The sequence below is a fragment of the Synchiropus splendidus genome, chromosome 1 (genome assembly GCF_027744825.2).
Source record: "Synchiropus splendidus isolate RoL2022-P1 chromosome 1, RoL_Sspl_1.0, whole genome shotgun sequence".
NCBI lineage: Eukaryota > Metazoa > Chordata > Actinopteri > Syngnathiformes > Callionymidae > Synchiropus > Synchiropus splendidus.
This window is the reverse complement of record NC_071334.1, coordinates 3,121,514-3,231,688: the sequence shown is the minus strand read 5'-3', so window position 1 is coordinate 3,231,688 and position 110,175 is coordinate 3,121,514. Positions and strand designations below refer to the sequence as shown.

Below are 110,175 nucleotides of genomic sequence, written 5' to 3'. Positions count from 1 at the left end.
GCCGAGGCCGGTCCTCGTGCAGCACTCTGCCACACTGTGGTGTCCGACCCGTACCTCTGTTTCAGCCTGAGGACGCACGTCCGTGACCTCCGACCCCTTCACTCACAGGCCACACACGTGAGCGTGGTGAGCTCCTGGCAGGCAGCGTGGCGACGTAGAAGAAGACGCGTCCCAGTGGATGGTGACGTTTTGATTGTCATGTTTTATATTTTCCGTTCTCGCGTGCTTCATTCATGCGGTGATGTTGTACAGGGACACCTGTGTTCAACTCACATAGTCAGTAGGGGGCACTATGAGGCTTGTGTGGAATGTGACGGCGTATGTGTGTGCACGTGACTCCGAAGCCTGAAACGCCTGCTCCGAGGACACGTGGAAGGTGTTGGACCAAGTTGGTCTTGTAGCGACACAGGGGTCCGGATTAGGAAAGCGACCAGTCCTTTTCTTCCAGAACAGGAAAAACGAACTCCCGTTCCACTCCTCAATGCGCACCTTAACCACGCCCCCCCCTCCCAGTGTGGTGCGTTCCCGAACAGTAGGAAACACAAGCTTCCGGCCGTGACAGTATTGTAGCGTTGTCAATGAAGCAAGCAGCACAAGCAGCGTGACAACTGTCTATTGAAGCTCAAACCAGTGAACAGAGTGAGAGTCATGCTTTCAGTCATGGTCTGAACATTTGACATTACTGTAACCCTAAATTACCATTCAAATTACCCAACTACTACAAGACCTTTCTCTTGCTTGACCTACATGAAATCACTAACATGTACACAACAGTTCACAGCCCAGAGTCCTTTGCCACACTGTTCACTCAGGTCGCTACAGTGTGAGGGCGCGTTCACACGACGGGTTTTGTCTCGAGACAAAGCTCTTTTGGCTCAGAAGTTGAACACAAGCGGGTCAGGTTTCTATTGAATTATCGAATGCGGGGACCTTATTTTGGAGACGATAACAAATGTGTCAGTGTCCGTTAGTCATTTTATTGCGTTTATCAGGGAATAGTGTAGATATATCCAGCAAAACGTTTTTGCTCCGACATTAGCTGCTCGCGGCTATCGTCCACTCGCATTTATCAGACAGCAAAATAGTTGATTTGCTGTCATTGGCAGTGTTTATGGTCCACCTGGTTTGAACGAGTGTAACATGTTATATCTCATGTTCTATCTGCAGCTGCTGCCGGTGAGTCCTCTGATCTGCAGAGCTGCTCGGTGCTGCTGAGAGACACGACCAGCGCCACATGTCATCGTCCCTGATGGTTGTTCTGGAACTGACTGAAGAAGAATAGTCTCTAACTCTGACGTCTGTGTCCACAGTCAACTGGAAATAAACGTGTGAACGGACGTTTTGATGCTCGCGCTCTGATCGCCGTTTGTCTGCTGCTTATTGAAACACACGACGGTCACCGTGTAATAAAGCCAGAGGAAAAACGCTGCTCCTTCCTCTTTACTTTTCTACAGTGCTGTCAACAACAGACATGAGGTTGTTCTGCATGTGTTCACGGAAGATGTCACGAGACGAAGGGACGAGGGAGCTAAAGCCACGTCTAGGAACGTGGGAACTGAAGGTCACGTATAGTGGACGTGACCAAGACCCAAGTGCGAGTGGTGAAAGGCACAGGAGGCAGGACGGAGTCAAAATTAGATATTTAATAATTAAACAAACATCTGAATCACAACTGAAAGCGTCACCGAACCGGGAGAAACTAAGCACAAACTGAATATACTAGTGATGGGTCCAGCGACACTGAGGCGTCGATGCGTGCGCCGAGCTTCCAGGGCAAACCCCGTGTCGGTGCGCGTACCGCTTTAAGAAAGTCACGTGACCACTACCGGAACCGTGTCGACACAGCGGTCCCGCGCCAAACTGTGTTTATAAGGAAGCGCATCTGTCAACAGGACACGTTGCACGTACGGAAGACCCGCTCTTATACTGGAAGTCCATGGAGGCAACGTTCCCTCACCTATTTATATTGGCCACACAGGTGTTGTGCACACCGGCCTCTTCAGTGCCTTGTGAGAGGATCTTCTCAAAGGCGGGGGAAATTGCCTCAAAAAAAAAAAAAAAAAAAGAAATAGACTGAATAACAAAACGCTGGAGAAACTATTTTTTTAAAAATAAAAATCTTTAATTACAATGAGTCCATTGTCATTCACAACACTTTTACTTAGGCATTCAGACAGATGTTCACTTAATTTATCAACTGCGTCTCGAATATCAAAGATTTTTTTTAAATGAAATTACGTATATGTAAAAATAATGTGAATGCAAATGCCTAATCAATGGAATTGGATAAAATTGGTTTGACAGATCAGTGTCAGATGACCCCGTCAAATGTTTCCTGCAAGTCCACCAGGTGTCAGTATTCAGCAACACAGTGTCAACACAGTGTCAATACAGTGTGTCACTGTGTCGAAACGATACAGGATGCCTCATCTACCCATCACTAGAATATACAATGAACAGAGAATAAACTACAAAAGAGAACAAGAAACACATGGAGACTGGGGAGAAACAAAACACTAAGCTCAGGGCACCAGGGTTAAACAGAGAAATCCAAAAGCTAGCTAACAGAACAGGAGAAGCCGAACACAGGGAGAGACACGAGAACCAGGAGTTACCACAGGGAACGAGGAGTCCAAAAAACACCGGAGCGAGAGGAATAATCACAGGGACTTCCGGCAAACACAGGGCACAAACAATGGGATCAATACGGTCTGGCACACGTTGCTGGAGCCCAGGTGTTCTTGTAGACCAGTCATTAGAGGTTAATCGGCTCCAGCCGTGCGCCAAAGGAACAGAGGGGAAAAAACCAAAACCAGGATTCGGAGCCTGGAAGCGGAGCCATGACAGAAGAATCACCTAAGAAACATCACAACGACGTCCATTGCTCGTGGAGGACCCTGATGACGTTGTATCTCACTGATTTATGTCTCATAACTAAATGGACAGTAAATGTTAGAACCTTCCCCTTTACTTCAGTCTGAAACAAGCAGTCAAACTACAGTTTTATCATCTGGCTCCGTCGCTCTTGCAGCTGGATCCTGCCTCTCCTCACTGGCTGCATGACGGAGCTCCGTCTCTGATGTCGAATGCCTTTGCAAGTATTAGCTGGAGAGTGTTGTGTATATAACTTTCTGTGATTACATTTTTCGCTGTTTCGTCACGGTCTCTGCTCATAAACAAAGGTGCCATGGGGGGGCGGGACCAGAGACCCAGCGTTACGACAGCCTGCAATTACACTCATTTACCTGTGGCGCCGCCAAAAGCAAATATTTTCAATCCTGCCTCCAGCTGCTTTAAACTCTCTCTGTTGAAGACGAGACTGGCCGGAGTTACTTCAAGTAACGACGCCATGTTCTCCGTGTCACATTGTTTGGACTCAATCATAACAAACCGAGGAGCGGCCGTGTTGGAGGCATTCCTGGCTAAACACGGGGCTGGATGAAAGTCACCGCTGCGGTGAAGGAGTGTCCGACACCACGGAAACGCTCCTGGTCACCCGTGTCACCTGAGTCGCACCCCTCACCTTTGACCCTCAAAGCCACCAGAGAAACAACCTGATCTTTTGTGGCCTGTTGTGACCTTCCGCACTTCATGTCGATGCTGGACAATCATGTTCAGCGACAGAGTCTTTCCACGTTTTTAAGACTTTGATGATGATTTGGTGAAATGTTCGCCCCGGGAGTCCTTCAGTGCACGAGCGCCACTGCACGTCACCTCCACAAACAAAAACAAAACACACCGACCGCTTGTTGTCGGTTTAAAGAGGACCTGCGCGAGTCCCAGGTGAGGCCATGGAAGCGTGAAGTTTGGGTCCTGGACCTTCTCGGATCCGGCGGACCTCTGAGCACGTCCCAGAAGTCACGTGACTCCTTCAAAACGCCTGACCTTTCCCTCAAAATCCGGACTGGAACCAGAGACGGTTCTGGATCCAGCCCGACCCGCAGATCTTGTTTTCATGAAGTCATTCTCTCGGTGAAGTTTGGGGTTGATCACGTCCCACGTCGACTGGACGGAGAGTTTCCTGGAGCTCGTGCGCGTGTGTGAGTGTGAGTGAGTGAGTCACACAGACAGAGAGTGTGTCAGAAGCATGTCATGTTTATTGAAGCTGATCAAGAGCACACTTTCCTCATCAGAGAGGTCAAAGGTCAGCGGTTATTTACAAGCATCGCGGCGGCTCAGACCGGAGTCTCCTCCTGCGCGTCTGACTCTGGAGACAGCTGGGACATCTCCATCTCCTCCACAGCTGCTGGGAGCTGCTCTCTCCTCCTGCCCCTCCACACCAGCCCCCCCACCACCCCCCCCACACACAGCATCAGCATCAGCACCACAGCACTGAGCAGCACGGACCTCAGCAGGAGGTGATCCTCCTCTGGCTCTCTCAGCTTCAGCAGGGTCTCAGACCTGAACACACAGAGAATGTGTCTCAACACCACACACCAGACCTGTCCACTGTCCTGCAGAGAGACGTTCCTCATCACCAGGCTGCCGCCGGAGAGATGTACGTTGTCTGGTCGATGATGCTCCTGAACATAAGAGACCTGTCCTCCGGTTCTGTTGGACCTCATGAACCAGTCAACCCCACCAGTCTGACTCCAGTTCCCACAGTGGAGAGTGAGCTCCTCCCCCTCAGTGAAGAGCTGCACAGCAGGAGGCTCAGGCTCAGGACACACGTAGAGGAAATAACTCTCACGACCAGCATCACTGAGGAAGCAGGTGTATATACCTGAGTGGCCCAGTGTCAGAGATGGAAACATCAGAGTGGAGTTGAGACTGTATCTCCAAGACCACAGTGAATTAAACATCCTCCACCTGTGTGTTTGGTCCCTGCTGCCATCAGAACAGTTCAGCTCCAGACTCTCTCCCACCCAGTGCAGGATATAGTCTACTGAGACTCGAACAGGGAAACGACTGTGAAGGTGGCACCTGAGCTGCTGCTTCTCCAGACAGAAGTAGGTGATGAAGTAATCAGCAGGTCTGTCAGCAGTGAGCAGGAGGGAAGCTTTGTTCTGCAGCAGCTGGTGTTGGTGCCCGTGAGGTGTTCTGTCCTCTACTGAGACTAATCCATGGTATGTCCAATAGGCCCACTGAACACTCTGGTTTGGTCCCACCCCGTCACAGCTCAGCTCCACTGTCTCTCCAGCAGTCAGGACCACAGTCTCATGACGTATCGTCTTCTGGTCGTCACACACGAGGAGCGTGGAGTTCCTGTCCAGGGTCATGTTGCCCCGAGTCCAGCACTGCTCCTGGTACTGACCCGAGTGGGAAGCATTCACAGGGTCTATCTCATAATAGGAGGCTGAAGAGTTGAACAGGAGCTGCGTCCCCTCAGTGGTCCATCTGGAGACGGAGCAGAAGTCAGCGGTGTCGTCCAGGGGGAAGCGATGTTTCCTCCCTGCTTCTGTGATGACCTGAGCCTGGATGTTGGAGCAGAGCAGCAGCAGCAGCAGCAGTGCAGCCATGGTGTCGTCTGTGAGACACTCTGCTGCGACGGCTGCTTCATCCTCTCTATCTCAACACCATCAGCAGGACGTGACGAGAGGAACACTTCCTGTTCGCTTGATCAGGTGTGAAGAGCGGAGGCAGCACCGCAGCATCAGACCAACACACGGACTCTTTATTCACATGTCTCACATTCATGGAGGTGAAGCTGCTGACTTGCAAGTCCAGTCGCACATCTGTGCATCAAACTACACATTTGCAGACTCCAAGATTTTAACCAAAATAATGACGGCTTTTGCAATGAATGAATCACATTTTAATCTCGCTTTTATTCAGTGGTTTGAGTTGTTTGTCAGAGCTCCATGTTAGTGCATGTTTTGCATTCTTCTCACCTGTGCACTACGACTCTCACACACTGTTTCTGTTGTCACTTTGAGCTGAGAGTAAGAGGCGCACACTGTTGACCTTGTTTGAGCTGAAGGTCAGTGACGCACTTTGGATTCATTTTCACTGCTTCTGTGGCCAAACAAGAAGTGCTGCGCATTGTTTTTATTTTTTGGTGCCACTAACACTGAGGCGGTTTGTGTTGCTTGTACCCATTTTGGATCTCAGTCTATGTCTGAAATGTAATATCACATTGCAAAAACAGCCCTCATGACACTGACACACACTCAGAGCTTCACTGCAAGCTGCGCTGCTGACGTGACATGAAACTGTGCAGACATGGAGGAGAAGACCTGCTGCACATGAACATGGAGTCACATTTCTGTCAGCTATCAGGGAATCTTTCAAGGACATGAAACCACCGCGCGAGTCCTGCTGCCACTTTCTGCTGCGCATGTTGGCAATCTACCGTAAAGACTGGCGTCATGGCTTGAGCGCAGTGCTGTCGTCAGAGCGCGTCCTGTCTGCAGCGGTGATGGATTTGAATGAGGAGAATGAGGAGGATCCCTGGTGTGTCGCGGGCTGGAAGTGGATATTCTGCAGAGATTGACAGTGTTTCTTTCCCCAGTTGGGTGAAGTCACGTGCCTCACATGGCATCACTGGAGCTCATGTCGAGGCAGAGGCGCTCGCTGACGATAGCATCTGGTTTCTGCCGACAGGAAACCATCTCGCTGCCTGTGTTCAGTGACACATTTCCCCCCAAAACGCAACGCTGTCTCAATAATCTTTCAGTCCTGATCATGAGCCAGTTATTCTGAAGTTTTCACCCTCAGAACGTCCTCACAAGTACGGTCAGACATGCTTACACACAGTCACACACCTTGGTGTCTCTGTCCTTGTGGGACCCAGGCGTCTCAGCCACTCCAGGACGTTACAGCTTGACATGAATAAATGATAGGTTCTGCACACGTTGCTGGTCTTTACCAGTGACTTATGTCACGGAAGTCACCACCGACAATCCCTTCTAAATCACAAACACGGTGAACGGATCAACCGTGGACATCAAACAACAGTTGTCCAGACTCCGCCCACAGCAGCGGCTCTGGTAGAAAAGTAAAATAAGAAAAGAATGCGATGGAATAAAGTCCACAGATTGAGTTGAATATATTCAGTTGATGACAAACATCTACTGTTTACTGTTACATTGTTGTAGGTTTCAGTGAACCGTTGGTTGTTGACATGGAACATTCAAGGTCTTTTTTCAAAACTACAAATGTCACTTTCCTTTTGGTCAGTTTACAGTCATGTATGGAGGAGGAGAGAGGAAGAGATGGAGGGAGGGAAAGATGGAGGAAGAAGAGAGGATGAGATGAGGTAAGCAGAGGAGGAGAAAGAAATGGAGGGAGAGAGGAGAGAGAGCAGGAGGACAGAGGAAGAGATGAGGAAGGGAGAGGAGGAGGAGGAAGAAGAGAGAGGGAGGGAGAGAAGGAGGAGTGAGGAGAGAGGAGGGAGAGATGGAGGGAGGCAGATGAGGGAGAGGTGAGGGAGAAGAGGAGGAGGGAGTGGAGGAGTAGAAGAGAGGAAGAGATGGTACGAAGGAGTGGAGGAGAAAGGAAGGAGAGATGGAGGGAGGCAGAGGTGAGGGAGAGGAGGAGGAGGAAGAGATGGAGGGAGGGAGTGGAGGAAAGAGAGGATAGAGGAAGAGATGGGGAGGGAGAGGAGGGAAGACGAAGGGATGGAGGGAGGGAGTGGAGGAGTAGGAGAGAGGAAGAGATGGAGGGAGGGAGTGGAGGAGTAGGAGAGAGGAAGAGATGGAGGGAGGGAGTGGAGGAGGAGAGAGGAAGAGATGAAGGGACAGAGTGGAGGAGTGAGGAGGTGATGGTAGGAGGGAGTGGTGGAGGAGGAGGGAGAGAAGGAGGAGGGAGTGGAGGAGTAGAAGAGAGGAAGAGATCGTAGGAAGGAGTGGAGGAGAGAGGAAGGCATGGTGAGGGGAGATGGAGGGAGGAAGATGAGGAGGAGTGAGGAGAGAGAAGGAAGAAATGGAGGGAGAGAGGAGAGAGAGCAGGTGGACAGAGGAAGAGATGAGGAAGGGAGAGGAGGAGGAGGAAGAAGGGAGAGGGAGGGAGAGAAGGAGGAGTGTGGCGAGAGGAGGGAGAGATGGAGGGAGGCAGAGGTGAGGGAGTGGAGGAAAGACGAAGAGATGGAGGGAGAGTGGAGGAGTAGGAGGAGTGAGGAGGGAGAGAGGACAGAGAGCAGGAGGACAAAGGAAGAGATGAGGAAAGGAGAGGAGGAGGAGAGGAGAGGAGAGGAGAGAGGGAGGGAGAGAAGGAGGAGTGAGGAGAGAGGAGGAAGAGATGGAGGGATTTCTTTTTGTCATATAGTAAATAAATGTGTATTCAATTGCCATTGCCTCCAGAACGAAGCAGCTGTTGGCCTTTGCAGACAGAAGCTCTGACAGAAGAAGGATTTCAGTGAATTGCAGACGTTGACTCAGCACAGATGTATGAGCTACTCCCTTGTTCCGGCCTCTGGGATCCTGTATATCGGCAGATACACTATATATATATATCTGTATATCGTGTGTGTGGTCCTTATCATCATCATCATCATCATCACCATCATCACCATCATCGTCATCGTCACAAGCCTCGAGTCGTCATTTGGAAACCTGAAGATTTCAATTCCAGCGTGTAAAACGCACGATTCAGCGCTGAGGATTGGTTTGAAGCACGACACAATAAAGACACATTTGATCAAGGATGACAACATCCAGTGGTGGAGCGGAGTTCAGACGCTGAGACCAACAGGTTTGTCCATTTTCCTGAAAACACACAGGAAAAGAAGAAAACCCATGACACAGCAGTTTTAGCATCAGGATGGAAACTCCACAGGAATTTGCAGAGGTTTGTGGAGGAGAAACCGATGGATGGTGGATCCCTGTTCTGAGCTCTACAAGGTCAAAACATCAGACATCAAGGTCACTGCAGCCTCACAGCACACGGTCCTGTCCAGGTCAGAGTTCATGGACAGAAGAGTGAACAGAGCCTGTCAGAAGAGTGAACGTCTGCAGGAACACACTGCACCTCGTCCCATGTCTGGTGAAGAAAGGACGGTGTCCTGTTGGTTCAGTGGAGGCTGCGGCAGAACAAGCCACTGGACAGTTGTGATGACGCTGAAGATGCTCTGGGGGCGCTGCCTGACTGTCAGACACCGAAGGAGAGTGGGAGGGTGGTCAGGTGACCTGACAGTGACCCACTTGGAAGCAGATGAATCAAATGGACTCACTGAGAGCCAAGAGCCATCAGCTCCCCCTGACACGTCATGAGGAGAGAGGTCCAGGCTGGAGCTGTTCACAGGCCATTCATTCATTCTGGCTGACTGCTGCGTCACAAGCACAGACACGAGGCGGTTGGAAACCCACTGCAGAAGTGCTGCTGTGCTTCCCTGTCCTCAGTCGCACACTCTTCCTTTCAGGTGACAGCAATAAGAGTCGGGCGTGAAAAGTCACCTGCCAAAGTAACAACAATGGGAATGAAGCAAGTCAAGTCCGGACACAGGACACCGCACCCACACACACATCACTGACACATTACACTCCACATCGCCGACAAGATACAGCACTGACAACACGCTGGACACACAACACACACGCCACATTGGAAACTCAAGCAATAAATGACAGGGATGTTTGACAGAGACCAGACGCTGCAACTGTCCCTCTCTGGCATCTCCGGCATGGATGCAGCTTTAGAGGTCCTGGTTACCTCATGTGACCGCAGTTCTATGAATGTGTGCGGAGCCCTCTAACCGACTTCTGCCCAGATCAGAATCAGAATCAGAATCAAATCTATTGTCATGGTCCGATAGCCATGGAGCGATAACTGTAGCGCTGGGGGTCCGGGCTCTGCTGGGCTTGTTGCTGGAGCTGATGCAAGTCAGGAGTGAGAGGCGCTTGTTTACGGTCGCGCCGCCACCATCTCTGATGTTGAGATGAGGCGTCCTGAAGCACCGAGGCATCTAGAGGACTTGACTCGACTCATGAGTCGACTCTTCTAGAGGGTTCTTTTGCGCTGTGGACAGTAAATATAAGCTTCTGCAAGCATGAACTTAAGTTCCCCAAAGCTTTCAGTGGGATTGTCATCAACAACATAAGACATAGATGGCGTCAATGCTATAATGGTGTTTGAGAAGACGTGGATACGATGGACACACACACACAGCAACATTGGATCTCAATGATTTTTGTTCAAAAATAGATTCTTTTTTCAACTGTTTCTTTGACAGAATTTCTATGTCTGTAACCCATCGTACTGACCTTGTTGGCAGAGATAAGATCACACTTTCTCCTTCTCCATGGGTCCATGACAACAGTCATCGATAATCGACACGCAGCTGCTCACTAAACGTGACAAACCGGGGAACCTCCGTTGCGTTTCCTGCCGCTTAAATCTGGAATTGAACTGCTCGATCCACTTCCTGAAGCGGTCACATGGTACGGCCAGCTGGAGGCTTCCACCGGCTTCATCTCCGTCACTGGAGCCTTTCTCGGTGCGCTGTTCATGGACTCGCTGCCAGATGACTCAAGTCAGAGCCAAGTCTTTTCGACTTGTGTCCTCCGTTCCTGCGAATATCAAACATCACTTGGTCGCGTCTGTGTGTTTTAATGTGGTGGTTTAAACTGTATTTTACATTGTTTTGTAATGATGTGTCCCTTTTGTCCCTTGTATTGAAATTTCAATAAAGTAATTCAGAAGGAAACCGGTCACAGAACAGTCGTAAAAACTCTGCACCAGCATCAGGTCAGCGTCAGCAGGTCGCCAACACCAGTGACGAGTCACGGACTCGACAGCTGTGGTGGCACCAGCCCAGGTCCATGGGTTCTGCATCACCTCCACCTCAACAAAGACAGTTTCACCAGCATCTGAGTTCCTAGTTTCAGTGTTGAGAACAGACGCTGCAGTTTCAGCAACCGTTGATGAAAGACTTTGGTTTTGATTTATATTTCAGTGAAGGACAGTGATTGACAGTCCTGGTTTTGGCGACCTCTGATGACCTTGCTCTGAAGCCGAGGCCGGTCCTCGTGCAGCACTCTGCCACACTGTGGTGTCCGACCCGTACCTCTGTTTCAGCCTGAGGACGCACGTCCGTGACCTCCGACCCCTTCACTCACAGGCCACACACGTGAGCGTGGTGAGCTCCTGGCGGGCAGCGTGGCGACGTAGAAGAAGACGCGTCCCAGTGGATGGTGACGTTTTGATTGTCATGTTTTATATTTTCCGTTCTCGCGTGCTTCATTCATGCGGTGATGTTGTACAGGGACACCTGTGTTCAACTCACACGTGTCAATCATAACAAACCGAGGACTCAATCATAACAAACCGAGGAGCGGCCGTGTTGGAGGCATTCCTGGCTAAACACGGGGCTGGATGAAAGTCACCGCTGCGGTGAAGGAGTGTCCGACACCACGGAAATGCTCCTGGTCACCCGTGTCACCTGAGTCGCACCCCTCACCTTTGACCCTCAAAGCCACCAGAGAAACAACCTGATCTTTTGTGGCCTGTTGTGACCTTCCGCACTTCATGTCGATGCTGGACAATCATGTTCAGCGACAGAGTCTTTCCACGTTTTTAAGACTTTGATGATGATTTGGTGAAATGTTCGCCCCGGGAGTCCTTCAGTGCACGAGCGCCACTGCACGTCACCTCCACAAACAAAAACAAAACACACCGACCGCTTGTTGTCGGTTTAAAGAGGACCTGCGCGAGTCCCAGGTGAGGCCATGGAAGCGTGAAGTTTGGGTCCTGGACCTTCTCGGATCCGGCGGACCTCTGAGCACGTCCCAGAAGTCACGTGACTCCTTCAAAACGGCTGACCTTTCCCTCAAAATCCGGACTGGAACCAGAGACGGTTCTGGATCCAGCCCGACCCACGGATCTTGTTTTCATGAAGTCATTCTCTCGGTGAAGTTTGGGGTTGATCACGTCCCACGTCGACTGGACGGAGAGTTTCCTGGAGCTCGTGCGCGTGTGTGAGTGTGAGTGAGTGAGTCACACAGACAGACAGTGTGTCAGAAGCATGTCATGTTTATTGAAGCTGATCAAGAGCACACTTTCCTCATCAGAGAGGTCAAAGGTCAGCGGTTATTTACAAGCATCGCGGCGGCTCAGACCGGAGTCTCCTCCTGCGCGTCTGACTCTGGAGACAGCTGGGACATCTCCATCTCCTCCACAGCTGCTGGGAGCTGCTCTCTCCTCCTGCCCCTCCACACCAGCCCCCCCACCACCACCCCCACACACAGCATCAGCATCAGCACCACAGCACTGAGCAGCACGGACCTCAGCAGGAGGTGATCCTCCTCTGGCTCTCTCAGCTTCAGCAGGGTCTCAGACCTGAACACACAGAGAATGTGTCTCAACACCACACACCAGACCTGTCCACTGTCCTGCAGAGAGACGTTCCTCATCACCAGGCTGCCGCCGGAGAGATGTACGTTGTCTGGTCGATGATGCTCCTGAACATAAGAGACCTGTCCTCCGGTTCTGTTGGACCTCATGAACCAGTCAACCCCACCAGTCTGACTCCAGTTCCCACAGTGGAGAGTGAGCTCCTCCCCCTCAGTGAAGAGCTGCACAGCAGGAGGCTCAGGCTCAGGACACACGTAGAGGAAATAACTCTCACGACCAGCATCACTGAGGAAGCAGGTGTATATACCTGAGTGGCCCAGTGTCAGAGATGGAAACATCAGAGTGGAGTTGAGACTGTATCTCCAAGACCACAGTGAATTAAACATCCTCCACCTGTGTGTTTGGTCCCTGCTGCCATCAGAACAGTTCAGCTCCAGACTCTCTCCCACCCAGTGCAGGATATAGTCTACTGAGACTCGAACAGGGAAACGACTGTGAAGGTGGCACCTGAGCTGCTGCTTCTCCAGACAGAAGTAGGTGATGAAGTAATCAGCAGGTCTGTCAGCAGTGAGCAGGAGGGAAGCTTTGTTCTGCAGCAGCTGGTGTTGGTGCCCGTGAGGTGTTCTGTCCTCTACTGAGACTAATCCATGGTATGTCCAATAGGCCCACTGAACACTCTGGTTTGGTCCCACCCCGTCACAGCTCAGCTCCACTGTCTCTCCAGCAGTCAGGACCACAGTCTCATGACGTATCGTCTTCTGGTCGTCACACACGAGGAGCGTGGAGTTCCTGTCCAGGGTCATGTTGCCCCGAGTCCAGCACTGCTCCTGGTACTGACCCGAGTGGGAAGCATTCACAGGGTCTATCTCATAATAGGAGGCTGAAGAGTTGAACAGGAGCTGCGTCCCCTCAGTGGTCCATCTGGAGACGGAGCAGAAGTCAGCGGTGTCGTCCAGGGGGAAGCGATGTTTCCTCCCTGCTTCTGTGATGACCTGAGCCTGGATGTTGGAGCAGAGCAGCAGCAGCAGCAGCAGTGCAGCCATGGTGTCGTCTGTGAGACACTCTGCTGCGACGGCTGCTTCATCCTCTCTATCTCAACACCATCAGCAGGACGTGACGAGAGGAACACTTCCTGTTCGCTTGATCAGGTGTGAAGAGCGGAGGCAGCACCGCAGCATCAGACCAACACACGGACTCTTTATTCACATGTCTCACATTCATGGAGGTGAAGCTGCTGACTTGCAAGTCCAGTCGCACATCTGTGCATCAAACTACACATTTGCAGACTCCAAGATTTTAACCAAAATAATGACGGCTTTTGCAATGAATGAATCACATTTTAATCTCGCTTTTATTCAGTGGTTTGAGTTGTTTGTCAGAGCTCCATGTTAGTGCATGTTTTGCATTCTTCTCACCTGTGCACTACGACTCTCACACACTGTTTCTGTTGTCACTTTGAGCTGAGAGTAAGAGGCGCACACTGTTGACCTTGTTTGAGCTGAAGGTCAGTGACGCACTTTGGATTCATTTTCACTGCTTCTGTGGCCAAACAAGAAGTGCTGCGCATTGTTTTTATTTTTTGGTGCCACTAACACTGAGGCGGTTTGTGTTGCTTGTACCCATTTTGGATCTCAGTCTATGTCTGAAATGTAATATCACATTGCAAAAACAGCCCTCATGACACTGACACACACTCAGAGCTTCACTGCAAGCTGCGCTGCTGACGTGACATGAAACTGTGCAGACATGGAGGAGAAGACCTGCTGCACATGAACATGGAGTCACATTTCTGTCAGCTATCAGGGAATCTTTCAAGGACATGAAACCACCGCGCGAGTCCTGCTGCCACTTTCTGCTGCGCATGTTGGCAATCTACCGTAAAGACTGGCGTCATGGCTTGAGCGCAGTGCTGTCGTCAGAGCGCGTCCTGTCTGCAGCGGTGATGGATTTGAATGAGGAGAATGAGGAGGATCCCTGGTGTGTCGCGGGCTGGAAGTGGATATTCTGCAGAGATTGACAGTGTTTCTTTCCCCAGTTGGGTGAAGTCACGTGCCTCACATGGCATCACTGGAGCTCATGTCGAGGCAGAGGCGCTCGCTGACGATAGCATCTGGTTTCTGCCGACAGGAAACCATCTCGCTGCCTGTGTTCAGTGACACATTTCCCCCCAAAACGCAACGCTGTCTCAATAATCTTTCAGTCCTGATCATGAGCCAGTTATTCTGAAGTTTTCACCCTCAGAACGTCCTCACAAGTACGGTCAGACATGCTTACACACAGTCACACACCTTGGTGTCTCTGTCCTTGTGGGACCCAGGCGTCTCAGCCACTCCAGGACGTTACAGCTTGACATGAATAAATGATAGGTTCTGCACACGTTGCTGGTCTTTACCAGTGACTTATGTCACGGAAGTCACCACCGACAATCCCTTCTAAATCACAAACACGGTGAACGGATCAACCGTGGACATCAAACAACAGTTGTCCAGACTCCGCCCACAGCAGCGGCTCTGGTAGAAAAGTAAAATAAGAAAAGAATGCGATGGAATAAAGTCCACAGATTGAGTTGAATATATTCAGTTGATGACAAACATCTACTGTTTACTGTTACATTGTTGTAGGTTTCAGTGAACCGTTGGTTGTTGACATGGAACATTCAAGGTCTTTTTTCAAAACTACAAATGTCACTTTCCTTTTGGTCAGTTTACAGTCATGTATGGAGGAGGAGAGAGGAAGAGATGGAGGGAGGGAAAGATGGAGGAAGAAGAGAGAGGATGAGATGAGGGAAGCAGAGGATTAATATGGGGGTAACTTATCCGGTTTCCATTTCTTTTCTTTTCTTCTTGCTGATTTGCATAGTCACGCCCACTGTGTTTAAAATCAAGTGGCCACTGATAAATTGGTATTCAGGCTGAACTCACTCAACTGAGGAGCATCATGGATGACGATGATGCCTTATTTCTTGCTGATTTGCTGTTGGAGGAATCGAAGGTAGGCATTTAATGCTCTCATGATCTGTCCTGAGACTTTCTAACAATATGTAATATTGTGTATTAGGTGACGCTAACATTTTCCATTATCTTTATTTTAAGAATGCTCAACCTCAAGAATCCTCAGAAGTGTCTGGACCGGACAAATTTACATTTGTTTGGGTTGAGGAGGACGAGGAAGGGAATCCTATCCCAAAGAGGAGGAGAACAGGGAAGAAGCGGGCAAAGAGTTCATCCTCAGGTGATTTTTGTTCACTAACTTTATGGTCTCTATTGCCTGTCTTTGACTGACTACATTGGTTATGTATTATTATAGAACTAATGTCAGTCAACTGCTTCAGTATTTGATTGATTTGTCATGGTTGTGGGGCTAACTATTTGACACGACACTGTCCTAGTGAGGACATTTCGCTGAATACAGGACATAATGTCACATCACAATGTTTACATGGTTGAGTAGTCAGTATAAGTGGTTTACTGTAATGTGGTTAAGTGGTTAAATTAATTTCAGAGTCCTGCTTAATGTTAGTAATTTGTTTTGGATGTTTGTTGTTGTTTAAGGTGAGAGACAATGGTCAATTGTCAATTGGGTCAATGAGTCCTCACAAAGTCCTCACAAAACATAATTATGTGTGTGAGTTACAAAACTCTACTGAAAACAATGATGTCAAAATATTGGCTAAAGGGAGACGTCTTGAAATAGTTAAAGAAGCCACTTTGACCAGAGGGGAAATCCTTCTTTCAACATGAGGTCTTGACTTGGACCCTATCTTTCAGCGTTTCCATCCACAATTCCATGGTTTTCCATCATAGATCATCCATGATCGAGGGATTCTACAGGCCACTGCCACCAACCACTCACATCAGTGAAGAGAAGGGAGGAAAATTCTCCTTCCATGGAAGAGGTCTGTACTGAGATAATATATGCCATATATATTGTTATTGTTGCAATTATATATATATATATATATATATATATATATATATATATATATATATATATATATATATATATATATATATATATATATATATATATATATATATATATATTTTATTTTATTTTATTTTATTTTATTTTTAAACCTCTTTTTAATTATGTTCGTCTCCTATCTTCCCAGAGTGCATTTTGCCAGTAATGCATCCATGCTGCGACTGCTGCTCTGGGCAAACAACCTTTTCTGCAGGAAAGCAAGTAATTCTGATTGGAATGAATGGTGAGTTCCTTGTGTATGAATTATATTTTCTATTTTCTGTTCTAAAATGTTGTTATGTACATATTTTAGGTCGATACAATGTGTCCCTCCCAACTGTCAGCTGCTCCTGTGGGAAAGCTTTGGATGTCGGTATTAGTGAGCTGATTGAAAGTGGCTACTGGCCAGCTACAGTCAATTTTGAGACGCTGTACACAGTGGATTTGTTCGCGACATACGAAGATCTCAAGATTACTGCACCAGGAATGTCACGACAAGCTTTCGTTGGTATGCTGGAGCAGCGCACAAAACTCTTTGGTCGGGTTAGTACATCATTGGACTAATTGCCTGCAGAATTGAAAGAGTTTTAGATGTATTTATATGCTTGATTTTCCGAAAATATGTGGCGACACCATGCAAAAATCATTCCTGGAATGGTCGTACGCAAAATTTGAAGTTGAGAGGCTGTCTGAAGTCGATCAGTTTCGGTGCCCAGCCTGCACACCCTCAATGTTAGCTGTCTCAGTGGATGGGAACCGCAAGCTTTATCGCTTTAAGAGCCATTCAGGGTATGTATAAGTTGTTTCTACGGCATGCAATACATGGAACCTTGATAAAGGTCACCCCTGCTTTATGTCTTTTAGACCAAATGGCTTTTTCGAAGGTGTCTTTTTGGCCAACGACACAGAGGTGACCTCTTTTGTCAACCACATCAGGGCATCAACAGGACATGTAAAGTTTATTTAAATTTCACTGCACGCTTTGCTCTGTCTACATCTGTTTTTCTTCATCTTGAACAGAATCCTGGGAAAGGCAGGTGTGGTGGAAGCGAATGGGTGGCTGCACGAGAGTCCTGAGGAGCTCAAGAAATTGGCTGGAGAGTTGTCTATTCAGGAAGACACTGTTCAGCAATGGGTGTCTGATGTTCAACAGTGGACTGCAGGTGAATACCTCAGTGTTTTATGTACAATTCTGACGTAAAATAAATTTAAATTCTTTTTTCTATATTCCCTCAGAAGTAGCATGCAGTCAAAATGAACTTGAAAAAACCATTGAAGGACTGTATCTCAGCATGAAGCAGCGGAAATATCAGCTGTATCGTCAGGCTGGTAAGAACAGAACGAAAGAAAACAAGTTTTTGATAATAATGTGTGGCTGAGCACATATTCAGTATTTTCTGTTTAATATTCTAGATGGCAACAAGAGAAGACATCTGCTGAGAAAAAAGATTTCAGTGGAAAAGAGATCCTTAGAAGATGCCGTCACAAAATACAATGCTGTTGTGCCGGAAACTGGCAAACTCCCTTCTCCCAACGAGCTCCTGGCTGAGGAAAACTATTCCTGGCCTTGGGAATGTAAGTACATCTAGGATGTGTTCAGTTGTCTTCATATCTATAGGCTATTTTTAATTACATTGTAAAGGCTTTAGATGAAGCAATTACAGGTTTGACCGAGGTTGCTGTGATTGGATCAGACAAGCTCCAGAGATAACTTCTTTTTTACTTTTGAAAACTGAAAGAGACACTCTTCTATATAATTCTGTCCCATGGGAGAAATTGCCTGGTGCCAGTGTAATAGAACCCACCTTTGAAAGTACACAGACACTGCGGGAAGTAGTTCACCACTATTTATAAAAAATGTATATGATGATTTGCAGGTCATGGTGATATGTTAAAGAAAAAAAAGGTCTTCGACAAGGTAATGCTGCTGAACCGACTGAAGGAAGAGGAGGTGATTGTTGTCCGTGAAGTCAAGCAGCACTGGGAGTACATGAGGAATATGGCTGGAAATATTGAAGAGATTTCCTCCCAGCTTTCAGAAGGGATCACTCAGCAAAGTAAGTACAGTTCTATTTGCTACATGTGCTGATATACTCGGTTAGTAGTCTAATTTATTGTAATATCACTGTCAGGCGGCACAGAAGCATTGACTGGGAGAGGACGTGAGGGGCTACTCTGTCTGCTGAAGAGAAGACTGTCAGCAGTTCAAGCTCAGCAGGGTGCAGCTCGCTCAACGTACCAACATGTTTTTGGATCGCAAGCCTTGTCTCTCGATGATTCCTCCACTGATGATGAAGAAGCCCATGATAGCAGCTCCTCCACCGAAGATGAAGAACACTAGCATTGTAGCTCCTCTTCTGAACTTTGACCTCCCTCATTAAAAAATGAGGAAAACTGTAGTAATTACCTGGCCTGCGGTATGAATGTGAAATGTTAAAATAAACTGTCCTGCAATTGACTCTTTTTCTGAGTTATGTACTATTACTATTGTGAAGTAGAAGCTGATGCTTTTTATGTAAATTATGAATGATTAATTTGAGATTTGTTGGTAGGGCAGTGAAATACGGCTTTTCATGCAGCCTCAATAAAGTCAATTAACAGGCTATGTTCACTCACTTCACTGACTTTCTTTTGCCACTAAAATTGTCTGTACAATGCTCATGCTGGTATGTTTGACATCAGTAATTGTATTTTTCAAATTTATGGCTTAACATATGGCGATTTCATTTTTTTTTTCAGCTGGAAAAACTGCACACTTTAGGCCACAGAGCTGTGGTGTTTCTAGCTCGGCCAGGCAAGAAACCTGGCACTTGGTCCAGTCAGGTGGTCCACTCCAAGTGGCATCTGACTGACCATGCCAGCAAGTGCCTGGACCGGATGAAGGACCTATATATGGCGGTTGTTAGAGGTAAGTTTGTTAATGTATTTGCATCTTCAGGCACATGTAATAATGGGCCGGATTCAGATCAGGCCATCATTCATTATTAGCCCTTTTTTGACTTCATTAGTCACCAGCAACCTCTTTCCCTCATATAACTGCATATAAATGTTTTTATATATAGTGGAACAATACACCACATTAGCATCTGCTCCAGAGTCTAACCACAGTTCTGTGGTGGAGGATTGTTGGTCCCTGCAAAGCTTTCTGACCATTTTACTTTGTTGTCTCACTGTTATTTCCCTGCTCTGACACATCTTTCCCACAGTGCCAGTAGCTGTAGAATGTTCCTCAGTGTAGACAAAAACAGCTGAAAGCAACAAGATCCAAAGTTGTGCTTTAGAATTATACACAATTTTAATTTATCTGAGAGCTTTTTTGATGTTGAATTCTGGAAAATCTGAAAAAAAAGTTTATGTGGTGTAAATCAGTCTTTTAAGGCTGAGTATCTCTGGAAGATTAGACATTTCTGTGTGTGTATATACAAAAATCTCACTCTGATCATATTGTCTATCTGTTCCACAAAGGTTGGACAGATATGCAGCCATCAACCTCCTCCACCATCCATCCGTCCACAACCTCTGCCAGCCAGCCATCAACCTCCTCCACCATCCATCCGTCCACAACCTCTGCCAGCCAGCCATCAACCTCCTCCACCATCCATCCGTCCACAACCTCTGCCAGCCAGCCATCAACCTCCTCCAAAAGAGCCTCCACAGGCCCTCTGAGTATGTAGTAATTAGATCTTTGAGACATGTCTGCAATCCAATTACCAGAATATCTGTTTTGGTTCATAAATTATTTGTAGACATTATAATATTTAGGTGAAAGACTTTTTATAGTTCAGGTTGCTATGACAAAGTCTGACATGTCAGAGATTAGCATGTTATGACATGGTTTATTTGCACGAGATGCGTCATTGGTTTTTGATCGTTAGTCTATTGGATGTTATATGTAATAAAATATTGTGGGAATTATTCTGTACAAACAGTTATATTTATCCTCAACAGGATTACCTCCAAGAAAAAGCACCAGAAGGAAGACAGAAGATGGATCGAAAGGTTCTTACATATTATACATCATACATTGCCTTGCAAAGATGTAAAATGTGATGTTATAAAACCATAAGACTTGAAATACAAATATGAAATTAGACACAAAACAAAGAAATTAGAATTATGACCACACAAACAAAAAAATATTTTAATATCCCTACATCAAAGTGTTGCCATTCTTAAATCCAATGCACACAGTCCACTGTTGCTGACATAAGTCTAGTGACTGCCCTGGCCTCTAAACATGATGTATCTCATAAAGGCAATACAATGCAAGATTGTGCAGTGCCTTAAAACTATTACATACAGAAATATCACATGCAGCCGTAAATGATTTTATTTGTACCTTCTTAATATTTTAGTGAATGTTCATTGCAGTATATATTTTGGCCTGAAGACGTAGTGGGCACATCTGATGGTAATTTTTCACCACAAACACCACACCTTGCTCACTTGTGCAGAACCTATGTATAATCTGGAAAAGCAAGAAGAAGCCATATATAGTATCTATTTTGAATGATGAATTTGTCAGTGCACTGTATATGCCTTGATGTTTTTTCACTCAACGCTTTAACAATTTAAACATACACTTTTTGCTCTTTCAGAATGCAGCCATATGGTTGGAGATGACGGGTATTACCCAGTGAAACGGGTAGTAAAAACAAAAAAACAAAAGGTTCTGTTTTGTCATTACTTGATGTAGATATGTCATGTAAATATACACATTAACTGTGGATGTGTTGTTAATTTCAATGGCATTTTTTTGTTTCAGGGGAAAATAATGGAACTAATTGAGTGGGAGCCCTGCTCCATGTGGTATGTACATTTTCGCTCTTCTTTATGATGAAATTTGAGGTTTGACTCAGGCAGCCAGAGAAGGTATGAGTCACATTCCAACATAGAACATTCCAACTTCTGTCGAGAAGTTGAGATGGTCTGGGGTGCATGCACCCTTCGAACAGTGAATAGTGCTGGATGGTTACTGCTGATGTATTCATTTGTAATAGTCACCCATCCAAGTGTAGTAGAGGATCAACTCAATAGGATGCATTCACTGGGTGGGTGCAATATGTTAATGTGTGTGTACTTGAAGTCCCTGTCCAAGGGAGAAAGGTATTGATGGGCCATTATGTTAATGTATAAGTTAAAGAGATGGCAGTGGGTGCTACAATTCAGGCTTATGACCACATCAGCAAGTTATGAAAGACAAAGGCTCTATTCACATGTTGATCTAGCTGAGGGGGGTGTTCAAGACATCATTGTGTAAAGCTGAAAGATAGGGTCCAAGTCAAGACCTCATGTTGAAAGAAGGATTTCCCCTCTGGTCAAAGTGGCTTCTTTAACTCCTGTTTCAAAACATGTCTGCATTCTCCCTTTACATGCTGTTTTAGTGTTAACATTCTGGGCCTGATACTGCAAAGGTCTGAGATCAAGTTTGTGTTCCAATGGCAATGCCTCAGTCAAACTCCTATAGAAGAAAGATATACAAATGTACATGTTCATGTATGTGTTACAAACTGAAGACCACCAAGGATCATTGTTCTTTACCCTGCTGTGATTAAATCTTTTTTTTCTTTCTCTTGCAGTGGAAAGATATTCTAACTTGAGTGGGTACGGATGGAAGAAACCAAAAAATAACAATTTGTTAATAATAATAAATACATTTGCAAAAGTGTGATCTTGATGTTGTCATGCAATTCATACATGCGTAAAAGGAGATGAATATAATGAATAAATAATTTGACCCTGAAGTAGAATAAAATTGTCATAACAGAACTGAAATCCTTTATTTCAATTTCCTCTGACCCATTAAAATATTAAAAAAGAGATGTACATGCCGGATGTGACGCCATCATCCCGCGGCAGGCAGGACATCCCGCTATGTTTCTGTTCTGGTCGACCACTGATGATGACGTCAAAGTCCGACGTGTTTGTACAATTTAATTATTCATCCAAAGCATAAATTCACGTCTCCGAAGAAACGTCGGCGTCCACAACACGTGTGCATATTTAAACAGAATGAAAACTAGAAACTACGGCTTGGGAGGTTTGGAATGGTCCGCCTGCGTTTCAGCTGACGTCAGTGACGGAGAACGAAGCGTGAGTCAGCAAAACGAGTAAATCACGGAACTTCCTTTCTTGCCAAAAGACTTTATATGCAGTTGACACGATTTTAAATATCCGATAATACTATTATGCGTAGAAATGTATTCGATACAAATGATAAATAAATAACGTATTCGGTCCCTGACGCCACTTCCTTCCCCAGTCGGATAATAAATATTATATCATTTCATGACATAATATTTAAAAATTAAAGAGTACATTGCATGTGATTACAACTCTGCTTACAACAGCTTTTAATTATTTTTAAATCCCGCAATTAGCTGTGGAATTACTGGCCAGCTGTACAAGAATACATTGAATTGAGACCTAAACGAAAATTGAATTGAGGTCAAAACGAAAAAAACGAAGCGTCAAATGCATGAAACGAGGGGAAAAAATGAAAGTAAGGCGTACATTTGTCGCTAGAAATGTGATCAAAACGCAACAAAAGCTTTTAATTGTTTTAAAATCTCACAATTTAAAGCAAAACTAGAACGGGTGTCCGCCATGCTTTGTGTTCTATCAGTCACGTGACCAGAGGCACGCCATTCACAAATCCATTGAGAAATGACGCGTACGAGAGAAACGATTTTTGAGGCAAAGTCGTCAAATTGTAACGGTATGCCAAGTGGACAAACGTAGTTATTGCACGTTTTTCAGTGCGAGCAGATAACAACCCCAATATAGAATATATTTGTCGCTAGAAATGCGATCAAAAGTCAACAAAAGCTTTTGTTTTAAAATCTCACAATTTAGAGCGAAATAGAACGGATGTCCACCATGTTTTGTGTTCAGACAGGAGAGCAGGCTGTCAGTCACGTGACCGGAGGCACGCCCTTCATAAAGCCATTGACAAAGGAAACGTAAGAGTGAAACGATTTTTGAGGCAAATTCGTAAAATCATTACGGTATGCCAAGTGGACAAACATCGTTATTGCACGTTTTTCAGCGCGAGCAGATAACCACCGTAATAATACATTTTAATGGGGAATCACAAAACAATCTCAGTCCAAACGAAAGAAACTAAGCATCATTTACATAAAACGAGCACATAATATTACAATGTAGGATATATTTGTTGCTAGAAATGCGATCAAAAGCCAATAAAGTTATTTAAAAACTCCGCAATTTGGAGCGTATTAATGGCCAGCAGGGTAAACGTTACAATACTACGTTTTAATAGGGAATCACAAAACAATCTCGGTCCAAACGAAAGAAAATAAGCGTTATTTACATAAAAGGAGCACATAATATTATAATGTAGGATATATTTGTCGCTAGAAATGCGATCAAATGCCAATAAAGTCATTTAAAACCCCGCATTTTGGAGCGTATTTATGGCCAGCAGGGCAAACGTCACAATACTACGATTTCAGTGAGCACCACTAAAGAACCTGGGTCAAAACGATAAAACGAAGCGCCATAAACATACACCGAGCGGAAAATATGAAAATAAAGTGTACATTTGTCGCTAGAAATGTGATCAAAACTCAACAAAAGCATTTAATTGTTTTAAAATCTCGCAATTTAGAGCAAAAATAGAACGGATGTCCGCCATGTTTTATGTTCAGACGGGAGAGAACGCTGTCAGTCACGTGACCAGAGGAACGCCTTTCACTAAGCCATTGAGAAAATAAATTTGTCAAACCACTACGTTTTCATGAAGTGGACAAACGTTGTTATTGCACGTTTTTTTGTGAGCCTGGGTTGTCAGTGCACGAGCGCCACTGCACGTCACCTCCACAAACAAAAACAAAACACACCGACCGCTTGTTGTCGGTTTAAAGAGGACCTGCGCGAGTCCCAGGTGAGGCCATGGAAGCGTGAAGTTTGGGTCCCGGACTTTCCCAGATCCCACAGACCACTGAGCGCGTTCCAGAAGTCACATGACTCCTTCAAAATGCCTGACTTTTCCCTCAAAATCCGGACTGGAACCAGAGACGGTTCTGGATCCGGCCCAACCCGCGGATCTTGTTTTCATGAAGTCATTCTCTCTGTGTAGTTTGGGGTTGATCACGTCCCACGTCGACTGGACGGAGAGTTTCCTGGAGCTCGTGCGCGTGTGTGAGTGTGAGTGAGTGAGTCACACAGACAGAGGTTGTGTCAGAAGCATGTCACGTTTATTGAATCTGATCAAGAGCACACTTTCCTCATCAGAGAGGTCAAAGGTCAGCGGTTATTTACAAGCATCGCGGCAGCTCAGACCGGAGTCTCCTCCTGCGCGTCTGACTCTGGAGACAGCTGGGACATCTCCATCTCCTCCACAGCTGCTGGGAGCTGCTCTCTCCTCCTGCCCCTCCACACCAGCCCCCCCACCACCCCCCCCACACACAGCATCAGCATCAGCACCACAGCACTGAGCAGCACGGACCTCAGCAGGAGGTGATCCTCCTCTGGCTCTCTCAGCTTCAGCAGGGTCTCAGACCTGAACACACAGAGAAGGTCTCTCAACACCACACACCAGACCTGTCCACTGTCCTGCAGAGAGACGTTCCTCATCACCAGGCTGCTGCTGGAGCGTTGCACGTTGTCTGGTTGATGATGCTCATGAACATAAGAGACCTGTCCTCCGGTTCTGTTGGACCTCATTAACCAGCGAACCTCATCAGTCTGACTCCAGTTCCCACAGTGGAGAGTGAGCTCCTCCCCCTCAGTGAAGAGCTGCACAGCAGGAGGCTCAGGCTCAGGACACACGTACAGGTGATAACCATCAACAACATCATCACTGAGGAGACAGGCGTATACACCTGTGTGGCCCAGTGTCAGAGATGGAAACATCAGAGTGGAGTTGAGACTGTATCTCTCAGCTCCAGACTCTCTCCCACCCAGCGCAGGATATAGTCTACTGAGACTACAACAGAGAAACGACTGTGAAGGTGGCACCTGAGCTGCTGCTTCTCCAGACAGAAGTAGGTGATGGTGGTACCAGCAGGTCTGTCAGCAGTGAGCAGGAGGGAAGCTTTGTTCTGCAGCAGCTGGAGTTGGTGCCCGTGAGGTGTTCTGTCCTCTACTGAGACTAATCCATGGTATGTCCAATAGGCCCACTGAACACCCACCCCGTCACAGCTCAGCTCCACTGTCTCTCCAACAGTCAGGAACACATCATCATGACGTATCATCTTCTGGTCGTCACACACGAGGAGCGTGGAGTTCCTGTCCAGGGTCATGTTGCCCCGAGTCCAGCACTGCTCCTGGTACTGACCCGAGTGGGAAGCATTCACAGGGTCTATCTCATAATAGGAGGCTGAAGAGTTGAACAGGAGCTGCGTCCCCTCAGTGGTCCATCTGGAGACGGAGCAGAAGTCAGCGGTGTCGTCCAGGGGGAAGCGATGTTTCCTCCCTGCTTCTGTGATGACCTGAGCCTGGATGTTGGAGCAGAGCAGCAGCAGCAGCAGCAGTGCAGCCATGGTGTCGTCTGTGAGACACTCTGCTGCGACGGCTGCTTCATCCTCTCTATCTCAACACCATCAGCAGGACGTGACGAGAGGAACACTTCCTGTTCGCTTGATCAGGTGTGAAGAGCGGAGGCAGCACCGCAGCATCAGACCAACACACGGACTCTTTATTCACATGTCGCACATTCATGGAGGTGAAGCTGCTGACTTGCAAGTCCAGTCGCACATCTGTGCATCAAACTACACATTTGCAGACTCAAAGATTTTAACCAAAATAATGACGGCTTTTGCAATGAATGAATCACATTTTAATCTCGCTTTTATTCAGTGGTTTGAGTTGTTTGTCAGAGCTCCATGTTAGTGCATGTTTTGCATTCTTCTCACCTGTGCACTACGACTCTCACACACTGTTTCTGTTGTCACTTTGAGCTGAGAGTAAGAGGCGCACACTGTTGACCTTGTTTGAGCTGAAGGTCAGTGACGCACTTTGGATTCATTTTCACTGCTTCTGTGGCCAAACAAGAAGTGCTGCGCATTGTTTTTATTTTTTGGTGCCACTAAAACTGAGGCGGTTTGTGTTGCTTGTACCCATTTTGGATCTCAGTCTATGTCTGAATTGTAATATCACATTGCAAAAACAGCCCTCAAGACACTGACACACACTCAGAGCTTCACTGCAAGCTGCGCTGCTGACGTGACATGAAACTGTGCAGACATGGAGGAGAAGACCTGCTGCACATGAACATGGAGTCACATTTCTGTCAGCTATCAGGGAATCTTTCAAGGACATGAAACCACCGCGCGAGTCCTGCTGCCACTTTCTGCTGCGCACGTTGGCAATCTACCGTAAAGACTGGCGTCATGGCTTGAGCGCAGTGCTGTCGTCAGAGCGCGTCCTGTCTGCAGCGGTGATGGATTTGAATGAGGAGAATGAGGAGGATCCCTGGTGTGTCGCGGGCTGGAAGTGGATATTCTGCAGAGATTGACAGTGTTTCTTTCCCCAGTTGGGTGAAGTCACGTGCCTCACATGGCATCACTGGAGCTCATGTCGAGGCAGAGGCGCTCGCTGACGATAGCATCTGGTTTCTGCCGACAGGAAACCATCTCGCTGCCTGTGTTCAGTGACACATTTCCCCCCAAAACGCAACGCTGTCTCAATAATCGGCAAGTCAATCTTTCAGTCCTGATCGTGAGCCAGTTATTCTGAAGTTTTCACCCTCAGAACGTCCTCACAAGTACGGTCAGACATGCTTACACACAGTCACACACCTTGGTGTCTCTGTCCTTGTGGGACCCAGGCGTCTCAGCCACTCCAGGACGTTACAGCTTGACATGAATAAATGATAGGGTCTGCACACGTTGCTGGTCTTTACCAGTGACTTATGTCACGGAAGTCACCACCGACAATCCCTTCTAAATCACAAACACGGTGAACGGATCAACCGTGGACATCAAACAACAGTTGTCCAGACTCCGCCCACAGCAGCGGCTCTGGTAGAAAAGTAAAATAAGAAAAGAATGCGATGGAATAAAGTCCACAGATTGAGTTGAATACATTCAGTTGATGACAAACATCTACTGTTTACTGTTACATTGTTGTAGGTTTCAGTGAACCGTTGGTTGTTGACATGGAACATTCAAGGTCTTTTTTCAAAACTACAAATGTCACTTTCCTTTTGGTCAGTTTACAGTCATGTATGGAGGAGGAGAGAGGAAGAGATGGAGGGAGGGAAAGATGGAGGAAGAAGAGAGGATGAGATGAGGGAAGCAGAGGATTAATATGGGGGTAACTTATCCGGTTTCCATTTCTTTTCTTTTCTTCTTGCTGATTTGCATAGTCACGTCCACTGTGCTTAAAATCAAGTGGCCACTGATAAATTGGTATTCAGGCTGTACTCACTCAACTGAGGAGCATCATGGAGGACGATGATGCCTTATTTCTTGCTGATTTGCTGTTGGAGGAATCGAAGGTAGGCATTTAATGCTCTCATGATCTGTCCTGAGACTTTCTAACAATATGTAATATTGTGTATTAGGTGACGCTAACATTTTCCATTATCTTTATTTTAAGAATGCTCAACCTCAAGAATCCTCAGAAGTGTCTGGACCGGACAAATTTACATTTGTTTGGGTTGAGGAGGACGAGGAAGGGAATCCTATCCCAAAGAGGAGGAGAACAGGGAAGAAGCGGGCAAAGAGTTCATCCTCAGGTGATTTTTGTTCACTAACTTTATGGTCTCTATTGCCTGTCTTTGACTGACTACATTGGTTATGTATTATTATAGAACTAATGTCAGTCAACTGCTTCAGTATTTGATTGATTTGTCATGGTTGTGGGGCTAACTATTTGACACGACACTGTCCTAGTGAGGACATTTCGCTGAATACAGGACATAATGTTTACATGGTTGAGTAGTCAGTATAAGTGGTTTACTGTAATGCGGTTTAGTGGTTTAATTAATTTCAGAGTCCTGCTTAATTTTACTAATTTGTTTTGGATGTTTGTTGTTGTTGTTTAAGGTGAGAGACAATGGTCAATTGTCAATTGGGTCAATGAGTCCTCACATATTGCACCCACCCAGTGAATACATCCTACTGCGTGGATCCTCTACTACACTTGGACGGGTGACTATTACAAATGAATACATCAGCAGTAACCGTCAAGCAATCCATTGTTAGAAATGTGCATGTAACCCAGGAGTACCGGTTCTTGACAGTTGGAATGTTTGATTTGACTAGTACCTGCTCTGACTTTCTTCTTAGCCTCAATAGTTTAATGTCGAACTGTCAACAGATCTATGGATTTATTTTCAACATACTACTATTTTCCTGCTTTTTATTATGACGTTTCTAGTCCATTTGTCCATTTAAACAAATCTCCCTACTCTCAACAGTGACTTCTGGGAGCATGCACTCATTGCCATGTGCGCCATCTACAAGTGGACATCAGCACGTGACTGAGACCGTTCAAGATATAGGTAGTTTTTAGCAGCAGTTTATTTACCCTCTTCTTTCCATGTTTGTCTTATTGCTGCTACATTTGGTTACCTTACCCTGTTTTCTAGGATCCCTCATTCAAGAGGTGCAGGACCTTTTGGGACCTGCCATAGACCCAGCACCTTCACACTGGAAAGACAAGAAAGCTTCAACTCTGGAAAAGTGGACTGTGTTAAGGCCGTATATGGTTAATCAGATGTTACAGTCTGAGAAGCCTACAGAGGGAACTTGTCACCACTGCAGATCCAAGACTGCTGTTGTGAAATGTCAGGATTGTTTGCCTAGACCACTTCACTGTGCAGCCTGTGATGTTTCCATCCACAATTCCATGGTTTTCCATCATAGATCATCCATGATAGAGGGATTCTACAGGCCACTGCCACCAACCACTCACATCAGGGAAGAGAAGGGAGGAAAATTCTCCTTCAATGGAAGAGGTCTGTACTGAGATAATATATGCCACCAATATTGTGTATATATATATATATATATACACACACAACCTCTTTTAAATTATGTTCGTCTCCTATCTTCCCAGAGTGCATTTTGCCAGTAATGCATCCATGCTGCGACTGCTGCTCTGGGCAAACAACCTTTTCTGCAGGAAAGCAAGTAATTCTGATTGGAATGAATGGTGAGTTCCTTGTGTATGAATTATATTTTCTATTTTCTGTTCTAAAATTTCGTTATGTACATATTTTAGGTCGATACAATGTGTCCCTCCCAACTGTCAGCTGCTCCTGCGGGAAAGCTTTGGATGTCGGTATTAGTGAGCTGATTGAAAGTGGCTACTGGCCAGCTACAGTCAATTTTGAGACGCTGTACACAGTGGATTTGTTCGCGACGTACGAAGATCTCAAGATTACTGCACCAGGAATGTCACGACAAGCTTTCGTTGGTATGCTGGAGCAGCGCACAAAACTCTTTGGTCGGGTTAGTACATCATTGGACTAATTGCCTGCAGAATTGAAAGAGTTTTAGATGTATTTATATGCTTGATTTTCCTTTTACAGTGTGGTAAAATATGTGGCGACACCATGCAAAAATCATTCCTGGAATGGTCGTAGGCAGAATTTGAAGTTGAGAGGCTGTCTGAAGTCGATCAGTTTCGGTGCCCAGCCTGCACACCCTCAATGTTAGCTGTCTCAGTGGATGGGAACCGCAAGCTTTATCGCTTTAAGAGCCATTCAGGGTATGTATAAGTTGTTTCTACGGCATGCAATACATGGAACCTTGATAAAGGTCACCCCTGCTTTATGTCTTTTCGACCAAACGGCTTATTCGAAGGTGTCTTTTTGGCCAACGACACAGAGGTGACCTCTTTCGTCAACCACATCAGGGCATCAACAGGACATGTAAAGTTTATTTAAATTTCACTGCACGCTTTGCTCTGTCTACATCTGTTTTTCTTCATCTTGAACAGAATCCTGGGAAAGGCAGGTGTGGTGGAAGCTAATGGGTGGCTGCACGAGAGTCCTGAGGAGCTCAAGAAATTGGCTGGAGAGTTGTCTATTCAGGAAGACACTGTTCAACAGTGGACTGCAGGTGAATACCTCAGTGTTTTATGTACAATTCTGACGTAAAATAAATTTAAATTCTTTTTTCTATATTCCCTCAGAAGGAGCATGCAGTCAAAATGAACTTGAAAAAACCATTGAAGGACTGTATCTCAGCATGAAGCAGCGGAAATATCAGCTGTATCGTCAGGCTGGTAAGAACAGAACGAAAGAAAACAAGTTTTTGATAATAATGTGTGGCTGAGCACATATTCAGTATTTTCTGTTTAATATTCTAGATGGCAACAAGAGAAGACATCTGCTGAGAAAAAAGATTTCAGTGGAAAAGAGATCCTTAGAAGATGCCGTCACAAAATACAATGCTGTTGTGCCGGAAACTGGCAAACTCCCTTCTCCCAACGAGCTCCTGGCTGAGGAAAACTATTCCTGGCCTTGGGAATGTAAGTACATCTAGGATGTGTTCAGTTGTCTTCATATCTATAGGCTATTTTTAATTACATTGTAAAGGCTTTTTGTTGGCTGTTTGACCGAGGTTGCTGTGATTGGATCAGACAAGCTCCAGAGACAACTTCCTTTTTACTTTTGAAAACTGAAAGAGACACTCTTCTATATAATTCTGTCCCATGGGAGAAATTGCCTGGTGTCATTAGGAGGAGATTATGCAGTGTAATAGAACCCACCTTTGAAAGTACACAGACACTGCGGGAAGTAGTTCACCACTATTTATAAAAAATGTATATGATGATTTGCAGGTCATGGTGATATGTTAAAGAAAAAAAGGTAATGCTGCTGAACCGACTGAAGGAAGAGGAGGTCATTGTTGTCCGTGAAGTCAAGCAGCACTGGGAGTACATGAGGAATATGGCTGGAAATATTGAAGAGATTTCCTCCCAGCTTTCAGAAGGGATCACTCAGCAAAGTAAGTACAGTTCTATTTGCTACTTGTGCTGATATACTAGGTTAGTAGTCTAATTTATTGTAATATCACTGTCAGGCGGCACAGAAGCATTGACTGGGAGAGGACGTGAGGGGCTACTCTGTCTGCTGAAGAGAAGACTGTCAGCAATTCAAGCTCAGCAGGGTGCAGCTCGCTCAACGTACCAACATGTTTTTGGATCGCAAGCCTTGTCTCTCGATGATTCCTCCACTGATGATGAAGAACCCCATGATAGCAGCTCCTCCACCGAAGATGAAGAACACTAGGATTGTAGCTCCTCTTCTGAACTTTGACCTCCCTCATTAAAAAATGAGGAAAACTGTTGTAATTACCTGGCCTGCAGTATGAATGTGAAATGTTAAAATAAACTGTCCTGCAATTGACTCTTTTTCTGAGTTATGTACTATTACTATTTTGAAGTAGATGCTGATGCTTTTTATGTAAATTATGAATGATTAATTTGAGATTTGTTGGTAGGGCAGTGAAATACGGCTTTTCATGCAGCCTCAATAAAGTCAATTAACAGGCTGTGTTCACTCACTTCACTGACTTTCTTTTGCCACTAAAATTGTCTGTACAATGCTCATGTATGTTATTCAATCATGTGCAAGTACATATAGGAACTTAGTAAAACCAAAGCAGTACGATGAATGAGACTGCTGTTTTGTTGCAGGAATAATGAGTCAAATGGTCTGAGCAGGTGTTGCAATGCATTATCTTACTTATTTCTGAATGTTATTAGGGTTAGAACTAGGGGTTTCCATGGCCTCTGGCCACCTAAATGGGTAAGGTCATCAGTAAATGCTTCTCATCGAAGTTAGCTTAGAACAGGTAGAAATATCATAACCTGGATTACATCCTGAATACTGCTGACAAAGGCACTAAGAGTACACAAGTCATAGATCCTACTTTTGAGTTAAAGGAAGAGTTCAATCATTTTAACCCGAGAAGACATCTTATTATTTAACATCTGGATGTGCCACCGTATCTTTCTGACTACGTCTGGATAGGAAGGGAAGTCATCTCATTTATCTCTGAGTTCATGTCTGAATGAAAAGGGCCAACAGGCGTCATGTATTTGTTAGGCATCACTATGTTTGTTGAGCTTGTTGGCGCCTTTTTGATGGGAGGATCTGACAATTGCTGAGATGGGAATTTTCTTCTACTCTCCCCGACTTGGGAAGGCAACTGGGCATGGTGGAAAGGGGCAAAAAAACAATTAAACCATTAAACAATGGAAGACAAACACAGAGTAGCAAGTTTGGTGACAAATCTGAAAGATTCAGCCATGTGTACTAACTGACATGAAACAATGGTCTATCAGTGTTGCCAATGTTGTATGGTCTGGAAACAGTGGCACTGAGGAAAAAACAGGAGGCAGAGCTGGAGGTAGCAGAGATGAAGATGCTGAGCTTCTCTCTGGGAGTGAGAGCAGGATGATGATAGGATCAGGAAGCAGTAGATCAGAGGGACAGCACATGTGCTCAGGTGTTTAGGAGACAAGGTCAGAGAGGCTGGATGGAGATGGTTTGGACATGTACAGAGGAGAGAGAGCCAGTACATTGGTAGATGAAGATGTTGAGGTTGGAACTGCCAGGCAGAAGGTGGAGAGGAAGGCCACAGAGGAGACTGATGGAGGTGGTGAAGGAGGACATGAGGTTTGTAGGTTTGAGAGAAGAGGAAGCAGAGGATAGGGGGAGATGGAGGAAGATGATCCACCACTGAAGGGAGAAACCCAAAGAGAGAGAAGAAGAAGACGTAATCGCATATTGTGTCTCTCTAATTTGGTTATATTTGTCAAGCTTTAAAACAAGAGAAAGCCACACCAAAGAAGATAGCTGGAATATCTCCTTTGCATAGCACATACACAATTGACACACAAATTCCTTTCTCACCTATCTTTGAAATATGGTCCACACTGGCACCTTCTCACTAAATGTAGTTTACTCAAGTCTGACAATTTATCTATTGATCTTCCAGTCTTGAGGTTTTCAACCAATATAGAAGACAACATTTGCATCTTTCATAGGATGTGCCAAGGCTCAGGGCATTGGCTGTATCAGTCCATCAGGTGACTCATTTGGAGATACTAGATGATTATTGTATGAATGAATATTAAGACATTCATGTTTCAAGCTCATAATATTTAATATATTTGAAAAGACATAATACTTCATTTGCTCATGAGCAAAAAACGCACGAGAACAAGCTATTGATGACAGAAAACCTATACAACGAGATTTAAAGCAAACATTTATTTGAGTGTGATTCCCTCGTTTAAGGTGTTGACACTATACGTTTTGAAAATTTAAAGGTATGTTACGTTTTAAGGTGATATGTTTTATTCTTTATTTTTTTTATTTTACATTACGAACAGTAGAAATGAAGGAATTGTGGGTAAAAGCCCATCGTGCGCGCGCGTAGACTGCTGGGAGGAAGAAGTTTCATGCGACGAACGTGCTCTAAACATTGAAAGGAAAGAAATTATCACGCAAGGGGTCATATATGGCGAAATATATGAAGTGTTTGCCATCATTTCGGGCAACCATCGCTTCCATGTTTGTAACTGTCAAATTCGCGGTTTACAGTGGATGCTGTATAATACTCCGCGGTAACATAAAGAAGAACAAACGTTGTCATTGCAGTACTCTACAAGTGATTGTTTACATTACATTATGGCTAAAAAACTTCATTTTCACCTGAAAGAGATTAGGTCTGATATATGTACGTGTGTGTGGCAAAAATGATATGTGGATCATACATGGTACAAACGTTTTTTTTTTCCAGTTCAAGATGCCACACGGATCCACTAATAAGCACTGCAATAACTGCAATGCAGTTATTGCAGTGGCTTGCAAGACCTGCAAAATTTGCCAAGCAGAGCAGCCCAGGCGACAGAGGCTGGCAAAACGACTTAAAACTTTTGAAAAAAAAAAAGAGGAATGGTTGAAAAACCAAAGAAAAAACAACACCGCCTCACGTGTGATGGACGAGGCACAAATGCTGGTATGTTTGACATCAGTAATTGTATTTTTCAAATTTATGGCTTAACATATGGCGATTTCATTTTTTTTTTTCAGCTGGAAAACTGCACACTTTGGGCCACAGAGCTGTGGTGTTTCTAGCTCGGCCAGGCAAGAAACCTGGCACTTGGTCCAGTCAGGTGGTCCACTCCAAGTGGCATCTGACTGACCATGCCAGCAAGTGCCTGGACCGGATGAAGGACCTATATATGGCGGTTGTTAGAGGTAAGTTTGTTAATGTATTTGCATCTTCAGGCACATGTAATAATGGGCCGGATTCAGATCAGGCCATCATTCATTATTAGCCCTTTTTTGACTTCATTAGTCACCAGCAACCTCTTTCCCTCATATAACTGCATATAAATGTTTTTATATATAGTGGAACAATACACCACATTAGCATCTGCTCCAGAGTCTAACCACAGTTCTGTGGTGGAGGATTGTTGGTCCCTGCAAAGCTTTCTGACCATTTTACCTTGTGGTCTCACTGTTATTTCCCTGCTCTGACACATCTTTCCCACAGTGCCAGTCGCTGTAGAATGTTCCTCAGTGTAGACAAAAACAGCTGAAAGCAGCAAGATCCAAAGTTGTGCTTTAGAATTATACACAATTTAAATTTATCTGAGAGCTTTTTTGATGTTGAATTCTGGAAAATAATGTTAAAGTTTATGTGGTGTAAATCAGTCTTTTAAGGCTGAGTATCTCTGGAAGATTAGAAAGTTCTGTGTGTGTATATACAAAAATCTCACTCTGATCATATTGTCTATCTGTTCCACAAAGGTTGGACAGATATGCAGCCATCAACCTCCTCCACCATCCATCCATCCGTCCACAACCTCTGCCAGCCAGCCATCAACCTCCTCCACCATCCGTCCGTCCACAACCTCTGCCAGCCAGCCATCAACCTCCTCCAAAAGAGCCTCCACAGGCCCTCTGAGGATGTAGTAGTTAGATCTTTGAGACATGTCTGCAATCCAATTACCAGAATATCTGTTTTGGTTCATAAATTATTTGTAGACATTATAATATTTAGGTGAAAGACTTTTTATAGTTCAGGTTGCTATGACAAAGTCTGACATGTCAGAGATTAGCATGTTATGACATGGTTTATTTGCACGAGATGCGTCATTGGTTTTTGATCGTTAGTCTATTGGATGTTATATGTAATAAAATATTGTGGGAATTATTCTGTACAAACAGTTATATTTATCCTCAACAGGATTACCTCCAAGAAAAAGCACCAGAAGGAAGACAGAAGATGGATCCAAAGGTTCTTACATATTATATACATCATACATTGCCTTGCAAAGATGTAAAAAGTGATGTTATAAAACCATAAGACTTGAAATACAAATATGAAATTAGACACAAAACAAAGAAATTAGAATTATGACCACACAAACTAAAAATTATTTTAATATCCCTACATCAAAGTGTTGCCATTCTTAAATCCAATGCACACAGTCCACTGTTGCTGACATAAGTCTAGTGACTGCCCTGGCCTCTAAACATGATGTATCTCATAAAGGCAATACAATGCAAGATTGTGCAGTGCCTTAAAACTATTACACACAGAAATATCACATGCAGCTGTAAATGATTTTATTTGTACTTTCTTCATATTTTAGTGAATGTTCATTGCAGTATATATTTTGGCCTGAAGACGTAGTGGGCACATCTGATGGTAATTTTTCACCACAAACACCACACCTTGCTCACTTGTGCAGAGCCTATGTATAATCTGGAAAAGCAAGAAGAAGCCACATATAGTATCTATTTTGAATGATGAATTTGTCAGTGCACTGTATATGCCTTGATGTTTTTAACAATTTAAACGTACACTTTTTGCTCTTTCAGAATGCAGCCATATGGTTGGAGATGACGGGTATTACCCAGTGAAACGGCTAGTAAAAACAAAAAAACAAAAGGTTCTGTTTTGTCATTACTTGATGTAGATATGTAATGTAAATATACACTGTGGATGTGTTGTTAATTTCAATGGCATTTTTTTTTGTTTCAGGGGAAAATAATGGAACTAATCGAGTGGGAGCCCTGCTCCATGTGGTATGTACATTTTCGCTCTTCTTTATGATGAAATTTGAGGTTTGACTCAGGCAGCCAGAGAAGGTATGAGTCACATTCCAACATAGAACATTCCAACTTCTGTCGAGAAGTTGAGATAGTCTGGGGTGCATGCACCTTTCGAACAGTGAATAGTGCTGGATGGTTACTGCAGATGTATTCATTTGTAATAGTCACCCATCCAAGTGTAGTAGAGGATCAACCCAATAGGATGCATTCACTGGGTGGGTGCAATATGGTAATGTGTGTGTACTTGAAGTCCCTGTCCAAGGGAGAAAGGTATTGATGGGCCATTATGTTAATGTCTAAGTTAAAGAGATGACAGTGGGTGCTACAATTCAGGCTTATGACCACATCAGCTAGTTATGAAAGACAAAGGCTCTATTCACATGTTGATCTAGCTGAGGAGGGTGTTCAAGACATCATTGTATAAAGCTGAAAGATATAGTCAAACGACTATAGAAGAAAGATATACAAATGTACATGTTCATGTGTGTGTTACAAACTGAAGACCAGCAAGGATCATTGTTCTTTACCCTGCTGTGATTAAATCTTTTTTTTCTTTCTCTTGCAGTGGAAAGATATTCCAACTTGAGTGGGTACGGATGGAAGAAACCAAAAAATAACAATTTGTTAATAATAATAAATACATCTGCAAAAGTGTGATCTTGATGTTGTCATGCAATTCATACATGCGTACAAGGAGATGAATATAATGAATAAATAATTTGACCCTGAAGTAGAATAAAATTGTCATAACAGAACTGAAATCCTTTATTTCAATTTCCTCTGACCCATTAAAATATTAAAAAAGAGATGTACATGCCGGATGTGACGCCATCATCCCGCGGCAGGCAGGACATCCCGCCATGTTTTCGTTCTGGTCGACCACTGATGATGACGTCAAAGTCCGACGTGTTTGTATAATTGAATTATTCATCCAAAGCATAAATTCACATATCCAAAGAAACGTCGGCGTCCACATCACGTGTACATATTTAAACAGAATGAAAACTAGAAACTACGGCTTGGGAGGTTTGGAATGGTCCGCCTGCGTTTCAGCTGACGTCAGTGACGGAGAACGAAGCGTGAGTCAGCAAAACGAATAAATCACGGAACTTCCTTTCTTGCCAAAAGACTTTATATGCACTTGACACGATTTTAAATATCCGATAATACTATTATGCGTAGAAATGTATTCGATACAAATGATAAATAAATAACATTCGGTCCGTGACGCCACTCCCTTCTCCAGTCGGATAATAAACATTATATCATTTCATGACATAATATTTAAAAATTAAAGAGTACATTGCATGTGATTACAACTCTGCTTACAACAGCTTTTAATTATTTTTAAATCCCGCAATTAGCTGCGGAATTACTGGCCAGCTGTACAATAATACTGTAGCCGAGCTGTTCTGCAGAAGAGGAATTTAGGACTCAAGAACCAGATAGTTTCATTGAACAGCGGCCCCGAACGTTGCCGCTCCGTTTATTGTCCACACCAATCAACCGTTCCACATTTCCGTTACCCCTCCAAAATAAAACGGACCCACGCGTAGCGACAGAGACAAACAACAAATATAACTCCTTACAGTTCTCCCCCCCCTTCGAGAAAGAAACGTCCCCGTTTCACCGCATGAAAAGGCAATACCATTCCAAACACTGTGCCCACAGAAATACAATGAATATATATATACACATATGCACACAAGTATCACTTAGAACCTTGGTATTAGGAACTACTACTCCCACCTGTCCCTATATACCAGCTTAGCTGATATATGACAGATTTAAAACACACCAAGGAATGATAAATGTCTGACAGGTTTGACATGAAGCATAACTCTATCTTAACAGAACATTAACAGAACACCATTAAGACATAACAAAGTTATCAAAGTGGGATGGGACCCTAACTCGTCTCCCTGCACGAGTCACAGCCTGAGGAGGCCCCCTTGTGGCATTCTCCGGAATGGGGTTATCACTCTCCATCCCAACATTTTCAATGCACTCAGCCTGCTCGTTTTGCTGTGAAGGCAAAAAAACAATGGGGTTTTCAACAGGAACAGGCAATGTATATGGTTTTAGACGATCATAATGAACAACTTGAGTACGACCGTCCAGCTCGAATGCATCACCGATTTGATAGGTCAATCCTGTTTCTCCCTGCGTTTCACACACAGACATGACACGATATGGACCTTTCCAATGTGCAGCGAGTTTCAAACGACCCTCTGTCGGATTGTTCAACCACACCAAATCCCCAACAGCATATGAATGATGTCTAACTGTTGAGTCATAATACAGTTTCTGTTCCTCATGGGCGACCATATTGTTTAGCCGGGCCACCTTGAACGCAGTGTCAAGTTTCAATGCTAATGAGGTGACAAAGTCAGGGTGCGTCAGCCCCTGATGTTGTCGACCAATTGGCACGAGCATATCCATGGGTGTTCTAGCCTCCCTTCCGTGTGTCAGGTAGAAAGGAGTGAAGCGTGTTGATGCATGGACTGAAGTGTTGTACGCAAACGCCACATGTTTCACGAAGTCATCCCATTCACCACCACCACAGTCAAGCAATGCTCTGGCCAGTTGGTTGATGAGAGTCCTGTTAAAAGGTTCAACCATGCCATCCGATTTCGGATTATAAGGGCAGGTGCGTGTCTTCTTGATACCCAAAAGCATGCACAGTTTTTGGACAACCTCTGATTCAAACTGTCTACCTTGATCACTATGCAGAACTTCTGGAACCCCATGTGCCAGAACATAATCCTCGAATAAGCAGCCAGCAACAGTCTGAGCCGTTTGATTAGCCAGAGCATATAGATTGACATATTTAGTGAAATAATCTTCCACCACCAGCACATATCTATTGGCCTTTGAAGTTACAGGTAATTCAAGAACGTCCATCGCCACCCTCTGAAAAGGCCGTCCTGTTTGTACACCCCCCATGGGCGCACGATGCTTCGGTGTAGGAGTTTTGCGAGTCTGACAGGGAACACATTGTTCGCACCACTGACGGATATCCTTAAACATGTAAGGCCAGTAGCAGGAGACTCTCGCTTTCTCCCAAACTCTGTCAGCCCCAAAATGTGCTGCTAACGGACCACCATGTAGTTGCTTTAATACCTCCTCCACCATTGAGGAGGGAATCACTACTTGGCAGAGAGCCTCGCCAGTGAGTGAAGATGTCAAAGACCGGCAGAGCAGACCATCCTGGAGTGACAAGCGTGAAAACTCTGTCCACAACTTACGCAACCATCGTGAACTGCCCCTCATCTGAAACCTCGTAGGCCGGGACACATTCTCAGAAATCCATTTCACAACGACTCGGATATCTGGATCAGACTGTTGGCGCTGAATCAGAATATCTCTGTCAATAGAAAGTTCTTGTTGGAAAGAACTTGGCACGTCTGTTAGTTCATCAGCATTCAGCTCTGCATTTAGCGAAGCATCAGCTGAGGAGTCCAATAATGCCGCATCAACAGGAGAAGATTCCTCATCCGGTTGAGTCATGACATAATTCACCCCTGATGAGACTTGCGGTGAGAAACCACCCTCAACCACACACGACCTGACTTGAGGGCGTCTCGACAGAGCATCTGCGTTAATATTCAACTCTCCTTTTTTGTATTTGAGGACCCAGTTAAATGGATCCAGCTCCAGAATCCACCTAGCCCTCTTTCCAGACGGATCTTTATCAATGGCCATAGTACGAAGGTTCAATAGCGGTCTGTGGTCAGTGAAGATTGTGAACTCTGCCGACCCCAAGTAATGTCTGAACTGACGCACCGCCCACACAATCGCCCACAACTCCCTATCAAATGTAGACCAGCGTTTCTCAGTGGAGGTTAGCGCTTGACTAGCATAAGCAACCACTCCTTCTAACCCATCATGATCCTGAGCTAGTACTGCCCCCACAGCCATCAAAGACGCATCAGTGTACACCTTGAAAGGAAGTGAAAAGTCAGTCATCAATACCACAGGCGGAGACGTCAACACTTTTCTGAGATATTGAAAAGCAGCATCACATTCGGGAGTCCAGTTGAAGGGTGTGTCTTTGCAAGTCAGTTTATGAAGTGGAGCTGCATGCAAAGCAAAGTCTTTCACAAAACGTCTATAATATGAACATAATCCGACAAAAGCCCTGACTTCTGTAGGATTTTGGGGCCATGAACAGACCTTTTCAACATTACGGGGATCAGGCTGGAGCCCCTGATTCGATACCACATGTCCTAGGAACACCACATGGCTTTGTGCAAAATGACACTTGCTAGGATTCAGCTTCAGTCCTGCCTTTTGAATGCGGGACAATACCTCACGCAGAGTCAACAGGTGATGCTCGAAGGTAGGACTGTACACCAGCACATCATCCAGGTAAACCATACACACCTGCCATGGCAACCCTCTCAACACCAACTCCATCATGCGTTGGTCAAGCCCATAGGCATCGAGCGCCATTGATAGAGGCCCCTGCCGGTGGAAAATGCTGTCTTTTCTCTGTCTTCTTCCGCCACCTCAACTTGCCAGTAACCATTTGCAAAGTCCAATGTGCTGAACCAGCAAGCGCCAGCCAATGCATCCAGTGTATCATCCACCCTGGGAAGAGGATGAGAGTCTCTTATGGTGATACTGTTCAGGCGACGATAATCAATGCAAAACCTCCAGTCGCCATTCTTTTTCTTCACCAACACTACAGGTGAGGCCCACGGACTGCAGCTCTCCTCAATAACCCCCTGAGACAAAAGGGTCGCCACCTGGTTGTCAATCTCCTTTCTCTTCTCCGGTGAAGTTCTGTAAGCTTGTTGCCGAAGTGGGGCATGATCACCAGTTCTAATATGGTGCTTTACCAGTGAACATTTACCTGCCACAGCTTTCGATACATTAAAGATGTCCTGGAACTCTTCAAGTAATTCCATCAACTGGATCTTCTGATGCCCCTCAGCTGGAGATTCCCGTAATGACTCCATAATACGGTCTTTATTTGGCATCACTGCTTCAGCCACACAAAGAGGTTGTGGAAGTGACAGCACTTCGGTCTCGTTCCTTGAAAAAAACTCACCAAGGTGCATGCCTTTCTTCAACACCATGTCTTGATCTGTTGGATTCAAGATTCTTGCAGTGGTGACTCCATCTTTTACGTGAGTAACGGTATGAGCCACAACACATTCACATGTAGAAGGTAAATTAGGAGATAGATAACCCACAAAGTCCATGTTCTTATCCGATGATACGGAGACATTGCAACATAAAGGGATCAAGTCCTTGTCCTGCATAAGGGGGACGACCACATCCCATAACTGTAGTCTTTGATGGGTATAATCCAAAAGAGCGTGATTCAAAATAAGGAAGTCCAGTCCAAGTATTGCAGATTGGGATGACTCCCTTAGCACGTAAAACCTTTGTTGCCAAGAGTGCTCACCAATGCGCAGAGTCACGGTTATTGAGCCTAATGTGTCCAGCATCTGTCCATTCACAGCATGAGCCACCACAACAGCAGTCTGTAGGGGTCGTTTGCGCAAAGAAGGAACTGACATGCGAAAATCTGCACTCATGAACGACTCAGTGGAGCCAGAGTCAACCAAAATGTTCATTTCAGTGCCCTCAACGCTGCCCCTAATATATGACGTGCAGCAGTGTTGCTCCCTGGAGGGTTGATGCAGGTCTCCATGTAACTCAGGGCCCCTGGTGACCGTAGCTGGTGTCTGGCCCACAACATCAGCTACTGAGCATTTCCCGACTGATTGCCCGCTTCCCCTCTCCTGGGAGAAAGAAAACGCACACCTCCCCGTCTCGGAGTGTTTCCACCTGTCGCCTCTGGACTGCGCCGGCTGGGGGACCGGCCTCGGTCTCCAGCATTATGCACTCTCTCCTGACTGGGTTCCCGGTTCCTTTCCCGCCAGCGCCGGTCGGACAAAGTTGACTGACAGTCCAATTCTCCACAAGTGCATCTACACCTTCGTCCACGGTTTGACCACTCACACTCTTTCCTGTTTGCCTGCCTTCTCAATCTGTCATTTTCCTCCATTATTTTCTTCATCTCCACTCTCATTTCCCTCATCTCATCCAGTAAACGATCCAATGATGACTGTGTACAAATAGAATTCACAGTACCAGCTGCTTGCAGAACAGGGGAGGAGCGTTGATAAGGGGTCCCGTAATCCATCTTTAGAGCTTCCCTGGCCATCTCGCACCTGCTCGCGATCATCAAAGCTTCTTCCAGATCTGTTGCCCCCTGTTCATGGCACTTTGCTCTTAAAGCCGGGTCAAGTCCAGCTAAGAACCGGCGGTACTTCTCCTCCCTCTGTGCCACCTGTCCATAGTTTGGGAATGCTTCATGCACGAGTCGACTAATGTCCGCAGCATAAACGTCCAAACTCTCACCGGGGGCACGCATCCGGGCGGACAGATTCGTTCTGAAGCGGTCCAGAAAGTAGCCATGACCAAACGCCTCCATCAATCTCGCCTTCACGGCCGCATAGTCCCTCTGCACTGCCCTCGGTAGGCTGTCCCACAGTAGGAAGGCAGCTTTCGTCAGTCGAGTTGGCAAAATGTGACTCAGTTCATCTTCACATTCCTGGTCATTATTCCCAACCAACGCACTCACGGCCACCTCATACTGTCGGACCCAGCATGGGAAGCCCTGCTCCTCGTCTCCGGCGAAGGGCGGGGGAAGTTCGATGCGAACGTTGCCTGAGTAGTTACGGTCACGGCGTTCGAACTTGGTGTCTGTTGAGTCGTCCACTTGTTCCCACATCTTCCTCAGGTCCAAGCTCTCGAACAACTAACGACCTGGCTACACGCGGTATTTTTCTTCCACGTGCTGTCTGAAAACTTCACACTACCTACAGCGGTTAGCAGGTGCTAACTCTAACTTCCACACTGCAGCTTAAGCGACGAATTCTCACCCGCACGAAATCCCACCGCTGCCACCAATGTAGCCGAGCTGTTCTGCAGAAGAGGAATTTAGGACTCAAGAACCAGATAGTTTCATTGAACAGCGGCCCCGAACGTTGCCGCTCCGTTTATTGTCACACCAATCAACCGTTCCACATTTCCGTTACCCCTCCAAAATAAAACGGACCCGCGCGTAGCGACAGAGACAAACAACAAATATAACTCCTTACAATACATTGAATTGAGACCGACGAGAGAATCTGGGTCAAAACGAAAAAAACGAAGCGTCAAATGCATGAAACGAGTGGAAAAAATGAAAGTCAGTTGTACATTTGTCGCTAGAAATGTGATCAAAACGCAACAATAGCTTTTAATTGTTTTAAAATCTCAGAGTTTAAAGCAAAACTAGAACGGGTGTCCGCCATGCTTTGTGCTCTATCAGTCACGTGACCAGAGGCACGCCATTCACAAATCCATTGAGAAATGACGCGTACGAGAGAAACGATTTTTGAGGCAAAGTATTCAAAGGATTACGGTATGCCAAGTGGACAAGCGTAGTTATTGCACGTTTTTCAGTGCGAGCAGATAACAACCCCAATATAGAATATATTTGTCGCTAGAAATGCGATCAAAAGTCAACAAAAGCTTTTGTTTTAAAATCTCACAATTTAGAGCGAAATAGAACGGATGTCCACCATGTTTTGTGTTCAGACAGGAGAGCAGGCTGTCAGTCACGTGACCGGAGGCACGCCCTTCATAAAGCCATTGACAAATGAAACGTAAGAGTGAAACGATTTTTGAGGCAAATTCGTAAAATCATTACGGTATGCCAAGTGGACAAACGTCGTTATTGCACGTTTTTCAGCGCGAGCAGATAACCACCGTAATAATACATTTTAATGGGGAATCACAAAACAATCTCAGTCCAAACGAAAGAAACTAAGCATCATTTACATAAAACGAGCACATAATATTACAACGTGGGATGTATTTGTCGCTAGAAATGCGATCAAAAGCCAATAAAGTCATTTAAAAACTCCGCAATTTGGAGCGTATTTATGGCCAGCAGGGCAAACGTTACAATACTACGATTTAACAGGGAATCACAAAACTATCTCGGTCCAAACGAAAGAAAATAAGCGTCATTTACATAAAACGAGCACATAATATTATAATGTAGGATATATTTGTCGCTAGAAATGCGATCAAATGCCAATAAAGTCATTTAAAACCCCGCATTTTAGAGCGTATTTATGGCCAGCAGGGCAAACGTCAGAATACTACGATTTCAGTGAGCACCACTAAAGAACCTGGGTCAAAACGATAAAACGAAGCGCCATAAACATACATCGAGCAGAAAATATTAAAATAAAGTGCACATTTGTCGCTAGAAATGTGATCAAAACTCAACAAAAACATTTAATTGTTTTAAAATCTCACAATTTAGAGCAAAAATAGAACGGATGTCCGCCATGTTTTATGTTCAGACAGGGGAGAAAGCTGTCAGTCACGTGTCCAAAGGAACGCCCTTCACTAAGCCATTGAGAAATTAAATGTACCTGGGATACGTTTTTTGAGGCAAATTCGTCAAACCACTACGTTTTCATGAAGTGGACAAACGTTGTTATTGCACGTTTTTTTGTGAGACTGGGTTGCAACCTCTCGGAAGAGAATCCTGCTCCAAACTCCGACTGATCAAGCCAGTGTGCAGTGTAAATGGAAAAGACAGTAGTGACCTACTGAATGAATGTGAGGGTGTTTTTGCTGGGTGAGGGTGTGTGCCAGGAGGGCATCACATCCAGCTCACTCCAGACGTCACCCCACTCATTCACCCGCCAAGGAAAGTGCCGAGAGCATTGACAGACAGAGTGGAAGCAGAACTGGAAAACAGGATGGAAGATCTTGGAGTCATCGTCGAGCAGAATGAGCCCACAGACTGGGTCAACAGCATGGTCCCTGTGGTGAAGCCTAACACACTCAGAAGGGAGAACACTATCCTCTACGCACAGCTGAAGAGATCATCATCGCAGACATGGTTTTCTCTGCAGTGGACGCCAGTCATGGCGTCTGGCAAGTGCAGTTGGAGGAGGAGAGCTCCGAGTTATGCACGTTTAACACCCCGTATGGACGTGACCTCTTCCTGCCACTTCCCTTTGGAACATCGTCAGCTCCTGAAGTCTTCCAGAAGTACATTGCACAGAGACTGGAGGGTTTGGAAGGAGTGGTGAAGGTAGTGGATGATATCTGGGTGTGGGGAGAAGATGAAAAACAGCATGACATGAGACGGAGAGCGCTGATGGACCGGATCCGAAGCATCAACCTCAAGTTAGACACAGACAAATGCAAATGTAGAAAGATGGAAATCACATATGTTGGTCACATTCTGCCTGCAGAGGCAGTGAAACCAGACAAGGAGAAAGTCAGAGCAATACAAGAAATGCCTGAAGCAGAAGACAAGGCAGGTCTGCTGTGGTTTCTGGGCATGCTACAGTATTTGGCAAAGTTTGTCCCAAACCTCTCTGATGTGAGTGCGCCACTCCGGAAACGTCTGGAAGGTGACGTAGCATGACATTGGGAGACTGAGCAGCAGAAAAGGTTTAAAAAGCTGAAGACGCTTGTGAGTGAAGCTGCGGTGCTCAGGTACTGTGATGTGACAAAGGACATCACGTTGTCTGTGGACGCAAGCTCAGAAGGCCTTGGAGCAGTTTTAACCCAGGATGGACAGCCGGTGGCCTACGGTTCAAGAGCACTGACGGAGCGTCAGAAAAGATACGCACAGATTGAAAAAGAGCTCTGAGCCATTGTCGATGGTTGTGAGAAGTTGTTTATGGCAAGACAGTACATGTGGAGTCGGACCATGAGCCCTGAGAGACATGACTTCAGAAAGCTCCACGGAGACTGCAGAGGATGTTCATGAGTCTACAACCTTGTGACCTGCGGGTCAGCTACAAGCCTGGAAAGGACCTCGACACTGCTGACACACTGAGTCCAGCTCACCTGAAAGAGACAACAGAGCAACTACTGGAAGATGAACTACAGGTTCATCAACTCACTGCTGAAATACCGATCACAGAAGAGAAACTGAAGACATTCAGAGCACGAACAGCAGCTGATGAAGAGCTGCAGATAACAGCCTGAGAGCAGTTATATGCTACTGAGAGGACATGAAGCTGACCTTGGAGCAGTCAAGTGCAAAGAAAGGGCGAGAGACGTCGTGCTCTGGCCTAATATGTCAGAAGAGATTGAAGATGTTGTGTTGAAGTGTGTGGTATGTCATGCATTCAGGAGGAAAAACACCAGAGAGCCACTCATCTGTCATGACACTCCAGAGAGCATGGGCCAAAGTTGGAACAGACTTGTTCCACTATCAGCTGATGTATGATTTGCTGTGTGTGGATTACTATTCAAAATACCCGGAACTGACAGAGACATGTGGCGACAGCTCTAAAATCAATGTTTGCAAGACATGGGATTCCAGACGAGGTCGTGTCAGATGATGGTCCACCGTTCATGAGTGCTGAGCTAATGAAGGTGAGAAAGTGAGAGGAAGAGTCAGAGAGCATCAGTCGTGAGGAGACACAGCAACAGCTCCAGATCGTTGGTTGGTCAACTGCAGGTGGAAACATCTGCAGGAGAAATCGCCGACATCTGCTAAAAACCAAAGAAGTGACTTTTCCACGATGATGCTCTGTGGACACGGAGGGTGGCTATCAAGTCAGCAGCACTCCTGCAGATACTGATGGGCTCTTGCCATCACCTGCACCGTCACCAGTGACAACACCGCTGAAAGAGACGGTGAGGCTAGACGGGAACGGAGAGGAACCAACTCAAAGGTCAAGATGTGGACGACCAATTAGACCACCAAAACGTTAGGCTCAGTGAGCAGCAGCAGCGTCATATTGAGCACATTGATTGTTTATATGGAGTGTAGTAAATCTCACTTGAAACGTTCGGGTGTATCGTTTTGAAATATACCTGCGAGTGGAAAACTGCTTTCAGAACTGTATTTCAGAAGGTTTGTTAGATCTGTTTAGGATCAAGTTGGACTTTTTCCCAAGTACAAACGTGATGAGGAATCTTCAGGGCGAAGATGTGATGGATGTATAAGTTCTACCACTAGGGGGCGTGTGTCAACTGTGTTGTGTGGGATTGACCTGTGGAGAATTCTAGAACAAGACAGAGAGTCCACTGACAAACAGTGGTGTCTCTGTCCGTGTCAACAACATGCAACATTGCATGGTGTCAGAGTTTCATCTGTTTTCTTCTTGTTCAGGACGTTCTCGCCAGGCTCAGAAACCACAGGTCCAGTCCACATCCTCCAGGGCGCAGGAGCCACTGGCAACTCACGTCACAGTGAAGACAGAGCTGATGCTTTTGTTTGTTCCTCCAGTGGGGCGGAGCAAGAGATGTGCAGGACAGCACTCTTCACCTCTGTGGGCCAAAGCTTCCATGTTGGTTTGGCCGGGGCTCCTGGGAAGAAAGTCAACCTCAGCGCTTGGTTCCCCTCCATGACTGTCACAAGAGTGTGGAGCGAGGAGGAGGAGGAGTCGCAGCGTGGCCAGGTCGCCTCTGTAACCTCAGGTGCGTCTTTGAGGGACTGCTGTGAAAGAGCCTTTTTGTTGTCCCCAACTCAATAAGTGTCCAAACCCGCCTTTGCTTCTCGGTGGGCTCTTGTGTGACGAGAGCTCAGACGAAGAGGAGAAGCCACGCGCAGGACGTCCAGAGAGGCTGACACAAAGAGATCCACAAACAGAGTTGATGACACAAACGGCAGCGCCGACACAAACAGAGAAGCAAGAGAGAGTCCAAGCTCCAGCCAAATCCAGAAACACACTGACAACAGGTCGGGCGCCAGGGAGCGGCACCTGAGAATCAACTGAGGCCGATTCTCAGGCGCAGAAGCACAAAAACACGGAGGAGAAAGGTTCATCATCTGGCAGACTCTGTCAAGAGAGAGCAACAACACTCACCGGAGCAGGAAGTCACGGACCTGTTGGGTGAAGCATCGAAACACGAAGAGCAACCTTGCATTGAGGATTCATTCATTCATTCGGACTCAAGAGGCTCCAGGTTTCTAGTCAGTGTTGGAGGCCTGCAGCACCAGTCACCTGGAATAAATACACAATGAAGCATCTGAAGAAGGAGGAGTGAAATGTTCTGACTGAAACACGACTCAAATACAGTGAGTTTTGGACCAAACTGTTGTGACTTTTAGTTGACAAAAACACGACGAACAGAGATGATGTGTGAATGAACAAATGAGTTTTGACACAAAACTCAGACTAGATTTGAAGATTTGGCCATCAAACAAACACTCAGGGGAAAACAATTCAAAAGTCAACAGTGTTGTGTGGGACTCACAAGTAGAGGCCCCTCAATTATTATGATTTATTTCTATAATGTTTTGTATTATTTTGTCAAATGAAAAGAGCTTTTGGATGCATGCACAGATTCAGGAATAGGCGCAGACATTCAGTCAGGCATGTCAGGGACGGCTGAAGGCTGCTGGGGTGGACTCTGCAGGTCCATCTCACTCAGTTGTGAGGATGAACCTGCAGACCAGTGACGCGTGACTGTGTTGCAGGTGAGTGTGGGGGTGAACTATATGACAGTGGACCTTAGTGTTGTCGGTGTACGTGGGACGGTGTGTGAGAGGCTGTGGTTTATCTTTATGGTGTCACGTGTGCAGTGTGCGTTTGGCTGCAGTCTGTGTAAATGTGTCCAAAGATTGCGACCGTTGGTGTATTTGCTGTTGGAGAAAGTGAAAACATGTTAAATAAGAAGGATGAACCTGCAGACCAGTGACGCGTGACTGTGTTGCAGGAACTTCAATACAGAAAAACTCTACACGTTTGGACATTGCTTCGTCGTCCTAACGAAATGTGTAACATTTGATCCTATTTTGAAACAAGCAGACGATGAGCGCAGGAACGGTCCATGGACATGATGCATCCACAGCAGTCCCCACCACAGGAAGTGCTGTTGACCTGACGTGAGCTTGAGCTTTGGACAGGTGCGGCGCAGGTGAACTCTGAACTGAAGCCTGTTGGCGCTCTGCTCACCACTCCTGGATTCTCTCCTCTGTGTCAAGTGGACTTTGGACCAAAGGTGTGAGTGACACTGAGACGTCTTGAGGCTCCAGGTGGGTTTGGGTTCATCCTGGTGGTCTGGATCATTTCAGCAGCTGAGGAGTCTGGAGTCACACACAGACACACCACATGGCTGGAACTGGACTCTGGAAAACACACACTCACCTCTCGCCCCGCCTCCCTCACGGAGGCGTGTTCCTCTGTCACAGTGTGTTTCAGGATCAGAAGGAGCTGAGCTTCACCTGAGGAGATTCACCTGCAAACATGGACGACACACGTCTGCAGACCAGAGGAGAGCTGCTCACAGGTCAGTGACCTTCTGACTGTCCACACTGGAGGGTGAAGGGATGAATCAGGAGTGAGGTGCTGAGGTGAAAGGATGAATCAGGAGTGTGATCTGAGGTGAAGGGATGAATCAGGAGTGTGATCTGAGGTGAAGGGATGAATCAGGAGTGTGATCTGAGGTGAAGGGATGAATCAGGAGTGAGGTCCTGAGGTGAAGGGATGAATCAGGAGTGAGGTGGTGAGGTGAAGGGATGAATCAGGAGTGAGGTCCTGAGGTGAAGGGATGAATCAGGAGTGTGATCTGAGGTGAAGGGATGAATCAGGAGTGTGATCTGAGGTGAAGGGATGAATCAGGAGTGTGATCTGAGGTGAAGGGATGAATCAGGAGTGAGGTCCTGAGGTGAAGGGATGAATCAGGAGTGAGGTGGTGAGGTGAAGGGATGAATCATGAGTGTGATCTGAGGTGAAGGGATGAATCAGGAGTGTGATCTGAGGTGAAGGGATGAATCAGGAGTGTGATCTGAGGTGAAGGGATGAATCAGGAGTGAGGTGCTGAGGTGAAGGGATGAATCAGGAGTGAGGTCCTGAGGTGAAGGGATGAATCAGGAGTGTGATCTGAGGTGAAGGGATGAATCAGGAGTGAGGTCCTGAGGTGAAGGGATGAATCAGCAGTGAGGTCCTGAGGTGAAGGGATGAATCAGGAGTGAGGTCCTGAGGTGAAGGGATGAATCAGGAGTGTGATCTGAGGTGAAGGGATGAATCAGGAGTGTGATCTGAGGTGAAGGGATGAATCAGGAGTGTGATCTGAGGTGAAGGGATGAATCAGGAGTGAGGTCCTGAGGTGAAGGGATGAATCAGGAGTGAGGTGCTGAGGTGAAGGGATGAATCAGGAGTGAGGTGCTGAGCTGAAGGGATGAATCAGGAGTGTGATCTGAGGTGAAGGGATGAATCAGGAGTGTGATCTGAGGTGAAGGGATGAATCAGGAGTGTGATCTGAGGTGAAGGGATGAATCAGGAGTGTGATCTGAGGTGAAGGGATGAATCAGGAGTGAGGTCCTGAGGTGAAGGGATGAATCAGGAGTGTGATCTGAGGTGAAGGGATGAGTGAGAAGAGACTAACTCTCCAGTGCTGGTGGAAACTCAGCTGATAATGTGTCGACTGGTTGAATGGAGTGAAAGAAGAAAAGAGCAGGAAGTGAAGTCAAGTGAACAGTCAAGTCAGTGCAGAGGTGCAGCTGCTCTCATCTCAACACAGTCAGAGTTTACGACTCTGCTGACTGTGATACAGAGTGATAAACCTGGACTGTGGACAGGTGTGGCAGCAGCAGCAGGTGACCTCTGACCCTCAGCGTCCCAGTGAGTCATGGCGACGCCCCTGAAAAACAGCTGGCCTCAGCACTGACAGTGAAACGGAAGAGATGTCCAGCTTGAGCTTGCTCTTCTTCCCTCTCACTTTTCTGCCCAGAATGTGATGCAGTGACAGTCAGTGGTTGATCAAAATACACAGTGAGTGAACACAGCAAACTTCACTTGTGACGTACAAATGTACAAACAGGGGGTCAGTTCTTCTGTACGGAGCCTCGGGCCTCACAGGGAAATCAAAAATACATTCAGTCGTGGCCACCAAAGGGAACAAAACACTCATTTGAGGGAACAGAACAGTCAACTGAGGTGCTGATGATGGCGCGAGAGAAGGTGCGCCTGTTGGTGCCCACAAATGAGTACTTCCTTCCCTCCAATGAGCATCTGCTCAGCAGGTTTTACTTGCTTTTATTGATGTATTTTTGCCTTGTCAGGTCTGGGCTGCGTAAATCTGAGTTGATCTGAACAGTATTTCATCTCCTCTGGTCCCAGTTGCACTGAACACCTCCATAAAACACTCTACTGACAGTGTGGTGAGAGTGAAAGATGATTCTGTTCATCGGACCCACTGAATGGCACTGACCAATGAGACGCCTCTGTTCAAGTCACGTGACGTGAAGCGATGTTGTTGTGTTGTAAGTGTCGAGTCACGCGCTCGGCCGGAGTACTGAGGTAGACAACAGACAGCAGGTGTTCAGACTCCGTCTCTTCTCAGCTGGAGAGCCACACAACTACACAACTCACTGCACACGTGTCCAGGCTACAGTCAGGTGTCTGAAAACATCCGGTCAGACAGACGTGGCAGGTGGATTCACACCTTCGTCCTTCTGCTCACAAACACAGGTGATCGTCACGCAGAGAAGAGAAGAAATGCTGATTCTGCATGTGTCAGAGAGTCACTGGCATCTTGACTCCTCTGATCATGTGACTTCTCTCTTCACTCAGGAAGTGCTGCTGGAGTGTGTGCAGGGCGACTGAAGAGGAGCCTGCAGAAGAAGTTCCACAGTGTGTCTGAGGGGGTCGCTAGAGCAGGAAACTCTGCCCCTCTGAATCAGATCTACACAGAGCTCTACATCACTGAGGGGGGCACAGAGCAGCTCAACCAGGAGCACGAGGTCCGACAGATCGAAGCAGCAACCAGGCAGCAGACCAGACCAGGAACTACCATCAGAGCAGAAGACCTCTTTAAAGCCTCACCTGACACAGAGCCACCAATCAGGAGCCTGCTGACGAAGGGCGTGGCTGGCATTGGGAAGACCCTCCTGACACAGAAGCTGACTCTGGACTGGGCTGAAGACAAAGCCCACCACAACTTCCAGCTGGTGTTTCCTTTCACCTTCAGAGAGCTGAACCTGCTGAAAGAGAAGCAGTTGAGTTTGGTGGAACTTGTTCATCGCTTCTTTCCTGAAACCAAAGACTCAGGACTCAGCAGCTTTGAAGGAGTCCAGGTTCTGTTCATCTTGGACGGTCTGGACGAGTGTCGACTCCCTCTGGACTTCAACAGTCGGGTCCTGACAGCAGCTACAGAGTCCACCTCAGTAGACGTCCTGCTGACCAACCTCATCAGGGGGAAGCTGCTTCCCTCAGCTCAGCTCTGGATCACCACACGACCTGCAGCAGCCAATCAGATCCCTCCTGAGTGTGTGGACATGGTGACCGAGGTCAGAGGGTTCACTGACCTCCAGAAGGAGGAGTACTTCAGGAAGAGGTTCAGAGATGAGGAGCAGACCACCGTCATGTCTCACATCCGGAGCTCACGAAGCCTCTACATCATGTGTCACATCCCCATCTTCTGCTGGATCACTGCCACAGTTCTGGAGGACATGTTGAAGAGCAGAGAGACCGGAGAGCTGCCCAAGACCCTGACTGAGATGTACATCCACTTCCTGGTGGTTCAGGCCAAAGTCAAGAAGCTCAAGTACCATGGAGGAGCTGGGACCGACCCAGTTTGGGATCCTGAGAGCAGGAAGATGATGGAGTCTCTGGGAAAACTGGCTTTTGAGCAGCTGCAGAGAGGAAACTTGATCTTCTATGAATCAGACCTCACAGAGTGTGGCATCGACATCACAGCTGCTGCACTTTACTCAGGAGTCTTCACACAGATCTTCAGAGAGGAGAGAGGACTGTACCAGGACAAGGTCTTCTGCTTCATCCACCTGAGTCTCCAGGAGTTTCTGGCTGCTCTTCACCTCCACCTGAAGTTCTTCAACTCGGGAGTCAACCTGCTCGGCTCACAGCAAACATCCAAACTGGCAAAAATCTTTGGACTTCACATCAAACCATTCTACCAGAGAGCAATAAATGAAGCTGTAGAAAGTCCAAATGGACATCTGGACCTGTTCCTGCGCTTCCTTCTGGGTCTTTCTCTGCAGACCAGCCAGAGGCTCCTTCCAGGTTTGTTGACACAGACAGGAAGTAGCTCCTGGACCCATCAGGACACAGCAGAGCTCATCAAGGAGAAGATAAGTGAGAACGTGTCTCCAGAGAGAATCATCAATCTGTTCCACTGTCTGAGTGAAGTGAAGGACACTTCTCTAGTGGAGCAGGTCCAACAGCAGATGAGATCAGGACGTCTCTCCACAGATCAACTGTCTCCTGCTCAGTGCTCCACCCTGGCCTTCATCTTACTGTCCTCAGAGCAAGATCTGGACGTGTTTGACCTGAGGAAATACTCTGCTTCAGAGGAGGCTCTTGAGAGGCTGCTGCCAGTGGTCCAGGCTTCAAAGAAAGTTCTGTAAGTGGATCAAACACTGAAACCTGAAACACCTCTGATGATGTGAACTAGGGCTGTTGCGTTCTACTGCTGTTGACGATCATCGCGATATTGAAAAATGAATTTTCAATGTGGTGTAAACGGCTCCATCTCCGACTGAAGCCCACATCCAGAACAGGAAAGTGAAGCTCTGACTCCTGGTAACGGTGGGAACTGGTGCCGCCATGGTGCCAGTGATGAGTTTGTGCGTGTGGACTAGACAGAGATCCTGATGGATGACAACAAGCACGGCGCCTGCCGTGGTGAGCCTCCATCCTCTCCTCCAAGTTTGATGTCCTCATCCACGCTCAGCTTCTGAACACCACTCCTGCTCATCAGCACAGAGCGGGGAGTGAAGCTGCTCTTGAATGACAGAGAGGCAGATGTTCAAACACCATCCAGCGCCTCAGTTCTTCATCCTCCCACAACTCGTGTCAGACAGTCAGGGAAGCCTTTGATGGACAGGAGTCACAGAGCAGCGCTGCTCTGTGACTCCAGAGCGTTTCACCCCAAAGCTTGGCAGCAGCTCCAGGTTCCCACAGGTTGGTTGGTTGAGTTGAAACAGAGAGGCCCAGAGGCTCCGTCTGGCTCCAAAGCTGCCTCCGAGTCCTGCAGCAGCTCCCAGAGAGTCACGCGGCGCAGGGAAGAGACTCCTCACGAGGAGACACTGTTCCACTCCAAAACAATGCTGAGCTCATGGAGCTTGGAAAGGTGGAGGGAGAATCCAAGCTTTCTATTCAGAAGGCTGGAGATTTTGGAGAGCAGAGAGACAGACTACATTTCACTTCATCTTTGGCTCTGGAATTCACTTCCTCTTTTTCTTCTCATTTTCTGATTCTTCAAAAGTCTTGTCACAATAGAGGATTGAAAAAGTCTCACTTGTTGATGACACTCGTCTCTTTCACAGCCTGAGACTCTGTGGACTGTCAGAGAGAAGTGGTTCCCTTCTGTCCTCAGTCCTCAGCTCTCCGTCCTCGAGTCTGACACAACTGGACCTGAGTCAGAACATGGACCTGAAGGATGCAGGAGTGGAGCTGCTGTCTGCTGGACTGAAGAGTCCACACTGTCACCTGGAGACTCTCAGGTCAGACATGTTGATCAGTGTTTAGTGATCTGGAAACACGTTCTGATGTTACACTTCCATGTCTGCATTTCACTTCATGTTTGGCTCAGAAATTCACGTCCTCATTTTCTGATTCTTCAAAAGAATTGATCCACTTTTCTGTCTTTCTGAAACAACATGGACAGTTTAGTGTCTCTTTCTTGTCCATCATAGTGACTGATGTTTGTCATGTTGCTGAGAAAACACTTGGTTTTCTCTTCTTGTCCAGGTGTTTTCTGCTTCACTACAGTTTGACTTTGTGTCTCTCAAGTCTCCATTTCTGCTTCACACATTCCTCCAGTGGATTTATGGTTTGATATTGAAGATATTGAGGACAATGTTCATCTGCTCCACTAGAATCATCGTCTCTGCAGCTCATGTTCATGATATTGGAGCAGAATCACACTGTTTTTCATCGGAGCTCTTTTCTCTGTTGGGTCCACTGAGTTTGACTTTGAGATGTTTTGTCATCATCATCTCCATGTTTCTTTCTTCTTGTTGCTCTTTAGACCAATAATAGGATTCAAAAACACTGTGGCCTCACAACAGTCGCAGTGTTTCAGACATGTTTGATCAAGTTGATCCTGACTGATATAAAAGTGCTTCAAATATTCCAACCATAATGTGATGATGATCTTCTGAATGGAAAGAGTTCAGTGGCTCCTCACATCAAGTCTTTCAAGTCTTGTCACAATAGAGGATTGAAAAAGTCTCACTTGTTGATGACACTCGTCTCTTTCACAGCCTGAGACTCTGTGGACTGTCAGAGAGAAGTGGTTCCCTTCTGTCCTCAGTCCTCAGCTCTCCGTCCTCGAGTCTGACACAACTGCACCTGAGTGAGAACAGGGACCTGAAGGATGCAGGAGTGGAGCTGCTGTCTGCTGGACTGAAGAGTCCACACTGTCACCTGGAGACTCTCAGGTCAGACATGTTGATCAGTGTTTAGTGCTCTGGAGACACATTCAGAGACACGTCAGTGATTCTTCTGATGTTACACTTCCATGTCTGCATTTCACTTAATCTTTGGCTCTGGAATTCACTTCCTCTTTTTCTTCTCATTTTCTCTCAAACCAATGAGTTTTCTGACTGTTCAAAAGAAGTGATCCACAAGTCTTTTTAAATTCAAATATCTTTATTAATATTAGTCATGAGACATTTAGAACAAACTTATGGAACATACATAACCAAGGCTTCTGTTGCAGAGGACATAATATAATGGTCCATACGTCATAAACAACAACAAAAATAACACAGATCTTCTGAATGGAAAGAGTTCAGTGGCTCCTCACATCAAGTCTTTCAAGTCTTGTCACGATAGAGGATTGAAAAAGTCTCACTTGTTGATGACACTCGTCTCTTTCACAGCCTGAGACTCTGTGGACTGTCAGAGAGAAGTGGTTCCCTTCTGTCCTCAGTCCTCAGCTCTCCGTCCTCTAGTCTGACACAACTGGACCTGAGTGTCAATGAAGACCTGAAGGATGCAGGAGTGGAGCTGCTGTCTGCTGGACTGAAGAGTCCACACTGTCACCTGGAGACTCTCAGGTCAGAACACATCATCTGTCCAGCTTCAGAGCTGAAATGTGAAAGTCAGAGGTGGAGACTGCAGCTTCAGAGAGTCACAGTTTTCTCATCACTTTGCTCCAACACTCCAGTGAGCTGTGTTGTGCTGAGTCAGCAGAGTTGGCATCAAACAGAACATGGTGTGAGGTTGAGCGGACCAGAGGAAGATTCTCTGATCAAAGAGCAACTCACTCATGAAACAGTTGCTCTGCTGACCCCCCACCTGTCTAGTAGTTAGTTTCAAGTGTGACCATCAAGAAGAGGAAGATTCATCAGTAGAAGCTCCAACATTTCTACCACAATGATCTTCTGAATGGAAAGAGTTCAGTGGCTCCTCACATCAAGTCTTTCAAGTCTTGTCACGATAGAGGATTGAAAAAGTCTCACTTGTTGATGACACTCGTCTCTTTCACAGCCTGAGACTCTGTGGACTGTCAGAGAGAAGTGGTTCCCTTCTGTCCTCAGTCCTCAGCTCTCCGTCCTCTAGTCTGACACAACTGCACCTGAGTGGGAACTGGGACCTGAAGGATGCAGGAGTGGAGCTGCTGTCTGCTGGACTGAAGAGTCCACACTGTCACCTGGAGACTCTCAGGTCAGACATGTTGATCAGTGTTTAGTGATCTGGAGACACATTCTGAGACACGTCAGTGATTCTTCTGATGTTACACTTCCATGTCTGCATTTCACTTAATCTTTGGCTCTGGAATTCACTTCCTCTTTTTCTTCTCATTTTCTCTCAAACCAATGAGTTTTCTGACTGTTCAAAAGAAGTGATCCACAAGTCTTTTTAAATTCAAATATCTTAATTAATTTTAGTCATGAGACATTTAGAACAAACTTATGGAACATACATAACCAAGGCTTCTGTTGCAGAGGACATAATATAATGGTCCATACGTCATAAACAACAACAAAAATAACACAGATCTTCTGAATGGAAAGAGTTCAGTGGCTCCTCACATCAAGTCTTTCAAGTCTTGTCACGATAGAGGATTGAAAAAGTCTCACTTGTTGATGACACTCGTCTCTTTCACAGCCTGAGACTCTGTGGACTGTCAGAGAGAAGTGGTTCCCTTCTGTCCTCAGTCCTCAGCTCTCCGTCCTCTAGTCTGACACAACTGGACCTGAGTGTCAACATCAACCTGAAGGATGCAGGAGTGGAGCTGCTGTCTGCTGGACTGAAGAGTCCACACTGTCACCTGGAGACTCTCAGGTCAGACATGTTGATCAGTGTTTAGTGCTCTGGAGACACATTCAGAGACACGTCAGTGATTCTTCTGATGTTACACTTCCATGTCTGCATTTCACTTCATCTTTGGCTCTGGAATTCACTTCCTCTTTTTCTTCTCAATTTCTGATTCTTCAAAAGTCTTGTCACAATAGAGGATTGAAAAAGTCTCACTTGTTGATGACACTCGTCTCTTTCACAGCCTGAGCTGCTGTGGACTGTCAGAGAGAAGTGGTTCCCTTCTGTCCTCAGTCCTCAGCTCTCCGTCCTCTAGTCTGACACAACTGCACCTGAGTGGCAACATGGACCTGAAGGATGCAGGAGTGGAGCTGCTGTCTGCTGGACTGAAGAGTCCACACTGTCACCTGGAGACTCTCAGGTCAGAACACATCATCTGTCCAGCTTCAGAGCTGAAATGTGAAAGTCAGAGGTGGAGACTGCAGCTTCAGAGAGTCACAGTTTTCTCATCACTTTGCTCCAACACTCCAGTGAGCTGTGTTGTGCTGAGTCAGCAGAGTTGGCATCAAACAGAACATGGTGTGAGGTTGAGCGGACCAGAGGAAGATTCTCTGATCAAAGAGCAACTCACTCATGAAACAGTTGCTCTGCTGACCCCCCACCTGTCTAGTAGTTAGTTTCAAGTGTGACCATCAAGAAGAGGAAGATTCATCAGTAGAAGCTCCAACATTTCTACCACAATGATCTTCTGAATGGAAAGAGTTCAGTGGCTCCTCACATCAAGTCTTTCAAGTCTTGTCACAATAGAGGATTGAAAAAGTCTCACTTGTTGATGACACTCGTCTCTTTCACAGCCTGAGCGACTGTCGACTGTCAGAGAGAAGTGGTTCCCTTCTGTCCTCAGTCCTCAGCTCTCCGTCCTCTAGTCTGACACAACTGGACCTGAGTGACAACAGGGACCTGGAGGATGCAGGAGTGGAGCTGCTGTCTGCTGGACTGAAGAGTCCACACTGTCACCTGGAGACTCTCAGGTCAGAACACATCATCTCCTCTCTTCAGTTCTGCTCCACCACTGGACGGTTCTTCTGTTCTCATGGTTTTCTAAAACACTGTTTCTCCTTCATTACAGTCTGAGAAGGTGCATGATCTCAGAGAGAGGCTGTGCTTCTCTGGCCTCGGCTCTGACCTCTAACCCCTCCCACCTGAGAGAGCTGGACCTGAGCTACAACCATCCAGGAGGACCAGGACTGGAGCTGCTGTCTGCTGGACTGAGGAGTCCAGACTGGAGGCTGGAGACTCTCAGGTATGGACAGAGCAGCAGAACTGACTGACTGAGCTCCGCAGAGCTTCAGACTGAACATGTGATCCAGGAGCAGACAGAGAGGATGTGGGTGTGTGAGGCTGCTCAGACTCTTCATCTGAACTGAGCACATGAATCCAAACACATGACATGTTCTCCTGCTGGACACCAGTGGAAGCACCAAGGAGACAGTAGAGACTGAGCAGATGTTTAGAGATCCATCTTTGTTGTCATCAACAGTCATGAAAGAGCCGTCCACTGAGCAGCAGGAGATAATAGTCCTGAAACATCTGAAGTCACATGGATCTGCTCTCATCCTTCTCTCTCTTTCTTCCTCCAGGCTGGACGACTGTGGACCAGAGAGGTTAAAGATCTGACCAGAAGAAGTGTGAGTGAGTGATTGATCCCTGAGAACTGCTGGACTCACAAGTCTCTGGCAGAGCAGCAGACCTTCTTCTCTTTCATTTCACCCCCATTTTGGCTTCTCTCCACTGGCTGCTGTGACTTTTACAATTGATTTGAAAGTTCTTCTGTTTGTTTTAAAAGCTTGAAATGGTCTTGTCCCTCAGCACCTAGTGGAGCTTTTAACCCCTGAGATCCTTGAGGTCAGCTGAGCAGCTGCTCCTGGAGGTACCTAAAACTGAGCCTAAGATGAGAGGAGACCAGGCTCTCTCAGTCTGTGGAATGTCCTCCCTCCCCATGTGAGACAGGCACCATCGCTGTCCACTGTTAAAACACTTCTTACAAGGCACTTTTACTGCACGCTCTATCCTGATTTTACAGTTGTACAGCACTTCTTGTGTTGTTTTTGAAGTGCTGTATTAATAAATATGGTATTGGTCAAGACTGACTCCGAGTCTCAGCAGCCGCTGCCGTCATCATGGAGAGTTTCCTGCTCATCTGAGGCAGAGTCTCAGTGGAGAGCAGCACGGAGGAAGACTCCTCAACAGCAGTCAGAGAAGAAGCCTCCACCCTCACAGAAGCTCTTCATCTGTGGAAACACTTCTGTCTTCAACGCCCCAAACAGCTCAGATGTCCAGCTTTTGCTCTTGGTTTCCATGACTCTTTCATGCCACTTCTTCTCTGAAGCCTTCAGTCGTGTCCATGACTTGAACCCTTTGATGTGGACACGTGAGGAGCCCGTGTTCTGGACACACGGATGATGAATCATCCAAAATGCCCCACACCAGTGAGGAGGAGATCGTGGTGTGAAACTCAGGAGTGTAGGTCACGTGACACTGTGGGCTCCAACTCAGATCCTCAGCGAGTCTCTGTAACTGCGGATGCTGCTGTGAAAGGTTGACTGGAGTGAAACATGTGCTGCCATCATGAGTCTCCTGGCGCTGCTGCGTCTGGGTCCGTGTGTCTCTCACAGTGGAGACGCAGCAGGTTCTAAATCAGCTGAGCGGACGACCGTCTGGAGCCTCGTGGGACAGATACACGGGTGGATCCTGTTGAGGCTTTCCTGTGTCAAAAGTACCATTCAAACCAGGATCATGAACTGAAGTCGTCCACACTCCAGCGGCCAGGTGCCTTGCTTTGGTCTGGCTTTCATGCAGCGCGGCGCTGCGGCCCAGGCTGTGGTTTCTCTTTGGCTCTCACAGGCACATGCTGTTTTAGGAAGACGTCTTCCTGTTTTAATGTCACTGCTGTTGTTTGAGACGCGGAGCGGAACCCAATAGCAGTAATGCAGGAGTCACTGGAGTCAGACAGCGGGTCAAAATACAGCCATTTCAGAAATAAAACAGAAGCGTCACCGAACTGGGAGAAACGAATGGGAGCAGAGTCTGTAAAGAGAGAGGACAAACACAATGAGCAATAAAACACAAAAACTATCAAGGTGGTCAGAACGAACTCACAGGTCAGGAGAAGCAATAACAAGGAGAAAACCAGGAAGCTGCGGGGAGCAGAGAGACCAAGGAAAGGCCAAACACAGAAGCCAGAGCACCAGGGTTTAGAAAGGGTGAACCAAAGATCAGTCAATGGACGGGGAGAGAGAGCAAGCGGACGCAGCGAATGAACGAACAATTGGAGTCCATCTGGCTCACGTTGCTGAGTCCAGGTGGCTTTATACTCGGGTGATGAGAAGATGACAACAGGAAGGAAGGAGGGAAGGAAAGAAAACAGGGATCAAGGGACAAAGTAAAAGCGGCTCAAGTCACTTCCCACTGGTCTGTTAGTTCCTCTCCATCCAACGTTCTCTGCTAGAAACAGAATCCTTGCTGATACGAAGCGCTGCAGCAGCAGAGCAGGCGACATTTGGGAAACACTTTGGTCCAATAAATATCAACTCTGTCATTTTCACACAGAGCAAGACTAGTGTCGCACCGCAGCACAGAGAGAAGCTCAGCTGACTCAACTTACTGTGGCTCAGTTGACTTTCAACACTGGCGTGGGATGGGTGCAGTCCCAAGTTTGAGCGCAGTGACACTGGAGGTGGGCGTGGCTTTGAAGCTCCTCTGCAGAGGAGGTCCAGCAGAGGCTCAGAACCATGCGACTGGAGTGGGGAAGGTTGTGTAGAAGGGTGTGAGTGGTGCGTGAAGGTGTGAAGAAGCAGCTCTGATGGAGGGAAAGCACTGGGACAGAAAGGCAAAGAGGGCAGGGAGCGTCAACATGATGCAGACAGATGTTCCATACGGAGGGTCGGTTCACTCAAGGCTGTCGGTCCTCAGAGGACATGAGACGTCTCCTCCACTGCTGCAGAGGCTGCGAGCTCATGGGAGCTGTGCATTTGTGATGCAACATGAACGTTGTTGGAACTGCTCCTGCTGCTGAGGAATGAAGCCATCATTCCCCCGGCTCACCTCACCCTCTCTCACTCGTGTGTCGCAGCACACCAGTTGAAGACGCTGCAATATGGGACAGTTCATCTGCTCCTCAAAGTCGGGGCCCCAGGTCCTCCACAGAGTCCTCCACTGACAGAGGTTTATCACCATCTCACGTCAGTCAAACACGCTTCAAGAAGACGCTCATCATTGCTGAAGCTTCTGCTATGACGAGACTTCATGTGCACTTTCACTTGTAAGACGGGACGGGACGGGACGGGACGGGACGATCTCACAAAGGAGGAATTCACCGTCACAGCATCTCTTGAGTTGTTGGTGCAAAGGATGTATCCATGACGACGGTCGGCTCTACACAGTCGGGATGAAGGACCTGTGGTGGTGCTCCTTCCTGCACTGAGGTTGAGCTGCTCAGATCCTCTAGGCTCTGATTCAGTGGGTGAGAGCTGTTGTCCATGATGGAGGTGAGCTTGGCCAACACGCTCCTCTCACTCACCTCCTCCACAGAGTCCAGAGCACAGCCCAGGACAGAGCTCCTGACCAGCTGCTTCAGTCTCTTCCTGCCCAGCAGACCACCATCGAGTCATCGAAGCTCCGAGCACAGCATCACTCCAGCTTCCACTGCAAGTTTATCTCTGTGTAAACTCTCTGTGTATAAGTTCTGTCAGTGCACTGAGTCCGTGGTCTTTGGCAGAACATCCTGTTTCTCAGGAGAGAAATGTATTATTGCTATGGTTTGTTTTGGAAATGTGCGTGTTCCTTTAGCATCTTCATCTTCAATGGGATCAGCATGAGACTCCCTTCTTGGTTTTTCTTGGTGTTGCCTGTTAGGTGGTGGTCTTGAGCGACTCCTCCGTTCTGCTGCATGTTCATGTGCTGTCTTGGTCTGTTGGTCTTCTTGCAGCACCTTGCCCCAGGACCTTTAGTGCCACAAGCTGAACGCTCATCATTCTCAGCAGGACATTGACGTGGTTTGTGTTTGGTTCCACGACTCCCACACGTGCGTCCTCTTTCAAATGCCTGTCTTTTCTCACTGTGTGGCATATTCAACTTCTGCAGTGGCTCATACCCTGCAGACAAGGCTTCATATGTCCACCTTCTGCCAGCACATCAGCTTTGGGTTTGCTGTACGAGTCATTGCTCAGAGCATCATGAGGTGTGCGGTGATGATGCCTGACTTCTGGCTCTGGTCACAGAGTCATGGATGCCCTCACCCGACCTCTGTCTGTATTGCATCAAGTGCGGTCCGTGAATTCTGAAGTTCACGTTCAGCTTTAGCTGACCTTCACAATACTCCCACAAATGATCATTTTTGATCGTGTTCACTGAGGCCACTTGCGTCGAGTCTTCATGTCCAATGCCACGACAGATGGGTCTCCTTTGTTTGGCAGTGTCTGTTATTTCTTCTCTTCTAAATACAGACACCTTTTTTGTTTCAATAGTGAAGCAGCCTCGCACCCATCCGGGTCGGACCAGTTGATCATCGGGAGATGCGACGCCACGGTGCGGCAAGTCCTCCGCTTCGGATTCACCTTGCTTGAATGACCACAGCCATTATCCCCAGACAGTCCTTTCGCTCTGTCCTGGCTTCTCTCAGGTGTTTACCGCTGCCACCATGAAGTGTGACGATGTATGACGAAGGAGCAAGGACGCCACTCTGGTCGAGGTTTACCTTTTAGATCAATCGTTCTCATAGACACATGAGACACCCGGGGTCACACGTGGACCAAACATGGTACCAACACTATATCTATATAGAGAGGGTTTTCACTGCGCGTCATCGCCGCGTCATCCAGCCCAGGAGCCGCCATGTTGGAGCTCCTCTTTGTCAACACCCCCATAGGCTGCGACTGGAGTGAGATGGAAAACCTCAGAAAGGCTCGTCGTGCGTGGTGTGCGGACGAGTCAGGGAACTGTTATACCGAGTCACCTCATATGAGAATGTGACGTATTTAAACATTTTGATGACTGTGTGTGAGAGAGAGAAAGAGCTTTTTCAGGGAACGTTCTGAAAACTGTGTGGGTTGGCATCAATAAACATGTTCTGATAAAAGTCTTCCACGGCAATACAATGCAAATGAACAGTCATTTAGGCTGCACTTTTTCTTTTTTAATCCACAGTTTGGCCTCCAAGGTCCTGCTTCAGCTTCGCTAACCACAAGCTCCTCCTCTCTTCCTACAAGTACTGGCATTGTTCTCCTTGGTTTGTCATCACTTTTGGAAGTGGATAAAATTCCAAATGTTTCTCACGATGGGAACGATTCGTACAATCCAAAACACCAGCGTAATTCAGCACTTTACAAGGAAACGCTGCTGCAGCATGGCCTTCGGTACCGCTCTGTGCTGAGCAGTGAGGATCTCCAACATGGCGGCTGCCGGGTTTGATGACGCGCCGTGAAAACCCTCTATTTTTTCATGAAAACACACCAGTGTTTTGTGACACTCTTTCTTTGATTTTTTGCTTTGTTTTGTCTCCGTCGTTTCACTGGTGTTATACTTCATATTATATGAATTTACGGCTTTCTATGTTCATGTTCATTTTATTTTATTTTTGTGGGAAAAAAAAAGAAAAGCTTTCACGCTAACTGACCTCGGTCATGTAGAATGGTTAAAGTCGCTGCTCTGATTGGTTCACAGTAAACCGTCGCTGACCAATAACGTTGAAGGCTGGCAGCTGATGAACCAATCACGAAACACCTGCTGGAGGTTGTGAAAACCAGCCCAAATGTAATGAATCCGCAGAGTGTCCAGCCGTGCGTGTTCTACAGAGGCGGGCCTGAGCGGAAGACCACCCAACCTGGCAACCCTGCCTGTCACTGCTGTCACTGCCCTCTTTGCTTCTTCATCCCGTTTTGCTTCCAGGGCTCCGTTTTATGACGTCATTTCCTGTCCACATGCGCATAATTTATGAAGTGATGCTAACTGATGAGTTAGCATCACTTGCCTACGTCACTGCACCCACGTGGACTTCATCGAATCATGGAGAGAAGCAGGTTGTGCTCCACATCTGCCGCCAAAGATGAAGAATGTTGAGGACCTCAAGCCTTTCAGGGAGTTTCTCTTGACCGGCGTCTTTGACTCCAGCTGGTCAAAGATTGACAAACAAGATTTGCTGCTCGCAGCTTTATATTGAAAGGTATGAAAAATCGACTCACTTGACAGGAAATAGCAACATTGGCAGTCATTTTAGTCAGTAATCGTATTTCTAATGACCTTTTATGTTCTATAACATACATTGCAAAAATAAATTGAGGCATATTATTCTTATATTAATGACGTGTTAATTCCAGTTAATAACTGTATTTAATAAAAAAAACAGGCGGGGGGCGCTGGTGAGCACCTGATAGTGTAGGTCGTATTTTTTGTGGCTCCTCCACGCTGACTTATATAAACTGTTGAAAATTATTTCCATCATCACCTCGACGACAGAAAACGCTTTGAAGAGGCTGACAATATGACAAAAAGCAAGAAAAAGTCACAGAAGGTTGCAGCAACTCGCTCTGAAAGCGAAGACGAGGGTCAACCGACCGAGCTAACTAGCGTTAGCTCGCCTAGCTCGTGGAGTCACGAGGGAACACCTGAGGCTTCAGGCCCTCCTTCGCTCGTACTGGAGCCTATCAAGCGCATGGAACACTCCATGAACGGAAGGTTCGATGACCTGGAGGCCTCTCTCGAAGGTATGAAAACTGCCTTAGCAGCGAACACGTCTCGCATTGTAAGCCTGGAAGCGACACGAGAGGAGCATGACGGGCGCGTCACGGAGTTGGAGAAGTGCTGTGAACAGTTGACCAAACAGAACAGGATTCTAAGTGCCAAACTGTGTGACTTGGAGGGACGTTCACGGCGGCAAAACATCAAGATAATTGGTCTCCCAGAGAAGATTGAGAAAGGCGCGCCTCCTTCGTTTGTTGCGGATTTCCTACCGAAACTACTGCGGTGGAGCGGAGCACTTTCCCGACGGAATTAAGGTGGATCGTGCACACCGTGTTGGAGCGCCGTCTAACAGACCACGAATGATGATCGCCAAAATCCACCACGACTCAGTAAAGGAGAGGATGATCCAGGTTGTCCGGACCAGAGGACCGCTTGACCACGAGGGGAAGAAGATGAAGAAGATTTCGCCGCTGATGTGATGAAGGATCGGAAGGAGTTTGACAACGTTAGGCAGAAGCTGCGCCAGGCTGGTGTGCCAAACGGATCTTTATTCCCTGCTCGCCTCATCTTTACGCACGGCGGTGAGACCAAAGTATTCAACTTGCCTCGCGATGCAGAGATTTATGTTGATCAACACATCCATACTGCTGGTGCTGCAACGGACTAAACTGAAACGACGTGGTAGCGTGTCTTTTCTACACCTTTTCTTTGCACAACTTTTGCACTTTTTTGTTTGTTGTTTAAGTTTACCGTCATGAGCAAACTTGGTGTTGTATGTGTATCGGTGTGTGTGAGGGTGCGTGTGTGTATATATGAATGTTGATAGTAACGACAAAAAGAAGTAACATTTATTTTTAACATTGTTTAAGGCATTAAGGTTTTTAGCCTATGCTAGTACTCATTATAAGGTGATTTAATCTTTTAGTTTTTTTCTTCAGTTATTTTAAATTTTGATGGAAATGTCAGTGTGGTGTTGGGCCTTTGTCTCATGTGCAGCTCTTTTTCGGATCGTTCACCAGAGCTATGTTAGGGTCCATGACCCAGCATGTCCATCCTGATGGGGGTTTCACCTGTCTCAGTTCTCTAGGGGGCAGGGGACCAGGGGATTTGGGGTACAGTTGAGTTTCTCTTGTGTTCTTTTTTTGTTGCACTCCATTGAATTCTTGTGCAGTGAGATCCAATAAGTTGAATAATTGACAACAGGGGTGGTTCTAGTAATGTCATTGGTAAAAACATGAATATATGTTCTTGGAATGTGAAGGCTCTAAATAACCCTGTTAAAAGGGCCAAGGTGTTCTCTCATCTCCACAGTTTGCACACTGATATAATATTTCTACAAGAGACACATATTAAGCATACAGAAGTTTTGAAACTGAGATGTGGATGGGTAAGGCAAACGTATCAATCAACATGCTCTGCGAAAGCACGCGGTGTGGCAATATTAATCGGAAGGAATGTTCCATTCAATCATATATCGACCCAAACAGACCCAAATGGTCGCTTTGTAATCGTGACAGGCACCATTTTGACGTGTCATGTGACATTATTGAATATCTATGCTCCCAATTTCGATAACCCTGGGTTTTTCCGGAGCATTTTCAAACGTATTCCTGACATATCAAAAACAACTTTGATTTCAGGGGCTGATTTCAATTGTGTCTTGGATACAACACTGGACAGGTCCTCCACACATTCAAAAAGCCCACTTGACTCCACAATCGTTTTAAATCATTTAAAGAAGTCCATGAATCTGATTGATATCTGGAGGATTCAACATCCCACTCAAAGAGATTATTCTTTTTTTTCCAAAACCTACACACGGATCGATTATTTTTTGATTGACTCTAAATTAGCATCTGCTGTCTCCTCATCGAAATATTATAACATACTCATTTCAGATCATAGCCCAGTTATGATAAGCGTTGATTTTGGTTTGAAGAAAGCACAATACAATTGGCATTTGAACCCTAATCTACTCAAGAATGAAGAGTTTTTAGACATCTGTGCAAAGCAGATCAATGATTATATTAAGCTGAACGACAAGGGGGATGTTTCTGATTCAACATTGTGGGAAGCTTTTCAAGTGGTTATTGGAGGGACTGTGATATCTTATGAAGCCATGAAAACAAAGCAAAGAAGAGCCAGGTTAGTTGAAATTGATCAAGAAATTACAAAAGCTGAGATACAATATAGAGAAAATCCATCTACAGCAACACTCAAAACTATTGTCAAGCTAAGGCATGAATATAACACTATTCTTACTGATCAGGTTAACACGATGCTTTTAAAAATCAAACATAAACACTTTGAATTGGGGACAAACCCACATCTTTACTTGCTCGGCAATTGAGAGGAACGCAAGCCAGTCGAGCAATACTTCAACTTTCATCACCTGAGGGCACGATCATCACTGACCATCAGGAGATAAATGATTGTTTGAAGAGATTCTACTCAGATCTATACACCTCCCAAAACATAGTCACTGAAACAGAAATAAGTTCAATTCCTCTTCCACAATTACAAGATGAGGCACGGGAGAAACTCCATGCTGAAATATCATTACAGGAGGTCCTAAACGCAATAAAAGAATTTCCAAATGACAAGTCAAGTGGGCCGGATGGGTATTGTGTTGAGTTTTATAAAGCATATGCGGAGGAGGTGGCTCCCTTGTTGCTCACAATGTTTAAAGAATCAATGAAAAACAAAAGATTACCACGTTCTTTATATGATGCCAATATATCCTTGCTGCTAAAAAAAGACAAAGTTGAAACTGATCCTTCATCATATCGACCAATATCTCAAAATATTTAGGAAGATTTTAGCTACTAGGTTAAATGAACACATATCCACTATAATACACCTTGACCAGACAGGTTTTATTCCCAGGAGATTTTCATTTTTTAATGTACGCAGACTATTAAATATTGTTAATCATAAATGGAGCAAAGATTCAAAGTCTGCCATCCTTGCACTTGATGCACACAAAGCTTTCGATCAAGTTGAATGGAAGTATATGCTGTCAACCATTAAAAAATTTGGCTTAGGCGAGAGTTTTGCTTCTTGGGTTGAGATGCTATATTTGTCCCCGACTGCAGCAATTCTAACCATCTCGGACCGATCTATGTCATTTAATCTTCAGCGTGGAGTTCGCCAGGGATGCCCATTGAGCCCTCTATTATTCGCTTTGTGCATTGAACCATTGGCAATTAGTATTAGACACAGCCGGTATATTACCCCGATACATCTGGGAAAAATGGATCACCACATAGCTTTGTACGCTGATGACATTATATTGTTTCTAGCACAAATTGAAGAATCTATCCCAGCGCTGCTAGATCTCATTGAAAGAGTTGCAAATATGTCTGGATACACAGTGAACTGGCAGAAATGTGAATTAATGCCTCTGGGCAATGGTGCTACCAGTCAAGATAACTGACCAAATAAAATATCTGGGAATTACTGTGAGTAAACAGTCAGATTGTTTGTATGATTTAAACTGTGTAAAAGTAGTCAACCAACTGCGAAATAATATAGAATACTGGCGAACACTCCCAATGTCAATGATCGGCAGAGTCAATGCTATAAAAATGGTCACATTGCCTCGGTTCCTTTATGTATTTCAAAATGTGCCAATTTTCGTTCCCAAAACATTCTTCAAAACTTTGGATTCGATTATATTGGCTTTTGTTTGGGGTTACAAAAGTCATCGAATAGGTAAGAAACATATTTGTAAATGTAAAAAAGCTAGGCGGCCTGGCTCTTCCTGTATTCCAACACTACTACTGGGCAGCAAACGCTCACGCTCTTATTTATTGGAATAATGCATTTCCTGGTGATGTCAAGGACATAACTCCACCTTGGGTTGCTATTGAGCAAAATCGAATAGATACTTCCCTCCCAGCCTTGCTACATATGAAAGGAGGGAAGACCAAAGCCCAGAAAGAGCTTGGCTTCATTGTTAAAAACTCTTTAAAGCTATGGAAACAAATGAAAAACAACTCTAGGCTGCCTGAAACTTCTAGTTTGGCCCCAATTTGTCATCATCATTTATTCCCTCCCTCAAAACTAGATGCTGGTTTTTTTGGTGTGGAAAAGAAAAGGACTAGTCACCATTAATGATCTGTATATCGATAATGTTTTTGCATCATTTGCCCAATTACAGCAAAAGTATACACTTCATACATCAGATTTTTTTCGATACTTACAAATCAGGAGTTTTGTTCAAAATAATATTTCACATTTTGAAGTCTACTCCCCCCTCGAAGAACTTGAATCGATTATAATAACCAAACCTTCTACAAAGCACCTGGCATCTTTGTTTGTAGACGTATGTGACGCTTCTATGACACCGAGTCCTGAACACCACAGGGCCTTATGGGAAGGTGAAATAGGAAGAGAAATAACAGCAGAATGTTGGTCGAAATGCCTAGGCAACATCCACTCTTGTTCAGTAAACTCAAGGCACCAGTTGATCCAATATAAGGTAGTACACAGGCTTCATGACTCTAGAGTGAAGCTTCACTCATTTTACCCATCCACATCTCCGTTATGTATCAAATGCAAACAGTCTGAGGGAACTTTAGGTCATATGTTATTTTTCTGCCCTAAACTCACTCAGTACTGGGAAGAAATATTTCAGATTTGCTCTGAGGTTTTGTGTAGAGATTTATCTCCTAACCCTGGAACGGCCATTTTAGGTAGCTCACAACAAATGGAAGATTTAAATAATTATCAAAGAGTGGCAGTTTCATATAGCATGGTTCTGGCAAAAAAGACTATTCTGCAGTACTGGAATAAAGAAGTTCCACCTCGCTCTGACATGTGGCTGATGGAATTTTCAAATACCCTTTACATGGAGAATATTCGCTATGCTTTAGCAGGTAGAACTGAAAAGTTTAAACGGATTTGGCAGCCATTTTTAATGTATATTACATCGCACGGATGACTCTAGACACCTCTGGACTGTAATGTTCTCTCTGTAATATAATGTATGAACGCCTGAAAGGATCATATATATATTTTCTTTTGTGTATGGAGTGCACCCTTTTGTTTTTTTTTTTTTTTGTTTTTTTTGTTTGTTTGTTTTTTGTTACGGGGGATTTGGTGGGATATGTATGTTCTGTCTTGCATTATTGAAAACTGGAAAATAAAATACTACAAAAAAAAAAAAAAACTGGCATATTTATGAATAATTTACACTTGGTACTTCACATCTAAAAACTAGATCGATGCATGTTCACGTCAACAGCAGAGATGCAAACAAAAGGAACATTAAAGACATTGTCAAAGTAGGGACAAAGACACCAGTGTGTCTGTGTCTGTAGGTGTATGCATGTCACATGTTATGTTTCTGTTTAAATGTTACTAAACTGATTCTTTTGGAAGATGGCAGGATGTTCTACGCTGGAACTAATGGGCAATATCTTCGTTTGGTGGTGTTCACTGAGGAGCAAAAGAGCTCTGTCCTCCACGAATGCCACGATGGTCCAGGGACAGGAAACCATCGTGGTGTGAGAGCCAGCAGAGACAAGGTAGTTGCTGGTTATTACTGGTCAACTTTAAAGGAGGACGTGTGTGACTGGGTCAGTACTCGGATACAATAACTATCTCAGTGAAAATAAGGCTGTGTAAAGGTTACTCTTCTTTGTACCAGCTGAGGTGCTGCCATCGATGCCAACTCAATGATCCCATTAGTACACAGACACCAACGTTGCATCCCATCAAGGTGGGGTGCATCACATTTTTGCTCAGTGAAATGCAATAAAATGATCACAAAATGTATAAATTGCTGTTATTCGGCTGGGTTAGCGAAGCGTGGGCTGTGGTTGGCTTGGAGCTCATTGGCCCTCTCTCTCCCTGAGACTGCTCCAGGCCAGAAGTCTATCCTGACGATGACAGACCTCCACACCAAGTGGCTTGTTGCTCAGCCACTGTGCAGCAAGAGTGCAGGTGAGGTGTGTTCTGCCGTGGTCAACAAGCTGGATTCCTACGGCACGGTCAGGACAACCATCACTGATCAAGGAGAGGAGTTAAGGATGAAAGAATACACAAGTCTTGAAGTATTGACTCTTGTTGTTTATAATCATTCCTGTTCATTACAATCCACAGCTAAACTCCAGCATCTTCAGGATTTTGAACATCAAATCTATCACCCCCAGACAAATGGGCAGGTGGTTTGTACATTTCTCTTATATGCCAGCCGACAATAAGCGGTGGAGGATGGATGGATGGATGATGGATGATGGATGGATGGATGGATGGATGGATGGGTGGGTGGATGGATGGATGGATGGATGGATGGATGGGTGAGTTAGATAAGTATTGCCCATTAAGTTCAGATGTTTTTTTCCTTTACTGTTTAGGATGAGAGGACAAACCAGAGTGTCCAGCGGGCTCTGAGACGATATGTCAACGAGTCACACGACGACTGGGACATCCACCTTCCAGCAGTCGTGTATGGCATTAACACAACTTCACAGGTCCGAGCAATCTTGTCTTTAGGGTTTTTTTATCTGAAGTGATCATAAATCATAATAATATCATCATAATAATGTCTTTGTCTTCAGGCCTCCACGAAGTGCACTCCGTTTTTCCTCATGTTTCACCGACATCCTCGCTTTCCTGAAGTGAGATGGAGATTCATGGGAGGTTGGAGGTCCAGAGGAAGACATGGACACCACAGTTGATAAGATAAGACTCCTGAATGAGAAGGTGTGTCCAATTCATGATACAAAGAATCTTGTTCATGAGAAACTAATACCATTTTCACATGATAGGTCCTTCAAAACATTGAACTGGCTCAGGAAAGACAGAAGAAAAAGTCTGTTTGAGTCTGCACAGTCAATGTTGGAGATGATGTCCTCGTCTCAGGAAGCCCCAAAGATGGGCTTCGTTCAGCGGCCATGTCCAGTCAGCATGAGGGTCCCTTCACTGTTACCAGCATCTCTTCAAAAGGCGTGGCAACAGTGAGAAAAAGTGATGGGAAGCACCGGATGCTCAACATAAAGCGCCTCAGGCCATATAGGAGATTGGAGAGTAGGAATTTTATTTCAAGTTTCTTCTTCATTTTCACCTCAAAAACCTTGTCAACCACTCATGTTTTCTTTGTTGTTAGCTCTTAGTCGTCTGATAGCGTTTTGGCCTGACCACCCATATTGGACTGACAAGCAGGATGATCATCTCTACGCTTCATGTGGAGAGACATGGGAGCAGAAGTTGGGTCCTCTTCAGGATAAACTGGCAAGTGATATCTCCATCTGTTTTCCATGGCAAAAAGATTTCATCAGCTAAATCCTAATATCTTCACTCGTGGCATGGTGTGGTCTTGCATTCTAGTTGTCCTATGTACTGGACACCAGTCGTCCTGCAAAGGAACTTATTGTCAAAGATGGCAATCTCTGTCTTGTTCGCCAGGAATTCTGGACTTTGGGCCTTCCGCGATGCAGGGATTCATCTGTGTGTTTATTTAGATCTTTGTATTTAAGGAAACTTAAAAGAGTCATAATGTCTTAAACATAGAATGATTTCTTTGTCTTGATCCATTCTCTTTTAGAAACGCCTGCCTGAGGCTCATTCAAGACGCTGCTCAGCCATATGTCATTTTTTTTTTAATTCAAATTCAAAAGTTACAGTGTATACATATTGATGTGTGATTTACTCAGAAGGACGTTCAGCTGCACCCATGTGCGCATGCGGACAGGAAATGACCTCACAAATAGGGCAGTGACACACTGCCAGATGCGGTTGTCACTGCTCTCTTTGCTTCTTCATCCCGTTTTGCTTCCAGGGCTCAGTTTTATGACGTCATTTCCTGTCCGCATGCGCACATGGGTGCAGCTGCTTGACACATAAATTAGAATCAAATGAGCGCCGTCATTAGGCCACGCCTCACTACACGCTGGTATTTCATCAAGAGAAGCAGAATTTGAATTACTAAAGTACTACGCCGACGCATTAACCGTATTTAACCTTATTTTATATATATCACATTTGACCTGTATTCAACAATTCGGATATTTTAACAAGATTTCAGATGAAATAATTGGATCTTTCTGTGCAATGTGCACGCAGTTTTCTATCTTGCCTACGATGTTTTGTATATAAAATAAGTTTAGTCATTTATAAATAATGTTGGTGTGTTTTCATGTTTTGTTAATAAAATGTAATCCTCAGAAAAGTTGTGATTCAATGAAAAAGACGTTTGTCTCGTCAAATGAACCACTGAGACCTCGTTGGCAAGATAGAAAACTGCGTGCAAATTGCACAGAAAGATCCAATTATTTCATCTGAAATCTGTGACAATCAGTGATGTTTGTAAAATGACCACTAGGTGTCGATAGAGAAAAAGAAATAAACAAGAAGAAGGACTAACAGGCTATAAGATGAACAAAGAAACAAGGTGACCATCACAAAAGTTTCCTTTGGACGATTCATCAAACAAAACAAAATCTTGTTCCAATATCCAAATTGTTGAATACAAGTCAAATGTAGTGATTGATATAAGATAAGGTTAAACTACAGTTAATGCGGGGGGCGCTCGTGAGCTCGACTATGTAGGACGTGTTTCATGGCGGTTCCTCGGGGATGAACAAAATATACGTTTAATAATACCTTGGAAGTGGAATTTTGGCTGTGCCTCAGTGTTGGGATTCTGTTTTTCAACACTCATCATGTCAACGTCTCGGTCAGCTCGCCAAAAAACTCGTCAATCGCCTGAACCGGAGTCACCGGAAAAGTTGGATGCTAATGCGGCTATGCTACGAAGCATAAAAACCATGATGGAAGATATGCGGTCCGAAATCATTTCGAAATTTGAAACCATCACTGTTAAAAGAGAAGTCAAGTCAGCGGTGAAATCTTTTGAGGAGAAGCTCATGACACAAAAGAGCACTGTCGACGAACTGGAGAGGTGTGCTAATGAGCATGATAACAAGCTGGCGGAGCGACAGGCTAAGGTGACTTCATTGGCAGACAACGTCGAATCACTGAAAAAGACATGTGAGGACTTGGAGGCGCGCTCCAGGTGGAACAATATCAGACTCCTTGGATTGCCTGAAGGGACAGAAGGACCTCGCCCGACTGATTTCATCGCCAGTCTACTACAGGAGTTGCTTGGGCTGGAGACGGAGCCGCTTTTAGACCGGGCTCACCGCGCGTTGCGTGCCAAGCCGAAACATGACGAACCTCCTTATTGTTCGGATGAACCGATTCCAAGACAGGAATCTGATTCTACAAAGTGCGAGTGAAGCTTCACCTTTGATGTTCAGAGAGAAGAGGATCCATATTTTCCCGGACTTTACGTCGGCGGTGGCCAAGCAGCGTGCGGCTTTCAGGCCTGCGAAGCGTGAACTTCGTAGACATCCAGATATACGGTTTACATATTTGCATATCACACGACCTGACGGTCGGGTGAAGAAGTTGGACAACCCAAACGTTGCAATGGACTTCGTCAAGAGCAAACTTGGAACCAAATCCCCAGCGCCCAGCTCTCCAACTACACGTTAGCAACTGTTTCTAATTGCTATTTTTCTACAGATTGCTATAACAATAAGTTCCTCATAATTGAATTCGACACTTGACGTTGTTTGTTTTCTTTTGTTATCATTTGGCACAGTTTCAATAGATCATATTTGCATCCACTGTACAGTTAGGGTTCTATGAGGTATTGTGGACATTTATTTCATCCCCAGGGTTAAGCAGAAGTAGGTTTTGATCCACTGATGAAGGTGTGTTTAGGTTTTGTTGGGTGGGTTCAGTGGGCACGTATCTTGGATGCTTCTGCCAGGGGAGGGGGGGTGCAGGGGTTTGGTTGTGTGAGTTTTGTTCTCTTGTGTTGGGGTTAGGAAGGGTACATTTGACTTGGCTCGTTTTTGAACGTTGGGGCAAAATAGTAATATCATTGTTACAAATGTGGTTATTCCATGAGCTCAGGTTGTGATATTAAGTTGACAAGTTTGAATTGCAGGGGCTTAAACAACCCAATCAAACGTAGCAAAGTTTGACATTATTTACAGCATGTAAATGCCAATATTGTCTATTTGCAAGAAAGCCACCTGAGGGACTTGGATAAGGTCAAGTCGAGGAGAGGCTTTTCAAGTCGCGCTCGGGGTCTAGCAATAATGCTGCACAAGTCTGTTCACTTCATTCATTCCAAAACTATCACAGATCCCTCTGCTAGATATTTAATGGGTATTGGGAAAATATATGACATTCAACTCATCTTGGCAAATGTTTATGCACCCAACTGGGATGACGACATTTTTTTTCACTATTGAATATTGATCTTAACTCATTCAATTAGATTTTAGGAGGTGATTTTAACTGTTGGATCGATCCTCGTCTGGATAGATCATCCAGTACTCCACCTTCAATCTCTAAATCAGCCAAAATAATGAGCAGTTTCATGGAAGAATTTGGAATGATAGATCCTTGGCGCACTTTCAATCCTTTAAAAAGACAGTTTTCTTTGTTTTCACCTGTCCATCATACATATACCCGAATAGATTGTTTCTTAGTCCATAAGCGTCTCTTAAATGTAATGTCAGAATGCAAATATGAACCAATAGTTCTATCAGATCATGCATGTTTATCCATGAATATATATGTTCAAAAAATGCTGAGAGTACGCACCGCTTGGCGTTTAAATCCTCAGCTGCTGCTAGAAAAAGAATTTGTTGAATTGATATCAAATCGCATAGATCTCTGTCTACAACTGAACAGGACCCCTGGTATTTCTCCTTCCTTACTTTGGGAGACTATGAAAGCGTATATACGTGGTGAAATGATATCCTTTGAGACACACAAAAAAAGATAATTTAGCCATTTGGAATCAGTTAAAAACACAACATCATCCAACCCCAGGTGATTGGCACGCCTCAGGATGCAGCTGGTCACACCTCTCCACACCAGATCTGCCGGGCCGCTCAGGTACCTCTGTAAAAACTGGATTCTAAAAGTAGCAGCCCGACTGGCCAGGTGGACAAGGCCCTGTCCCCCCTCCTCTCTGGCTAAAAACAGCACCCCCTGTGACACCCAGTGTAGACCGTCCCAAAAGAAATTTAACATTCTACGCTGTATGACTGCCAGCAGCCCTGGGGGAGGGTCTACACACGCTAGTTTGTGCCACAGTTGGGATGCTACCAAGTTGTTTAAAACCAGCGCTCTGCCTCTAAAAGACATCTGAGGGAGCAGCCATTTCCATTTCTGCATTTTGTCTTCAAGTTTTTCCGTGACGTTCTCCCAGTTCTTCTTGACTATATTTTCCTTCCCTAAAAATATGCCTAAATATTTAAAACCATCTCTGCCCCACTGCAGATTTTGGGGGAGAACCGGGAGACCGCCACGCCATTCGCCGACAGCGAGGGCTTCGCTTTTGCTCCAGTTGACCCTCGCTGCCGACGCTATGTTAAAATCTTTGACTATTTTTTCTAAAAGGTCTGCATCCCTCTGAGTTCTAATAAAAACCACGAGGTCGTCCGCGTACGCAGATAAAACCATGTCTTCATTAAAACCCGGTAAAACCACACCTTGGAGGCTGGAGCGTATCTTGTGGAGGAGGGGTTCGAGGGAGAGTGCGTAGAGCATCCCCGACAGAGCGCAGCCCTGGCGGACCCCTCTGCACACTCTAAAAGGAGCACACAGACTGCCGTTGACCTTCAGGACGCTCTCAATGTCACTATACAACACCTTGATCTTAGCTATGAAACCGGCGCTGAACCCAAAACTCTCCAGAACTTTCCAGAGGAATTGGTGTTCAACGCGGTCAAAAGCTTTTTCCTGGTCCAGGGAAATCAGACCAGTATCTAATCCCAGTGAACTGGAGACGTCCAAAACATCCCGAATGAGGTGGACATTGTCCACCACACTGTATGTCTGATCCCGGTGGACGAGATGCTCCATGAGTCCCCCCAGCCTGGAGGCCAGGACCTTGGACTGTAATCCACACACAGCACCGACACAGGCCGCCAGTTCCTGATGTCCTGCAGGTTGCCCCTCTTCGGGAGAAGGGCGAGCACTGCCCTCCTGCAGGACACTGGCAAGGAACCAGAGGCCAGACTCTCGTTCAGGACCTCCAGGACGTCTGGTGCCAAGACATCCCAGAAGGCCCTGTAAAATTCGGCGGTGAGTCCATCTATGCCAGGAGCCCGCCCGCCCTGCATGTTCTGCAGGGCGGCTTCCAGTTCCTCCATCCGGAGGGGTCGCTCGAGGTGGGAGTTCTGCTCCGCCGACACCTGAGGCAGTTCTTGACAGAACCCCTCCAGTGGTGTGGGCCCCTGAGCATGCTCGCTGGTGTACAGTGACGAGAAGAAACTCACCGCCCGCTCCCGAATCTGGCGTGGTTCCGTGAGTTCCTGGCCCGTGTCGGATAAGAGTGCGTGGATCACTTTCCCCTGCCCGTTCCTCCTCTCCAGGCCGAAGAAGAAGCTCGTCGGAGCATCCATCTCCTTGATGGTTTGGAACCGGGACCTGACAAGTGCACCCTGTACTTTCCTGTCTAACAGGCTGGCTAAGGCCATCTTTTTGATTTTGAGGCTTTCAATGTATCCTCGATTTCCTGTGGATTCCTCAACTTGCTTTTGTAGCTCCACTATATCGGTCTCCAGATCTTGAATAGATCTGGTGATGTCACCTGTGACATTTAGGGTGTGCTGCTGGCATAACAACTTTATTAATGTCTTACCATGGTCCCACCACTGCCTAAGATGACTAAAATCACTCTTTTGTTGTCTAAAAATGTCCCAGAAATAAATAAATGCTTCTTTAAAACTCTTATCATGGGTTAAAGCAGAGTTAAAATGCCAGTACGCGCTTCTTGGTAAAACATTTCTGATAAAAACGTCACATAAAAGCAAGCAATGGTCAGTAAAAACAGCAGGTAAGATGCGGGACGAGTTAAACACATTAAAATGGTGTTTAAAACAATAAATACGATCGAGTCTGGCTGAGGAGATCCGGCTCTCTCTGAGGTGGGACCAGGTATACTGTCGGCAGTCTGGGTGCATCCTTCGCCACACGTCCACCAGGCCGTGGGAGCGGACCAGCTGCTTGAAGGCGTGCTGTGAGGCTGGGTGAGGTTCTGCATGATTTCGATCTAAGATCGCATTTTCTGTGCAGTTAAAATCCCCACCCAAGAATAAAAAATCCTCCGTACTGCAGTTTTTTAAAACATCATTAACATTCATAAAAAACTGCCTCCTCTCTGCACCGGTTGCTGGAGCGTAGACGTTGATAAAAACAGCCTTAAAATGGTCGAACTGAGCTTTGATAAGGAGCAACCTCCCCTGGATGACATTTTGGACCTCCAGCGAGTTGGGTTTAAAAGCCCTGGAGAAGAGGAAGCCTACTCCTCCACTAAGAGAAGTGTTGTGACTTAAAATGGCTTCCCCTTCCCACTCCCTCCTCCAGTCTGCTTCGTTGCTAAAATCACTGTGCGTTTCTTGAAGTAAAAGGACGTCTATTTTTTTCAGTTTCATAGTCTCATAAATGTTTGCTCTTTTTTTAATTTCTCTCGCTCCATTTATGTTTAAAACTCCCACTTTGAAACCATTCATGATGTGGTGTGAGATGTTAAAAACGAGAGTAAAAGCAAATAATTTATGTAAAAAGTCCATAGTTATTTTTCTCTTCTTCACACAGTTCTTTCTTTGCTTTTAAAACCAGTTTCTTCAATCTAAAGATTTCCTGGTCAGTGAGGCCGGACTCTGCTCTTTGGCTCATGTGGGCTTTGGCTGAAGTATAAAACAGACCGAGGTCTGGGAAGTGCTCAACAATTTTTACCCCGTATTGATTTTTTGTCTGTTGTAAAAAAGTTTTGATTTTTTCTGCACTGTATAATTTGGTTTGGCTGTTAAAATTGGGGATGTCACTGTTATCTGATACACATTCATCGCTGCTTTCATCCGTGTTTGTTCTCATTTTAGGTTCGGTTCTGCTGTTTTTTGTTTCAGTTGTGTTTCTGCTTTTCTTTCTACGTTTTGCCCTCACTCTGGGTTTGATGAATTCTCCCCCATCTTCCTCCATCTGTTCGGTTACTGTCATTTCTGTTTGGTTACTTTCACTGTATCTGTCTGTCTTTTCTGCCTCTTTATTTTCTTCCCCTCCCACCTCCACCAAAACACCCTCTAGTGCGCCCTGCTCCCCTTCATTTTTTTTATTTATTTTTTCATGATGACCCTCTTTCCTTCCTCCCACCACCTGTTCAACCCCCAGTAACCCCCCTGTTTCTACCTGCTCCCCCCCTTCTGGTGCCCCCACTTGCGCTGCTATTTCACTTCCTCCTTCGTTCACCTCATCAGTGTTTACAATATCATTCACTCCACTTTCATTCCCCTCCCGAATCAATCCCCCCGTTTTAGTCCCCTTCCCATTCACAACGTTCACCCATTCACCCTCTGTGTCACACTTACTCACCCCCTTATCCCGGTCCCGGTCGGACACAGCCGCTGACGTTCCCCGGAGTGTCCGGGGAGCCGCAACCGGCTGCCCGGATGACGCGGCTCTCCCGGCGGCGGCCGGAGCGCCGGCCGAGCGGGCCGCGCGTGTTGGACCAGGTGTGTGTGGCTCACCGCGGTTCGGACAGGAGCCCACCGTGTGTCCCTCCTCTCCGCAACCAAAACACTTCATCACCGCCGAACTGGCATAGATCGTGTAGTCGTAATCATCTACTCTCACCAGGAATCGGAGGTTGAGCTCCTCTCCCCGGTTATTGAGTATCATGTAGAGCTGTCGGCGGTGAGACACGACGTGTTTCAGCAGCGGAGACTTACATCCAGACAGAATCTTACGGATCGGTGACACCACTTTCCCATGTCTGGACAGCTCCTTGGTCAGAAACTCATCAGTGATGAAGGGAGGGACGTTGGAAAGAACTATCTTCGTGGCCGGCAGCGCAAGCGGCTGCACGGTCACGAAGCAGCCGTTGACGGCGACTCCCGACTCCACCACACGGTTCACCTTATCCACCCGGTCCAGGAATATAACCACGCCACTGTTCATCCGAGCAGCCGATCTTATGCTGCTGTGCCCGACCTTCTCCCCCACAGCCAGACTAATGTCCTCCACGCTGCAGGGGAAAGTGGCAGTGACTTTTATCCCGTGTTTGCGGGTTAGAGATCTGAACTCCGGGCTAGCCATGGCGTGAGCCACGCGGCCGCGAGACGCCCACACCAGGAGTTCAAACCCGTAACCCACCAAACAGCCCACAGAAAGACACCAAAGTGAAACGCTAATGTGATCTATAAACAATACACCCGTGGAATTTACTATTTATTGATGAATACAAAATGAAATAAAGTACGAGAAATCCACTCGCTCACGACACCCACTCACGCACCTCGCTCCCAGCATGCACTGAGAGAGAGAGAGAGAGAGAGAGAGAGAGTAAGAGAGAGAGACGAGGGAGAGAGAGAGAGGAGAGAGAGAGGGAGGGACAGAGAGAGGGGGAGAGAGAGAGAGAGAGAGACAGAGAGAGAGGAGGGAGAGAGAGAGAGGGAGAGAGAGGGAGAGAGAGAGGGAGAGAGAGAGAGAGAGGGAGAGAGAGAGGGAGGGACAGAGAGAGAGGGAGAGAGAGAGAGAGAGGGTGAGAGAGAGGGAGAGAGAGAGAGAGAGAGGGAGAGAGAGAGGGAGGGACAGAGAGAGAGGGAGAGAGAGAGAGAGAGGGTGAGAGAGAGAGAGAGAGAGAGAGAGAGGGAGAGAGAGAGAGAGAGAGGGAGAGAGAGAGGGAGGGACAGAGAGAGAGGGAGAGAGAGAGAGAGAGGGTGAGAGAGAGAGAGAGAGGGAGAGGGAGAGAGAGGGGGGGGGGGGAGAGAGGGGGGGGAGAGAGACAGAGAGGGGGAGGGAGAAAGAGGGAGAGAGAGAGGGAGAGAGAGGGAGGGAGAGAGGGAGGGACAGAGAGAGAGGGAGAGAGAGAGAGAGAGGGTGAGAGAGAGAGAGAGAGGGAGAGAGCGAGAGAGAGGGAGAGAGAGAGAGAGAGGGAGAGAGAGAGGGAGGGACAGAGAGAGAGGGAGGGAGAGAGAGAGAGGGGGGGAGGGAGAAAGAGGGAGAGAGAGAGGGAGAGAGAGGGAGGGAGAGAGGGAGGGACAGAGAGAGAGGGAGAGAGAGAGAGAGAGAGACGGAGAGGGAGAGAGAGAGAGAGAGGGAGAGAGAGAGAGACAGAGAGAGAGAGAGAGAGGGAGAGAGAGAGAACACATAATTATTATCGATATTGTGATGAGCAATGTAGTTTTCTGGTGCAAATGAAAGCATAGCCTTCAACCTCTCCATAAGCTGCACACACCAGCACTTGTGAATAGAGAGCATGTCATTCTCAAAACATCAAATCATATTCATGAAAAGGACAGAATATCACTTTCTGATGAGACAAACATTTGCCTGGTGAAGGTCCAATGGGCGGCCGGTGCAAATGCACAGTGCACACTGGCAAAGAGGATGTAGATATGAGAGGAGGATGAAAAGAAAGACAGCATTCACCATGATCATCATAACGCCACAGTGGTTTGTGGACGATTGTTGAGGACAGCTCTGAAAAACAGAACATTGACATGTAAATACACATAAATGAACACAATGAAGGTGTTAAAAGTCCTTTATATGGCCATGCCACTCAGTGACTCGCATCCAATTCACTTGCTGTTTTCTCCCTCCATGGTCCAGCATCAACAGACAAGGTGATGTGCCTCACACCAATAACAATCATACGCAGTCACACTTGGACTGAAGCATGAATATGTTGAGAGATTCTCACCCAGAGCCATGGAACATGGTGGATCCAGAAACAAGCCTGTCTCTGCTCGCCCTCAAACCTCCATGGTTTCCTCTTCCACGCTGCTCATGGACCTCTTTTCTTCCTCGGACAACACCACTCACCGGAGCTATTGTGGGTGGGATCCTGTATAGAAGAAGCTGCCGTCTGGTCAAAGCCATGATTAGATTAGCTTTAGATTTGACATCCTTCATCAGTCCCTCAGTCAGTGGAGAAGCCTTGAAAATGTTCATGACTTTACACCATCCATCTATCAGACCAATTATAGAGTACATCAGTATATTGAAGTGTATACATTCAATTCATAAGCAGGGTTGAACTATTTTCATTGAAGTCGAACACTGAAAACTAAGTCAATACAAATAAAACAAAAGTTCAAAAAAGTATCAAGTGCACAGTGAATTACAATGATGATACTGAACATTAAAACAAGGCATTTGACATACGAACACCGTCATTTGTATTTTGAAAATGTTACCGGCCTCAGATCTAGGGGTATCTGGTCGGCAACAATAGATTTCCGCTATATACGATGCAGAAAATCTGTGAAGCACATGAGAAGTCAGACACGGTTTCGCTCAGCTCAGTTGTTTACTGTTTTTTTTCCTCCACAATGAAAACATATAATTCAACATAATTCAACAACTGTAAAAACTCTAATTCTACATTTTCAAAATACATTTGAAGCAACAAAAACAAGCAACAATACAGCCATATTTGCACATAAAAACAACATCAGTGCGAAACAAAAGGACCCAAACACCAAATACAACAATCTATATCCTCACACACGCAACCCACGTGGTACCGACCGTCTCTATATTAGCTTTAGAAAACTAAATGATAGACTCTCATTGCAAAACTCTCACCTCAAACAGACATACAATCACTCACAAACACTTTTCATTTACTTTAACGAGCTGAGGAGCACTTATACCTCCTTTTTACTGCTTCCCTGTGAAGCACATGAGAAGTCAGACACGGTTTCGCTCAGCTCAGTTGTTTACTGAGCTGCGCATGCGTCACTCATGTGCCTCACGGCGCATGTGCACCACCTCCTGGATAAATAACAATCCAACGTTTTCAAATGAACAAATGGTGTTACTTTGAAAAATATAGGGTGAATGTTTTTTCTTAAACACTTAAAACCGTGCAATTATCAGAGCTTTCAATGCAAAACTGCATGATGAACGGCGTATGTCTTTCCTCTGGCGCTTTGACAGGCTGCAGTCAATGATTCCGTTTCAGAGAAAATCTCTTCATCATTTGAAGCAGGTGAAACTCCTCATCTTGACGGACACAAGTCGAACTCAACCTGCTGCAACAAGAACGTTTGACTGTGACGACGTGGTGACGTCATTACGCTCCAGACTTGGACGCGTACACAGTGAATACTGCGTACTTGCACATGCGCCTAAAATGTGTCATTTCCAGATTTGAATGTTAAATATACGCTATTTTAACAACTATTAAAAAACCCACCACTTTACGTGATATAACCAGTAAACACAAGTCGTAGACCCTGCGTGTGCCTGTTACTAACATCTGGTTCCAGACCTGGAACTTCCGGCGGACCGTATCTGGCAGTGACACCTGTCTCCAGGTCATGTGTGGCCAATGGAATGTGGCACCAAGTCTATGATGTGTATGTATAAGTTCTACCACTAGGGGGCGTGTGTCAACTGTGTTGTGTGGGATTGACCTGTGGAGAATTCTAGAACAAGACGGAGAGTCCACTGACAAACAGTGGTCTCTCTGTCCGTGTCAACAACATGCAACATTGCATGGTGTCAGAGTTTCATCTGTTTTCTTCTTGTTCAGGACGTTCTCGCCAGGCTCAGAAACCACAGGTCCAGTCCACATCCTCCAGGGCGCAGGAGCCACTGGCAACTCACGTCACAGTGAAGACAGAGCTGATGCTTTTGTTTGTTCCTCCAGTGAAGCAGCCGCCGCTGCGTGGGGCGGAGCAAGAGATGTGCAGGACAGCACTCTTCACCTCTGTGGGCCAAAGCTTCCATGTTGGTTTGGCCGGGGCTCCTGGGAAGAAAGTCAACCTCAGCGCTTGGTTCCCCTCCATGACTGTCACAAGAGTGTGGAGCGAGGAGGAGGAGGAGTCGCAGCGTGGCCAGGTCGCCTCTGTAACCTCAGGTGCGTCTTTGAGGGACTGGTGTGAAAGAGCCTTTTTGTTGTCCCCAACTCAATAAGTGTCCAAACCCGCCTTTGCTTCTCGGTGGGCTCTTGTGTGACGAGAGCTCAGACGAAGAGGAGAAGCCACGCGCAGGACGTCTAGAGAGGCTGACACAAAGAGATCCACAAACAGAGTTGATGACACAAACGGCAGCGCCGACACAAACAGAGAAGCAAGAGAGAGTCCAAGCTCCAGCCAAATCCAGAAACACACTGACAACAGGTCGGGCGCCAGGGACCGGCACCTGAGAATCAACTGAGGTCGATTCTCAGGCGCAGAAGCACAAAAACACGGAGGAGAAAGGTTCAGCATCTGGCAGACTCTGTCACGAGAGAGCAACAACACTCACCGGAGCAGGAAGTCACGGACCTATTGGGTGAAGCATGGAAACACGAAGAGCAACCTTGCATTGAGGATTCATTCATTCATTCGGACTCAAGAGGCTCCAGGTTTCTAGTCAGTGTTGGAGGCCTGCAGCACCAGTCACCTGGAATAAATACACAATGAAGCATCTGAAGAAGGAGGAGTGAAATGTTCTGACTGAAACGCGACTCAAATACAGTGAGTTTTGGACCAAACTGTTGTGACTTTTAGTTGACAAAAACACGACGAACAGAGATGATGTGTGAATGAACAAATGAGTTTTGACACAAAACTCAGACTAGATTTGAAGATTTGGCCATCAAACAAACACTCAGGGGAAAACAATTCAAAAGTCAACAGTGTTGTGTGGGACTCACAAGTAGAGGCCCCTCAATTATTATGATTTATTTTTATAACGTTTTGTATTATTTTGTCAAATGAAAAGAGCTTTTGGATGCATGCACAGATTCAGGAATAGGCGCAGACATTCAGTCAGGCATGTCAGGGACGGCTGAAGGCTGCTGGGGTGGACTCTGCAGGTCCATCTCACTCAGTTGTGAGGATGAACCTGCAGACCAGTGACGCGTGACTGTGTTGCAGGTGAGTGTGGGGGTGAACGATATGACAGTGGACCTTAGTGTTGTCGGTGTACGTGGGACGGTGTGTGAGAGGCGTGTGGTTTATCTTTATGGTGTCACGTGTGCAGTGTGCGTTTGGCTGCAGTCTGTGTAAATGTGTCCAAAGATTGCAACCGTTAGTGTATTTGCTGTTGGAGAAAGTGAAAACATGTTAAATAAGAATGATGAACCTGCAGACAAGTGACGCGTGACTGTGTTGCAGGAACTTCAATACAGAAAAACTCTACACGTTTGGACATTGCTTCGTCGTCCTAACGAAATGTGTAACATTTGATCCTATTTTGAAACAAGCAGACGATGAGCGCAGGAACGGTCCATGGACATGATGCATCCACAGCAGTCCCCACCACAGGAAGTGCTGTTGACCTGACGTGAGCTTGAGCTTTGGACAGGTGCGGCGCAGGTGAACTCTGAACTGAAGCCTGTTGGAGCTCTGGTCACCACTCCTGGATTCTCTCCTCTGTGTCAAGTGGACTTTGGACCAAAGGTGTGAGTGACACTGAGACGTCTTGAGGCTCCAGGTGGGTTTGGGTTCATCCTGGTGGTCTGGATCATTTCAGCAGCTGAGGAGTCTGGAGTCACACACAGACACACCACATGGCTGGAACTGGACTCTGGAAAACACACACTCACCTCTGGCCCCGCCTCCCTCACGGAGGCGTGTTCCTCTGTCACAGTGTGTTTCAGGATCAGAAGGAGCTGAGCTTCACCTGAGAAGATTCACCTGCAAACATGGACGACACACGTCTGCAGACCAGAGGAGAGCTGCTCACAGGTCAGTGACCTTCTGACTGGCCACACTGGAGGGTGAAGGGATGAATCAGGAGTGAGGTGCTGAGGTGAAAGGATGAATCAGGAGTGTGATCTGAGGTGAATGGATGAATCAGGAGTGTGATCTGAGGTGAAGGGATGAATCAGGAGTGAGGTGGTGAGGTGAAGGGATGAATCAGGAGTGAGGTGGTGAGGTGAAGGGATGAATCAAGAGTGAGGTGGTGAGGTGAAGGGATGAATCAGGAGTGAGGTCCTGAGGTGAAGGGATGAATCAGGAGTGAGGTGCTGAGGTGAAGGGATGAATCAGGAGTGAGGTCCTGAGGTGAAGGGATGAATCAGGAGTGTGATCTGAGGTGAAGGGATGAATCAGGAGTGTGATCTGAGGTGAAGGGATGAATCGGGAGTGTGATCTGAGGTGAAGGGATGAATCAGGAGTGTGATCTGAGGTGAAGGGATGAATCAGGAGTGAGGTGCTGAGGTGAAGGGATGAATCAGGAGTGTGATCTGAGGTGAAGGGATGAATCAGGAGTGAGGTCCTGAGGTGAAGGGATGAATCAGGAGTGTGATCTGAGGTGAAGGGATGAATCAGGAGTGAGGTCCTGAGGTGAAGGGATGAATCAGGAGTGTGATCTGAGGTGAAGGGATGAATCAGGAGTGTGATCTGAGGTGAAGGGATGAATCAGGGGTGAGGTCCTGAGGTGAATGGATGAATCAGGACTGTGATCTGAGGTGAAGGGATGAATCAGGAGTGTGATCTGAGGTGAAGGGATGAATCAGGAGTGTGATCTGAGGTGAAGGGATGAATCAGGAGTGAGGTCCTGAGGTGAAGGGATGAATCAGGAGTGAGGTCCTGAGGTGAAGGGATGAATCAGGAGTGAGGTCCTGAGGTGAAGGGATGAATCAGGAGTGTGATCTGAGGTGAAGGGATGAATCAGGAGTGTGATCTGAGGTGAAGGGATGAATCAGGAGTGTGATCTGAGGTGAAGGGATGAATCAGGAGTGTGATCTGAGGTGAAGGGATGAATCGGGAGTGTGATCTGAGGTGAAGGGATGAATCAGGAGTGTGATCTGAGGTGAAGGGATGAATCAGGAGTGAGGTGCTGAGGTGAAGGGATGAATCAGGAGTGTGATCTGAGGTGAAGGGATGAATCAGGAGTGAGGTCCTGAGGTGAAGGGATGAATCAGGAGTGTGATCTGAGGTGAAGGGATGAATCAGGAGTGAGGTCCTGAGGTGAAGGGATGAATCAGGAGTGTGATCTGAGGTGAAGGGATGAATCAGGAGTGTGATCTGAGGTGATGGGATGAATCAGGAGTGAGGTCCTGAGGTGAAGGGATGAATCAGGAGTGAGGTCCTGAGGTGAAGGGATGAATCAGGAGTGTGATCTGAGGTGAAGGGATGAATCAGGAGTGCGGTCCTGAGGTGAAGGGATGAATCAGGAGTGTGATCTGAGGTGAAGGGATGAATCAGGAGTGTGATCTGAGGTGAAGGGATGAATCAGGAGTGAGGTGCTGAGGTGAAGGGATGAATCAGGAGTGTGATCTGAGGTGAAGGGATGAATGAGAAGAGAGGTGCTGAGGTGAAGGGATGAATCAGGAGTGTGATCTGAGGTGAAGGGATGAGTGAGAAGAGATTAACTCTGCAGTGCTGGTGGAAACTCAGCTGATAATGTGTCGACTGGTTGAATGGAGTGAAAGAAGAAAAGAGCAGGAAGTGAAGTCAAGTGAACAGTCAAGTCAGTGCAGAGGTGCAGCTGCTCTCATCTCAACACACTCAGAGTTTACGACTCTGCTGACTGTGATACAGAGTGATAAACCTGGACTGTGGACAGGTGTGGCAGCAGCAGCAGGTGACCTCTGACCCTCAGCGTCCCAGTGAGTCATGGCGACGCCCCTGAAAAACAGCTGGCCTCAGCACTGACAGTGAAACGGAAGAGATGTCCAGCTTGAGCTTGCTCTTCTTCCCTCTCACTTTTCTGCCCAGAATGTGATGCAGTGACAGTCAGTGGTTGATCAAAATACACAGTGAGTGAACACAGCAAACTTCACTTGTGACGTACAAATGTACAAACAGGGGGTCAGTTCTTCTGTACGGAGCCTCGGGCCTCACAGGGAAATCAAAAATACATTCAGTCGTGGCCACCAAAGGGAACAAAACACTCATTTGAGGGAACAGAACAGTCAAATGAGGCGCTGATGATGGCGCGAGAGAAGGTGCGCCTGTTGGTGCCCACAAATGAGTACTTCCTTCCCTCCAATGAGTATCTGCTCAGCAGGTTTTACTTGCTTTTATTCATGTATTTTTGCCTTGTCAGGTCTGGGCTGCGTAAATCTGAGTTGATCTGAACGGTATTTCATCTTCTATGGTCCCAGTTGCACTGAACACCTCCATAAAACACTCTACTGACAGTGTGGTGAGAGTGAAAGATGATTCTGTTCATCGGACCGACTGAATGGCACTGACCAATGAGACGCCTCTGTTCAAGTCACGTGACGTGAAGCGATGTTGTTGTGTTGTAAGTGTCGAGTCACGCGCTCGGCCGGAGTACTGAGGTAGACAACAGACAGCAGGTGTTCAGACTCCGTCTCTTCTCAGCTGGAGAGCGACACAACTACACAACTCACTGCACACGTGTCCAGGCTACAGTCAAGTGTCTGAAAACATCCGGTCAGACAGACGTGGCAGGTGGATTCACACCTTCGTCCATCTGCTCACAAACACAGGTGATCGTCAAGCTGCACATCTGCAGGTGGAGGGACACGTCACTGGATCAGACGACACATTTACCAGTTAGGAGCTTTGCTCCAGTCAGGGCTCCACAGTCAGACGTCATGTGGAGAAGAGCAGCAGCTGCTCTGCTCCAGGTCTCAGTCTCAGTGGGTGAATGATGAAGGTGTTTGAAGTGCAGCACAGCTGAGCTGACTTCTGTCCCAGTGTCTCTGCTGTGAGGACTCCAGGCCGACACACACCTCAGGAGGTCCAGTGTGTGCTCTTCTGTTTCTCACTGACGTAGTACAGGAACAGGCAAACTCAGCTGCCAGATCCTGTTCTGCAGAAGTGGAACCTTCATGTTGTGTTCAACCCTCAGAAGTGAGGAGGCTTCTGGGGAGAGAGAGACGGCTGGGCTTCTTTGCTCTGGTGCTGCCCCCGCGACCCCAGCTCAGAGAAGCTGTGGAGAACAGAGGGATGGAGTCACTTCCAGCAGGGAAGAGAAGATGGAAGAGAATCTCATGTTGTGTTTGTGTGAAGGTGACGCCTCTGCTGAGACTCGGGGCAGAGAGGAGGGAGAGCCTCCCTCTAAAGGAGCTGGGAGCAGAGCTCAGAGGTGAGATGACTGTCCTCCAGGTCAGAGCTCCTGTCTCTCCTCCATCCTCATTCTCACTGCAACTGCTGTGTTGAAGATCTGAGCTACAGCCAGAAGCACCTGGACCTGGACCTGGACCTGGACCTGGACCTGGACCTGGACCTAGCTGTGTGTCTCTGAAGAGTGATCGCTCCGTGTCTAGATATATTGACTTCAGAGGAGGAGCGGCGTCTTCAGGTCCGAGGTGAGAAGGTCCAAGTGTGAGACTCTCAGGTCCATGCAGACACAGTGACTCATGAAAACAGAGGTGTGTCTCCTCTTGACCAGGAAAGTGACCACGTCCTCACCTGCACACGTGTCACATCACTTCTGTCGATACACTGTAGTGACTCACCACACCAGCAGGGGGCGACACAGACAGACACAATTCTGACCCTCAAACGTTCATGCCTTCACAGTTGTAGTCCAGAGAGGGACGGGTGCAGCAGTGTGAGGACATCTAGTGGTCAGCTGGTGAATAACAGGACGTGAGAGTTGATTGGAGTTGTGTTTCCATCAGGATCCATCAGGAACCAGAAGAGTCTGGACTCTGCTGTGACTCTCTGAAGAGTCATGTCTCCAAGGATCTCCTGATTGACTTCAAAGCTGAAGAGTCTCCGGAGGAGAGGTGAGATGATGTTCCTCCAGGCTCATGTTTGTCTTAAGATGGTCTGGTCTGAAGGTCTGGGTGGAACCTTCTAGTCTGATTGTCTCCACACTGATGTTCAGAACCTTCAATATGACGAGAGCTTATTGACTGTCTGACTTCATCTCTTCTCCTCAGAGAGGACCATCAGAGCTCAGAGCTTCTCAGTGGTCAGCAACATCCAGACTCTGCACGGCAGGTATGAACATGGATGAGTCAAGGTTCTCATCTGAGAGGTTCCTTCTGCGGAGTCTCACTTCAGCTGGATCCAACTTCAAACCTTCTGGAGATGCTCCTCCATCATCTGACTTTCTTCTGTTCTGATTCTGTTCCAGCGGCTGGAGGAGAAGTTCCTCAGCTATGGGAGCAGAGTCTGGAGGCTTCTGGGTCCAGATGAGCCAGAACCTCCAGAGGCTGAGGAAGAGGAGCAGTGGAGGAGCATCAGGGAAGAATTCATCACAGTTCACCTGCTGAGGAACATGGAGGAGGAGGATCTGGCCCAGCGTCTGTGGAGCAGTAAGAACATTCAAACACCTCCAACATGATGAAGATGAAGGACAGGTGTGCATCAGATCTATGAGTCCATCTGAAGGAGAAGAACCAGCATCTGAAGCTGAAGATCTTCCTCCAGCTTCACCTTCTAGAATGACTTGTTCTTCGTTTCTTCATCGACAAACACACATCACACAACATGACACAGCGAGATACATGGAGCGACACATGACTGAAACCAATTCCAGCCAATGAAGCCGAGTCGAAGACAGACAGAATTCATGTCATCACAGACTAGAACTTGGGTGGTTGATCCAGGTGATTCCACTGGTCCCTCCTCCTCAGATGTCGCCAGCAGCTCGTCCACGCTGCACTCATCGCAGGCAGTAGCTCAGCTCTCCTCTTCCTCACTCCCCAGAAACTCCTCATTGATGTGCACTGAGCTGTTCTTCAGATGAGTCATGCCAAATGGTCCTGAAATCCTTGACGGAGCCAAGAAATGCTGATTCTGCATGTGTCAGAGAGTCACTGGCAGCTTGACTCCTCTGATCATGTGACTTCTCTCTTCATTCAGGAAGTGCTGCTGGAGTGTGTGCAGGGCGACTGAAGAGGAGCCTGCAGAAGAAGTTCCACAGTGTGTCTGAGGGGGTCGCTAGAGCAGGAAACTCTGCCCCTCTGAATCAGATCTACACAGAGCTCTACATCACTGAGGGGGGCACAGAGCAGGTCAACCAGGAGCACGAGGTCCGACAGATCGAAGCAGCAACCAGGAAGCAGACCAGACCAGGAACTACCATCAGACCAGAAGACCTCTTTAAAGCCTCACCTGACACAGACCCACCAATCAGGAGCCTGCTGACGAAGGGCGTGGCTGGCATTGGGAAGACCATCCTGACACAGAAGCTGACTCTGGACTGGGCTGAAGACAAAGCCCACCACAACTTCCAGCTGGTGTTTCCTTTCACCTTCAGAGAGCTGAACCTGCTGAAAGAGAAGCAGTTGAGTTTGGTGGAACTTGTTCATCGTTTCTTTCCAGAAACCAAAGACTCAGGACTCAGCAGCTTTGAAGGAGTCCAGGTTCTGTTCATCTTGGACGGTCTGGACGAGTGTCGACTCCCTCTGGACTTCAACAGTCGGGTCCTGACAGCAGCTACAGAGTCCACCTCAGTAGACGTCCTGCTGACCAACCTCATCAGGGGGAAGCTGCTTCCCTCAGCTCAGCTCTGGATCACCACACGACCTGCAGCAGCCAATCAGATCCCTCCTGAGTGTGTGGACATGGTGACAGAGGTCAGAGGGTTCACTGACCTCCAGAAGGAGGAGTACTTCAGGAAGAGGTTCAGAGATGAGGAGCAGACCACCGTCATGTCTCACATCCGGAGCTCACGAAGCCTCTACATCATGTGTCACATCCCCATCTTCTGCCGGATCACTGCCACAGTTCTGGAGGACATGTTGAAGAGCAGAGAGACCGGAGAGCTGCCCAAGACCCTGACTGAGATGTACATCCACTTCCTGGTGGTTCAGGCCAAAGTCAAGAAGCTCAAGTACCATGGAGGAGCTGGGACCGACCCAGTTTGGGATCCTGAGAGCAGGAAGATGATGGAGTCTCTGGGAAAACTGGCTTTTGAGCAGCTGCAGAGAGGAAACTTGATCTTCTATGAGTCAGACCTCACAGAGTGTGGCATCGACATCACAGCTGCTGCACTTTACTCAGGAGTCTTCACACAGATCTTCAGAGAGGAGAGAGGACTGTACCAGGACAAGGTCTTCTACTTCATCCACCTGAGTCTCCAGGAGTTTCTGGCTGCTCTTCACGTCCACCTGAAGTTCTTCAACTCGGGAGTCAATCTGCTGGACTCACAACAAACACTTGAAACCAAACATCCAGAACAGTTCTACCAGACAGCAATAAATGAAGCTGTAGAAAGTCCAAATGGACATCTGGACCTGTTCCTGCGCTTCCTTCTGGGTCTTTCTCTGCAGACCAGCCAGAGGCTCCTTCCAGGTTTGTTGACACAGACAGGAAGTAGCTCCTGGACCCATCAGGACACAGCAGAGCTCATCAAGAAGAAGATAAGTGAGAAAGTGTCTCCAGAGAGAATCATCAATCTGTTCCACTGTCTGAGTGAAGTGAAGGACACTTCTCTCGTGGAGCAGGTCCAACAGCAGCTGAGATCAGGAGCTCTCTCCACAGATCAACTGTCTCCTGCTCAGTGGTCCACCCTGGCCTTCATCTTACTGTCCTCAGAGGAAGATCTGGACGTGTTTGACCTGAAGAAATACACTGCTAGGAATGAATCTGTACTGGAATATTACCATCTATCAGCGGGGGTTCTTGAGAGGCTGCTGCCTGTGGTCCAAGCTTCAAAGAAAGTTCTGTAAGTGGATCACTCAGTGAAACCTGAAACACCTCTGATGATGTGAACTAGGGCTGTTGCGTTCTACTGCTGTTGACGATCCTCGCGATATGAAGAAATGAATTCTCAATGTGGTGTAAGCGGAGCCATCTCCGACTGAAGCCCACATCTGGAACAGGAAAGTGAAGCTCTGACTCCTGGTAACCGTGGGAACTGGTGCCGCCATGGTGCCAGTGATGAGTTTGCGCGTGTGGACGAGACAGAGATCCTGATGGATGACAACAAGCACGGCGCCTGCCGTGGTGAGCCTCCATCCTCTCCTCCAAGTTTGATGTCCTCATCCACGCTCAGCTTCTGAACACCACTCGTGCTCATCAGCACAGAGCGGGGAGTGAAGCTGCTTTTCAATGACAGAGAGGCAGATGTTCAAACACCATCCAGCGCCTCAGTTCTTCATCCTCCCACAACTCGTGTCAGAGAGTCAGGGAAGCCATTGATGGACAGGAGTCACAGAGCAGCGCTGCTCTGTGACTCCAGAGCGTTTCACCCCAAAGCTTGGCAGCAGCTCCAGGTTCCCACAGGTTGGTTGGTTGAGTTGGAACAGACCGGCCCAGAGGCTCCGTCTGGCTCCAAAGCTGCCTCCGAGTCCTGCAGCAGCTCCCAGAGAGTCACGCGGCGCAGGGAAGAGACTCCTCACGAGGAGACACTGTTCCACTCCAAAACAATGCTGAGCTCATGGAGCTTGGGAAGGGGGGGGAGAATCCAAGCTTTCTATTCAGAAGGCTGGAGATTTTGGAGCAGAGAGAGTGAGTTGTATGAGCAGGGAAAGGAAGTGTTCTTTACAGTCTGCTCCATGTGGTGATAATATCGTTAGTGTGACGGGTTTTGACCTCGATAATCCTCCAGCACAAATCTGATCTGGTTACAGCCCTGATGTGAACTGGACATGAACGTTTGATTTCCTTCTTCATTTTATTCAGACTGAGCGACTGTAGACTGTCAGAGAGAAGTGGTTCCCTTCTGTCCTCAGTCCTCAGCTCTCCGTCCTCTAGTCTGACACAACTGCGCCTGAGCTACAACAGGGACCTGAAGGATGCAGGAGTGGAGCTGCTGTCTGCTGGACTGAGGAGTCCACACTGTCACCTGGAGACTCTCAGGTCAGAACACATCATCTGTCCAGCTTCAGAGCTGAAATGTGAAAGTCAGAGGTGGAGACTGCAGCTTCAGAGAGTCACAGTTTGCTCTTCAATGAAGCAGCTGATTCTCAGTGGCATCAGTCTTCAGCAGGTTCCTCCTGTAGTCATGTGTTTGAGCTTCTAAAGAGGAACCAAGAAATGCTCCAACCTTCTCCTCCTCCAGATGGACCTTTCCATCTGCAGGACACAATAGAAATGATGTTTGAGTTGAAGACTGGAGACACAGCTTTTGCAGAGGAAGTAGACAACCATGACCTTCATCTGCTGAAGTGACATCTTGAGCTACTTTCTTCTCTGTAACTAAAAATAGAAAAACATTTCCTGTTCCACTTCATCTTGAGGATCCAAATCAGACCAACATCACATGAACACATTCACTTGCTCATGTTCCAAACATCAGCATGAACCAATGAGTCAGTAGTTGCTCTGAAAGTCTGCTCTTCTGAAGAAACCTCTGCTGCACTGTGTTAGAGAGGGAGGTGAAGATGAAGTCTCCTCTTGAACAACAACACTTGAGTCGCTCGTTCATCACCACTGTGTTGTTGACTTGGTGTTTGATCAAGTTGATCCTGACTGATATAAAAGTGCTTCAAATATTCCAACCATAATGTGATGATGATCTTCTGAATGGAAAGAGTTCAGTGGCTCCTCACATCAAGTCTTTCAAGTCTTGTCACAATAGAGGATTGAAAAAGTCTCACTTGTTGATGACACTCGTCTCTTTCACAGCCTGAGCGACTGTGGACTGTCAGAGAGAAGTGGTTCCCTTCTGTCCTCAGTCCTCAGCTCTCCGTCCTCTAGTCTGACACAACTGGACCTGAGTCAGAACAACCTGAAGGATGCAGGAGTGGAGCTGCTGTCTGCTGGACTGAAGAGTCCACACTGTCACCTGGAGACTCTCAGGTCAGACATGTTGATCAATATTTATTGATCTGGAAACACGTTCTGATGTTACAGCTCCATTTCTAGATTTCACTTCATGTTTGGCTCAGAAATTCACGTCCTCATTTTCTGATTCTTCAAAAAAATTGATCCACTTTTCTGAAGTCTTTCTGAAACAACATGGACTGTTTAGTGGCTATTTCTTGTCCATCATAGTGACTGATGTTTGTCATGTTGCTGAGAAAACACTTGGTTTTCTCTTCTTGTCCAGGTGTTTTCTGCTTCACTACAGTTTGACTTTGTTTCTCTCAAGTCTCCATTTCTGCTTCGCACATTGCTCCAGTGGATTTATGGTTTGATATTGAAGATATTGAGGACAATGTTCATCTGCTCCAATAGAATCATCATCTCTGCAGCTCATGTTCATGATATTGGAGCAGAATCACACTGTTTTTCATCAGAGCTCTTTTCTCTGTTGGGTCCACAGAGTTTGACTTTGAAATGTTTTGTCATCATCATCTCCATGTTTCTTTCTTCTTGTTGCTCTTTTGACCAATAATAGGAGCCAAAAACACTGTGGCCTCACAACAGTCGCAGTGTTTCAGAAATGTTTGATCAAGTTGATCCTGACTGATATAAAAGTGCTTCAAATATTCCAACAATAATGTGATGATGATCTTCTGAATGGAAAGAGTTCAGTGGCTCCTCACATCAAGTCTTTCAAGTCTTGTCACAATAGAGGATTGAAAAAGTCTCACTTGTTGATGACACTCGTCTCTTTCACAGACTGAGCTACTGTGAACTGTCAGAGAGAAGTGGTTCCCTTCTGTCCTCAGTCCTCAGCTCTCCGTCCTCTAGTCTGAAACAACTGCACCTGAGCTACAACATGGACCTGAGGGATGCTGGAGTGGAGCTGCTGTCTGCTGGACTGAAGAGTCCACACTGTCACCTGGAGACTCTCAAGTCAGAACACATCATCTCCTCTCTTCAGTTCTGCTCCTCCACTGGACGGTTCTTCTGCACTCATGGTTTTCTAAAACACTGTTTCTCCTTCATCACAGTCTGTCAGGGTGTAGGATCTCAGAGAGAGGCTGTGCTTCTCTGGCCTCAGCTCTGACATCTAACCCCTCCCACCTGAGAGAGCTGGACCTGAGCTTCAACCATCCAGGAGGACCAGGACTGGAGCTGCTGTCTGCTGGACTGGAGAGTCCAGACTGGAGGCTGGAGACTCTCAGGTATGGACAGAGCAGCAGAACTGACTGACTGAGCTCCAAAGAGCTTCAGACTGAACATGTGATCCAGGAGCAGACAGAGAGGATGTGGGTGTGTGAGGCTGCTCAGACTCTTCATCTGAACTGAGCACATGAATCCAAACACATGACATGTTCTCCTGCTGGACACCAGTGGAAGCACCAAGGAGACAGTAGAGACTGAGCAGCTGTTTAGAGATCCATCTTTGTTGTCATCAACAGTCATGAAAGAGCCGTCCACTGAGCAGCAGGAGATAATAGTCCTGAAACATCTGAAGTCACATGGAGCTGCTCTCATCCTTCTCTCTCTTTCTTCCTCCAGGCTGGAACTCTGTGGACCAGAGAGGTTACAGATCTGACCAGAAGAAGTGTGAGTGAGTGATTGATCCATGAGAACTGCTGGACTCACAAGTTTCTGGCAGAGCAGCAGACCTTCTTCTCTTTCATTTCACCCCCATTTTGGCTTCTCTCCACTGGCTGCGGTGACTTTTACAATTGATTTTAAAGTTCTTCTGTTTGTTTTAAAAGCTTGAAATGGTCTTGTCCCTCAGCACCAAGTGGAGCTTTTAACCCCTGAGATCCTTGAGGTCAGCTGAGCAGCTGCTCCTGGAGGTACCTAAAACTGAGCCTAAGATGAGAGGAGACCAGGCTCTCTCAGTCTGTGGAATGTCCTCCCTCCCCATGTGAGACAGGCACCATCGCTGTCCACTGTTAAAACACTTCTTACAAGGCACTTTTACTGCACGCTCTATCCTGATTTTACAGTTGTACAGCACTTCTTGTGTTGTTTTTGAAGTGCTGTATTAATAAATATGGTATTTGTCAAGACTGACTCCGAGTCTCAGCAGCCGCTGCCGTCATCATGGAGAGTTTCCTGCTCATCTGAGGCAGAGTCTCAGTGGAGAGCAGCACAGAGGAAGACTCCTCAACAGCAGTCAGAGAAGAAGCCTCAAAATAAATAAAACAAAAGCGTCAGGGTCAGGAGAAGCAATAACAAGGAGAAAACCAGGAAGCTGCGGGGAGCAGAGAGACCAAGGAAAGGCCAAACACAGAAGCCAGAGCACCAGGGTTTAGAAAGGGTGAACCAAAGATCAGTCAATGGACGGGGAGAGAGAGCAAGCGGACGCAGCGAATGAACGAACAATTGGAGTCCATCTGGCTCACGTTGCTGAGTCCAGGTGGCTTTATACTCGGGTGATGAGAAGATGACAACAGGAAGGAAGGAGGGAAGGAAAGAAAACAGGGATCAAGGGACAAAGTAAAAGCGGCTCAAGTCACTTCTCACTGGTCTGTTAGTTCCTCTCCGCTCCAACGTTCTCTGCTAGAAACAGAATCCTTGCTGATACGAAGCGCTGCAGCAGCAGAGCAGGCGACATTTGGGAAACACTTTGGTCCAATAAATATCAACTCTGTCATTTTCACACAGAGCAAGACTAGTGTCGCACCGCAGCACAGAGAGAAGCTCAGCTGACTCAACTTACTGTGGCTCAGTTGACTTTCAACACTGGCGTGGGATGGGTGCAGTCCCAAGTTTGAGCGCAGTGACACTGGAGGTGGGCGTGGCTTTGAAGCTCCTCTGCAGAGGAGGTCCAGCAGAGGCTCAGAACCATGCGACTGGAGTGGGGAAGGTTGTGTAGAAGGGTGTGAGCGGTGCGTGAAGGTGTGAAGAAGCAGCTCTGATGGAGGGAAAGCACTGGGACAGAAAGGCAAAGAGGGCAGGGAGCGTCAACATGATGCAGACAGATGTTCCATACTGAGGGTCGGTTCACTCAAGGCTGTCGGTCCTCAGAGGACATGAGACGTCTCCTCCACTGCTGCTGAGGCTGTGAGCTCATGGGAGCTGTGCATTTGTGATGCAACATGAATGTTGTTGGAACTGCTCCTGCTGCTGAGGAATGAAGCCATCATTCCCCCGGCTCACCTCACCCTCTCTCACTCGTGTGTCGCAGCACACCTGTTGAAGACGCTGCAATATGGGACAGTTCATCTGCTCCTCAAAGTCGGGGCCCCAGGTCCTCCACAGAGTCCTCCACTGACAGAGGTTTATCACCATCTCCCGTCAGTCAAACACGCTTCAAGAAGACGCTCATCATTGCTGAAGCTTCTGCTATGACGAGACTTCATGTGCACTTTCACTTGTAAGACGGGACGGGACGGGACGGGACGGGACGGGACGGGACGGGACGGGACGATCTCACAAAGGAGGAATTCACCGTCACAGCATCTCTTGAGTTGTTGGTGCAAAGGATGGATCCATGACGACGGTCGGCTCTACACAGTAGGGATGAAGGACCTGTGGTGGTGCTCCTTCCTGCACTGAGGTTGAGCTGCTCAGATCCTCTAGGCTCTGATTCAGTGGGTGAGAGCTGTTGTCCATGATGGAGGTGAGCTTGGCCAACACGCTCCTCTCACTCACCTCCTCCACAGAGTCCAGAGCACAGCCCAGGACAGAGCTCCTGACCAGCTGCTTCAGTCTCTTCCTGCCCAGCAGACCACCATCGAGTCATCGAAGCTCCGAGCAGAGCATCACTCCAGCTTCCACTGCAAGTTTATCTCTGTGGAAACTCTCTGTGTATAAGTTCTGTCAGTGCACTGAGTCCGTGGTCTTTGGCAGAACGTCCTGTTTCTCAGGAGAGAAATGTATTATTGCTGTGGTTTGTTTTGGAAATGTGCGTGTTCCTTTAGCATCTTCATCTTCAATGGGATCAGCATGAGACTCCCTTCTTGGTTTTTCTTGGTGTTGCCTGTTAGGTGGTGGTCTTGAGCGACTCCTCCGTTCTGCTGCATGTTCATGTGCTGTCTTGGTCTGTTGGTCTTCTTGCAGCACCTTGCCCCAGGACCTTTAGTGCCACACGCTGAACGCTCATCATTCTCAGCAGGACATTGACGTGGTTTGTGTTTGGTTCCACGATTCCCACACGTGCGTCCTCTTTCAAATGCCTGTCTTTTCTCACTGTGTGGCATCTTCAACTTCTGCAGTGGCTCATACCCTGCAGACAAGGCTTCATATGTCCACCTTCTGCCAGCACATCAGCTTTGGGTTTGCTGTACGAGTCATTGCTCAGAGCATCATGAGGTGTGCGGTGATGATGCCTGACTTCTGGCTCTGGTCACAGAGTCATGGATGCCCTCACCCGACCTCTGTCTGTATTGCATCAAGTGTGGTCCGTGAATTCTGAAGTTCACGTTCAGCTTTAGCTGACCTTCACAATACTCCCACAAATGATCATTTTTGATCGTGTTTACTGAGGCCACTTGCGTCGAGTCTTCATGTCCAATGCCACGACAGATGGGTCTCCTTTGTTTGGCAGTGTCTGTTATTTCTTCTCTTCTAAATACAGACACCTTTTTTGTTTCAATAGTGAAGCAGCCTCGCACCCATCCGGGTCGGACCAGTTGATCATCGGGAGATGCGACGCCACGGTGCGGCAAGTCCTCCGCTTCGGATTCACCTTGCTTGAATGACCACAGCCATTATCCCCAGACAGTCCTTTCGCTCTGTCCTGGCTTCTCTCAGGTGTTTACCGCTGCCACCATGAAGTGTGACGATGTATGACGAAGGAGCAAGGACGCCACTCTGGTCGAGGTTTACCTTTTAGATCAATCGTTCTCATAGACACATGAGACACCCGGGGTCACACGTGGACCAAACATGGTACCAACACTATATCTATATAGAGAGGGTTTTCACTGCGCGTCATCGCCGCGTCATCCAGCCCAGGAGCCGCCATGTTGGAGCTCCTCTTTGTCAACACCCCCATAGGCTGTGACTGGAGTGAGATGGAAAACCTCAGAAAGGCTCGTCGTGCGTGGTGTGCGGACGAGTCAGGGAACTGTTATACCGAGTCACCTCATATGAGAATGTGACGTATTTAAACATTTTGATGAGTGTGTGTGAGAGAGAGAGAAAGAGCTTTTTCAGGGAACGTTCTGAAAACTGTGTGGGTTGGCATCAATAAACATGTTCTGATAAAAGTCTTCCACGGCAATATAATGCAAATGAACAGTCATTTAGGCTGCACTTTTTCTTTTTTAATCCACAGTTTGGCCTCCAAGGTCCTGCTTCAGCTTCGCTAACCACAAGCTCCTCCTCTCTTCCTACAAGTACTGGCATTGTTCTCCTTGGTTTGTCATCACTTTTGGAAGTGGATAAAACTCCAAATGTTTCTCACGATGGGAACGATTCGTACAATCCAAAACACCAGCGTAATTCACCACTTTACAAGGAAACGCTGCAGCATGGCCTTCGGTACCGCTCTGTGCTGAGCAGTGAGGATCTCCAACATGGCGGCTGCCGGGTTTGATGACGCGCCGTGAAAACCCTCCACATTTTTTCATGAAAACACACCAGTGTTTTGTGATACTCTTTCTTTGATTTTTTGCTTTGTTTTGTCTCCGTCGTTTCACTGGTGTTATACTTCATATTATATGAATTTACGGCTTTCTATGTTCATGTTCATTTTATTTTATTTTTGTGGGAAAAAAAAAGAAAAGCTTTCACGCTAACTGACCTCGGTCATGTAGAATGGTTAAAGTCGCTGCTCTGATTGGTTCACAGTAAACCGTCGCTGACCAATAACGTTGAAGGCTGGCAGCTGATGAACCAATCACGAAACAGCTGCTGGAGGTTGTGAAAACCAGCCCAAATGTAATGAATCCGCAGAGCGTCCAGCCGTGCGTGTTCTACAGAGGCGGGCCTGAGCGGAAGACCACCCAACCTGGCAACCCTGCCTGTCACTGCTGTCACTGCCCTCTTTGCTTCTTCATCCCGTTTTGCTTCCAGGGCTCCGTTTTATGACGTCATTTCCTGTCCACATGCGCATAATTTATGAAGTGATGCTAACTGATGAGTTAGCATCACTTGCCTACGTCACTGCACCCACGTGGACTTCATCGAATCATGGAGAGAAGCAGGTTGTGCTCCACATCTGCCGCCAAAGATGAAGAATGTTGAGGACCTCAAGCCTTTCAGGGAGTTTCTCTTGACCGGCGTCTTTGACTCCAGCTGGTCAAAGATTGACAAACAAGATTTGCTGCTCGCAGCTTTATATTGAAAGGTATGAAAAATCGACTCACTTGACAGGAAATAGCAACATTGGCCGTCATTTTAGTCAGTAATCGTATTTCTAATGACCTTTTATGTTCTATAACATACATTGCAAAAATAAATTGAGGCATATTATTCTTATATTAATGGCGTGTTAATTCCAGTTAATAACTGTATTTAATTAAAAAAAAACAGGCGGGGGCGCTGGTGAGCACCTGATGGAGTAGGTCGTATTTTTTGTGGCTCCTCCACGCTGACTTATATAAACTGTTGAAAACGATTTCCATCATCACCTCGACGACAGAAAACGCTTTGAAGAGGCTGACAATATGACAAAAAGCAAGAAAAAGTCACAGAAGGTTGCAGCAACTCGCTCTGAAAGCGAAGACGAGGGTCAACCGACCGAGCTAACTAGCGTTAGCTCGCCTAGCTCGTGGAGTCACGAGGGAACACCTGAGGCTTCAGGCCCTCCTTCGCTCGTACTGGAGCCTATCAAGCGCATGGAACACTCCATGAACGGAAGGCTCGATGACCTGGAGGCCTCTCTCGAAGGTATGGAAACTGCCTGAGCAGCGAACACGTCTCGCATTGTAAGCCTGGAAGCGACACGAGAGGAGCATGACGGGCGCGTCACGGAGTTGGAGAAGTGCTGTGAACAGTTGACCAAACAGAACAGGATTCTAAGTGCCAAACTGTGTGACTTGGAGGGACGTTCACGGCGGCAAAACATCAAGATAATTGGTCTCCCAGAGAAGATTGAGAAAGGCGCGCCTACTTCGTTTGTTGCGGATTTCCTACCGAAACTACTGCGGTGGAGCGGAGCACTTTCCCGACGGAATTAAAGTGGATCGTGCACACCGTGTTGGAGCGCCGTCTAACAGACCACGAATGATGATCGCCAAAATCCACCACGACTCAGTAAAGGAGAGGATTATCCAGGTTGTCCGGACCAGAGGACCGCTTGACCACGAGGGGAAGAAGATGAAGAAGATTTCGCCGCTGATGTGATGAAGGATCGGAAGGAGTTTGACAACGTTCGGCAGAAGCTGCGCCAGGCTGGTGTGCCAAACGGATCTTTATTCCCTGCTCGCCTCATCTTTACGCACGGCGGTGAGACCATAGTATTCAACTTGCCTCGCGATGCAGAGATTTATGTTGATCAACACATCCATACTGCTGGTGCTGCAACGGACTAAACTGAAACGACGTGGTAGCGTGTCTTTTCTACACCTTTTCTTTGCACAACTTTTGCACCTTTTTGTTTGTTGTTTAAGTTTACCGTCATGAGCAAACTTGGTGTTGTATGTGTATCGGTGTGTGTGAGGGTGCGTGTGTGTATACATGAATGTTGATAGGAACGACAAAAAGAAGTAACATTTATTTTTAACATTGTTTAAGGCAGTAAGGTTTTTAGCCTATGCTAGTACTCATTATAAGGTGATTTAATCTTTTAGTTTTTTTCTTCAGTTGTTTTAAATTTTGATGGAAATGTCAGTGTGGTGTTGGGCCTTTGTCTCATGTGCAGCTCTTTTTCGGATCGTTCACCAGAGCTATGTTAGGGTCCATGACCCAGCATGTCCATCCTGATGGGGGTTTCACCTGTCTCAGTTCTCTAGGGGGCAGGGGACCAGGGGATTTGGGGTACAGTTGAGTTTCTCTTGTGTTCTTTTTTTGTTGCACTCCATTGAATTCTTGTGCAGTGAGATCCAATAAGTTGAATAATTGACAACATGGGTGGTTCTAGTAATGTCATTGGTAAAAACATGAATATATGTTCTTGGAATGTGAAGGCTCTAAATAACCCTGTTAAAAGGGCCAAGGTGTTCGCTCATCTCCACAGTTTGCACACGGATATAATATTTCTACAAGAGACACATATTAAGCATACAGCAGTTTTGAAACTGAGATGTGGATGGGTAAGGCAAACGTATCAATCAACATGCTCTGCGAAAGCGCGCGGTGTGGCAATATTAATCGGAAGGAATGTTCCCTTCAATCATATATCGACCCAAACAGACCCAAATGGTCGCTTTGTAATCGTGACAGGCACCATTTTGACGTGTGTCATGTGACATTATTGAATATCTATGCTCCCAATTTCGATAACCCTGGGTTTTTTCGGAGCATTTTCAAACGTATTCCTGACATATCAAAAACAACTTTGATTTCAGGGGCTGATTTCAATTGTGTCTTGGATACAACACTGGACAGGTCCTCCACACATTCAAAAAGCCCACTTGACTCCACAATCGTTTTAAATCATTTAAAGAAGTCCATGAATCTGATTGATATCTGGAGGATTCAACATCCCACTCAGAGAGATGATTCTTTTTTTTCCAAAACCTACACACGGATCGATTATTTTTTGATTGACTCTGTCTCCTCATCGAAATATTATAACATACTCATTTCAGATCATAGCCCAGTTATGATAAGCGTTGATTTTGGTTTGAATAAAGCACAATACAATTGGCGTTTGAACCCTAATCTACTCAAGTATGAAGAGTTTTTAGATATCTGTGCAAAGCAGATCAATGATTCTATTAAGCTGAACGACAAGGGGGATGTTTCTGATTCAACATTGTGGGAAGCTTTTCAAGTGGTTATTGGAGGGACTGTGATATCTGATGAAGCCATGAAAACAAAGCAAAGAAGAGCCAGGTTAGTTGAAATTGATCAAGAAATGACAAAAGCTGAGATACAATATAGAGAAAATCCATCTACAGCAACACTCAAAACTATTGTCAAGCTCAGGCATGAATATAACACTATTCTTACTGATCAGGTTCACACGATGCTTTTAAAAATCAAACATAAACACTTTGAATTGGGGGACAAACCCACATCTTTACTTGCTCGGCAGTTGAGAGGAAGGCAAGCCAGTAGAGCAATACTTCAACTTTCATCACCTGAGGGCACCATCATCACTGACCATCAGGAGATCAATGATTGTTTGAAGAGATTCTACTCAGATCTATACACCTCCCAAAACATAGTCACTGAAACAGAAATAAGTTCAATTCCTCTTCCACAATTACAAGATGAGGCACGGGAGAAACTCACTGCTGAAATATCATTACAGGAGGTCCTGAACGCAATAAAAGAATTTCCAAATGGCAAGTCAAGTGGGCCGGATGGGTATTGTGTTGAGTTTTAGAAAGCATATGCGGAGGAGGTGGCTCCCTTGTTGCTCAGAATGTTTCAAGAATCAATGAAAAACAAAAGATTACCACGTTCTTTATATGATGCCAATATATCCTTGCTGCTAAAAAAAGACAAAGTTGAAACTGATCCTTCATCATATCGACCAATTTCGCTTTTAAATTGTGATCTCAAAATATTTAGGAAGATTTTAGCTCCTAGGTTAAATGAACACATATCCACTATAATACACCTTGACCAGACAGGTTTTATTCCCAGGAGATTTTCATTTTTTAATGTACGCAGACTATTAAATATTGTTAATCATAAATGGAGCAAAGATTCAAAGTCTGCCATCCTTGCACTTGATGCACACAAAGCTTTCGATCAAGTTGAATGGAAGTACATGCTGTCAACCATTAAAAAATTTGGCTCAGGCGAGAGTTTTGCTTCTTGGGTTGAGATGCTATATTTGTCCCCGACTGCAGCAATTCTAACCAACTGGGACCGATCTATGTCATTTAATCTTCAGCGTGGAGTTCGCCAGGGATGCCCATTGAGCCCTCTATTATTCGCTTTGTGCATTTAACCATTACGCTGATGACATTATATTGTTTCTAGCACAAATTGAAGAATCTATCCCAGCGCTGCTAGATCTCATTGAAAGAGTTGGAAATATGTCTGGATACACAGTGAACTGGCAGAAATGTGAATTAATGCCTCTGGGCAATGGTGCTACCAGTCAAGATAACTGACCAAATAAAATATCTGGGAATTACTGTGAGTAAACAGTCAGATTGTTTGTATGATTTCAACTGTGTAAAAGTAGTCAACCAACTGCGAAATAATATAGAATATTGGCGAACACTCCCAATGTCAATGATCGGCAGAGTCAATGCTATAAAAATGGTCACATTGCCTCGGTTCCTTTATGTATTTCAAAATGTGCCAATTTTCGTTCCCAAAACATTCTTCCAAACTTTGGATTCGATTATATTGGCTTTTGTTTGGGGTTCCAAAAGTCATCGAATAGGTAAGAAACATATTTGTAAATGTAAAAAACTCGGCGGCCTGGCTCTTCCTGTATTCCAACACTACTACTGGGCAGCAAACGCTCACGCTCTTATTTATTGGAACAATGCATTTCCTGGTGATGTCAAGGACATAACTCCACCTTGGGTTGCTATTGAGCAAAATCGAATAGATACTTCCCTCCCAGCCTTGCTACATATGAAAGGAGGGAAGACCAAAGCCGAGAAAGAGCTTGGCTTTATTGTTAAAAACTCTTTAAAGGTATGGAAACAAATTAAAAACAACTCTAGGCTGCCTGAAACTTCTAGTTTGGCCCCAATTTGTCATCATCATTTATTCCCTCCCTCAAAACTAGATGCTGGTTTTTTGGTGTGGACTTACAAATCAGGAGTTTTGTTCAAAATAATATTTCACATTTTGAAGTCTACTCCCCCCTCGAAGAACTTGAATCGATTATAATAACCAAACCTTCTACAAAGCACCTGGCATCTTTGTTTGTAAACGTATGTGACTCTTCTCTGACACCGAGTCCTGAACACCACAGGGCCTTATGGGAAGGTGAAATAGGAAGAGAAATAACAGCAGAATGTTGGTCTAAATGCCTATGCAACATCCACTCTTGTTCAGTAAACTCAAGGCACCAGTTGATCCAATATAAGGTAGTACACAGGCTTCATGACTCTAGAGTGAAGCTTCACTCATTTTACCCATCCACATCTCCGTTATGTATCAAATGCAAACAGTCTGAGGGAACTTTAGGTCATATGTTATTTTTCTGCCCTAAACTCACTCAGTACTGGGAAGAAATATTTCAGATTTGCTCTGAGGTTTTGTGTAGAGATTTATCTCCTAACCCTGGAACAACCATTTTAGGTAGCTCACAACAAATGGAAGATTTAAATAATTATCAAAGAGTGGCAGTTTCATATCGCATGGTTCTGGCAAAAAAGACTATTCTGCAGTACTGGAATAAAGAAGTTCCACCTCGCTCTGACATGTGGCTGATGGAATTTTCAAATACCCTTTACATGGAGAATATTCGCTATGCTTTAGCAGGTAGAACTGAAAAGTTTAAACGGATTTGGCAGCCATTTTTAATGTATATTACATCGCACGGATGACTCTAGACACCTCTGGACTGTAATGTTCTCTCTGTAATATAATGTATGAACGCCTGAAAGGATCATATATATATTTTCTTTTGTGTATGGAGTGCACCCTTTTGTTTTTTGTTTTGTTTTTTGTTTGTTTGTTTGTTTTTTGTTATGGGGGATTTGGTGGGATATGTATGTTCTGTCTTGCATTATTGAAAACTGGAAAATAAAATACTACAAAAAAAAACCTCTATTTTCATTTTTCATTTTTAGAGTGGCTGAGACACATTTTGCCAGGTGTTGTCTGAAATCTTGATGTGCAAATCGAATTCCCAAGTCACTCTGAATGTGTCTTTTGTTGGGGGAGGGGGTCGATATTAAAAAATAATATTAACCCTTTTCTAAAATCAAGCCTTTTTGCGAGGGCTTTAAATGCAACAGTTCATCAATTGTGTTTTATCTGGCGGCTTTAGATGTGATGAAACATATTTAGAAGCGAAACTGTGGGTCTGGAGGCATTTGAAGAAGTGTGTCCTCAGAATATGACGCTCTCTGCAGAGCGTCTCAAAAGAGCGACATGAGACTCTGCCAACTCAACTGATCCCTGAAGAAGAGTGTTCCAGGTAAGAAGCTTGGAGGACTGGCCAAATCAAAGGGTTTGTGGAACTGAATCCAGATTTGAATCGTGTTTCCCACAGTCGGGCTGGAAAATATGTCATCGTTTGAGGATTCTTTGATGTTTCCAAACTGAGGCTCAAGGGAGGATATTACAGCTCTGTTCATCAGATTACAACCCAGTTGGAGCAAACCTTGACAAAAAACAACAACGCTATACACTTTCTGTTTGATGGTGTTGTGTTCTTTAATATTCCGGACAATCGCGTGAGTCGACACTGTGAGCTTACGTGATAAAAGCTTTATTGACAACATCGCTTCACCTCACGTGACTTGAACAGACACGTCTCATTGGTCCAGATCACTGTCACCACATCTCCCCTTTTTTCAAGAGAGAATTGTAATCTACGGAGGTCACTTTAAACTGCTCAAACTATACTCTTGAACTCAAACACATATCACAAAACAGTCTCAACATTTTTAATTTCTATTTCCCAGATCAAGCCTGTTGGGCTTCACGATAACCCTGCCAGACCTAGTTTGGACAGTGGGAGTGTCCACAGGTGAAGACGGACATAACACAGCTGCTGGCACGGAAGCTGGTTCTGTATCTGTCTCTGTCGCTCGTGGCTGTGACGCAGGGTTGACCTGTGAAGGTGTCTGAAAGGGTATCAGGTGAAGACGGTTTCGTCGCACCACCCCCTGTGGTGAATCAACAAGGTAAGATCTTGGGGTGGAATCATGTTCTCCTGGTCTCAAGTTCCTGAGAGTTTTTGCACGGTGACGCCTGTTGTAGTTTGCAGCATTGGACGTCCTTTTCTCCCTTTCCTTCAGGGCCAATAAGCTACTGTCAGGCAGTGTAGGGTCAAGCTGTGAGGGAAGAATTGGCACTGTAGTGCGCAGACGTCGTGGTGATTGTGTCTCTCTTGCAAGCAGCTTCTGCATTTCAACACCATTTCAGAGACTTGTTGGCTCAGTCCTGGCCACCACACCGACTGGCGAGCAGGCGCTTTACATTTCACAGCGCCTTGGTGTCCCTCATGCAGTTTGGCCAGCACGGCATTCCTCATTGCTGACGGTATAACAAGTCGAGTACCTTTGAGCAAGAATGCGTTTTGCACTGTGAGCGTCGCTCTCTCTGGCCAGTAGTTCCTCAGTACTGGTTCCTGTTTAGCATACGCTGGCCACCCTTCTGTGCACACTTTCATGACACGTGAGCAGACACTGTCAGTTCTGAGCGGATCTTTAAGGTTTTCCACATACGATGGACTGACTGGTAGATTTCCCATTATGCAGTCTACATATATGTTAGTGTTTTCCATCAGTTCTTCATCAGTCATCTGAGCTCATGAGTGCCTTCCCTGGCGAACGTGACAGTGCATCTGCTGTATGAAGTGACCTCCCTGTCACATGCACTATTGAGGACGAGTAGCGCATAAGTCTCATCCTGAAGCGTTGAACTCTTGGTGGCAGCAGATCCACTGCTTGTGCTCCGAGGAGAGAAAGAAGGGGTTTCTGGTCAGTCTCCAGACAAAAGTGCTTACCTAAAAGAAAGTCTCTAAACCGCTCGCACGCCCATGTGAGAACTAAAGCCTCCTTTTCAACCTGTGCGTAGCGTTGCTCGGTTGGAGAGAGAGATCTGGATGCATCACACACTGGCCGCCAATCATCCTGATGTCTTTGGAGAAGAACACCTCCCAAACCATATGATGATGCATCAGCTGATACTTTAATGTCTCTGTGCGGATCATACATGGCCAGTACCGGAGGAGAGATCAGTGCTCTCTCCAGTTCTTTCAACGCCAACTCTTGGTCTGCACCCCATATCCAACAGTTCTTCTTGGAGAGAAGATCACGCAGAGCTTTGTCCTTTTCTGCTAGTTGAGGGATGAATCTGGTTGACCATGCCAAGAAAACTTCTCATTTTTAGGCTCCATTATCTCTGTGATCGTTGCTGTTTTACTCGGGTCAGGACTGATACCTGATGCTGAGATGATGTGACCCAGGAAAACCACCTGATTCTTGGAAAGCTCACACTTTTCCACGTTCAGAGTGATACCTGCCTTTTCCACTCTTTGTAGCACAGTATGGAGACGGGTATCATGCTCCTCTTGGTCTTTGCTCCACACCAGCAGATCATCCATGTGGCAAACAACGCCCTCTAAACCCTCTATGACTTCAGCCATCACTCGCTGAAAGTACTCAGGAGCTGAGTTAATGCCAAACGGAAGTCGGTTAAAGTGGTATCTCCCAAAGGGTGTTATGAATGTAGTGTATTTAGCAGATTCTTCTGTTCAAGGAATCTGCCAAAATCCCATGTTAGCGTCCAACTGGCTGAAGACTTTTGCTCCAGCCAGCATTCCAAGGCTTTGTTCTACTGATGGCAGAATGTATTTTTCATTCAGGCCGCTGTAGTCCACACACAGCCGTAGTTTCTGAGTATTCTTCTTCGGTACCACCACCACGCCGGCACACCACTCAGTCGGCTTCTCCACACAAGTGATGACACCAAGTTTCTCCATGCGCTGGAGCTCTTCTTTTACTTTTTCCACCAGTGGTAGAGGAATTCTCCTGGGAGCCTTCAGGGAGAATGGGACAGCGTTTGGTTTTAGTTTTATGTGGTATGCATAACATGGGGTAGGTTGCTTTCTGTCGTTCATTTTGTGGTTTGCTCTTGTACATTCTGAACTCACATCAGTCTGCATCACACTGCCTGCCTCGTTCCTCAGTGTGTTTTGCTGCTTTCGAATCTCCTCAGACCGTCTTGCCATGTTGAAGGCTTTTTCAAGGTCCAAATCTTTCTCCATCTGCCTGCGTTCTGACAGTCTTGTCAGCTGGTCCTACTACGATCCTGTCTCTCATCAGTTCATCATGCAGTGGTCCATAATTGTGTGTGAGGCAATCACAAGAGCATCAACAGTCGCATTTGCCTCTTGTTTGCGCATATTAAATGGTGCACGTTCAGAGACAATGTTCTTTTTGACGATGAAGAAATTTTGGGATCCCTCTTTCACTTTGGTGTATTCCGACTGATCGTCCTCACTTAACTTCAGTCCTCTCAAAACACCGTCTGCCTCGTCTCCCATACAATAAATCCAAGTATTCACCTGGTTCTGCTCTGAACTGATGACAGATTGCTTGCCTGG

At 46.3% G+C, this 110,175-nt stretch overlaps 1 protein-coding gene and 6 long non-coding RNA genes across 7 annotated transcripts; all 7 read left to right on the top strand.

The window, feature by feature from the left end:
- Positions 1-16,084: 16,084 nt before the first annotated feature.
- LOC128751248 (uncharacterized) lies at positions 16,085-16,694 on the top strand. The gene is made up of 3 exons (XR_008413252.1): positions 16,085-16,123; positions 16,340-16,435; positions 16,505-16,694. It is a non-coding gene; the product is annotated as an uncharacterized LOC128751248 (long non-coding RNA).
- A 180-nt stretch (positions 16,695-16,874) lies between these two features.
- On the top strand, positions 16,875-17,354 carry LOC128750792 (uncharacterized). The gene is made up of 3 exons (XR_008413212.1): positions 16,875-16,980; positions 17,056-17,143; positions 17,212-17,354. It is a non-coding gene; the product is annotated as an uncharacterized LOC128750792 (long non-coding RNA).
- A 10,451-nt stretch (positions 17,355-27,805) lies between these two features.
- Positions 27,806-28,606, top strand: LOC128752193 (uncharacterized). The gene is made up of 3 exons (XR_008413644.1): positions 27,806-27,895; positions 28,206-28,310; positions 28,580-28,606. It is a non-coding gene; the product is annotated as an uncharacterized LOC128752193 (long non-coding RNA).
- Positions 28,607-30,491: 1,885 nt separating this feature from the next.
- Positions 30,492-31,394, top strand: LOC128750224 (uncharacterized). Its single transcript, XR_008413168.1, has 3 exons — positions 30,492-30,639; positions 30,952-31,118; positions 31,194-31,394. It is a non-coding gene; the product is annotated as an uncharacterized LOC128750224 (long non-coding RNA).
- A 26,044-nt stretch (positions 31,395-57,438) lies between these two features.
- Positions 57,439-59,803, top strand: LOC128749166 (ribonuclease inhibitor-like). Its single transcript, XM_053848931.1, has 5 exons — positions 57,439-57,504; positions 57,722-57,898; positions 58,332-58,508; positions 58,607-58,780; positions 59,118-59,803. The coding sequence occupies exons 2-5, from the start codon at positions 57,822-57,824 to the stop codon at positions 59,152-59,154; spliced, it is 465 nt and encodes a 154-aa protein (XP_053704906.1). The 5' UTR covers positions 57,439-57,504; positions 57,722-57,821; the 3' UTR covers positions 59,155-59,803.
- Positions 59,804-64,507: 4,704 nt separating this feature from the next.
- LOC128751738 (uncharacterized) lies at positions 64,508-71,365 on the top strand. The gene is made up of 3 exons (XR_008413577.1): positions 64,508-64,696; positions 70,600-70,796; positions 70,868-71,365. It is a non-coding gene; the product is annotated as an uncharacterized LOC128751738 (long non-coding RNA).
- Positions 71,366-71,579: 214 nt separating this feature from the next.
- LOC128749832 (uncharacterized) lies at positions 71,580-72,785 on the top strand. Its single transcript, XR_008413009.1, has 4 exons — positions 71,580-71,693; positions 71,781-71,925; positions 71,991-72,249; positions 72,329-72,785. It is a non-coding gene; the product is annotated as an uncharacterized LOC128749832 (long non-coding RNA).
- Positions 72,786-110,175: the final 37,390 nt, after the last annotated feature.

What these genes read in the sequence shown, in the direction of transcription:
- LOC128749166 (XM_053848931.1), top strand. Translation starts at nt 57,822, where the DNA reads ATGGACCTGAAGGATGCAGGAGTGGAGCTGCTGTCTGCTGGACTGAAG. An exon ending in TGTCACCTGGAGACTCTCAG is followed by an intron (nt 58,509 to 58,606) that starts GTCAGAACACAT and finishes CCTTCATTACAG; the next exon opens with TCTGAGAAGGTGCATGATCT. An exon ending in TGGAGGCTGGAGACTCTCAG is followed by an intron (nt 58,781 to 59,117) that starts GTATGGACAGAG and finishes TTCTTCCTCCAG; the next exon opens with GCTGGACGACTGTGGACCAG.